The 144,179-nt window shown below is 41.7% G+C and overlaps 1 protein-coding gene and 5 non-coding genes across 6 annotated transcripts; 1 reads left to right on the plus strand and 5 right to left on the minus strand.

Annotated features, from left to right (window-relative positions):
• Positions 1-10,750: 10,750 nt before the first annotated feature.
• trnas-aga (transfer RNA serine (anticodon AGA)) lies at positions 10,751-10,824 on the minus strand. The gene has a single exon. It is a non-coding gene; the product is annotated as a tRNA-Ser (tRNA).
• Positions 10,825-11,091: 267 nt separating this feature from the next.
• On the minus strand, positions 11,092-11,163 carry trnaq-cug (transfer RNA glutamine (anticodon CUG)). Its single transcript has one exon. It is a non-coding gene; the product is annotated as a tRNA-Gln (tRNA).
• Positions 11,164-12,040: 877 nt separating this feature from the next.
• trnae-cuc (transfer RNA glutamic acid (anticodon CUC)) lies at positions 12,041-12,112 on the minus strand. Its single transcript has one exon. It is a non-coding gene; the product is annotated as a tRNA-Glu (tRNA).
• A 191-nt stretch (positions 12,113-12,303) lies between these two features.
• On the plus strand, positions 12,304-12,385 carry trnas-gcu (transfer RNA serine (anticodon GCU)). Its single transcript has one exon. It is a non-coding gene; the product is annotated as a tRNA-Ser (tRNA).
• Positions 12,386-18,054: 5,669 nt separating this feature from the next.
• trnaq-cug (transfer RNA glutamine (anticodon CUG)) lies at positions 18,055-18,126 on the minus strand. The gene has a single exon. It is a non-coding gene; the product is annotated as a tRNA-Gln (tRNA).
• Positions 18,127-37,267: 19,141 nt separating this feature from the next.
• On the minus strand, positions 37,268-81,121 carry LOC131739333 (cytosolic phospholipase A2 gamma-like). The gene is made up of 7 exons (XM_059032696.1): positions 80,987-81,121; positions 80,827-80,901; positions 69,522-69,569; positions 63,783-63,908; positions 56,739-56,891; positions 56,477-56,560; positions 37,268-37,434 (listed from the first exon to the last, which is right to left on the minus strand). Exons 1-7 carry the CDS (start codon positions 81,054-81,056, stop codon positions 37,268-37,270), a joined length of 723 nt encoding a protein of 240 aa, XP_058888679.1. The 5' UTR covers positions 81,057-81,121.
• Positions 81,122-144,179: the final 63,058 nt, after the last annotated feature.

The following is a 144,179-nucleotide window of genomic DNA, read 5'->3' on the forward strand; positions in this document are numbered from 1 at the left end:
AAATGCATTAATAGATTCTGGGTCCATGTCTGTGATAGCGTAGTCCACTACACTATTACCTAGAGCAGAGCTGTATGTATATCTGCCCTGAGAATCCCCTCTGATCCTGCCGTTAATGATGTACAGACCCAGGCCTTTACAGATATGCAGTACCTGCTTCCCACTCTTGTTCACCACACTGTCAAAACTATTCCTCTGTGTGGTGATGGGTGTGTGGTACAAAGAGGTCTGCTGTCCAATCACATGGCTGTTCCCCTCTGTGCTGATGTAGTCGACCTCTCTGCCGGTCCTGGCATTGAGATCTCCACACAGCAGCACAGAGCCCAGGGATTGGAAATGGCTAATTTCTGATTGTAAATTTTGGAAGCACCCCTCTCGGTGGTAGGGGGAGTCAATTGGTGGCATGTAAACTGCGCACAGGAATGTGTCAGATTGGGATTGGATGATTTTTTTTTCCATTTTGAGCCATAAATGTGTCTCTCCTCTTTTAATGGGAGAGACAGTGTTTTTAAGTTCCTCTTTGTACCACACAATGATGCCCCCCCGAGTCCCTGCCACGTTTGATGTGGGGGTTCTTTAGGGAGGGGACTATCAGTTCCCTGTATCCATTGGGACAGTGTGTGGACACGTCCGCACGACTCCATGTTTCATGGAGGATTATTACCTCCATGTTATTTATACTATTTACAAAGTCTGGGTCTGTGCTCTTCATTCCAAAGGTTGAGGAGCACAGACCCTGGATATTCCAGCTACTTATTTTAAATGATGCCATTTTTATTAACAAAAAATCTATGGTTTATAGTAGTAAAGAAATAAGAAGTGACAAAGTTTTACATATTCATCTTTAAATTTGGTTATGATTTATATATTTATACTATATTATTGTTATTTTCCTTAATTTTGTGGTATACAGGTGATACATTAGCTAATTAGCTTAGTGCAGATAAGGTTTAAGAGATATCTTATCTCGTTCAGCTCCGTGCTGGCGGGGTTTCCTGGCCGACGGGACACGGCTGCAGCATAGCTGTGCTGCGGGGGCTGGGGGGAATGCGGGTGACGTGGGGGGCCCTGGCGTCGCTCCTGCTGATTGGCAGCTCTGTGGTGGGGGCTTGGCCTGGGGGGCTGGAGGGAATGCGGGGGGGTCCCAGGCGCTGCTCCTGCTGACTGGCAGCTTTGTGGTGGGGGCGTGGCCTGGGGGGCTGGGGGATCCTAGGAGCTCGGGGGCGGCTGGGCGTGCTCCTGGTCTCGGTGTAGGGTGTGCTGGTGAGCTCTCGGCCCAGGGCGATGTCCTTGAGGGATTTAGCAAAAAGCTTCATGCCCTCCCTGTTGAGGTGCACCTGGTCGTACATGTGGTGGGGCCTGATGTGGTGGTGGTGTGCCAGGTGCACGCTGGGTAGCAGGGCACAGCCCCGGGACACCTCTGTGTTGATGCTGTGGATGATGTGGAAGGGCACGTCCGCTCGGGGCAGCAGGGTGGACACGATGACTTTGGCGCTGGGGTATTCTCTGGCTGCTGTTTCTGCCACCTGCCGCAGGGATTTGGCCACATCTCCTCTGTCTGCGCGCAGGTTGTTGGTGCCGGTGTGGATCACAATGTATTTCGGGCTCCTCTGTCTGTTTTTGGACAGGATTTGTAGGGCGCTCTGTGTTGTTGGGCACTTGATCTTGTCGACACTTCGGCCAGGGAAAAGCCGTCTTTCGTCCAGGTACCTCCCGTTCGAATCTATTAGGATGAGCACCTCCGCACTGCCCTGCTGCTCCGACTGTGTGTTTGGGGCTGTCTGTGTGTCTGCCTGTGTGGCTGGTGTTGTGTGTGTGTTTGGGGCTGTCTGTGTGTCTGCCTGTGTAGCTGGTGTTGTGTGTGTGTTTGGGGCTGTCTGTGTGTCTGTCTGTGTGGCTGGTGTTGTGTGTGTGTTTGGAGCTGTCTGTGTGTCTGTCTGTGTGGCTGGTGTTGTGTGTGTGTTTGGGGCTGTCTGTGTGTCTGCCTGTGTGGCTGGGGTTGTGTGTGAGTGTCTGGGTTGTCAGTGTGTGTGTCGGTGCAGTCCGGGCGCTCTTGTGCTGCTGGTGTGCGGAGCTGGCTGCCTCTCAGTCCCTCCAGCTCTCTCTGCAGGCTCCTCAGCTCTCTGTGCTGTGCTGTCCTGGTCAGTTCCTCTCTCAGTCTCCGCAGCTCTGTCTTCATGGCCTGGTTGTCCTCTTCCAGTCCTCTCATCGCCGCTCTCAGCTCCTGAACCTCGGCCCTGTGTTCTGTCTTTAGCCTGTGCACCTCGTCCCTGAGCTGCTCTGATGGGCTGGCCTGGCTCAGGGTGGCCAGCTTGTGCTCAGTGTGTTCCCTGAACTCCGTGAACTGCAGCTCCAGCACTGACAGGCACTCCTTCAGGGCTCTGATGTTGCTGATCTGTCTGCGGGAGTCAGTGACAGGGCTGTACTGGGGGTGGGGAGGCTGGCTGCTGCGTTGTGCTGGGGGTGGGGGGAGAGGCTGGGGGTTTGCAAGCTCTGGTATTGTCTTCGCTCTCTCCACACGCTCTCTCAATGCTGGGAAGCTGTGTTCAAACAGGTCCAGGCTGCTCTCTCTGCCCTGCACCATGACAGTACCATTGTGGTAGACATTGACAGTGAGCATGACGCTGTCAGCATCACTGTCCTCGAACACGGTCAGCTGCCTGCCTCTGCCGATGCCTCCCTTGCGGATGTTGCAGTAGGTGCTGCACAGTGCAGAGTGCCATGCACTGGGGTGCTCGGTGTAGAGCAGCAGGTTGCACTTGACCCTGCAGTTGTCCACTGTGGAGTAGTTTGCTATTAGAGTCTCTGGGGACTCCCTCAGCACTCTGTCTTTGTAATTTTTTCTGGCCTTTGCAGAGCTCAGCTCCTCTGGGTATTCTATTTCAATGCTGCAGCAGCCGTTGCTGCTCAGCCTGTCAAAAACTGTTACATTTTCAAATGTATCAAATTCACTGGCAGTTGGGAGGCCCTCTCCAACTGTCACTTCACTCTGCATTTTTCAAAATTCTCACAGCAGTTTGTATGAAGCTATACTGACTTTTCTTGCAGATTACAGATGATGATGACTATTATTATTATTTTTTTTTTTATTGGTATTTTTTGTTGTATTTATCTTGCTGGTTAATATAGATTCTTACCTCCTGTTTCTGTGCTCTATTCTGGCTGCCTGTCTCTCTGTTCTCAGTATTTCTTCTGTCTTTCTTTAGTTTTTCTTTTCTTTTCTTTTCATTATTTTTCTTTCAAAATGTTCTCCTTGTCTTCAGTAAATCTTCATTTAGTATTTTATGCAAAAAAAATTTCACAATTTATGACTTTAACTACTATTAAAACACTAATGTTTAAGAGCTCATTTTCTCGTGCTGTGCTCTCTCTCTCTCTCTCCATTCTCACCTTCTGTCACAGCAGTGTGGAGTCGAGGCATTGTGCTTCTTGTTTCTTGTAACAATGTAAACTGCACATGTGGTGAGTTTATGGTGGCCTTGGACTTATGGGACATCACAAGTTTATCACTTTTGGGTGCTTTGATTGTGTTAAAGAGGCTGGATTAAATATTGTGTTTGATGAAGATCTGTTGAGATTGGACTGCTGTTACTCTATTCCAGCTGGCCTCTCTGCTTGTGCCATTCAGCCTCTTTGACTTATTCAGAATGCTGCTGCTCACTTTATATTTTCTCTGCTTCGCTTCTCTCATGGTACTCCTCTCTCTCGTCCTCTACATTGGCTGCCTATCCCTGCCCTTATCAAATGTACCACAACCTTCTTCAACATTCTGTTCCTTCCTACTTCCAATCTCTCATCTCTCCCTCTATCCCTCTCTCCCTCTCTGTTCAATCTCTCATCTCTCCCTCTATCCCTCTCACTCTCTCTGTTCAATCTCTCGTCTCTCCCTCTATCCCTCTCGCCCTCTCTGTTCAATCTCTCGTCTATCCTTCTTGCCCTCTGTTCAATCTCTCATGTCTCCCGCTTGCCCTCTCTGTTCAATCTCTCGTCTCTCCCTCTATCCCTCTTGCCCTCTCTGTTCAATCTCTCGTCTCTCCCTCTATCCCTCTCGCCCTCTGTTCAATCTCTCGTCTCTCCCTCTTGCCCTCTGTTCAATCTCTCATGTCTCCCGCTTGCCCTCTCTGTTCAATCTCTCGTCTCTCCCTCTATCCCTCTTGCCCTCTCTGTTCAATCTCTCGTCTCTCCCTCTATCCCTCTCACTCTCTCTGTTCAATCTCTCGTCTCTCCCTCTATCCCTCTCGCCCTCTCTGTTCAATCTCTCGTCTATCCTTCTTGCCCTCTGTTCAATCTCTCATGTCTCCCGCTTGCCCTCTCTGTTCAATCTCTCGTCTCTCCCTCTATCCCTCTTGCCCTCTCTGTTCAATCTCTCGTCTCTCCCTCTATCCCTCTCGCCCTCTGTTCAATCTCTCGTCTCTCCCTCTTGCCCTCTGTTCAATCTCTCATGTCTCCCGCTTGCCCTCTCTGTTCAATCTCTCGTCTCTCCCTCTATCCCTCTTGCCCTCTCTGTTCAATCTCTCGTCTCTCCCTCTATCCCTCTCACTCTCTCTGTTCAATCTCTCGTCTCTCCCTCTATCCCTCTCGCCCTCTCTGTTCAATCTCTCGTCTATCCTTCTTGCCCTCTGTTCAATCTCTCATGTCTCCCGCTTGCCCTCTCTGTTCAATCTCTCGTCTCTCCCTCTATCCCTCTTGCCCTCTCTGTTCAATCTCTCGTCTCTCCCTCTATCCCTCTCGCCCTCTCTGTTCAATCTCTCGTCTATCCTTCTTGCCCTCTGTTCAATCTCTCATGTCTCCCGCTTGCCCTCTCTGTTCAATCTCTCGTCTCTCCCTCTATCCCTCTTGCCCTCTCTGTTCAATCTCTCGTCTCTCCCTCTATCCCTCTCGCCCTCTGTTCAATCTCTCGTCTCTCCCTCTATCCCTCTTGCCCTCTCTGTTCAATCTCTCGTCTCTCCCACTATCCCTCTCGCCCTCTCTGTTCAATCTCTCGTCTCTCCCTCTATCCCTCTTGCCCTCTCTGTTCAATCTCTCGTCTCTCCCTCTATCCCTCTCACCCTCTCTGTTCAATCTCTCTTGTCTCCCTCTCGCCCTCTCTGTTCAATCTCTCGTCTCTCCCTCTATCCCTCTCTGTTCAATCGCTCATCTCTCACTCTATCCATCTCGCCCTCTCTGTTCAATCTCTCGTCTCTCCCTCTATCCCTCTCGCCCTCTCTGTTCAATCTCTCGTCTATCCTTCTTGCCCTCTGTTCAATCTCTCATGTCTCCCGCTTGCCCTCTCTGTTCAATCTCTCGTCTCTCCCTCTATCCCTCTTGCCCTCTCTGTTCAATCTCTCGTCTCTCCCTCTATCCCTCTCGCCCTCTGTTCAATCTCTCGTCTCTCCCTCTTGCCCTCTGTTCAATCTCTCATGTCTCCCGCTTGCCCTCTCTGTTCAATCTCTCGTCTCTCCCTCTATCCCTCTTGCCCTCTCTGTTCAATCTCTCGTCTCTCCCTCTATCCCTCTCACTCTCTCTGTTCAATCTCTCGTCTCTCCCTCTATCCCTCTCGCCCTCTCTGTTCAATCTCTCGTCTATCCTTCTTGCCCTCTGTTCAATCTCTCATGTCTCCCGCTTGCCCTCTCTGTTCAATCTCTCGTCTCTCCCTCTATCCCTCTCTGTTCAATCTCTCGTCTCTCCCTCTATCCCTCTCGCCCTCTCTGTTCAATCTCTTGTCTATCCTTCTTGCCCTCTGTTCAATCTCTCATGTCTCCCGCTTGCCCTCTCTGTTCAATCTCTCGTCTCTCCCTCTATCCCTCTTGCCCTCTCTGTTCAATCTCTCGTCTCTCCCTCTAGCCCTCTCGCCCTCTGTTCAATCTCTCGTCTCTCCCTCTATCCCTCTTGCCCTCTCTGTTCAATCTCTCGTCTCTCCCACTATCCCTCTCGCCCTCTCTGTTCAATCTCTCGTCTCTCCCTCTATCCCTCTTGCCCTCTCTGTTCAATCTCTCGTCTCTCCCTCTATCCCTCTCACCCTCTCTGTTCAATCTCTCTTGTCTCCCTCTCGCCCTCTCTGTTCAATCTCTCGTCTCTCCCTCTATCCCTCTCTGTTCAATCGCTCGTCTCTCACTCTATCCATCTCGCCCTCTCTGTTCAATCTCTCGTCTCTCCCTCTATCCCTCTTGCCCTCTCTGTTCAATCTCTCGTCTCTCCCTCTATCCCTCTTGCCCTCTCTGTTCAATCTCTCATCTCTTCCTCTATCCCTCTCTGTTCAAACTCTCGTCTATCCCTCTTGCCCTCTGTTCAATCTCTCGTCTCTCCCTCTATCCCTCTTGCCCTCTCTGTTCAATCTCTCGTCTCTCCCTCTATCCCTCTCACCCTCTGTTCAATCTCTCGTCTCTCCCTCTGTCCCTCTTGCCCTCTCTGTTCTATCTCTCGTCTATCCCTCTTGCCCTCTCTGTTCAATCTCTCGTCTCTCCCTCTATCCGTCTTGCCCTCTCTGTTCCTCCTGTTCTGGCCAGCTGGTAATGCCTTTCCTCAGGTGCTCTACTCCTCAAGTTCGCTCCTTTTCCTGTCTTGCCCCTCAGTGGTGGAATCAATTGCCTATGAGCATCAGCACTACATTGTGTCTCGCCACCTTCTGGCACCTCCTCAAAACTCACTTGTTTGGAATAGACTTGTGGACTCTACAAAACGTATCTTCTGCCTTGAACATTGCACGAAATAATTCTAAACAGTCATAGGTGTGTAAATTCCTCTCATAATCTGAATCCTGAAACCTGAACTGTGCAAAGTAACCATGTCCTGTAATGTGGAATAGAAAGGGTCACTGCTGCCCTGTGGTAGAATTTACTATCAGACACAAGCTGTGTTTCCATCTGTCTCAGGGGAATCTAGTGTAGTAGGAGGTTTTTGTATGGGGTGAGATACAGACCGACACAGTGTGGAACTCAGAGCACAGAAGTATGTGGCAGAGTCAGACAGCACAGCTGCAGAGAGAGTCAGATTAAAGGTCTTCTCACTCTTGTCATGAGATGCAGAGGAACGCTCTTTAAATCTTGACTCTGTAGAGGAGTATAAACCAAGCATGTGTTGTGGAGCTTTGTTACGTTCCTGAAATGTACCAAAAGAGGTTCAGAGAGCCTGTTGCCTCATATTGACAATGAATTGTAGTGTTCTCATCTTCTTTTACTGGAACTGAAGTCTGAGGCTGAGTCACTGAGTCCCCATTTGATATCCCTGAAAACAAAGAAAGAAAATGTCATATTAGTTGAAATGATGCTATGAAACTTTAACAAGGAAATAATAAACATCTATCTTCAAATAACAATACATGTGTGTGACAGGATGACTGGGCGGTGTCGTCACGACAGAAGCAGGAAGGAAACTGACACCAGGCACTGCAGTTTTCAAATAATAAAGACTCGGCGCGCCGTTTTATTAAGCAAAAATAACAAAAATAAAAGGTTTTAACAAAAAGACACTGTGCTCACAGAGCGAAAATAAAACAGTAAACACAAATAATCACGAACACAAAATAAATAAAACAACACAGGTCAGGCTGATTGCCTTCACTGTTCCTATGTCTTATTTTAAGCAAAGCTTGCCTTGCCGCGCCTTGCCGCGCCCCGCGCCCCGCTCTCGTTCCTCCTCTTAAACACTCACCCCGAGTGCAGCGAGTTGTATGCTTTTATGCAGGTGACCATCTCCCGATTAGAAACAAATTAAATCACCTAATTAATTTGGGAGATGGCCACCTTCTGCACGAGTTTATTAATTATTCCTGGCAGAGGACGAGCAACAATCTCGCCTCTGCCAGAACACGTTTTAAAATAAACAAAAACGGCCTGCTATCATTTATAAATCAACAAAACAATAACAAAACATACGGCGCTTCGCCGACAAATATAAAACCCAATAACACGGCGGTACGCCTTCACAAATACAATAAATAAATCATAACAAACAAATACAAAATATCACAGGGGCGGAGGGGGAAACCCCGTTCTAAAAATAAACAAAATACACTTACACAGCAGGGCTCTCGACCGCCCTGCTACAATGTGTAATATGAAAAACAAATCTTTATCATTTTGCTTAGATTATTATCTGGAATGTAATATTAATGTAATGCATAAACCTGAAAGGAATTTCTTCAAAAGTAACTAAATCCATAACATGTGCTCACCAATGATGAGACAAATGAAAATAGAAACACAGCTTGCTTTTGTCTTCCTTCCTTCATTGTGAACACACAGATTGCGCACAGCCTCCTCTTATCTGCTCAGGCTTGTGAGTAAAACTGAAGAGTGCTTTTCCTGCAGCCCGACTGCATACCTCCCACTGCTCCACCCCTTTCTCAAAGGAAGGCATGTTGAGGAACACAAGACAACAAGTCTGTCAGCATTAGGACAGGCTTTCCATTGACTTCTATGTTTCAATTGCTAAAGCAGTCATTAGAGGTTAAAAAAGTATAAAGAGAAAGGTATATGAATACTGACATAAAAACTGAATACTGACATACACATATACATTATGTTTTTTCTTTAACGTGTAAATAGTTCATTTTGTTCATTTGTGTGTGTGTGTATATATATATATATATATATATATATATATATATATATATATATATATATATATATATATATGGAACAGGTAAATACTATATATAAGTAAATGGTAAATATTTATATAAATGAAAATAGCCTATGTTATGCTTTTCAATAAATGGTTTAAAATGATGCTTGTTTATTTTCTTATGATATAGTACAGTGCTTTTCAACCTTTTCATCTCAAGTACCAGTGATTCAGTTGGGACCATCAGCTGTAGCAGTAGCTGTGTGCAATCTTAAACGGCTATTGTAAAACAGAGACCTGCACATTGCAGGGGGAAATGCAGTTCAAATGTAGACCTTACAAACATCCCCAGTTTGTGTATCACTGAAGATGCAAAGGCTTGCTCTAATTATTTGTAAAGAGTTTGCCACAAACTGCTCAGGCTCCCCATCATCAGTAACTTGACATGTTCACAGCGAATACCTCTCATCATGACTTCTCAGACTTGTAGGTCATTTTCTTAGTCTGTGGGTACAAACAGATTGATACATTGTGATAGAGATATTGTGGTTGAGAAAGCACATGGTCAGGGTTGCGAATCAATGTGCAGTCTCTATAATAATATAAAGGGTGCGCTTTTAATTGAATGCAGTCGGGCCACAGCCAAGAAATAGACATATCTACATCTGACTGATCAATGAAGAATAATAGAGTGGTTTTAATCAGAATAATAATGGGCAATAAAGTAAGTTCCCTGACTAGGAATCAAAACCGAGCCGCGACGGTGAAAGCGCCGAATCCTAACCGCTAGACCACCAAGGACGTCTGCACGGTTGGCAACGAATTCCTTTGCTATCAACGCTGAAGCATCGAAAACAGAACAGCCCCCAAGCCCTGAGCAATGACAGACAATGAATCATAATAAACTGCCGCATAATTAAATTAATTGCTGTGGTCCATTTCTAATTGTTCAAGAACTAGAAGTAGTTCTCCCTTTCAGATTATTCCGGACCATGCCGCGCTTAGTTTGCTGGTAGGTACGTTGTTTGTGTAGGCTCAGTAGTTGGTTATAACTGTTGTTGGTTAAATACTGCCCACTAGTGGGTTTCATCAGTAATTATTGTTGGGTATGTCACTTCCCGGGTTCGTAAAAAAAAAAAAAAAAAAATCGGGATTGAGGCCATTTTTGACTAAAAGGTTAAAGTTTTGTAAGTGTTAACGCGTCCTTTGTTTAGCCTACAGTATTGGCTCTTTTTAAGCTGTAATGTTCTAAAACCCAGGAGAATATAATTGTGCCTTTGACCCAACAAACTGCGTCCGAGTCTTACGTATTTTACGAGGGGAGAGATAAAGAGGAGACGAGAGGGAGTAGGACAACCACGTAAGCATCACGTAAATAAAACATATTATATTTGCTTACTACCCTCGAGAGGCTCTGTGACGCAATCGATAGCGCATTGGACTTCTACTCAAGCACTGAAGGGTGTATTTGAAGGTTGTAAAACCGAGTCCCACCAGTCAATGCTTTTAAAGCTAGCAGTGGGAGTCTACAACATTGGTCACTTAAAATCAAAACCTTATTTTGAAGTTTGTTTTTCTAATACAAACTAAAGAAAATAAACAAAAGGTTCCACAGAAATTTTAACTCGGATCACTGGATTCAATATCCAGTGCGCTAACAATTACATTATGGAACCAGCCAGCTGCGTTAGTTTCACGTTGCAGGGGCACTCTGGATATTTTGCTTTTCTTTCAAACATTTTCTAATACTTCACAATGGTTGAAGCTATCTGATGCAGCAAGAGCTGAAACCACATCCGTTCATATCCAGGGACAGGTTTCTTGCTAGCTATTGTTTAAACCTCTGGCGCACTGGTATAATTGTGCTCCTTATGACAGATTATACGGTATTTACACCCGCGCTGTGAACAAATAGTAAATGTTTCATCCTCTTTGGTTTGAACGCCAGGTTTTTGAGAACGAGGTGGCCGAGTGGTTTAGGAGATGGACTGCTAATCCATTGTGCGGTGCACGCGTCGGTTTGAATCGCATCCTCGACGCAGGTTTTTTTAAATTATTATTACTGTTTCTCGTTCTCTTTTGTCAAAAGTGTTTATCCTGCGACTACAGGAAAGTATTTGTCTGTGTTGGAGGTGCTCCCCAACAGTCACAAAATGTGACACAAACACAGCCTAAACTTTGAGGTGCTGAAAAAAATTATAAGCAAAGGCACCGCTGGGATTTGAACCCAGGAACTCTTGTTTTCTATACAAGCACTTTAACCCGCTAAGTCACGGCGCCCTGCAAAACGCTGTGAGATGAAACGTATCACGAACATTATTAGCTTCACTACTGTTCTCTACTACAATGCAGGACTAAAATTAAGCGCGGGCCATTTCTGAAATTAATCTGAAACACTTGAAAATGCGCATTACTTGTTATTAAACAATTTCCGAGCTCAGATATCAGAATCTGCATTGTATTTTATATGACCGATTGTACCCTTGTGGTCTAGACATATGACATTTGGTAGTTCACATGATCAAAACATATGGTTAAATTAAATACAGGTCCCACCGAGATTTGAACTCGGATCGCTGGATTCAGAGTCCAGAGTGCTAACCATTACACCATGGAACCGCTGCGGAGCACCCACGAGAGGAATGGACCACAAGGCGTTCTCCCCGTTCTGATTGCACACACACCAACATCCATTTCTCCAGTTTGAATCCAAAATGCGACGTTTCATTTCTTGGTTCATACTGGCAGCTGGCAGCAAGTCTGGAGAACTGCACAATCAGCTCCCAACCGTGCGCCACAAACGCTGCTCACATTGAAATAATAAGACACATGTTCATTGACAATATATGTATTACACATGTAGATTTAGAAACGGTTTTAATAACATCGGTATTGCTAATTAAAAAAAAAATAAACATGTCATTAAAAACTAAACACGTTGCATCTTTATAAGTGAAAATACACTTTCAAATACAAATTCGCACAGCTGTCTCCTAGCAAGTGAAGGCACCACTGTATTCTGGACGTTGTAGTTTATTCTAGGAACATGACACCTGCGCATGTTAGATATCAGGGGAAATCGCGAAGCCTCCTCTCGTTTGGTATGTGTTTGAGTTACAGGCACTTGAACGCACCTACCGATTTGCTGCGCGTCACAGCACTGGAGCTCTGAATGAGTGGCTGCATAGAAAAATTCCGTGTCCCTTTTTAATCGGTACTTATTGTGTTAACTGTGTGATTGTGTATAGGGGGGTGGTTAAACCATAGCTGTCCTCTCACTTGTAACGAGCAATTGTAAAATCCTTTTCTGCAGACTGAGAAGAAGATAATGCCAAAAGGCGTTGCGAATCAATGTGCACAGACTCTGTAATAATATAAAGGGCGCGCTTTTAATTGAATGCAGTCGGACCACAGCCAAGAATTAGACATATCTTCATCTGATTAATGAAGAGTAAGAGAGTGGTTTTAATCGGAATAATAATAGGCATAAAAGAACTTCTCTGACCGGGAATCGAACCCGGGCCGCGGCGGTGAGAGCGCCGAATCTTAACCACTAGACCACCAGGGACGTTGCTGGAATTATCTGCACGGCTGGACAGGAATTTCTTTGCTATATATGCTAAAGCATCGAAAACGGAACAGCATCATAAACTGCCATAATAAACTGTGCGCCTTAGGACAGATTGGACGGTTTCTACACCCGCGCTGTGAACAAATAGTGAGTGTTTCATCCTCTGGTTTGAGCAAGTGGTTTTCGGGGACGAGGTGGCCGAGTGGTTAAGGCGATGGACTGCTAATCCGTTGTGCTCTGCACGCGTGGGTTCAAATCCCATCCCCGTCGCAGCTTTTGTTTTTTATTTTATTACTGTTTCTCGTTCTCTTTTCTTTTGACAAAAGTGTTTATCCTGCGACTATAGGACAGTATTGGTCTGTGTTGGAAATGCTTCCCAACAGTAATAAAATGTAACACAAACACAGTCTAAACTTCGCTGAAAAAATTATAACCAAAGGCACCGCTGGGATTTAAATTCAGGATCTCCTGTTTACTAGACAGGCGCTTTAACCATCTAAGCCACGATGCCCTGCAACGCACGACGAAAAGTGTGCCAGAGACCTGTGAAATGAAACGTATCAGGGACTGCCTTTACTGTCGTTACTACAATGCACGACTAAAATTAAGCGCGCGACATTTCTGAAATTAATCTGAAACACTTGAAAATGCGCATTACTTGTTATTAAACATTTTCTGACCTCAGATATCGGAATCTGCATTGTATTTTATATCTATAACAAACATTGCCAATGTAAAAAAACAAAACAGCCGTTTAAAGTGGTGATATCAAACATAAAAGCCCAAGTTAGGAGAAGGAATTAGGCCAATCTTGTCAAGCATCAAGCAAATAGACACAATTGGAAAGGTGCTGTTTGACATGCGTAGATGCAGGTGGGGTCAAAGTTGATAAGTTGGATACCGCTTACGGAAGTAACACTGGAAAGTGCAATGAAACTTTGTCCATAGGAGAAAATGGAGTTACCAAGATCCATCATAACTGTTTTTAGAGTCATCCCCTGGCATTTGTGAATGGTGATTGCATGAGCACCAATGACTGGGAACTGCTCTCAAACAATGTAGACTCTATCCATGATTTCAAACTTTGAGCGTAAACGTTGAAAGGTATGGGTGACTCCATTGTTAAATTTGATGGTTATGGTTTTGAGCATACTTGTGTTTTCCAGATAGTAGGAAATTGATGAGACCAGTGGCAATGTCAATGTTCTTGCAAATTTGCTTAATACAAATGCAAATGTGATACATTTACTACCAAACTAAATACAAATGCAAATTTGTGACAAATGCTAAATGGACTTCTAATACTTTCCCATACAACAAATGTTAATTTATTAACATGAATTTGGCAGAGGCCTTTATCCAAGGTGACATACAAGGAAAGCAGTTTATATAATAACAACATAAACACAGTAATCACGTAGTTCATAATAATTAACAGGTATGTACCAATATAGGAAGCAAGTTACATAAAATAGTGTTTCCCAGTCTTGGTCCTGAGGACCCAGTGCTTGCTGATTTGTGTTCCAACTGAGCTTTATATTACGAATTGAACCCTCAATTGAATGAATAAAATGTCTAATCAGAGCATTTGAATTATATGTAGAAATGGCTGGCTGCACAGGCCTCAATTAACACTAATCTAGGACTACCTAATGTTACCTCAGGTAAGGTAGTCCAAGATTAGTGCTGATCAGGGTTTGTGAAAGCAGCCAAAAGAGTTGGATATTTCAAGTTATTTCTAACATTGCATTAAGTCACTAATTGTTAGTTCAATTGGGGGATCAATTTAATAATTGAGAACTCAGTTGGAACACAAACAGCAGACACAGTGGGAGCGCAGGACCAGGTTTGTGAAAAACTGACATAAATGATGAGATATACTGTATGTATATATTTATATATGTGTGCATTGCACAATTATTATTTTTGCTTGTTTTGATTGTTATGCTTAATAAACATGAAGTTCTCAAAAGTGTCCTTTAGTTTGCATCTTTCAGGTTGTTCAACTTTACCAGCAATACTGAAAAGTCTCTCGACTTTATTATGAACATTATTATTGAAAAGTGTTTAAAATTGAAATATTTTTCCCATGATTTGAAATTCAAATGCAAATTCTTATATATTTCAGAATATACAAATACCAAGTCAAATGCAAATAGTTCAGCAGATTGCATTTAAATTATTATTATTTATTTTTTAGCAGACACCCTTATCCAGGGCAACTTACAATTGTCACAATTATATCACATTATGTTTACATACAATTACCTATTTATCCAGTTGTTTATACTGAATCTAGGTAAAATACCTAGATGCAAACACTGTTGCAGCAGCAAAGGTCATTCAAAATGATCTAGACAGAACTGGGCAGACACATGGCAGATGACATTTAATAGAGAAAACTGTAAAGTATTGCATGCAGGCAATACAAATGTGCATTATAAATATCATATGGGATATACTGAAATTGAAGAAGGGAACTATGAAAAAGACCTAGGAGTTTATGTTGAATAAGTAGCCTTGCATTTAACAGGTTAAATCACGTCAGGCCACTGATTTCTCTGCAAATACCTGGCGAGGGTCACCCCCACTGCAAACTACACCTGTATTTAGCCTGGTCCAACGTGGTTTACTGGGGCAGAACAGTGGGCAAACATGCTGCATATGCCAATCGCTCAGCTTCTTATTCGCTCTTTATGTATCTACTTTGAATAAGTTGCCTTGCATTTAACGGGTTAAATCACGTTGGGCCGCCGATTTCTCTGCAGGTACCCAGCGAGGGGCAGCCCCTCTGCAAGCTACAGAGGGCCGGGCAACCACGTTGGGCCGGGCTAAATACAGGTGTAGCTTGCAGAGGGGGTGCCCCTAGCTGGGTACCTACAGAGAAATCAGTGGCCCAACGTGATTTAACCCGTTAAATGCAAGGCTACTTATTCAACGTAGATACATAAAGAGCAAATAAGATGCTGAGCGATTGGCATATTTACCCGCTGTTCTTCCCCAGTAGACCACTCTGGGCCCGGCCCGGCTAAATACAAGTGGGGCTTGCAGAGGGGTTGCCCCTTGTCAGGTACTGGCAGAGAAATCTGCAGCCCAAAGTGATTTAACCCTTTAAATGCAAGGTTACTTCTTCAACGTAGACAAATACATTATGCACTTAAAAGCTTGCGAATAAGAAGCTGGCGAATAAGCCAACTTCAGCCTCATGTTTTACAGTGTAAATGTATGAAAAGAAGACAGATGTAGTCATAATACAGTCAAATTTAATGTCACTTCTGTTAATGTCACACTCTGCTTATTATCATCAAATTGAAATGTCCTGGCCCGAATATAATGCATGCTGTGACTTTGATGTTGTGTTTTTAAAATGTATTAATGATCAATGCATTGCTGAGTTTGTTGCGCTCACATATCAGGTGGTGTCTGGAATGATCCAAATGCAATTAAAACAGTGGGTGGAGGCGTGAAATAAATATATTCATAACTTATTTTATGCAATTATTTCAATAGCGATTAATACCCTGCTATCCATTTCCAAAAATTAAAAGTAAATCAGCTCATTTTTGCTGTTTAATCTTCTATTTGTTAATAATACAAATAAAACTTCAAAGAAAAGTTTGAAGTATCTGGTATTGCCAGGCAGTCTCCCATTCAAGTACCAACCAAACACGCATATTATTATTATTATTATTATTATTATTATTATTATTATTATTTTAGCAGACACACTTATCCAGGCCAACTTACAATTGTGACATACAATTACTGCTTTATACAGTCGTTTTTTTACTGGACCAATCTAGATAAAGCAGCAATGTGTCCCCCACGTGATTGAACCCAGTGAAGAACAAAGTGCTCTAACCGCTACTCCACAGATACTGCAAGCGACGGATCACTAGTGACTCGTTGTATAAGGCCACGCAAAATTCACGATTTCACGTATTTGACTGCCTACCCTGAAAAATATTGTTGATTTCTGGCTGAGGTATGAAATCAGATTCCGAAACATGGCAAAATTAGCACGCTGTTTTGGGTCAATTCCATCAAACCCTGCGGATGCAGCACGAGCAGTTTCTGAATATGGACTGGTGTTTATACAACAAAGACAAAGCACGAGTGTTGAAACTGCAACAAGATCCACGATTATTATTATTTATTTTAGAACAGCAGCAGTGTCCCCCACCTGGGATTGAACCCACGACCTTTTGGTCAAGAGTCCAAAGCCCTAACCTCTACTCCATACTGCTGCCATTGCTAACCTGCAACAAATAACTAATTTTCTGCTCACGGGCCAAGTAATTTGTGAGAGCGCGCGTGTGTGTGCGTGTGCGTGTGTCTGTGCGCGTGTGTGTGTGTGCGCGCGCGCGTGTGTTAGTGAGTGTGTGTGTGCGCGCACGTGTGTTTGTGCGTGTGTGAGAGAGAGCATGCTTGCGTGCGCGTCATATATAATTGTGTTTGTAAAGAAAAACGGTTTTGTCACTTGAACTAAACCCTGTTTTTAACATTTTGTTTTTCAAAGTCAGCATAACGCTATACAACACAGTCCGTTTAATTACTGTATGAACATAGCATACAAGTTTTAAATGCTTACAAAACTCGACAATGTTGCTGAATTTGTCATTCAAACTTGTTTAGTTTTAATCAGTTTTGTCTGCTTGTTACTTTTTTCAGCCCACATTTAAATGACCCTTGTTTGTTACATTTTAAAAGATTGTTTTAAACGTTACAATGTAAATGTTGACTCAGTAGCTACCATTAAATGTTTCAACCTCGGTGACTTTCTTTGATGCGTTATTAATTTTAGGCAATTTGCAATATGTGTGTGTGTGTGTGTGTGTGTGTGTGTGTGTGTGTGTGTGTTTACATGAAACTTGTACTTTTTATATAGGCATATAAATGTCCATTGCTGTCGATAAACGCATCAGCCAAATCAATTAATATGACATGTAGTTTTCTAGCTTGCTATTTATTAATTTATTTATACATTTATTATATAAACATGTATTCATTTCTACATTTATTTATTTATTTAAAAATATTTATTTCTAAATGTATTTATTCCTCTATGCATTTGTTTAAATCATTTATTTATTTCTACAAATAAATTATTCCTTTATTTATTTTTAATTAAACGACGAACTACAATTTATCAGAAATCAGAGCTACATGCCACTCTTGTGTGCAATTCCATTCTATGGTATCTACCAAATAAACAGGAAACTAGAAATTTTCAAACAGGAAATCGAAAATTTCTACTCTAGCAGCATTTTCAGGTTTTCAGCGAAAGCTGGTCAGGCTTGCATGTAAGCTTAAAAAATGAATGTATTTCAATACAGCGGGATAACCTCGTGCGGGATAATGTCGTGCGCTCTTCAAGTACGTCATGGTGCAAGTTCAAACCACTTTTTTTTCCAGCGATATGTGCTGTTTTAAAACATAAATAATTTGTTTAATATAAATGGTGTGGATATGAAACTGCTTGCACACCCTGGTTTGTTTTGACGTTGACCAACATGTGGAATCACATGATTGGTAGATGTCCAGTTATTTAGCTTTTCTGTTTGAATAGTCGCTACACACCCTTAAAAAGTAGACGGAAGAGGAAGAAGAAGAAGAACAACAACAACAATTTTACCTTAGCTTGACGACTTATATCTCATTGTGTATAAGAGGTATGTACGTTTTTTTCACATTTGATGTAAGAAAGTTTCAGACTTTTGATACTGGTACCGATGGTAATTCTAAGTGATTAGTTTTTCCGTTGCAACATGGTGAAAACAGCAAAACTCTTTGAGCTGTATAGAGACTCTCGGTAGTTTCAAACAAGTTTTTCTAACTTGTACGAGGAACTACCGTTCCTCTCAATGACCGATTGTACCCTTGTGGTCTAGACATATGACATTTGGTAGTTCACATGATCAAAACATATGGTTAAATACAGGTCCCACCAAGATTTAAACTCGGATCGCTGGATTCAGAGTCCAGAGTGCTAACCATTACACTATGGAACCACTGCGGAGCACCCTGGAGAGGAATGGCTGTAACATCCTCAGCTCCTAGGTAAAATCCCCTACTGCTGACAACCCCTGGACCGCAAGGCTTTCTCCCCGTTCTGATTGCACACAGTCATTCAACAACATCCATTTCTCCAGTTTGAATCCAAAATGCGACGTTTTAATCATTAATATTACAGACCTTTAGATATTCATGATTTAGATATAGGTATAAACCTCCTGGACTGCAGTGATGTAGCATTGATTAATTGTAGCTGTAAGCTCATTTGTACCCAGCTTGGAAGGGTTAAAAAAATCACCTGATCCGACAGATCACCTCCTAGTCGATCACATGAATGATACACAGATTGGTCAGTGAATCCATTGTTCATTATGTTTAGTTAAAGCGGAAGAAATTGCTAAAAAACTCTTGGCGTTTTCTAGACACATACTGCAAAGGACTTTGTGAAGAACACATGAAGGACTTTATGATTTTAATATTAATGTGCATGCAAATAAAAAAAACAATCAATTCCTTGAAACAATCAAACACATTGCAGGATGGATGCAGTATATCTCTGACCATGTTGATTGGATAGCAATGGGTTCCAACACATTGAGCCATCAGTGAACCCTCTGTTTAGACCTGATCTCAGCTGAGTGACTCTGTGCCATTCCCAGGTGCTGTCAGTTTGTGCACTGTGTTGATATGAGATTCCTGTCACTGTGGGACTCAGGGTGCAGTAGTACAGTGCAGTGTCTGTCATTTTAGTGGAGGAGAGCTTCAGCTCCACACGTTTATTCTCTTTATCAGCTTCAGCACAGAACCAAAGGTCTGAAGAGTCCACTTTGGTTGTCATTCCAGAGTCATAAATCAGGAGGATGTATTCCAAACCTTTTCCTGGATTCTGTCGATGCCATTGGAAGTTGTTCACTACACCGGTGTAATTGAATGAGAGGCGAACACTCTCTCCCTCTCTCACTTGTTCATCATCTTCACATGACGGAGTAATTGAGTTTGCAAAGCTTCGGCATGTCGATGTAAAAGACAAGGTATTTTAATTTCAAAACAAGCATTCAAATCGATGGATTTTCTCCAATGAAATGTCTGGGTCTTCAATCAGCTCATGTGTTTGATATTTGATTCTGCAGTACAATATGGAATGTGATCAATCACATTATAAGGGAAGCAGTGTGGAGTAGTGGTTAGGGCTCTGGACTCTTGACCGGAGGGTTGTGGGTTCAATCCCAGATGGGGGACACTGCTGCTGTACCCTTCAGCAAGGTACTTTACCTAGATTGCTCCAGTAAAAACCCAACTTTATAAATGGGTAATTGTATGTAAAAATAATGTGATATCTTGTAACAATTGTAAGTCGCCCTGGATAGTAAATAATAATAATAAAATAATAATAATGGAAAGCCTGGCTTTACATGCCAATAGGGGATATGCAAAAATATATCTGGTGCTCTGGCAAACTAAATATAACAGGCTGGTTTAATTGTATTCTTCAAATAATCTTAAATAAGTAAATACAACATTTCCTGCTTTCTAAAGTGGTATATATGACTCTTCAGGACTTACCTGAGAGAAGTGCAATGATAAGGAATGTGATGAGCAACAGCATGACTCTGTGAAGGATAGCAACTCCAGCTTGAGCTCACCAACTACGCCACCCAGTTCCTTGTCCAGGCCCTGGTACTCTCCCACCTAGACTACTGCAACTCCCTCCTTGCTGGCCTCCCTGCGTCCACAACCCGTCCGCTCCAGCTCATCCAGAACTCCGCTGCTCGCCTGGTGTTCTCTCTGCCTCGCTTCTCCCATGCAACTCCACTGCTCCGCTCACTCCACTGGCTCCCGATCACCGCTCACATCCAGTTCAAGACTCTTGTACTCGCCTACAGATGCCTTGACCAGACTGCACCCAGCTACCTCCAGACCCTCATCTCTCCCTACACCCCCACTCGACCTCTTTGCTCCTCCTGCACTAGATGACTGGCTCTACCTCCTCTATGCTCCCCTGCCTCCAGAGCCTGCTCCTTCTCCAACCTCGCCCCGAAGTGGTGGAATGACCTTCCTACAGATGTCAGGACTGCCCAGTTCCTGACCATCTTCCGGCCGTTGTGTGTGCTGATGCGCTAGGGAGGCAAAATAAGCTGATCTCTGGAGCCAGCAAATCAAAACCAGGCAGAAGGATATCTACATCATCATATGGAAGGAAATGCAAATGGATGGAGACACATATGGATCACATTAGTTTACTGTAAAACTACGTCTTAGTCTTATCTTGGCGAGAGCCGAGTTCAAATCAGCATGAAGTTTTAACATCTACTCTTATGTAATGGAAATCATGGAATTTCATAGAGTAGTAGAGACCTATGGGAATTAATATCCATGAAAGAATGAAGTTGATTGGTCACAAGGTTTTTCAAGAGAAATTAATCTGGAAGATGCCACGACTGACGATTGTGGAGAGGAACCATGCACTTGGGGTGGTGAATGCTGGAATGTCGCAGCAGTTGATTGCACATCATTTTAATATCCACCCAACATCCATTTCTCGTCTGTTGGACCGTGTTAGGATGGCTGGTAGTATTAGTGATCGTCCTCGTCCTGGTACCCCAGGTGTCACCACAGCAAGACAGGACTGGAACATTCGTCTTCAACACCTTCACAACCAGTTTCAATCGGCCTGAGCTACAGCAAATGCTGTCATCGGGACTCGAAACAGGCCAATTAGTGACAGAACAGTCTGAAGACGTCTGGCAGACTATTGTGCCATAGGCCTTATCAGGCCTTCTCATGACAATGCTCGCCTCCACACAGCCAGGGTTAACCAGGCAAACCTTTGTGCACACAATGTTCAAGTGTTGGATTGGCGATGAGTTAGGTCGTCATGTTCAACAACAAAATCCTCAGCCACAGACTGTGTTGTTGACTTCAGGCATGTGTGGACTGTGGTTGTTTCCTCTGCTTATTGCATTAATAAACTGGACTGAGCAACGAATTTGCTATATGAACCTTTATGGAGTCAAAATGATTTCACACATGGAATTGCATTTTTATTGCCTCTCAGTATATAAAAAGAGCACTTTTGAGAAAGCAGAGTGTAAGGAATAGGAGTAACCCGTATACTCTAAATACAGCCAATGAACTGTACAATTCAATTCTGGATTTTCTCATTTTAAATACATTTCTTACAAGCATTACAGCATACAGAAATCACATCACATTGACTTAAGTTCTGTGATGGAAGTTTATTTACTTCTCCTAGAAAAGACTCGGTAGACCAAACAGATTGATCAAACAAGTTTAATAGTTTGCAAACTAGTGAACACTCTCAACACACGTGGTGTTAGAAAAACATCGAGTAGAGTTCTGACTACGCAGAGCCAGTAAACATAATATATACCTTGCAACCTACAGTTATTGCGAGCCAATCACAGAAGCTTAACTCAATATACGTCAGATAGCAACAGCTTGGAAGATTAAGAGGAGACCAATCATATATACAACAATAACAACTTTGTCCTACTTGCAAGCACCTGCCTGTCTTACATATTCTAACTAAAATCGGTGACATTTCTTAAGAAATGTCACGGATGCAGCTTGCGGTTACAAAAAGAAAAAGAACTTCCTCTGTCTAGCTAGCAGTTAGAAACTTTCCGTTCCTTATATGGTTTGTCACCTGCACCTGCTAAGAGAAAAGAGAAAAATATGCACAACAACAATTTTATCTCTAATATGAAACTAAATACTTCATAAAGCACAAACAACTTAAAACATTATATCTCAAGTTCTATAAATCCTAGAGACCTAATACAGGCATTAATAAAAAGCATAGAATGTAATTATTCCCCCACAGTTCCCATAAAGATGCTGCTCATTTGCTTCTGCTGTTTACCTTCCTCAACCTTGCAGTTATCCATACACCATTTGCACAAATTAACTAAATTAACCCAAATCATTCTATTTTGATTATAATTAAAACACACGTTGTTCTCAATTTAGGAACAGGTTGCACTAATAAGTACCAGGGACCTTTGAAAAAGCCTTTCCCAGAATTTCCCCATCACTAAGCACAAAAGTCCCAAGTAAAGATATTAAGAGAGAGACGTGAATTAAGCTATTTCTAAACTAGTATTATATCTTTCTACTTTAAGTATAACTGAACAGAAGTATACATATATTGGCTATAAAATAGATGTTGTGAAATTCTTGCAGAGTTTAAACTCTCACGAACTGTATAAAAGTGCAGATCACAAAGCTGATGTCATTACTGTGGTTTTCCATGTTGCTGTTGCTTGCGTGTGATCGCTTTCTTGATCTGTTTGAAGATTTTCTCTTGGCTCTTCTGCACATTGCTCTTTGCCACCTTCAGCAGGTCCTCTATATCTTTCTTGCTGTACGAGTGCTTGAATGTGCTGTACCGGTCTTGCCACTTCTTTATGTCACCTGACAACAAAATAAAAAATAATTAAGGGAGAGAGACACACACTGACTGACTGATTGGACAATACAACACATACACACTGCACTGAAAGAGAGGGGGGAGGTTAATACAGACACACTAACTGGACACTACAATACATAACATCCTCCTCGGCCAAAAAACCTTAGTGTCTCCCTCGATACCTCTCTTTCCTACTCTCAACATGTCTCAAGCTGGACTTACAAGTCAGACTTTTGTGTCAAGTTGTGCTAGTGTAAGTCTGGCTTGAGAAAAGGTTGCATTATCAAAGACTTAACCTAGCCGGACTTGAAGATGGACTTAAGTTGGACTTGAACAGTGAATCTAAAGTGATATAAAATGGCTACGAACAAAATTAAACGTTTCTGTATTTTTTCCCGATAGAAACAGCAATAAGTAAGAACATAAGAACATAAGAAAGTTTACAAACGAGAGGAGGCCATTCAGCCCATCTTGCTCGTTTGGTTGTTAGTAGCTTATTGATCCCAGAATCTCATCAAGCAGCTTCTTGAAGGATCCCAGGGTGTCAGCTTCAACAACATTACTGGGGAGTTGGTTCCAGACCCTCACAATTCTCTGTGTAAAAAAGTGCCTCCTATTTTCTGTTCTGAATGCCCCTTTATCTAATCTCCATTTGTGACCCCTGGTTCTTGTTTCTTTTTTCAGGTCAAAGTCCCCTGGGTCGACATTGTCTATACCTTTTAGGATTTTGAATGTTTGAATCAGATCGCTGCGTAGTCTTCTTTGTTCAAGACTGAATAGATTCAATTATTTTAGCCTGTCTGCATACGACATGCCTTTTAAGCCTGGGATAATTCTGGTTGCTCTTCTTTGCACTCTTTCTAGAGCAGCAATATCCTTTTTGTAACGAGGTGACCAGAACTGAACTCAATACTCTAGGTGAGGTCTTACTAATGCATTGTAAAGTTTTAACATTACTTCCCTTGATTTAAATTCAACACTTCTCACAATATATCTGAGCATCTTGTTGGCCTTTTTTATAGCTTCCCCACATTGTCTAGATGAAGACATTTCTGAGTCAAAATAAACTCCTAGGTCTTTTTCATAGTTCCCTTCTTCAATTTCAGTATATCCCATATGATATTTATAATGCACATTTTTATTGCCTGCATGCAATACTTTACACTTTTCTCTATTAAATTTCATTTGCCATGTGTCTGCCCAGTTCTGAATGCTGTCTAGATCATTTTGAATGACCTTTGCTGCTGCAACAGTGTTTGCCACTCCTCCTATTTTTGTGTCGTCTGCAAATTCAACAAGTTTTCTTACTATACCAGAATCTAAATCATTAATGTAGATTAGGAATAGCAGAGGACCTAATACTGATCCCTGTGGTACACCACTGGTTACCTCGCTCCATTTTGAGGTTTCTCCTCTAATCAGTACTTTCTGTTTTCTACATGTTAACCACTCCCCAATCCATGTGCATGCATTTCCTTGAATGCCTACTGCGTTCAGTTTGAGAATTAATCTTTTATGCAGGACTTTGTCAAAAGCTTTCTGGAAATCTAAATAAACCATGTTTTATGCTTTGCAATTATCCATTTTCAATGTTGCAACCTCAAAAAAGTCAAGCAGGTTAGTTAGACACGATCTCCCTTTCCTAAAACCAAGCTGACTGTCTCCTAGGATATTGTTACCATATAGGTAATTTTCCATTTTAGATCTTATTATAGTTTCCATAAGTTTACATATAATAGAAGTCAGGCTTATTGGTCTGTAGTTACCTTTTTCGGTTTTGTCTCCCTTTTTGTGGATCGGTATTACTTTTGCTATTTTCCAGTCTGTCGGTACAACCCCTGTGTCAAGAGACTGTTGCATGATCTTGGTTAGCGGTTTGTAAATAACTTCTTTAATTTCTATTCTTCTTTAGTACTATTGGGAGGATCTCATCTGGCCCAGGGGATTTGTTTATTTTAAGAGCTCCTAGTCCCTTTAACACTTCTGCCTCTGTTATGCTAAAGTTATTTAAAATTGGATAGGAACAGGTCGACATGTGGGGCATGTTGTCCGTGTCCTCCTTTGTAAAAACCTGTAAAAAGTAATCATTTAATATATTTGCTATTTTTTTTTTCTTCATCTATGATTTTGCCATTTGTGTCTCTCAGACATTTAACCTCCTCTTTGAATGTTCTCTTGCTGTTATAATATTGGGAAAACATTTTGGAATTGGTTTTAGCCCCCTTAGCAATATTGATTTCTATCTCTCTCTTGGCCTTTCTAACTTCCTTTTAGACTTGTGTTTACAGTACTCTTTCTGTGTACTTTGTTTTTGGTCCCTTTTAAACGCTCAGTAAAGTGCCTTTTTTCGCTGAATATTTTTTTTAAACCATTTATTAAACCATTTTGGCCATTTTGGGAAGTAATTGTTTTGCGCATCTAGTACTACATTTTTAAAAAACAGCCATCCTTTTTCTGTGGATGTTTTCTCTATTTTACTCCAATCTACTTCTGTTAGTCTCTGTTTCATATCTTCATAGTTTGCTTTTCTAAAATTGTAAACCTTAGCTTTAGTCATTACTTTTGGGGTTTTAAAAAACACTTCAAATGAGACCATGTTGTGATCTGAGTTTGCCAATGGCTCTCTGACCTCTGTTTTAGTTATTCTGTCTTCGTTATTTGAAAAGACTAAATCAAGGCATGCCTCCCCTCTAGTCGGTGCCTTGGCAAATTGCGTTAGGAAGCAGTAATTTGTCATTTCCAATTTCGTGCATCGTGCTCCCCACCGGGTTCTCCCATTTTATATGGGGGAAGTTGACCTCCTTTCTTTTTGTTGCCTGGCCAGCACTGTTTATAGGGTCCTGGATGTTGTTCCTTTCATTCTCTTGATGTTGATTTTGATCATCTGAATTTTGAAGTGGCTCAAATTTGTTGGATGTTTTGATTTCTGGTGGTTGTGTTTGGGTGCTGACTTCCATGAATTGCATGAATTGTGGGTGTGCCAGCTCCTCAAGCTCCTGCTGCCGTCTCATTTTCCGCAGCGCCAACGAGCTGCCCGTGAGTATCAGGACTGCAGCGTGTCTCACCACCTTCCGGCGCCTCCTCAAGACCCACCCGTTTATATAGTGTTGTAATGTTTTAAATATTACGTCCTTGGATAAAGGCGTCATCCAAATGACTAAATAATAATAATAATAATAATAATAATAATAATAATAATAATAATAATAACACTGTAGAGAGAGACTGACCTTCACAGTTGACCTTGTTGAAGAGAGGAATGTGAATGACAGTAGGGGTGTCATCCTGGCCCTCAAACACGTAATAGTCAGATGGATTAGCTCTTTCCTCCTCTGACACCTCGACCTTGGGGAATTTCAGCTTTTCTTCCTTACAGTAATCCTGTGCCCGATCCACTGTCTGCAGAAACAAAATAAAATAAAAACACTATACAACAACACAGTGTTTGACATTAAGGACTGCCTGACTGCCAGGGGGAACTAGTAGTACTTTGTTTTGATTATCAAGATAAGCCACTCTCTCTCAATAATCCAAAAACAATCTTTGTCTAAAGAGGAAAGTATCAATCCTGCAGTATTATTTACTGTTTTCTTTCATATCTAATCCTGTACATTGTGGCTAATAACTCTGGAGCCCAACTTGAATTTTTTCAAGCCATGTTGCCCAGAGTCTGGGGAATCTATTCCCACATAGTTTTTGAACATCCAAACTGGGTCATTTGGTCAGGGTCAAGGTCACCAAACTTGCTGCAAAATAATCATTACATTTTTTTATAGGAAGATGTTATGTTATTTATCACTGCCACTTCTGATCAAGTTCAAATGTTCTGGAACATTTGATCAATATTCACAGTGCTGCATTTACACTACCACCTGAGCAGGGTCAACTGTGACTCTCCCTGAGGGCTTTGCATGCGCAGTTAGCACATAAGACTGACTTTAAGTAAGGTATAGGCTTAATCTGATACATACTGTATATAAAGAAGTAATAAACTTATCGAATCTTGTGCCGTGAAATAAATCCCTGTGACAGAAATATAATGAATCTTGGTTGTAAATCTCCCTCCCGACATGTGAGGGCGCTAAGCAGCAAGGACAGAGTTCTTTGGACGGGCTGGCCTGACAGTTCTTTCCCCAGGTCGGGAAGTTGGTCAGTCTGGAAGAAGGCGAGACTCTGTTGCAAGAATGTATTGACCCGGAAGGGAAACAATGTAGTAGCCGCAGACTGTAAAGGGAGCTGCATTCGTTTACCAAGGGGTCATGCGTGACAGCATATAAGGGGGGCGGACAATCGTAATCTTTTCTTTTGTTGTGGTTTTGAAACTGAACTGAAAGGACCGGTATTTTTGTGTTTAAAAAGAACGTGAGTGTTCTGTTTGTTGTTTTGTCAGTCTGTCTATATTGTCTTGTTTGTTAGACTAGACGGCGAAACACAATCCAGAGCTGTTGCCCACGGCCAGCACAAAACCCAGACAACAATGCACTGACTGTCCACTAAAATAACATTGTAAATTCACGACCAGCACTACAGCACTCACTGGGAGAGGTGACCATGCCATCATTGTTTGTCTCTGTTTGGTAAACATACCCCTGGATTAAAATAAACAGAAACCTTTTTCACCCGTACTTTGTTTGTCTGTCGTTTCTTGTTGGATTACTGCACTGCAAGTACCACTTACCACTTTGCCACAATCCCCTATTGAGAAACTCTAGCAGAGAAATGCATTAAATTGTTTTTGTTATTCCATTGCATTTTCCTTTAGAAAACACTTTTTTTGTAAGCACTATTATTAATATTGTAAGCGCTACTGCAAGTTTATTTATTCATTCATAATGTTTAACAGTAGGATACATGCATCTTTTTAACGGTCCTTTAAACTGCAAATAAATTATTTTAAAAATAAATAATAACAACAACAACAACAATAATAATAATAATGCAACCCTTATAAAGTATTTTGTAAATGCAATGGAATAACCAAAACAATTTAATACATTTCTCTGCTACAGTTTATCAATAGGGGCTTTCTTTCATGGCACAAAAATCTATATGTACATTACTGTATATATACGCAAAACAAACCTGTTTCCACATATAAATTACACCAACACTAATTTCCCGTTTAAAAGAAAACAGTAAAGAAATGAAAAAGGGAAGAATGTACACTTACATGCTGAATACAGTCATCTATAACAAAAACAATGTCAATGTAAAAAAAAAAAACAAGTTAGAAAAACGCAACAGCCGTTTAAAGTGGTGATATCAAACACAAAAGCCCAAGTTAGGAGTAGCAATTGGGGCAACCTTGTCAAGCATCAAGCAAATAGGCACAATTGGAAAGGTGCTGGGGCCCAACATTCACACAATTGTTGCTTCTAACTTGGCTTCTTTTTTTTGATCGCTCCACTTTACTTTGAAATGCTCTTTGTTCAGTTTCAAGTGGATTGTAAACATTCCCTTATCAGCTGGGTTGTAACCAGAATAAAGATGCTGAGACACATGCGACAAGGAAAGTGCTCAACACAGACTGAAGTGTTCTTGGTTATCCTTACAAGCACTACTAGAGAGAGAAAGACAGACAGGGAATGGGAGAGGCGTCATCACAGGGGCAGACAAGTATGCTTTGAGAAGACACCCGGACAACATGCAGGTAAGGCACAGGTAGATCAGGGCACACATGGACAGACATTTAGACCATACATACAAGAATACCTCAAAGAGCATGAAGCAGTATATTTCCAACAATGAAGATGATGAACAAGACCAATAATGGCAACGAGTGCAAGAGATAATGAGAATGCAAGGTAAGTGTATGGGAAGTGACAGTAGATGGGGCAGGCATTGCAGATCCAGGGCTGGAGTGTTGGAGCCTTTTTTTGGTTGTGCATTGTCAATGTTTGTTGATGTGACTTTTGAGCTGATAAGGGAATGGTCACAATCCACTTGAAGTTGTACAAAGAGCATTTCACTGTAAATTGGAGCAATCAAAAAAAGAAGCCAAGTTAGAAGCAACAATTGTGTGAATGTTGGGCCCCAGCACCTTTTCAATTGTGTCTATTTGCTTGATGCTTGACAAGGTTGCCCCAATTGCTTCTCCTAACTTGGGCTTTTGTGTTTGATATCACCACTTTAAACGGCTGTTGTGTTTTTCTATAACTTGTTTTTTTTACATTGACAATGTTTTTGTTATAGAGATCACTTCTTTTTTTACTTCACCAAATAATGAATAAAGTGAGGGAAAGATATTGAATAATGTGTATGATAGACAGACAGACAGATATAAGAGAAATGAGAAAAGATTTGAAAGTAAAATAATGGTAGAAGGGACTTTTGGACAGTACTGAAAGTGTAAACATTGTATTCTTTCAGTTGCATCCATCAGTGGTAGGTATTGATATATTGATATTTACGTAGGTAGAAAACTACAATGTTATGAATGGCTAAAAAGGTACATATGCATGTCAGTGCTAAAGGGTAGCATACAAACACATTTTAATGCTGGAAAAAAAACATTATTCTCCTTTATATAGTGGTGTTATGAACTTAGGCCAATGTAAGGCATTTGTAAAGCATTAGATCTCTTCATAAAAGGCCATATACATGTCCTTTGCATTTCTTGGCCATGGTTTGACTTCAATGAGTGCATCATTTGCATGCACTCGTTTTCCAGTAGCACCCATGGCAAGAACAGACGCATAGTGTCCTGAAGTAACACCCTGTCCTTGGTGTATGATAATGGAAGATAATTGGTAATTCCTGTTGTCCACAGTAATTTTGCTCTTTGTAACGGTCCCATCTGGTTTGGTTTCCCAAAGCATAAGTTGGAGTGCAATCATTCTTCCTGCTGACTGAATAAGTTCACGTTTCATGATTGGAGAAGTTTTGCATTGCCTACATTTGTCAACAATCTGCGATCAGCTTGGTTGGTGGCTACGAGCTGGGCACGGTTAAGGAGGTTACCAAAAGTTCTGTCCTGTTTCTGGCGCATATTAAGTGTGAGTTCATCATACGCAAACAAATTCCATAGATCCACAGATCCCATGGAGCCAGTCAGTTTGTGCAATTCCTCTTGAGCAACAAGTGGAAGCTGTAGCAAATCCCCCAGAAGTAAGATGTTGATTTTTCCAAACCAGCCATCATCTGTGTTAGCAGTCTGGAAAATCTCACACAGACGAAGATGTATGTACAATAAGGTGACATTGGAAATCATGGACTCCTTTTTGATGCATCCAAAGGGAGACATGTAACAAGGGATGTTTTCAGTTTTGGGCTTCTCTGTTACCACATCATGCTATGCAATGAAATCATATTATGTCTTGCAGAGCCTCCAGATGTTTTGGGTACTATGAGTCAATCCAGGAAGGAAAGCAGATGTCGGTTGAGTCAGGATTTTCTTTTGCTAACATGTCAATGTGTTCCTTGGATTTCAGCCAGCTAGAAACCTTTGATACATCAATCCACTTGATGGTTGTCTGCGGATCTGTGCCATAGAGAGGTAAGCCTAGGATATTGTCTGCTGCTTCAAGTGCACCACATTCTCTGTTGGACAAGCTGCAGAGTGAAACATTTCACAGTCTGCTGGCCAGAGACTTGCTTGAGTTGATGTCATTCATGATGCCAAGGGCAAAACTCTTCTTAGGTTTTGAGAGGTATTTTGTAATGTAGCGGTTGAGGGCTGTAGATTGTTCACCAATTAACTGAATATCCTTATTGGCTTCCCAAGCTAGCAAAATGGCTGGATTGTAGTCATTGGTTCTGACTTCTGTACTACTCCGTGGGAGGTCATAGAGTCTGCCGTGAGGTTTGAGTGCTTTCCGGCCAGCAATAGCCTCAGCCACATCTCAGATTACCACCATGGTTTGTTCTTTTCTGGGAAATCCAAAGCGACAAACCACCACCACCTTGTTTTTTATTTTTTTGGATCTTTGACAGTACTTGTTGCATTTATGTTGCTGTCATTTCAAGACACGGTCTCTCAGTAGAGGTGCTATCAGGTCATTTGGAATGGTACAGGCAACATGTTGAATAATGTACTGTGTAATTTGTGAGTTGGGGGAAACTCCAATAAGTGGTGCACCTTCCACCCAAAGAAGCATGTGGAAGTGCTGCATTCCATGACCTTGGTATTCTCTGCACCAAAAGTAATGTGTAACTTTCCCCAGAGGGCCATTTGGGGATATGATAAAATTCAAGATTGCAATAAACTTGTTGTGCATGAACCGAGATGCACGGATAGGATCTCGTGTGACAAGTTCACTGATGGGCATGTTTGCAAACCCTGGTCCATTCATCTCCTTTATGTACTGTCCCAGGTCCTCCGTTAATCTGGCAAAAATTGGCCTGATGCCACAGGTGAAAGATATATTGCTTATTCAGCCTAAATTGCGCGTGGCATGACTGAAGCCGAGCATTGACAAACTCTGTTGGATTTAATTGGGGCGTCCGTTCAGCATGCATTCCATGAATTCCGTGAGTGTACAAGTCTGGGAAACACAGTAGGTCTAGTTTTTTCTCCCAGTCTTCCAGATTGTCATCTTGTATGTGAAGCATTTGGTAAAGATCAGTAGCTGTACCTTTCTTTCTTTCACTGTGTATGGGATGTATTTTGTAATTGTGGTAAATGACAGCCTCTTCCTCTGGTTGAACCTTACATAGCAAAGGTTCTTTGGGGTGAGGTTGTTCTTTGGTTGTTTCCTCCACAGTGATTTCATCGTCATCTTCTTCATTGTCAGAATGACATTGACACGCATTCAAGTTGTGATTAGTAAGCAAGTTGACAATTTTGTGGTAAGATGTCTTTATAAAAAGGACTGATTTCCTTCAACTTACGTGAAGCATTCTAAACTTTATTGACATCCACAATGTCTTCCCAAACAGTTTTGGACTTTGTTGGTGCACTGCGTAGCAGGATGTGGAGTTCCAAGTCATCTGTCAAGGTTTGGTTTGGCGGGGGCAGTTTGCTCAGTGTTTCCTTAATAAAAAAAATGTAATTCTCCTGTTTGTGTAGGTGTTGGTCCCAATGATGTTGTTCCTGCTGCTGTTGGGGTCTGGCCTGTGGCTCATTGCAATGCTGATTCTGCTGGTTTGTGTTACAGACAGTTGTGCGATGGTATTCCTCAATGTGCTGTGTTTGGTCAGGAGATGTTACTTTGACAGTTGCACGATAGTAACTCTCAACGTGCTGTGATCGGTCTGGAGACTGCTGAAATTGTGGTTGTGCCTGTGTCTCTGGTTCCTGATGTGTTATTGTAGTTGTGAGTGGGCTGCCTATTTGTTGATCCTTATCCTGTCCTATCCTGTTCATGTAGTATTTATCTTCTTGTTTTCTTTGTTGTTTCTTGGTGAAAGGCATGATGGTTCCAGTGTTTCAGGCTGGCTATAAGCCCCCTGTATGAAAGAAATTGTAATAATTAATATTACTGTAGAAGTATCCATACGCATAATATGATATAAACAAACATGGGCTCATATGCATTTAGATTTAAATTCAAATGACTGCATGTATTTGAAATTCTGGATTTGCTCAATGCAAATGCAAATGGGATACATTTACTACCAAACTAAATACACATTTAAATGTGTGACAAACACTGAATGCATTTCAAATACTTTCCCATGCAATATATGTTAATTGACTGATTTATTATGATGAATTTGGCAGAGGCCTGTATCCAATGTGACATACAAGGAGAACAGTTTATATAATAGCAACATAAACACAGTAATCGTGTAGTTCATAATAATTAACAGGTATGTACCAATATAGGAAGCAAGTTACATAAAACAGTGTTTCCCAGTCTTGGTCCTGAGGACCCAGTGTCTGCTGGTTTTTGTTCCAACTGACCTCTGAATTATTGAATTGAACCCTCAACTGAACAAATAATTTGTCTAATCAGAGCATTTGAATTATTTGTAGAAATGGCTGGCTGCACAGGCCTCAATTAGCACTAATCTAGGACTACCTAATGTTAACTCAGGTAAGGTAGATTTGTGCTGATCAGGGTTTGTGAAAGCAGCCAAAAGAGTTGGATATTTCAGGTTATGTCTAACATTGCATTAAGTCACTAATTGTAAGTTCAATTGGGGGATCAATTTAATAATTGAGAACTCAGGAACACAAACAGCAGACGCAGTGGGTCCGCAGGACCAGGTTTGTGACACACTGACATAAATGATGAGATCTATGTATATATTTATATATGTGTGCATTGCACAATTATTCTTTTTACTTGTTTTGATTGTTATGTTTAATAAACATGAAGTTCTCAAAAGTGTCCTTTTAGTTTGCATCTTTCAGGTTGATCAACTTTACCAGCAATACTGAAAAGTCTCTCTACTTTATTATGAGCATTATTATTGAAAATTATTTAAATGCATTTGAAATTGAAATATTTTTGAAGCTTTCCCATGATTTTAAATTCAAATGCAAATTCTTGTATTTCAAAATATATAAATAATACAAATACAATAAGTGTAAGTTAAATGCAAATAGTTCAGCAGATTACATTTAAATTATTATTATTTATTTTTTAGCAGACGCCCTTATCCAGGGCAACTTACAACTGTCACAATTATATCATGTTATGTTTACATACAATTACCCATTTATCCAGTTGTTTATACTGAATCTAGGTAAAATATCGTGCTCAAGGTTACAACAGCAGTGTCCCCCACCTGGGATTAAACCCATGACCCTCTGGTCAAGAATCCAGAGCCCTAACCACTACTCCACACTGCTGGCCTCAAGTCTGGATATAACGTAATGTGTCGATTTAAACAAAAGTAATGGTTTTGCAGATATTTTTTGTTGTTGGGGAAACTGATATTTATAAAGAAAAAACTACTTTAATATCCAAGAAAACAGAAAAATTGCTGAAGCACAGAAAGTACAGTGGCTAAGATAAGAGCTAAGAAGTGGTTAAGATGTGTAATGAGCAAAACCAGGTGTCTGACCTTCATGCATTTGGGTAAAATGTTGTATTTGTGAAATAATAGAATAAAAAGTATAAAAGCTACACTGTAAAAAACAAACTGTAAAACCCTTATTTGTCGCACTTTTAAAACACGTCGCTGGGTTTATGATTTTAAATGTGTTTAGGATTAAACACTGTGTGGTGTTTATTTGATAAACTCATGGATGTGTTTATGATTTTTAACACTTTTTAAACATTCATACGCATTTATAACAGGGCTGGTGTTTAAAATCTAATTGTTAAAAGTTTAGCAAAAGTGGCACAGATTAAACACATAACGTTTAACAATTATTTAGAGTTCCAAATGACTAAACACCAGAGCTATACCAAATTATGTATAAACACTGCTGTTTAGGAATGGAGCACTTGCATTTTTTTTTTTTTTACTACACACATGCCATTTATATATTACATGTTTTACACGTCTGTGGTTTTACTGTGTAAATGTATGAAAAGAAGACAGATGTAGTCAAATGTAATGTCACTTCTGTTAATGTCACACACTGCTTATTCTCATCAAATTGAAATGTCCCGGCCCGAATATAATGCATGCTGTGACTTTGATGTTTTGTTTTTTTAAAATGTATTAATGATCAATGCAGTGATAAAATAACTGCAGCTTTTATGCATGCTTTCCTGTTTAAACATGTTTAAGTTGTTTATATCGATAAGGCAGTTGCATTGATATATTAACAGCATTTTCATGATTTTGGTTTAATACAGTATATGGAGTGGAGCTAAATAAAATACGTATACAGTATATTAATGCCTAAAAGCACATGTCAGTTTGTAGAATTGTGCACACCGTAAACTGAAAGAAAAGCTGTTTGGGGTCTTCTTCTAATTACAGAAGCAGCATAATGCCTGTAATTGTACTTTAAATGGGTAACATCTGATAATGTCCTAACTGTGCTTATTGGCACCGTTGCAGTAAAACGTGTAAAATGACTGAAATGGGTACATTTTTCTGACAACAAATATTTGCGCTTCTGCAGTGCTAGATTACACTATCACAAATTCACAATAAATATATGGCACATTAATAATGCAGACTTAAAATAAATGCAAAATTAACAAATTTGCTGGTAAAATTGTCTTGTTTTACAACAATATAACCTAGCAATATCAGAATAAAATCGAACACAGTAAATAGTGAGAAATATTTGAACTTACTGTATGTTGCTGCTCGACATAAAATTGGTACAATCCAGAAAATCCCTGAAGTCTTCCCAGAATCTCCACAGTTTCAATATAATTCATAAATTGTACTTCACTTCAATCCAGCGAAGCTCCCAGCTTAGTGAAGAAGGAATGATAATAAGTTCCGCTTTCTTGCAAACTTTCCCACAACATAGCCTAGTGTGATAAACAACTTTTGTTTTCATAGCAAATCCAACAAAACAATCCAGGCACTGCAGGTCCAAGGGCGGATCCAGCGGGTTGGAGGTGGGGGTCCCCCCCCTTTCATTAAAAATGTCAATGTATTGTTTACTTTAACAGTATGTTTCATATCAGGTATCCCCCCTTCATGAAAGTCTAGATCTGCCCCTGAGGTGTTATCAAGAATATTTTTCTCGGGGCCAAATGAGAGTAAAATTCAAACAAATATATTACCACTAAGATATACACTGTATAGGCCTGTTCTCAAAACAGCATGGCTAAATATTTAAAAGTTAATATTCAAAATAAGCAGGCAACTATTACTATTAGTTATTCATTTATTTTTTTATCAAAAGAGCCACCTTCACAATATTAGGAATCTGTCTTCAACCTAACATATACCTTATATAACAAATGTGTCTGTTTCATTTCTTTTTTTAACCAACGGTGGATAATGCATTGCTGAGTTTGCTGCGCTCACGTATCAGGTGGTGACTGGAATGATCCAAATGCAATTAAAACAGTGGGTGAAGGCGTGAAATAAATATATGAAATTATTTTCCTTATAGAAAAGTGAAAGAGCAACACGCTGCACCGGCATGGTGTGCTCTAATGGAATCAGAGATGAAAAGTTCTGCTAGGAGAGAATAGTAGTGAGTAGGATTTTTTTTTTTTTTAAGGTGAGCGAAGCGAGGTGGGAATTATTTAAGACGAGCGCAGCGAGCTGGGAATTTTTTAAGGCGAGCAAAGCTGCTGGCATTAATAAATTAAAAGTAAATCAGCTCATTTTTGCTGTTTAATCTACTATTTGTTATTGTAACCAGTAAAACCATTGGTATACAAACTTGTCACATCAAGGTCACATTGTATCAATAATCTCAAAGTTGACCCTTTGAACATTCTTGCTTCCCTTGATGTGACAAGTTTGTATACCAATATCCCACATACAGGTGGCATTGATGCCGTTACACACTATCTAAATTCTAGATCAATTGATGCTAATCCACCCTCTGAACTTATTTTGGATTTATTAGAATTATGCCTTAATTCAAATTATTTTGTTTTTGAGGGCCAATATTTTTTACAAACGAAAGGCACGGCAATGGGGGTGTCGTTTGTTATGCAAACCTGTATATGGGAGTTTGGGAAGAAAAATATGTGTACAGTGAGTTGAATACTTTTCGACCATTCATTGACCTATGGCAACGTTACATCGATGATATACTATTAATTTGGTAAGGAACAAAATTACAACTGGATCAATTTGTCAACTACATTAACTCAGAATTATCCTGGGTTTAAAAGGCATGTCGTATGCAGACAGGCTAAATGAATTTAATCTATTCAGTCTTGAACAAAGACGACTATGCGGTGATCTGATTCAAGCATTCAAAATCCTAAAAGGTATAGACAATGTCGACCCAGGGGACTTTTTTGACCTGAAAAAAGAAACAAGGACCAGGGGTCACAAATGGAGATTAGATAAAGGGGCATTCAGAACAGAAAATAGGAGGCACTTTTTTACACAGAGAATTGTGAGGGTCTGGAACCAACTCCCCAGTAATGTTGTTGAAGCTGACACCCTAGGATCCTTCAAGAAGCTGCTTGATGAGATTCTGGGATCAATAAGCTACTAACAACCAAACGAGCAAGATGGGCTGAATGGCCTCCTCTCGTTTGTAAACTTTCTTATGTTCTTATGTTCTAATTTGCAATTAAAATGTGAATCAGATCTATACAAATACATTTTATAGATTTAGAAATTTTTAAAGATGAAAGGAATACTCTACAAACTACAGTATTTACGAAACCAACTGATCGTATCTCACTGCTACTTGCAAAAAGTCAACATCCACGACATATGATTAGAAATATGCCAAAGGGTTTTTACATATGAGAAGGAACTGTAGCACAGAATCTGAATTTGAAACTGAATCTAAGGAAATGTATTCTAAATGTAAGCGATTTAGTATTTTTATGTAATAAATTCTTGTTTTTTAACTGAACCATACTAGTTGTGAACTTGCTTTTTAACCGGGAGATGCACTCCCCATTTCTTTTGTGGTGTATTGCCACTGAAGGAGACCTTTGATATATATATATATATATATATATATATATATATATATAGATATAGATATGTGTGTGTGTGTGTGTGTGTGTGTGTGTGTGTGTGTGTGTGTGTGTGTGTGTGTATAAGATTAAGCCTATCCTTGACTTGTTTACATTTACCAAGAAGGTGCTTACTGCACATGCGAAGCCCTCAGGCAGAGTGACAGTTGATCCAGCTAAGATGGCAGTGTAAATTCGCCTACTGACACACTGACAGATTAACACAATAAATGACTGCTGTTAGATTAATAGGCGGTTATAACTTGCCAGGAAGGGGTCACCGGCACTGAAGTCGAAGGACAGGATGAGGTCGACCTTCCTCTTAGGATGCAGGACCACAGGGTATGCTGAGTTCATCAACAGACCCGCGTCAATCAGAGAGATCTTCTCTTTCTCCAGCTTCTTCACTGAGGAGCAAGAAAATGAGTCAGTCAGTGTGTCGGCAAATGTGACAGTCTGTCAGACAGTCAGTCAGTGTGTCAGTCAGTCAGTCACTCAGTGTGTCAGTGTAAGGTATGAAGTCAGATTCTTATGCCAGAGCAATCCCCCAATCGATCACATGCAGTCACGTTCGATCAGTCGGCAGTCACACGTAATTCATAAACTTGTGCAGATTGTGGCCGAGGTGTAATAGAATAATTACTAGCTAGTTAAACCCCTCGGCCACGGTATATAAACCTGCAGTGCTCTCAGTTCGGTGTGGGAATACAGAGGAGAGTATGGGAGAGCGAGAGGAGAAGGGAAATTTAAAACCATACAGGATCAGTGATAGCGTTTGCCCAGCCTGACCTGTATTGGCTATTTTGTTTTGTGTTCAGGGTTTGTTTTGATTTGTTTCGCTCTGTGAGCAAGCGACATTGCACCATACCTGCAGTCTCTGAATTCTTCCTGCTTCTGGCCTGACGTCACCACACGGCTACCCTGCCACACGTGGTGGCAGTGGTGGGATTCACCAGCGCCTCCTGGACTCAGACCAGAAAAGGTACTGCAGGTGCCTTAAATTATTATTTTTTGTATTATTGTTTTTCTTTTTGGAGTGAGGAAGAAGTCTTTTAAATGGATTGATCAGTTTGTATTGTTTATTTTCCCTTTCATTAATCAGATCACATGGAAATCACTTAGTGTATCCTGGCCTTTAGTCAATCAGTTTGTCAGTCAACCAACACCGGAAACCTGAGAGAGAGAGAAAAAGAGAGAGAGAGAGAGAGAGAGAGAGAGAGAGAGAGAGAGAGAGAGAGAGGGACGGGGGATTCTGTTTAATAGAGGGAGGGAGGGGGATTCTGTTTAATAGAGGGAGGGAGGGGGATTCTGTTTAATGTAGAGAGGGGAAGGGGGTACTGTTTGATATAGAGGGGAAGGGAGGGATTCTGTTTACTGTATTAATATAGAGGGAGGAGAGATACTGTTAGTATTAAAAAAATTCTTTGTCTGTATATTTGAGTCGGTTATGCCATGTATGTGCTTTGGCAACACAATTATTTTTATTGTCATGCCAATAAAGCCAATTTGAATTTGAATTTGAATTTGAGAGAGCAAGAGACTTTGACTTTTAAATCCCTTTATTCTATAAATTAGAATACAATATAAAAACTAAATAAAGCCAAACAAAATAAACAAAATACACTGGTACAAAATAACATAACAGATCCAACATTTCTCATTCCAGTTTCAAAAATTCCAGTTCAATGGGATCTCAGTCTTTCAGAGAGTGTTTCTTGCATGAGCAGAACAAGCTGCCCTTCCTCACTCACGGCACACACCCCCTCCCCAATGCGCCAACGTCTCTCAAAACTGTCCAGGTTGTGCACCATTTTAAAATAGGCAAACTCCATCATGATCCTGGAGACCATCATGATCCTAAAAACACTAATAGGATTTATAAAACCAGTGGCTAAAATCTTATTTTTTGGGGATTTTAAAATAGCTAATTTCGCCTGACCAAGGACAAAGTTAACCAATGAGCACCTATCCCTCCGTGCAAAACTATACTTTACACTAAAAACAAAAAACTTTTTAGTAAAAATAACCCCCAAGGAAGCCAGCAGGTTCTCTAAAAACAAAAAGAAGGGCTGGAGCCGAGGGCAATCCACAAACAGATGGAAAATGGACTCCTCCGTGGGACTGAATGGGCACTGGACACTGACCCCCGGCTCCACATGGCTCAGATAACGATTTGTGGCAAAAATGCCATGCAGCAGCACTCTCCACTGCAGGTCTCCGTAGCGCTTAGGCAAGGGAAGCTTATACAGCACCCTCCAGACAGGAACTTCATCAACAGGGACACCAAGGTGAGCCCTCCACTTAGTGTCCACCAGGTCTTTCAACTTATTAAAATGTCTGGTTTTCACACAGATTTCATATAGTGTCTTCTTCTCAATTGTGTGGAAAGCCACCTCAGTGACCTTCCTAAGCGACAGCAGCTTTCCAGCCTCCTCCTCCACTGTCACTGAAGGGGAGACCAGCACTGCGGGGAACAGGAGTTCCTGCTCTGGAGCCACGCGCTCCGCAAGAAACCTGCTCAAAAACTGGGAGAGTGCCGGACAGAGGGATGCCTGGAGATCACTCAGCACCTTCTCCAGGAAACGCTCTGATCTAATATTCAGTGCAGGGGTTAAAACCCTGCTGGCTTTCCAACTAAAAAGGTTAAAATCAATTAAATGCCCCAGTTTAGTAAAACCGGCTTTAAAAAACAAAGTGGATAAAAAAACAGAGCTAAAAACATTTAAAAATGGGGTTAAAGAACAGGGGCTCTTCAAAAACCCACTGTGTGCTCTGTGATTCTTCTGACCTTGTGATCTTTAAAAGTCTCCAGCATTTAACAGATTCTCAGAAAAACCCTCCAACCCTGCATCACTAAAACAATCAAGAGATATTAAAAACAAATGTCTGTCAAAACCCAGTCTCCCTGCCTTCTGCAATAAACAAAATGCCAGGTCTCTCCAGCTCAGCTGTGGGGTGTACAACAACCTCTGGGCAGCCTGCAGCCTAAACGCTGCCATCCTGCTAGGGATATCAATGAGCCCCTGCTCTCCCTCCTCACGGGGGAGATACAAAACAGCCGGGCGCAGCCAATGATGCCCGCTCCAAAAAAACTGCACCAAGCATTTCTGTATCTCATTTAACAAAACCAAGGGAGGATCCAGGCACACCAGCTTATGCCAAAGCATGGAGGCGACAAGATTGTTAATGATGAGAACCCTGCCCCTGAAGGAGAGCCGAGAGAGGAGCCACTGCCAGCTCTGCAGCCTCCCCTTCACCCTGTCCAGCAGCCCCTCCCAGTTCTGCTGCATGAACTGTTCATTCCCAAAATAAATACCTAAAAGTTTGACCCCAGTTTTTTTCCAGCTTAAAACTGAAGAGAGTAATGGACGGGGGTATCCTCCCAGCTGCCGACAAGAAAAGCTTCACTTTTTGCCCAGTTTACTCGTGCTGAGGTTGCCTTTTCGTACATTATAATGCATGACTCCAGCACAGCGACGTCTCGGTCAGTTGTGACAAATACGCTGAGATCATCAGCATATGCGGAGAGCTTGATAGGGGTTGCATTGGGCACAGCTGGTACTGCCAATCCAGGCAGTTTCTCCCTCAGCTGGTGTAACAGGGGCTCTATAGAGAGGGCATAGAGCCCTGCCGTACCCCCCTCTGCACAGGGAAGGGGACAGCCAGACCATTACTAATCTTCACAACACTAAAAACATTGTGATAAAGGGGTCTTATAAAAGAAGTAAAAACAGGGCCAAAACCAAAAGCTTTTAAAACACAAAACAGATACTCATGGTCAGCTCTATCAAAAGCTTTTTCCTGATGAAGCGAAATTAAACCAAAATAAACATTATAGACTTTGGAAACATTAAAAAGATCTCTTAATAAAAAGAAATTATCAAAGATCGATCTCTCGGGCACACAGTATGACTGGTCTGTGTGCACCACTGATCCAATGTTGGTCTTTAGGCGATTAGCGAGAGCCTTGGAAAGCAGTTTGTAATCAGAGCACAGCAAGGAGACAGGGCGCCAGTTCTTGATGTTACAGAGGTCTCCTTTCTTGGGTAGCAGTGTTATCAATGCCCTGCGGCAGCTCAGTGTCAGCTCTCCATCCCGAACACATTCATGCAGGACCTGGTCCTCACCAACACAGCTCCAGAACTTTTTATAAAATTCTGCAGGCAGTTCATCCAGTCTGGGAGCCTTCCCTTTGGAGAGCTGTGCCACGGCCGCAGTGAGCTATGGGAATGCTACGGTGTCCAATCCGCTGCTCTCCTCCTTGTGCAGGCTGGGGAGGCCCTGGAGAAGCTGCTCCACCTCTCCCGGGTCGCAGCCCTCAGCCTTGTAGAGATCAGAATAAAAGTTCACCGCAACACGCCGAGCTCCGCAGGGCTGGAGACCTCTCTCCCCCCGGGCAGCCTCAGACAGCACATTGTCTTGCACACCGCTGTCTTCCTCTCCAGGCCGAAGAAGAAAGCTGTGGGGGCGTCCATATCTTTGAGTTCAATAAAGCGGGCTCTAAGCAGACAGCCCTTCATCTTCTTCTCCAGCAGGCTGCCCAGGAGCTGCCTCTTCTCCTTCAGGCCCCGATACGCCCCCTCATCGCTCTCGCTGGCCAGCTGGCTCTCAAACTCAACAATCTCTCTCTCCAGCTCACTGACCACTGCATCCACTGACCTGGTGACATATGCTATATGCTATACTACTTTTAGTGAATGCGTTAATTGATAACATTTGATCCATGTATATTGTCTACTTGTGGGATGAAAAATCCTTCAAATGTCAACCAGGTCAAAAGTAATTAATACAGTGGCCAGCTCCCTGACAGATTGGGAATGGGGTTCCCCGTGGTTTCTATCTTTATTAAAATCCATAGTACAATTAAAATCTCCCCCCACCACGAGGAAATTGTCCGTACTGCAACCCCTGAGTAACTGACTGAGCTTTTTAAAAAATAATATCCTCTCCTCCCCAACATTTGGTGCATAAATATTAATAAAATCAATAAAAATACCAGCGTGTTTTATCTGTACTTTTAAAAGTCGACCTTGAATAATCTCCTCAATAGATAAAATCTCCGCCCCAAATCCTGGAGAAAATAAAACAGCAACCCCAGCACTAAAATTAGAACCGTGGCTTAAAATGCAGTCGCCCCTCCATTCGGACTGCCAGTGAGACTGATTACTGCTGTCCGAGTGTGTCTCCTGCAATAAAATCACGTTTGAACGCTTGCTGTTTAAAAAATCAAATAATTGTGCTCTTTTATTAAGATCCCTGCACCCGTTCATGTTAAAAGAGCCTAAAATAATTTTCTCCACTGATAAAAATAGATTATTCAAAAATAACGGACACATTAAAATAAAAGTTTTCTTAATAAAATTAGCCATTAAAAATGTTTAGATGTGGCTAACGTTTTCCGAACTAAGCTGACATATTTTTTAAGTCTGAACCTCTTTTTCTGTTCAAACTCATTTATAGACAATTTCCTTAATATTAAGTCTGTAGAACACAAAAAAAAAAAAATTCTGGTCTGGGAAGAATTTAATGCCTACTCGCCTCTTAACTTTTGTTCTTTCAAGAAAATCGCTGATCTCTTTCAGTGAATACAGTTTCCCCATTTGGCTGGCCGTGATGTCAGACAGCTGCGAGGTGTCGGAGAGCCCGTCCTCCCATCCATCCTCATCCGATCCCGCCGATCTGTCCTCCTCCTCGTCCACAGAATCTCCATCAGCCGCCGGCATCTCCGCTACCGACCCAGCAGGCTGAGGAGTCTCATCACTGGGGGAAACGCCAACAGGGCCTACCTGAGCCCTGAGGCTATCGCTCCCTTCCAGCACCGGGTCCTCAGACACGAGATCCGCGGGTTGAGGCCCGCGTTTCTCTTGTCCTTCAGACCCGGCGCTCGGCTCCACCACAGTGGAGAGTTGAGACCCCACGCCGCTGTCGTGAAAGACCATAAAGGGCCCCCACACAGACTCATCCTCACCCGCCACAAGGCCAGCAGCAGCAGGAGATGTTCTTTTTTTAAGTTTTCTTTTTTTAACGACTGCAGTGTACACCCCCTCCTTGTCTGCGTCGGCAGGCACTGCAGCCCCCGGTTCAGCTGCAGCCGCGCTGGGACTCGGCTCCTCCGCTCTCTTCCTCCGGGGCTGCGGCTCAGGTCTCGGCAGCTCCTCCACCTCCGCTTTCCAAACAACCCCGGCCGCCTCCCCGTCACCACTACTACTACTTGTCCCTGCTTCAGTCTGTAGCTTGGGGCAGGTCCGTTTAAGGCACCCCTGTTCCCCGCAAGAAAAACATTTAAAAACCTCTGTGCTGGCAAAAACAGCATAATCTCTGCCCTATATATTAAAATGCCAAGCTACACTTTTTTCCGGGTTATCAAGGAGTACAAATACTTGTCTCCTAAAAGACATGACGTGTTTAATTTCTGGATTTTTACATCCAAGGGGAATCATTTTGATCGGTGACATTACCTTATCATACCATATCTGGAAGCTCTCTTTCAATCAATGAATAACTTTGGTAAGAGGCGTAGATAACGGTGTTACAGTTACCAAAGAATCATTCAACATAAATCCCTCTTCCACAATTTTGTTAACCAGATTTTCTTGGTTAAGGAAAACGACCATAGCTTTGTTCATCCGTGTGGTGGATTTGATCTTTTCAAAACCAACCACCGGCCCCACAGCAAGCAGCACATCTTCAACAGAATCATTATTTTCATAAAAAACTTTAAAACCGTGGCGCCTAGTAAGCCCCCCCAACCCACCGGAGTGGGAGCCCATCTTTGGGCACACACTGGCTAAAACGTTTAAAAAGTACTAAGATTACAAAAAAAGACTTTTTAAAAAACGTTTAATAAATATATAATAAATAAATATATAAGTAAATGGCGATACAGTTCACCACTACCGCTCTCACACAGCTCACAAACCCTGCTTGCAGCAGAGCCCTCCCACAATCCTCAGAGAGAGAGAGAGAGAGAGAGAGAGAGAGAGAGAGAGAGAGATGCAGGGATACAGGCATACCTGCAACGGGATGCTTGTACAGAAAATTGAAGGCGAGGGAGAGAGAGCAGCAGCAGCAAGATGAGCTCTTAATTTAAACTAAAAAACATTAATCTAGAGTAAATTTAATTGTGAGAATTAAGAATATAAATCAGTAAGGACAAATAAAAAAAAAAATTGAAAATCTTTACTACAGAAATAAGACCTCCAGGAAAAATTAAACAAGAAAGAAAGAAAGAAAGAAAGAAAGAAAGAAAGAAAGAAAGAAAGAAAGGAACTGAAGAGGAAAAGAAAAGGTAAGCCTTTTTAATACAACAAATGGACTAAAACCTAATAGCTGAAAACTCTCAGTTACTGAAAGCAGCTAAAAGCAGTTGGTATTTGACAGTTGATTGGAATGGATAAATGTATCAATTTAGCATGAAGAATGGGAGGGGCCAGACTAGCTGTGTAATCAGATACCCTGATGAGGTCACCAGTGCAAAGGTAAATAAGCTGTATAAAAACAAGCTAATGAAGGAGTCCCCAGAGACACTGATAGCAGACTGCAGCCTGGCTGAGGGCAAGAGGACCAAAACCAACCTGCTGTTCTATACAGAGCACCCCACTGCCTGCCACACAGCCCTCTGCACAGCACATAGTAATGTCAAGCTAGGAGGGATTTGCAAAGGAAGGCAACTGCGTACCCCTGCAGCACCCCCAACTGCAGACACAGCCCCCTGCAGCTCCCCCACTGCAGACACAGCCCCCTGCAGCTCCCCCCCCTGACTGCCCAGCACAGTGCAGCACTTGAAGGAGGTGGAGGTGGAGTTTGCAGAATTCAAAGAGCTCACCCTGACCAAGCTGACAGAGAACGACCTTGTGCAGCAGATAAGAGACGAGGTGAGGCAGGTGAGGAACGAGGCCAGGGCTTCCATCAGGGAGCTGGAAGCTGAGATGGGAGAGCTAAGGCAGGACAACGAGGCCCTGAGAAACGAGCTGGCCAAGCTGAGAGAGGAGCTGCAGCGCAAAGACAGGAGCATACAGAGCCTGAGAGAGCAGCTACTCAGAGTCACACCTCCTCACCCCCACCCGGCACAGCAACGCCACAGCCAGCCCAAGAACACAGGAGCTCCAGCAAGCAGAGCCTGTCTGACTGACACCGACACCGATCCACAAACCACATCATCCCACACTGTAGCAAAGTGGTAATTAGTAGCAGGTGTATAGCAGGTGTGGTGCGGATGCAGTAATCCCAAGAATAAACAGACAACAAAGTACGGGTGAAATGGTTAATTTAACGATTATTAATCTAATGGTCTGATGACCAGCCAGCAAATAATAATGAACTGGCAATACACAACAATGTGTATTGCACAGTAATCAAAAGGGTTGCAGTCCCGTAAATAATAAGCACAGTACTAACACACACAATTAGACACACACAGGATCACAAGTCCAAAGTGAGTGCTCTCAGTGCTTGTGGTGAAGTACAATATAATACGTGCTATTGGTGAAACAAGTGCTGATAACAATGTTAATCGTGACGGTAGTGCAGTGGTGATCCGGTTTTGTGCTGGCCTGTGGCGACAGCTCCGGATTCGTGTTTAGCCGTCTAGTGCTATATAACAAAAACACAGACAGTTACTAAACAGACATGAACAAACTTTCTCTGCGTCTCACACGGTCCTTCCAGTCTCTCAATAAAAACCAAGCGAAGGAACTGATTACGAGTCTCCATCCCCTTTTTATGCTGTCACGCATGACCCCTTGGTAAACTAATGCAGCTGCCTTTACAATCAGCGGCTGCTACATTGTTTGCCTTCCGGGTCAATACTTTCTTGCAACGGAGTCTCGCCTTCTTCCAGACTGGCCGACTCCCCGACTGGGAAAGAACTGTCAGTCCAGCCCGTCAAAAGAACTCTGCTGCTTTAGCACCCTCACAGGTCAGGAGGGAGATTTACAAACACACACATATTGATCCAAATACACACCCCACTCACCCAGCACACCCCGACACCGAGACACCCCCCCCCCCACCGCACACACTGCCCGCCACTCCCCCATCACACACACTGCCCCTCCCTCCCCCATCACACACACTGCCCCAGAGACAAAGACTCCCTCGAGCAGACAGGCTTCTAAAATATACAGCTCCAAAGTAGTCATTATCGACTCCAACGGGAAGTACCTGAACCAGCGAAGACTCTTCCCCAGCAGCCGGGTAGCAAAATTCTGGTGCCCAACTACAGAACAAGCGCTCCACCTGCAGTGCCAGTCGACCCTTAGAGACCCCGAGCACATTATCATCCACACTGGCACCAACGACCTGGGCTCCCAGGGGGAAGACAAGCCGAGTCGGTAAGGAGAGTAGCCTTATCACACTATTCAGAGGATCAACAGTGACATCTCAAGAGGCTCTGCCCTCCTGCCTAATGTCCACTTGGCACACCACCACACCCTGAGCACGCTGCACCTGTACGATCATGTACACCTCGACCAGGAAGGTGTTAGGATCTTCGCCAAAAACCTGAAGGACACTGCCATGGGCCGAGACCCCGCCAGCCACCCCCGAAACAGGAGCACACTGGACCACCACCAAGGACAGGTGCAGCCCTGCGCTTACGAGGAGACCCCCCCCCCCCCCCCAAGAACACCAGCATACGCAGCCTGAACACCGGCAGCACACACTACACCAGCCAAGCAGAGCCCAGCCAAGCAGAGCCCAGCCCAGCAGAGTCCAGCCCAGAGGGACCCAACATCAGCAGCAGCTCCAGCACAGCACTCAGGCAGAGCAGCAGCAGCAGCACAGCTATGCAGCAGCTGCTTCCAAACCAGGGACCCTAGCCAGCTCTGAGATGGGGGAGATACGGCAACTCCTGAACTTAATTTTCAAAATCATCAGCTAAGTACACCCCGCTCTAAATGTATTAGAAAAGAAATGTACAACTAATAATAAGAATTAGGATAAGAAAATAATAATATGAATAATAAGAAAACACTTAATAGTGTATAACACGTTACTGATTTGTGTTCAATGTTTCTGACATTATATTTTATTCTAGATAATAATTATAAATAGCTTAAATTATAAATATGAGATCACTTAAAATTAGCTCCTGGAATATTCAGGGTTTGTGTTCTTCAGTGTTTGGGCTGAAAAGCACAGACCCTGAGTTCATCAGAAATATAAATAATATAGATATAATTATTCTCCACGAGGCGTGGTGCCGTGCTGATGTGTCCACTCACTGTCCCTCAGGCTACAGGGAGATTATAGTGCCCTCCCTGAAACACTGACACATAAAGCGTGGCAGAGACTCAGGGGGGATCATTGTGTGGTACAGAGAGGAGCTCACCGACTCTATTAGACCAATAAGAACAGGAGAGACCCACCTGTGGCTAAATATAAGTAATAGCATTGTCACCTGCCAAACAGATATCTACCTGTATGCAGCCTACATCCCCCCATCAGACTCCCCTTATTACAAGGAAGACACCTTCCACAATCTCCAGACAGAGATCTGCCACTTCCAGGCCCAGGGAAGTGTGCTGCTCTGCGGTGACTTTAATGCCAGAACAGGCACTCTGCCTGACTTCATTAACACACAGGGGAACTACAAACAGGAATAGCCATGACAGTGTGGTAAATAAAAATGGGAGACAATTATTGAATCTCTGTCAAGGCCTAGGCTTATATATCATGAATGGCAGGATCAGAGGAGACTCTTTAGGTAGGTTTACATACAGCTCAGCTCTTGGTAACAGTGTGGTGGACTATGCCATCACTGACCTAGACCCCTCCTTTATTAATACATTCACTGTCAGACCACAACCCCCCCTGTCAAATCACAGCCAAATAACTGCGTTCATAAAAAGAACAGAGCAGATCAACAACAAACAGACACAGATGGGCTCCAAACAGCACAGAAATATACAAAGAAGCACCAATGAAACAGAAACCCTAATACACACATTTCAAAACACACAATATCAACACACAAAAACAGGAGTAACTCTGGCTGTAAAAGATTTGAATAACATATTTAGAAAAGCAGCAGAAAAATCTAAATTAAAAATAGTAAATCAGAAAAACAACCAAAAGGATAAATTAAAAGAAAAGTGGTTTGATGAAGACTGTAAAACTAGAAGGGAAAAACTAAGACAGCTATCCAATCAAATCCATAAAGATCCAGACAGCCCAGATTTACGCCTCAGATACTGTGAGGCACCGAAACAATACAAACACACTCTAAGAAATAAAAAACAAAACCATATTAATAAACAACTCAGCGGAATTGAGGAGTCAATAAACCAAAATCATTTTTGGGAAACCTGGAACAACCTAAATTCAACAAAAAATGAAGAATAGGCCATCCAAAATGGAAACATTTGGAAAAAAACATTTTGAAAACCTTTACAAAGAAATACAAAACAATGAGCAAAAAACTCAAAATGCCATTTGCGAAAAACTAAAAAAGAATCCTGTATTAAGGACAATCAGAACCCCCTAGACACCCCAATCATGAAGGAGGAGCTGAATGATTAACTCAAGGCTCTCAAGTCAAGAAAAGCAAGTGGGCCTGACAGCATCAACACTGAGATGCTGAAACACAGCAGCCCCAAACTGCAGGAGGCTCTGCTCAAACTCCTCAATCTCATACTGAGGGCTGGGTATTTCTCTGAGACCTGGAACCAAGGGCTTATAACACCCATATATAAAAGAGCATTAAAATACTGGATTCATCTAAAAAATAGTGACCCAAACTCACTCCATCATAAAGCTCTGCAATACCAAGAGCTCAGCCCATAAAAGAGTCCCCTCAGCCAGCTGGTCCTGAAGATCACCAAGCTGAGCAACACTGACATCAGACTTCAGGACAGCACTGCAAAAACAATTCCAATTTGTGTCAACTAAATTATAAAACACCTGAAACACTCCTATCTGGACCATTGGGATACAAACACTAAAACACAAAACAAACTAGAGTGCTATCGGACCCTAAATAGAAATTACACCCTGGCAGAATACCTGGTAACTGTCAGAAACACAAAGCAGAGGCAGATCCTGACCAAATACCGGCTCAGTAACCACAACCTGGCCATTGAAAAAGGCCGACAGAGGCAAAACTGGCTGGCTAGGGAGAACAGGTGCTGTGGACAAACACACAGCCAGACTGGCTGGTCAATACGCGGAGACCTGTCATAACCTGAGGGACAAACCGTGAACACGTCACACTGGAGAGGGAAAAGAGAGAGAGAGGGAGGGAGGGATTCTGTTTAATATAGAGGGAGGGAAGGGGGTACTGTTTAATATAGAGGGAGGAGGATACTGTTTAGTATATATATATATATATATATATATATATATATATATATATATATATATATATATATATGCTTTGGCAACACAATTCTTTCTATTCTTTCTATTGTCATGCCAATAAAGAAAATTTGAATTTGAGAGAGAGAGAGAGAGAGAGAGAGAGAGAGAGAGAGAGAGAGAGCACGCAGTGAGATTAGCCCCTAAAAAAATATTAACTTTCTCAATGTTTGCACATAAAAATGTTCGAGTTGTGATCTAAAATTAAAGATAAAGCTCTATGAATACCTAGAGAAGACAAGGAGGAAAGCTTTCAGGAGAAAATCCATCAAAGGGGAAAAAGTGAGAAAGAGGCACAGAAGACAGCCAAGGTAAACCTGTCTACATTTAATCTGAAGATAAGACAAAGAAAACTGCAGAACTAATTAATAAGAGCATATAAAACTCCAGATTAACTACAATTCATTTAAAAACAAAAACAAAATGCAGAGGGAAAATTCAAATTCAAACAAAATGACAGCTGAGCTGCTAGACCAAGAGGCCCCCCAGACTGATACAAATGTATCAATCCCAGCTCCTCCTCCTCCCAGCAGCAGCAGCAGCCTCAGTGCAGAGCAGGGATATGACGTTAAATACCCAGCTGAAATTATGTACTATGATCACTGTAAATGTGTATCACAACGGCACAATCAAGGTGCAGGGCAGCGAGAGCATCCTGGACCAGTTTGCACTTGGCTTCCAAACACTAAAAGATCTTGCAGCTACGGAGAAACAAGAACCACAGCCTGCAACCATGCAGAATGAAGCCCCTCCAAACACTGACCCAGGGAGCGAAGCAACACCCCCCACTCCCTGCTCTCCTGCCTCACCAAAAGTCTACAATAACTTTAGAGCCCTGAAAAAGTGTCTGGAAGTACTGGAGCATCGAGTTCAAGGAGTACACCCTGACCAGCATGAACCAGCCCAGCCCAACACAGCAGCTCAGGGACGAGGCGACCAGACTCAAGAGCGAGCACCGGGCCGAGGTGCAGGAGCTGATAGCGGTGCCGAGAGGACTGGGGAGGACAGCCAGGCCATGAAAACTGAGCTGCGGAGACTGAGAGAACTTAGCAAGACAGCACAAGCCAGCCAGATGAGGAGCCTGCAGAGAGACCTGGAGGGACTGAGAGAGGCACTGCACAACACCCACCGCTCAGCCAGCACCGACACACACACTGCCCCTCCCAGCACCGACACACACACTGCCCCTCCCAGCACCAACACACACACTGCCCCTCCCAGCACCGACACACACACTGCCCCTCCCAGCACCGACACACACACTGCCCCTCCCAGCACCGACACACACACTGCCCCTCCCAGCACCGACACACACACTGCCCCTCCCAGCACCGACACACACACTGCCCCCCCAGCACCCCCAGTACTCACACCCCTGATACATACATTACCCCCCTATCTAAATGAGAAGCGCCTCTTCCCTGGCAAAAGGGTAAAGAAGATCTGGTGCCCAACAACACAGACAGCCCTGGAGTTGCTGTCGGGAAGAAGACTCAGCGACCCCAAACACATTCTGATCCACACTGGGACCAACGACCTGAGCGCACACGGGCGATGTGGCCAAAGCCCTGAGGCAGGTAGCAGCTAAAGCCACCAAGGAATTCCCATCAGCCAAGGTTATCATCTCCACCCTACTGCCCAGAGCAGACGTGCCACAACGAGTCATCCATGGCATCAACGTGGAGGTGTCCCGAGGCTGCGCCCTGCTGCCAAATGTTCACCTGGCACACCACTGCGACATCCGGCACCATCATCTCTACGACCCGGTGCACCTCAACAGGGAGGGTGTGAGGCTGTTTGCTAAAGTCCTCAGGGACACCGCCCTGGGCCGAGACACCACCGGCACCTACACTGAGATCAGGAGCATGCCCAGCTACGCAGCTGCAGCAGCCTCCAGAGCAGGGAATCCGGCCACCGCGGAACTGAACCAGATAAGAAAACTGTTCAATATCATCTGTACCAAGCTAATGAGTTAATTGAGTACAAATAATAATAAAAAAAAGAATATATGTATATAGGTATGTGTGTACTGTGCATGTATGTACGTATGTACAGTATGTGTAACGTGTGTGTGTACATGTATATATACATGTTTGTATATAATAGTAAAAGCCCAAATGACAAAAAAAATATTACTACATAGCGACTAATAACCAAGAATATTTTAGTTTTTTGATAATAATTACAATGATAAAATTAGATCACAATTCAAACATTCAAAGTGAAAACAACTAAATACCAAAAATGACATCATTTAAAATTAGCATACAGAATATAAATAATATAGATATCCTCATTATACAGGAAACATGGAGTCATGAGGACGTGTCTACACACTGTCCTAATGGATACAGAGAACTGATAGTCCCCTCTCTAAAGAACCCCCACATTAAACGTGGCAGGGACACCGTCTCCCCCATTAAAAAAGCAGAGACACATTTATGGCTCATTAATGCAGAAACACAGAGAGCCAAACAATACAGAACTAAGACTCAGCTACTACAAGGCTCTAAAAGATTACAAATATCTTCTCAACAAAAAAAGAGAAGAACACGTGTCCAAACAATTAAACAAAATAGAAGAATCCATTGAGCAAAATCCCTTTTGGGAACAAATTAAACACATCCAAAACAAATCATGAATTGGCAATCAAAAATGGTAACATTTGGAAAAATTATTTTAATAAACTTCACCAAAAATTGGACAAAAACAAATTAAATCTGGACCAAAATTCAATATTTAAAAAAAACTAAACGAATTGGAAACCAAAATCAAGGACAATCAAAACCCACTGGACTTCCCAATAACAGGACCAGAGCTAAAAGAAAAGCTCCAAGCCCTTAAGCCCAGGAAAGCCTGCGGGCCCGACAGCATCATCAATGAGATGCCAAAACACAGCAACCCCAGGATGCAGGAGGCCCTGCTCAAAGTATTCAACCTCATCCTGGCTGCGGGCTGTTTCCCTGACATCTGGAACCAAGGGCTTATAACAATGACTTGAGTAAGAGTCAGATTGGATTTTTACCAAATTACAGCACCTCTGACTATATTTACACCCTACACACCCTTAAATAAACATGTCCACCAAAACAATAAAGGTAAAATCTTTGCTTGTTTTATAAACTTCAAAAAAGCATTTGATTCAATTTGGCATCCAGGTCTATTCCTTAGAATTCTTGAAAGCGGTGTAGGGGGTAAAGTTTATCACATCATTAAGTCAATGTATACAGAGAACATGTGTGGTGTGAAAATTGGAAACCAAAGAACCGGGTTTTTCACCCAAGGGCGTGGAGTGATACAGGGCTGCAGTCTGAGCCCAACACTGTTCAACATCTTCATCAACGAGTTGGCTATGGTGTTGGAGCAGTCTGCAGCCCCTGGCCGCACTTTACATGATAAAGAAATTAAATTCCTGCTCTATGCAGATGACCTGGTCCTGTTGTCACCCACTGAACAGGGGCTGCAGCAGAGCCTGGCACTGCTAGAGCAGTACTGTCAGAAAGAGGCACTGACAGTAAACCTGGACAAGACCAGAGTTATGGTATTCCAGAAGAAAGCCAGATCTCAGGGAAACAGGTACCGCTTCACCCTGGGCAACAACACCCTGGAGCACAGCACCAGTTACAACTACCTGGGTCTAAAAATCAGTGCGTCTCAGAACTTCAACCTGGCTATAAATGCATTAAAAGATAAAGCACTCAGGGCTTTTTATGCCATAAAAAATCAGTTATACAAAAATAAACCACCAATAAAAATCTGGCTAAAAAATTGACAGCATAATAAAAGCCAATCCTTCTGTATGGTAGTGAAGTATGGGGTCCCCTTATGAACCCCGATTATAAAAAATGGGATCAAAGCCACATAGAGAATTTCCATCTGGAACTCTGTAAACACCTCCTGCAGGTTCACAGGAGTGCAGCCAAAAGCTCTTGCAGGGCTGAATTGGGCCGGTTCCCCTTACTCCACTCCATACAGAAATGAGCGCTGAACTACTGGGTTCATCTACAGCAGGCTGATCCAATTCGAGTAAAATCCCCATCCTTCTGGGAGAGGAGGAGCGAACTGCAAATCTAGCAGCACAATATGGGCTTCAAGAAATAGTCTTGAAGCCCAGGTGTTAAATCAGGACAAAGAAAACAATGCAGAATCAATATGGGTCAGAATAATGGACACAAATTCAAAGGGCATAATAATAGGAGCATGCTATAGACTGCCAAATTCAGACGCTGAGCAAGATAATCTGTTATACAATGACATTCGAAATGCGTGTAGAAAAGGAGAAGCCATACTAATGGGGGATTTCAACTTCCCCCATATAAAATGGGAAAACCCGATGGGGGGCACGACGGATGAAATTGAAATGGTGGAAATGACAAATGACTGCTTCGTAACGCAATTTGTCAAGGCACCGACTAGAGGGGAGGCATGCCTTGATTTAGTCTTTTCAAATAATGAAGACAGAATAACTAAAACAGAGGTCAGAGAGCCATTGGAAAACTCAGACCACAACATGGTCTCATTTGAAATATTTTTTAAAACCCCAAAAGTAATGACTAAAGCTAAGGTTTACAATTTTAGAAAAGCAAACTATGAAGGTATGAAACAGAGACTAACAGAAGTAGATTGGAGTAAAATAGAGAAAACATCCACAGAAAAAGGATGGCTGTTTTTTAAAAATGTAGTACTAGATGTGCAAAACAATTACATCCCAAAAGTAGACAAATCTAAATCTAAAACAAAATGGTCAAAATGGTTTAATAGATCAATTTAAAAAAATATTCAGCGAAAAAAGGCACTTTACTGAGTGTTTAAAAGGGACCAAAAACAAAGTACACAGAAAGAGTACTGCAAACACAAGTCTAAAAGGAAGTTAGAAAGGCCGAGAGATAGAAATCAATATTGCTAAGGGGGCTAAAACCAATTCCAAAATATTTTTCCAATATTATAACAGCAAGAGAACATTCAAAGAGGAGGTTAAATGTCTGAGAGACACAAATGGCAAAATCATAGATGAGGAAAAAAAAATAGCAAATATATTAAATGATTACTTTTCACAGGTTTTTACAAAGGAGGACACGGACAACATGCCCCACATGTCGACCTGTTCCTATCCAATTTTAAATAACTTTAGCATAACAGAGGCAGAAGTGTTAAAGGGACTAGGAGCTCTTAAAATAAACAAATCCCCTGGGCCGGATGAGATCCTCCCAATAGTACTCAAAGAAATGAAAGAAGTTATTTACAAACCGCTAACCAAGATCATGCAACAGTCTCTTGACACAGGGGTTGTACCGACAGACTGGAAAATAGCAAACGTAATACCGATCCACAAAAAGGGAGACAAAACTGAACCAGGTAACTACAGACCAATAAGCCTGACTTCCATTATATGTAAACTGATGGAAACTATAATAATATCCAAAATGGAAAATTACCTATATGGTAACAATATCCTGGGAGACAGTCAGCATGGTTTTAGGAAAGGGAGATCGTGTCTAACTAACCTACTTGACTTTTTTGAGGATGCAACATTGAAAATGGATAATTGCAAAGGATACGACATGGTTTATTTAGATTTCCAGAAAGCTTTTGACAAAGTCCCGCATAAAAGATTAATTCTCAAACTGAACGCAGTAGGCATTCAAGGAAATGCATGCACATGGATTAGGGAGTGGTTAACATGTAGAAAACAGAAAGTACTGATTAGAGGAGAAACCTCAAAATGGTGCGAGGTAACCAGTGGTGTACCACAGGGATCAGTATTAGGTCCTCTGCTATTCCTAGTCTACATTAATGATTTAGATTCTGGTATAGTAAGCAAACTCGTTAAATTGCAAACGACACAAAAATAGGAGGAGTGGCAAACTCTATTGCAGCAGCAAAGGTCATTCAAATGATCTAGACAGCATTCAGAACTGGGCAGACACATGGCAAATGAAATTTAATAGAGAAAAGTGTAAAGCATTGCATGCAGGCATTAAAAATGTGCCTTATAAATATCATATGGGAGATAGTGAAATTGAAGAAGGAATCTATGAAAAAGACCTAGGAGTTTATGTTGACTCAGAAATGTCTTCATCTAGACAATGTGGGGAAGCTATAAAAAAGGCCAACAAGATGCTCGTATATATTGTGAGAAGTGTTGAATTTAAATCAAGGGAAGTAATGTTAAAACTTTACAATACATTAGTAAGACCTCACCTAGAGTATTGTGTTCAGTTCTGGTCACCTCGTTACAAAAAGGATATTGCTGCTCTAGAAAGAGTGCAAAGAAGAGCAACCAGAATTATCCCAGGCTTAAAAGGCATGTTGTATGCAGACAGGCTAAAATAATTGAATCTATTCTGTCTTGAACAAAGAAGACTACGCGGCAATCTGATTCAAGCATTCAAAATCCTAAAAGGTATAGACAATGTCGACCCAGGGGACTTCTTTGACTTGAAAAAAGAAACAAGGACCAGGGGTCACAAATGGAGAGTAGATAAAGGGGCATTCAGAACAGATAATAGGAGGTACTTTTTTACACAGAGAATTGTGAGGGTCTGGAACCAACTCCCCAGTAATGTTGTTGAAGCTGACACCCTGGGATCCTTCAAGAAGCTGCTTGATGAGATTCGGGGATCAATAAGCTACTAACAACCAAACAAGCAAGATGGGCTGAATGGCCTCCTCTCGTTTGTAAACTTTCTTATGTTCTTATGTTCTTATGTGTCTGCTTGCCACAACCTGAGGGACAGTGTGTAGATACCCTGCATACACAACCATGGGTTACTGTTGATGAGGAGGGAGGGGAGGGGGAGGGTGGAATGAAAAGAGGGAGGGATGGAGGTAGTTATATTATTTAGAGGGAAGGGGACAATGGTTTTTATGTTTGTTATGTTCTGTAATTTTATTTCTGTTTTATTATCTCTGTTTTGTATTATAAAAACTTTGGCAATACCTGAGTGCTCTAGTCATGCCAGTAAAGCATTTTTTTGAATTTGAGAGAGAGAGAGAGACAGAGAGAGAGAGAGAGAGAGAGAGACAGAGAGAGAGAGAGAGAGAGAGAGAGAAAGAGAGAGAGAGAGAGAGAGAGAGGCAGAGATAAAGGCATACCTGCAACGGGATGGTTGTACAGAAAATTGAACTTTGTGCCCCAGGACCAGTGGTACTGAAATATTTTCCCAAAAATCCTGACTGCTGCAATAGGAACAAGATATGAAGTTAAAAAAAATATATAGTTAAATCACAGTATATAGAAAACATTCACTTACAACCATGAGATGACTCACACGTAAAGATACTCACACACACACGTTATTTCTCTGTCTGTGCATTGATGTAGTTATTAAAAGACCCAGGATGGGTCAACGCTCACCCTCACAGATGTGCCGGCCAGGTAAGTTGAAGATCTCCTTGAAGATCTCCATGGCAAGGCGTCTGATGTGTGTCTCTCTCCCCTCCCTGTCTGTCTCTCTCCAGTCCTTCGGGGTAAACTTCACAAACAGGTGGGCCTGGCGCTCACCCTTGTCTGAGAGACGAGAGAGAGAGAGAGTAATAAAACATGTTTAATAAGAAGGGAAACTACATTAACACTGTGCTGATAGAGGGAGGTTAATACAGACACACTAACTAACTGTATAGTACATTAGCACTGCACTGAGTCTGAAAGAGAGAAAGAAAGAGAGGGTGGGGATTAATACAGACACATTGGTGACTGACTGTACATTATAACGGGGTATTCGTATTTAAGGAGCTACTTTAATTTTTCTTCACGCATGAGCAGGTTTTTTTTTTTTGCTAACTCCAAAGTTATGCCTGCGCACTTTGGTCAACTGTAGTCAAACGTTAAGTCGCCCTGCTTTACTTCATAGATGAAGATTGCTGCTTGTTATTAATGAGTGGAGTAATCGCAGTCACTGGCACTAAAGCTCTGCAGTAGGCTACCTCAAATGAGTAAATACTCCATGTGACAGGGTGGCTGAGTCGTCTGACATCTGGCCAGAAGCAGGAACTGAAAAAACACTGACACCAAATACTGCAGTTGAAAACAAAAGACATGGCGGCGCTGTTTTATTTTTAAATAACAAAAATAAAATAAAGTCAGTCTTGGGTCCTCTCCTGTTCTCTCTCTACACCCGCTCCCTGGGCCCCCTCATCGCATCCTATGGTTTCTCATACCATTTCTATGCTGATGATGCTCAGATTTTCCTCTCCTTCCCCACCTCTGACTCCACCATCTCCTCCCGTATCTCTACCTGTCTGTCTGCTATTTCCTCCTGGATGCACTCGCATCACCTCAAACTCAACCTCTCTAAATCTGACCTCCTTTTCTTTCCCTCCTCCTCCCCCTCCTCTGATCTCTCTATCTCTGTTCCTCTGGAATCTACCACACTCTCTCCCTCTTCCTCAGCTAAAAACCTTGGAGTCACCCTGGACCCCTGCCTCTCTTATTCCCAGCACATCTCCACTCTGGCACGCACTTGCAGATTCTTCCTGAGCAACATCCGAAGAATCCGACCCTTCCTCACCAACTATGCTACCCAGCTCCTGGTCCAGGCCCTGGTACTCTCCCGCCTAGACTACTGCAACTCCCTCCTGGCTGGCCTCCCTGCGTCCGCCACCCGTCCGCTCCAGCTCATCCAGAACTCTGCTGCTCGCCTGGTGTTCTCTCTACCTCGCTTCACCCACGCTACTCCACTACTCCGCTCGCTCCACTGGCTCCCGATCACCGCTCGCATCCAGTTCAAGACTCTTGTACTAGCCTACAGATGCCTTGATCAGACTGCACCCAGCTACCTCCAGACCCTCATCTCTCCCTACACCCCCACTCGACCTCTCCGCTCCGCCTGCACTAGAAGACTGGCTCTACCTCCGCTACGCTCCCCTGCCTCCCGAGCCCGCTCCTTCTCCACCCTTGCTCCGCAGTGGTGGAACGACCTTCCTACAGATGTCAGGACTGCCCAGTCCCTGACCACATTCCGGCGCCTCCTTAAGACTCACCTCTTCAAACAGCACCTGTAGAACTCCTCTGTTGTATCCTGGGACACTATCACCCTTCATTTAAATATGCTTTATTTTGCTCTTATCTGCCCCCTATTTTACTGCATTTAATCCTGTACCTCAGAATATTGTAATCTCCCAAGTGTTTAATCTGTAGTATTTTGTACTTAATCATATCCTGATGTAACTATCACTACTTAATCATATCCTGATGTAACTTTCACTATTATCTGCTGTATTATTGAATTGTGGTTTGTCACACTTGAGAATTATTGTATTTCTTGTTCTTATTGTATGACTTATATTGTAACACTTGAATGTATTTGTATTTGCTTGCGATTGTAAGTCGCCCTGGATAAGGGCGTCTGCTAAGAAATAAATAATAATAATAATAAACATGTTCCTAGATCCTGGAACCAACTCCCCAGTAATGTTGTTGAAGCTGACACCCTGGGATCCTTCAAGAAGCTGCTTGATGAGATTCTGGGATCAATAAGCTACTAACAACCAAACGAGCAAGATGGGCTGAATGGCCTCCTCTCGTTTGTAAACTTTCTTATGTTCTTATGTTCTTATGTTCTTCTTCTTATTTTTTTAAGTTTCGTTTTCTCTCTCTCTCTCTCTCTCTCTCTCTCTCTCGTTCATCCTCTTGAACACCCACACCGAGCTGGAGAGCTGCAGGCTTTTTATACCGTAGTCGAGGGGTTTAACTAGCTGGCAATTATTCTATTACCCCTCGGTCACAATCTGCACGAGTTTATTAATTATTCCTGGCAGAGGACGAGCACCAATCTCGCCTCTGCCAGAATACGTTTTAAAAATAAAACAATGAACAAAACACAAAACAATAAATAAATACAAAAACAATACCCACGGAGCTTTGCCGTCATCTATACATAAATACATAACGCTAATAATAATACAAAACAAATACAAAATAACACAGGGGCAGAGGGGGAAACCCAGTTCTAAAAATAAATAAATACCTTTACACAGCAGGGCTCCCTACCGCCCTGCTACACTCCATTACAAACCAAAATAGCATGTTGACAATTTCATACAGTGTTGTGACTGTGTAATAGTCCGGCAGAGAAGTATGATTTTTCTCTCAGGTTGTAAATGTAGTATTAAGTTTATTTTTTTGGCTGATTTTGTTTAAGGACATATCCTAGACTTATATCTGCTGGATGACAGTCTGTCATTCTTGGGCATTTTAACTTTACATTATTTCTCAATAGATTGCGGTAGAATGATTACATATTACATATAGTGTAGGACCACACGTGCCAGTAGAATTCATCAAATGACCCCGTCAACAACATTACCATCCCAGAAAGTTGTTCTTAGTCACAGAAAACAAAAAGCAACTGATAACCATGATCTGTCATGACCAGAATTGCACCAGGAACATACCCAGGAACACAAGCTTGTCATCACAGGAGAGGATGATGTTCCACATGAAGTTCGTGGTGACACTGTAATCAAGAGGCGGGACATGGCAAGCACTCACGAAGAAGCGGACACCATCATTGTCCAACAGGCAATTAGTGTAGCTGCAGATGGGCTCACAGGAGTAACTGTGCAGCTGCAGCAGAAGCAGCAGAAACAGCAACAGCAATAGCAGCTGCAGCAGAAACAGCAAGTGAGACGGGAGCGACCACGTCCGGGGGCGTGGAATGCGTGCACTGTTTATGATTGAGAAAGAAAGCATGGAGCAGCAAGGGTTTTTTTGTTTTGTTTGTTTTGTGGCAAATATCTGTTGACTCTATTAAGACCATAGTAGAGAAAATACAGGGAGTTCAAGAGAAATGAAATAAGACAGAATGATTTTAAGGTAGAACTAGTCACAGTACAGAATACATTGTACAGGACGTACAAGAAATTGTTGATGAATCTTTTGAAAGTGGTTCAAGCTACTACACAAACTGTAAATAACTTGGTAGATGAGTTTAGGAAAGAGATTCATCAGGAGATTATGGATCATTTTGTTTTTGTGAATAAACAGATGGCACAGGTTCAAAATAGCCATATGGAGCTTAAAGAAAAAACTAAAGAAGGAATAGTCTGTTTGTAAGCAGTTGGATTTTAACCTTAAAAGTTTTCTTTGAACAAAATGAAGTGTTGAGTGAGTTAATGTTCTAGAAGCACAGCAGAAAAAAAGTGAATGAAAAGGTGTTATTAGTAGATACACAGTTGGCTGGTAATGGACAGGGTGGTACAGCAACAGGATTTGTAAAATTGGCTAGTTAAACTATTTTTTGCTTTTTTTGGTAGGTCACAGAAGGAAAAAGATCCAGTTTTATATTTGGCTAAGTATGAGGATTTTCTTGCGTTGAGACCCCTGACTGAAGTTGAAATTCTAGCTACTCTTCGGAATGTTTTGCATGGTATTTCTAGAGAATGGTGGGATATTGCAAGGGAGCAGGTAACTAGTTGGAATGATTTTAAAGTCAAGTTTATTGCAGCTTTTGTTTCTGACAACTATGAAGATGAGATGGCCGATCGTGTTAAGGAGCGTGAAGTTGTAAAGCTTATGCTGAAAAATATTAATCCCTATTTGATTAGTCATTTACGTGGAAGGGCTAATACTGTAGATGACATTGTCAAGGTAGGAAGACAACTAGAAAAAGATGGAGAACTACAAAAGAAATTTGAGAATAAAATAACAAAATCACCAGTTGTAATTAGTACTAAATCAGAGAAAGCACTACCTTCTATAGCAGTTACCAAGAAGTCATTTTTGAACATGCCCCAGATTCCTGCCGGTATTATATTGTGTTGGAGATGCAAGCAGCAGCATCCTCCTAGGCAGTGCCATTTGTTTGTCAAGAACACCGCTCCTAGTGAAAAACCTAAAACTGACCACATTATTGATAACAACAATGTTATTACAGTGACTCACTCAGCCCCTGTATCAAGTGGCTGTAAATCTAAATAAAGCCAGACAACTCCAGTAGTTTCTTTGCAGCAGCTCGTTGCACTTATTGCTGTTGGTCAATGGGAAGGCAAAGGCATGGTGGATACTGGAGCTAGTTTCACTTTATTGCATGAAGATTTCTGGGTAAAATTGAAGAGATCGACTGAGCAATTGAAACCTTGGAAAGGAGATTCTTTTTAATTTGCAAATGGAGAAAAGGTGTATCCTAGTGGTGGTGTGGATATAGAATATCCTTTCCATGGTTTGAAGTTTGTGGTACCTACCACTGTGATGTCTCGAGATAAATTGGTTTTTCCTCTTGTTTTAAGTCTTAACTTTCTTACCATTACTGGTATGGATATTGATGTGAAGGGACAAAGCTATTGTCTCCATGGAGTGAAGCACCCTTTTCAACCTGAAAATGTGCATATAGATAGCTGGGTTTGTTCTGTTAAAGAGAATTTCAGAGTTCATTCCTTAATTACCTCCAATCTATATACAACTGCAATTCCTATGTCTTTGACATTTTCTGTTGGTCCTGTCTCTGTTGATGAAGCCCGAAAAACTCTATTGAAACAAGTCTCAAAAATGGATGAAATTTTTCCCTATAGAAAGCATGTGGAAGCTTTATTGGAGAGTTATGCGGATGTGGGCACCCCATTTACTGGCAGAACCTCTGTACTGCAGCACAAAAGTATAATACCTGCCTGACATCCCAAATATTAGGCAACCGTTACACATGCATTGAGCGGATGTGACACACATGCATTGAGCGGATGTGACACACATGCATTGAGTGGATGTGACACTAGAGCCTCATGTTTTGGTATAGGTGAAGGTAAAGTACTGAAAGCATTAAAAGATGGCCATTCCCTCTCATTGCTAGGTGACCCCACTGCAGAGTTACCAGATATCAGTCGGCAAGCATCACAGTTCATGACAGCTTGTTAAGGCCAGGCTAAATGTAAGTCTTACTACTGAGGCTCGTTTAAAGGTGTGGGCAACTAAAATGGGAAGAAGTTCTTGTCAAATGCCAAAGATTTGTTCCTTACCACCGACAAATGAATACTTCCAAGAAAATGTAAAACGTGCCCAACTCCAAACTTGTGTGTGGAAAGGTGCTCTCAAACCTAATCCTCCTGCAATGGACCTGTCATAGTATGGCTATTGTGAAGATGTGATTTCCAAATGCCTGCTGCCTGTAACTGTTCCTGATAACGTGTCACTAGTACCTCCAGAAATTCTGAAGTTAGTCAAGTGCTCATGTGAAAGAGACACACCCTGCCAAACTAACAGTGGCTGCAGTAACACACAGTTGCCATGCATGATGTTCTGCTCGTGCCATTCTATTGGTTGCTACAACAAGCTCACGCATACAGCTCCAGCAGACAATGAGGATGATGAAAACCTCATTAGCCAGAACCACGTATAAGATCAAAGACGAATTGTACTTCGGGGCATTTAAACACTAAATTCCACTAAGACCACTGTATTCATATTTTTGTATTAATATTCAAGATAGTTATAGTGGCCCAAGTGCATTTGACTGGCCTTTTGGGTTTCTTCGTTATCTGTTCAAAAGACACTGCGTTCTATAATAGCTCTAACCAGTTAACTATGTTGTAGCTATTTATTGTATCAATTAATGTGAATTGTAGGGGTTGAAAACACCACTTGGGCCAGTAGGAAGGTTGAGGATGGTAGACTATCTATGGTATTATTTTGGAGGTCATAATGTATGTTGTTATAATAAAATACTGTTGTTGATTAGATACAAAAGAGTTATCAAATTAGAATCCCTTGGATAGTTATAAATATGAGGGGGTTAAACGTAAAAAAGGGAATGGGTTATATCTCAAATTACCCAAGGGTGACAAAATGTCATTCTTCAGATCTATAAAATACATGCCCTGGCCATGTATAATCATCAGAAAAAAAACGTAATACCGTAATTTGGGGGCTGGAGGTCTGCTGCCGGACTATAAGCTCTGTCTGTTTATTTGCTAAGCATCCCTCTCATTTCAGTTTCCTTTTTCTTTGAACTTTTTCATTTTATAGCATCTGCCAATTTTTTTTACCGTCACTTAAAACGCAGTTTTTTTGTTTTTTAATTAACACTGTACTGAGAGAGAGAGGATCATTTTAAAATTCTACGTTTATCCAAAAAATAAGAAAAATGAAGGTGCAACACCAATAATTAATTATTTATCAAAATGTAATTTATTATATTTAATGAAACTTTTAAAGAAATGTCATTTATTAGATTTAATAAATAAATTCTAAGTTTAAAAAGAAACTACTTTTTGTTACACTACAGACCAAACGCAAACAGTGCATTGACACTGCAGGGAGACCAGAGCGAGAGTTGAGGTAAAGGCTTAGTTACAGGAGATAGATAGATAGAGCACATGATATAGAAACTGTTCAACAATTTTCCCATTTTTCTCAGAAATGAAATGACAGTGGGGAGGGGGAAGTGAAAGAGAGCAGTAGAAGTGTTACCTTTCATAATCTCCTGCAGGGAGAGGAAGTGAGTCTCGCAGTCCCTCTCACTGTCACTTGACTCCCACAGCTCCAGCAGAATCTGAACGACTGCACAGCCCTCACACTGGCACTGTACACATGTCACTGAGAGAGAGAGAGAGAGAGAGAGAGAGAGAGAGAGAGAGAGAGAGAGAGAGAGACACAGAGAGAGAGAGAGAGAGATAGAGAGACTGTTGAGATCCTTTAATGAATCATTAAAAAGAAATCCAATAATCCATGATACAATTCAAAACAATAAAAACATTTAAATCCTTCTAAAACACCATTTTAACTATACAAATAAATTACACTAAGGAATCCAAAAAAACCTTTTTTACTGGACTCATAGACAAATGAAATGAAAATAAAATGTTGAGCTCCCCTACTGGAATCTCCCACACACCACTGCTCCTGGAAGCCGACCGGATTCCTAACCATTTTAAAATAGTTCAAATCAACCAGGACCCTACTGACCAGCAGCACCCGAAGCAACCTCGCCAGCTCCATCAGCCCCGTCCCCAATTGATTTTTCCTTGATTTCAAAATGGCCAGTTTGGCCTGTCCAAGAATAACATTAATTAAAAAGCCCCTGCCTCTTGTTCGGACACTGTAGGGGACTCCAAAAATAAACAACTCTTTGCTGAACGCCACCCCCAGAGACCGCAGGAGATCCTGCAGCAGATGGAAAAGCGGTTCCAGCCTTCCACGATCACTATCGGCATGGAAGATTGTCTCCTCCTGCCCACAGAAATAGCACTCACTACTAATACTGGGGTCAACTCTGTAAAGAAATCTTCCCGTACTCACTATACAGTGGAGAAGTCTCCACTGAAGAGCCCCACCCCTCTTAGACAGTGGTAGTTTGTACAAAGCTCTCCAAACAGGCCTTGTGTCTCCCTCAACAGAGAGATGAGCCCTACACTTAGTGTCAATCAGCCCCTGCAGCTGCTTGAAATGGGCTGTCTTGACATGGAGGCGATAAAGCTTTTTGCTCTCAGTACTGTGGAGAGCCTGATCTTTCTCCCTTTCAATATTCAGCAGACCACAGCTGCTACTTTCTTCCTCTATTGTTCCTATTGGAGAGATGAGTACTGAAGGGAAGCTGGGCTCTCTTTCCTGCTCTGCTCTCCTGGACATCCCCTCTCTGAGCCTTTCTGTGCACCAGGGAGAGAGAGTTCCTCAGCACACTCGTAATCTTTCCAGCCAACCTCTCTGAATGCCAGCCTAGCCTCCCAGCTAGCTGAGCTGTAGATATCCAGCAAGAGGAGCCAGGCTCAAACTTGTGAACTAGTCGGGTCAAGCCTGCCCTGAAAAAAAAAGCACACAACGACTTGAACTGAAATAAACAAACTGGAAAAAAAGGATTGAAGAAAAGAGGCTCATGTAACAGAGCCTGGCCTGTCAGAGACCCCTCCTCTCTCTCTACCCTCACTGTCTTCCACACCTCCAACACAGTCTGATAAAATGAGGGGAGACCCACTCTATCAAACTGGGAGGTATCTATTTAAAAAAATTGATTTATGAAGACCAAACCCTCCTACAGTGTTCAGAAAGAAACAGGCTAGCCTGCTCCAATGAGCCTTCTCCGGCATACAGGAGCCTCTGTACTGCCTGTAGCCTAAAAGCTGCCACCTTGCTGGCAATACCCACCAGTCCTTGCCCCCCTTCATCAGTGGGGAGGTACAGCACTGCCGGCCTCAGCCAGTGTCTCCTATTCCAAAAAAAATCCAAGAGCACCCTCTGGATCTCCTGTACTATACCCTCGGAAGGGTCCAGGCACATCAACCTGTGCCACAGCATGGAGGCCACCAAGTTATTAATGACCAGGACCTTCCCTCTGAAAGACAGCTGCCCCAGCAAACCCTGCCAGCTCTGCAGTCGCCCCTTCACCCTTTCCACCAGGCCCTCCCAGTTTTTCACTGCAAAGACTGAGGCAATGCTGGGGGGCCCCCCTCCTGCCAGCTGCCCGACAGGAAGTTGTCACATTTTGCCCAGTTTAACTTTGTAGACGATGCTCTCTAGAACGTTTCTAAGCTTACTTTAAGGGCTGGGACATCCCCATCACTAAGAACAAACATGTTCACGTCATCAGCATAGGCTGAGAGCCTAACAGCAACAGGTGAGGGTGAAGCGGGCACCACCCAGCCAGACACAAGGTGCAACAGCGGCTCTATGGAAAGTGATTATAAGATACCAGACAGAGAGCAGCCTTGTCTAATGCCCCTGCACACCGGAAAAGGTCCACTCAGGCTGTTATTAACCTTTAAAATACTAAAAGTATTTGTATTCAAAAGTTTTATAAAATTAATAAAAGCAAGCCCAAATCCGAAAGCTCCCAAGACCTTAAAAAGGTAGTTGTGGTCAACCCTGTCAAAGGCCTTTTCTTGGTCTCAGGAGACCAACCCCACATTAAAATTCCTAAACTCATTTAAGTACATAAAAACACAAATCCAAAACAAATTGTCAAAAATCGAACATCCAGGAACACAGTACGTTTGATCTGTGTGCACTATAAGTCCAATACATTTAAGTCTATTTGCAAGGGACCTCGAAATTAATCTAAAATCATAACATAAAAGTGCTACAGGTCTCCAGTTCTTTAAAAAAACATAGGTCTCCCTTTTTAGACAGGAATGGAATTACTGCTCTACGGCAGCTGAGGGGCAGTTCACCATGTTCCAAGCTCTCTTCCACCTTCTCCTCCGGGCATGTCAGTGCAGCCACCGCACTGGACTCTGGCCCATCAGCTGTAGATTACGTTTGCGCTCCACAACCTTTGAGCTGGTAGCCGTATCCGGCTCAGCGACCTCCTGACTCACTGCCCTTGAGTTCCGCTCCAGCACACTTTCTGACAGCCCAGCCGCACTTGTATTCCTTTTCTTTTTTCCTTCTCTTTCACTTTAGTGAACTGTCCTTCATTATGATTACAGGGCTAGCTTGCTTCTCAGTTTGCGAAGCAGATTGGAGTGCAGGCTCAGCGACGTTCTGTGAAGGCTCCGGGTCTGGGACGGGGAGCCCCTTCTCCGCCTGCTCACCGACATGCTTAGCCTCCCCCCCCCCACCAGCATCTCCCTTTTCCTGTCCTGCCTCAGCCTTATCCCCCTTCCCCGGGCAATCTCCTATTTGATGCCTGTGCTTTCCACAATTAAAACACCTCATTGTGTCTGATGAAACAAAAACAACACAGTTCACCCCATCCACACTGAAATTCCAGGCAACTTCAATTATATTGCATGGACTTTCCATAATAATAAACACCAGTCTCCTAAAGATTTGGATCTTTACACCCCAATGGGTTTAATGGCAGATATGAGCTTCCCATATCTCAATAATTCATTCTCCAGCGGACCATTACTCAAAAACGGGACAGTTTCACTTTGGTGGCTGGTGAAGCCAAGGGAGACACCTCGAACATTAATCCCTTCCTCCACTAGCTGGTCAGCTTGAGCTACTTGGTTAAAAAAATATACATTGCCTTATTCATTCTTGAAGCCGAATGTATGCTATTGTATCCTACAACTCCCGCTGCTAACACACACTCCTCCACAGACACGCCGCCATCCGGCATACAACGCACCCTGTGTCAGCGTCTCAAACCCCATAAACCCTGCTGAATGAGACCCCATCGCCAGGGTTCACCCAGCAAAATTCACCAGAAACACGCACAGGAACACACACAAACAATTAATATTACAGTGTATATATATATATATATATATATATATATATATATATATATATATATATATATATATATATATATACAGTACTGTGCAAAAGTTTTAGGCAGGTGTGAAAAAATGATGTAAAGTAAGAATGCTTTCAAAAATAGACATGTTCATAGATTTTATTTATCAATTAACTAAATGCAAAGTGAGTGAACAGAAGAAAAATCTACATCAAATCAATATTTGGTGTGACCACCCTTTGCCTTCAAAACAGCATCAATTCTTCTAGGTACACTTGCACACAGTTTTTGAAGGAACTCGGCAGGTAGGTTGGTCCAAACATCTTGGAGAACTAACCACAGTTCTTCTGTGGATTTAGGCAGTCTCAGTTGCTTCTCCCTCTTCATGTAATCCCAGACAGACTCGATGATGTTGAGATCAGGGCTCTGTGGTGGCCAGACCATCACTTCCAGGACTCCTTGTTCTTCTTTACGCTGAAGATAGTTCTTAATGACTTTCGAGGTATGTTTGGGGTCGTTGTCATGCTGCAAAATAAATTTGGGGCCAATCAGATGCCTCCCTGATGGTATTGCATGATGGATAAGTCTCTGCCTGTACTTCTCAGTATTGAGGAGACCATTAATTCTGACCAAATACCCAACTCCATTTGCAGAAATGCAGCCCCTAACTTGCAAGGAACCTCCACCATGCTTCACTGTTGCCTGCAGACACTCATTCGTGTACCGCTCTCCAGCCCTTCGGCGAACAAACTGCCTTCTGCTACAGCCAAATATTTCAAATTTTGACTCATCAGTCCAGAGCACCTGCTGCCATTTTTCTGCACCCCAGTTCCTGTGTTTTCATGCATAGTTGAGTCGCTTGGCCTTGTTTCCACGTCGGAAGTATGGCTTTTTGGCCGCAAGTCTTCCATGAAGGCCACTTCTGACCAGACTTCTCCGGACAGTAGATGGGTGTACCAGGGTCCCACTGTTTTCTGCCAATTCTGAGCTGATGGCACTGCTGGACATCTTCCGATTGCGAAGGGAAGTAAGCATGATGTGTCTTTCATCTGCTGCAGTAAGTTTCCTTGGCCGACCACTGCGTCTACGGTCCTCAACGTTGCCCGTTTCTTTGTGCTTCTTCAAAAGAGCTTGGACAGCACATCTGGAAACCCCTGTCTGCCTTGAAATTTCTGCCTGGGAGAGACCTTGCTGATGCAGTATAACTACCTTGTGTCTTGTTGCTGTGCTCAGTCTTGCCATGGTGTATGACTTTTGACAGTAAACTGTCGTCAGCAACCTCACCTTGTTAGCTGAGTTTGGCTGTTCCTCATCCAGTTTTATTCCTCCTACACAGCTGTTTCTGTTTCAGTTAATGATTGTGTTTCAACCTACATATTGAATTGATGATCATTAGCACCTGTTTGGTATAATTGTTTAATCATACACCTGACTATATGCCTACAAAATCCCTGACTTTGTGCAAGTGTACCTAGAAGAATTGATGCTGTTTTGAAGGCAAAGGGTGGTCACACCAAATATTGATTTGATGTAGATTTTTCTTCTGCTCACTCACTTTGCATTTAGTTAATTGATAAATATAATCTATGAACATGTCTATTTTTGAAAGCATTCTTACTTTACATCATTTTTTCACACCTGCCTAAAACTTTTGCACAGTACTGTATATATATATATATATATATATATATATATATATATATTATATATATATATATATATATATATATATATATATATATATATATATATATATATATATAATTATTATTTTTTTAATTAACAACAAAATACAAAAACTAAGAAAACACAAATGTCACTCATACCCTACAACTCCTCACAAACCCCACCCACAATCCAATCCGAGAGAGAGAGAGATTAATCCAAACACACTGACTGACTGAATCACTGGAGACTACAGTACATTAACACTGCACTGAGAAAGAGAGATAGAGAGGGGTGATAGAAAAGAAAGTGAACAAAAGAAAAAAAACAGGCAAGATATCACTTGCAAGATTGAAGGAACTCACCTTGCATATTGATGTTCTTCTTGTTTCCACTTTCTCCCCACATCAACCCTGCAATAATACACAGTATTACTTCACTCTAGAATACAGACACTTCACTCTAGAACATAAGAAAGTTTACAAACTGCCCACTTGATCTGATTGACAGAAGTGCTTTTGTCAAAGTAAAAATAAAATGAGAAGGTGACTTCAAAATGTAAAAAGCAAATCAGAAAAGGAAATGCGTTCGCGGAAATGTAAAAGTGTAGAGTGAAATGTAAAAATCAAAGTGGAAATTGTGAAATAAATTAATAAATAAATAAATATGGAAATAAATAAGGAAATAAATACATAAATGAATGAAGAAATAAATAAATGAATACTTAAATGTCTATGTATTTATTTATTTATTTATTTTTATATTTATTTATTCATGTTTTACTTATTTATTTATTTATTTATAATTTTGGCATGGAATATCGCCTATACTATTTATGTTTGGGGTTGGTGTTTTATATTATTCCCATTTTGGTGTTCCTTCCTTGTCTGTTTGTGATCCTCTTTTGTATCAAATGAGGTGCACACACTTTCAAAAAGCCACCAAAGCAATTATTTAAAAATAAAATGGCTATTGATATTTTGTATCTACATTTTTGTATTTTGAAATGGGTGTCAATAGCATTATTAGCTGCGGACACAATGATGTCAATTTTGCTCTTATTAGGACTGAAGTCATTGTATTTTGTATCTTGCTCTTAATTGTACTGTAATTCTTGATATGTATTTTTTGTATACAACTGTAAGTCGCCCTGGGTAAGGACGTCTGCTAAGAAATAAATAAATAAATAAATAAATAAATAAATAAATAATAGCATATTCATATTCTTAATAATAACATGATACATGTAGTAAATAAGTCAGATCAATTAACAATAGATTAAATATGTATCTATAAGAAATGTTCGTCTTGTGTGCGATTGAACCCTGTTCCTTCCTTCATACTTCTGGATCATCAACAACCACTCCGGCTAAACCAACTGACCACCTGGTATCACTGTATGTTATAGGCCTATCAGTTTTAAAACACTTAAGAAGTCAATTAACAGAACTTAGTAAATAATTATGTATTATGTATTATGTATGTATTATTCTAATACAATTGAAAGCCTTCCTCTGACTGTGCTCACTGATAAGTGTCTTATCGCAAATTTTTTCTTTAATTTAAAAAAGTGCATACATTAAAGAGAAAATCTCATCCCTTCATTTATTTTTACAAGGGTAGTGCTTATGGGTAATATACAGCACAGTGTCCTGTGAAGGCTGTAGGCTACTGTGCGGTGGTCTACACACATTTCTGTTTTACTGTACATACTTCAAATGACCTAAAATAAAATGACACACTTCTATTTGTATTTAAGGAGTCTACTGATGATGAACAGAGTTGTGTAAATAAGTATTATGTATTATCCTGATTGTATTAAAAGCTTGCATCAGATTGTGTATAGTATCATCATAAGAAGTGTCTTATCACATATTTAACTTGTAATGTAATATTGAAGCATGATGACATCAACACAATCAAGACAATTCAAAGTAGGAAAAAACATGTTTTTAATTAATTCAATTTAATTGCAAACTTATATAAAAAATTCCCCTGGCAGTGTATAAAGTTCTAAATATAGCCTACAGCATTTTCTTTTTGTCTTGAAAAAATATACACATCTTATTGTAGATATCTTAGAGCTATATAATTTTGTAATATTTATTTATATTAACTGGGGTGCAACTAAGACCAATGACTGGAGCAAGATTATTATTATTATTATTATTATTATTATTATTATTATTATTATTATTATTATTATTATTATTTAATTGTCACTTTTATCCAAAGCGATTTACAGGGATTATAATTAGGTGTTTTTATTAGATATTTTACAAATGCTGGCGCTCACACGGCATGAGTACAGATTCTCAGAATCTGGCAGCTATCATTAAATATGGCAAGACATAGGCTTTACATATCTAAAAATGCAATTGCTTCCACCAACCTCCTGTGGTACAGTGGTTAAGTCATTCGCTTGGTAGACCAGACATTATAATTTCCATGGTCGTCCTAATTCTAGAGGGGGGCAAAGTGTTTAAAAGTAGTCGGGTAATGTGGTTTTGTATTGCATAATAATTCTTCTAAGCTTCATTTTACATTAACAACTCAAACTTAACCTAAAACTTAAAAACCAATACTATAAATGTGCCTCCATTAGGGTTGCCAGGGAGGGGAGGGTTCTTTTCATTTGTAATTTTATTTAAATATAGATACTCAGAAATCATATCCTGCGAAGGAGTAATTGCAAAAAAAAAAAAAACCTTTGCACAGTGGAGCATTGAGAGAGTAGCTCAGACCCAAACATCAATGAACAATGGTAACCCTAGCCTCCATATTGACTCCGATTATCAAATTCAGACAAACGAACATGAAGAAATAGAGAGTAAAATGATTTAATCCAATTAGTAATTAGGTACCTTACTACTGCGGGTATTTTTTTTTGAAAACATAACTGAATATACATTGTTAAAAAAAATACAACACAGACCTAAAGATCAGTCTAGTAATTTTCCTGAAAAACACTGTACAACTATTGTCATTTTTGTAAATTCAGATTCGGGGGGGGGGGGGGGGGGCGAGTGCCTCCCCCCCTTGCACCTACCCGCGGACGCCCATGGCCCTGACCATGTTAGTATTTCTTTTTTTTTTTTTTTTTTTGTGGGCAAATTCTCAATTTTAAAATATAAATCAATTGCTTAACAGATATAATATGCACAATACAGTGCATTCCCCAGTTTTATTTCGATGTTAACAAACAAGTGAAATGCCATGAAAGGTGCATGTCCTGTTACATAGATATGCTGTTTCAAAAGTGACTGCACAACGCAAAATCCAACGGAAGATTACGTTGTTTAATGAGCAAATACTCAGTTTTAAAACATAAACCAATTGTTTAATATACATGATATGGGCATCACAGTACCTGCATTCCCCAGTCAATTTTGTTGTGGACAAATAAGTGAAATGCCATGAATGTTGGATTTCGTGTTATATAGAGCGGCTGTTTCAAAAGCCACTGTGCATGTGTGTCATAATCACTCAGCTGACACTACTGCTTTGATTTGTTTTTCCATTAAAAAATAAAACGGTTCCCTGAAAGAGAAGACGACCACCAACATTAAGTATGGGATATTCCCTGCCCTAGAGGTAGGTAATACTGAGCTCTCTATATCAGAGCTGCCGAAGGCCCCTTCCTGTGATGATGCACTCGGCCCCGCCTAACGACGGTACAAAACTGTCACTCACCGGAAGATCTCCCTCTTTTTCTGCCGAACCCGTGAGGGCGCTGAAGCGACCTCATGGTTGGTGGTCGTCTTCTCTTTCAGGGAACCAGGGTTATGGTAAGTAACCTAACGTTCCCTTTCAAGACGAAGACGACCACCAACATTAAGTATGGGATAATGTATACCAGAGCCGTCGCGAGGGAGAAGGAACGGCAGCACATGAGGGACGCACAAGCGCTGTCTAACCCAGAGGTCAGCGGTGTGAACTTACACCCTCAAGGACCCTTGTGCCCACAGATGGCACAGCAGGATCTACCACATTAATGCGGTAGAATCTGGTGAAAGTATGCGGCGTAGCCCAGCTAGCCGCAGTACAAATATCAGACATCGAAGCGCTCTTAAAAAGGGCCCAAGATGTAGCCAACCCTCTAGTCGAATGCGCAGCTACTCTACCAGGTGGGGTAAACCAGCAACACCATATGCAGTCGACACCGTGTCTGCAATCCAGTGTGACAGACGCTGCTTAGAGAGGGGCTGTCCCAAGGTCCATGTACCATAACAAACAAAAAGCTGGTCCGATTTACGCAAAGCTTTCGTCTTAAGTAGATAATACCTCAATGCCCGCAATGGGCAGAGGAAGTTTAGTTTCTCATCCTCCTGTGAAGTAAACGATCCGCTTAGCAGAGGTGATAGCTAAAAGGAAGGCTGTCTTCATAGACAGGTACTTCAGCTCTATGGAGTCTAAGGGCTCAAACGGGGCCTTTGTACAATGTACAATGTTAAGGCTCCACTCGGGAAGGACAGTCCTCCTAGAAGGATGTAATCTCTGTGCGTGTAGCCAAAAAATGCGCACCCAGAGACATAGAATCTACGGGGGCATGACAAGCAGATATAGCTGCCAGATACACTTTCAACGTGGAAGGAGACCTTCCAGCATCAAGCAATTCCTGCAGGAACTGCAATATAACTGGCATTGGGCAAGTAACAGGGTCATGGCTCCTAGCCAGGCACCAGGCTTGAAAACACTTCCACTTGTAGGTATACACCGACCTAGTGGTGTCTGCCCTAGCATTCTGCATAGTGCTCACAACTGCGTCCGACAGCCCTAGGGCTAACCAGCGGTCCCTTTCAGGGGCCAGACCCACAACTGGAACCTGCCCGGATCCGGGTGCCAAAGGGCGCCCTGTGCCTGAGTGAGGAGATCCAGGCGAAGCGGGATTTCCCAAGGCTGCCCGTCCAGCAGCTGGCACAGGGTCACAAACCATATTCTCCACTAGAAGCCACTAGAAGAACTGACGCTTTCTCTGACTGGACTTTCTCCAGAAAAGCCAGGAGCAACTGTATAGGAGGAAAAGCGTACAAAAACGCTTTGGGCCAAACGTACGCTATGGCGTCTGAGCGATGGAGGGAGTACCATAGGGGGCAATGTGTCGTCTCCGCCGAAGCGAACAGATCGACCTGTGCCTTCCCGAGCCGTTCCCAAATGCGCTCCACCATCTGAGGGTGGAGACGCCACTCTGACGGATGCCAAGTTCACCACTCCCAGAGTATGCGTCGCCCGCAGGGACAGCAGGTTGGCTTGGGCCCATACTAATAACCTGAAAGCTATGCGATGCAACCCCGGAGACCGAAGGCCTAACTGTTGGTTGATATACGCCACTACTGTTGTTGACTGTCCGTCTGGATCAACACATGTGTGCCGCTCAGCACTGGAAGAAAGTGCTGGAGAGCAAGGAACACCGCCCGCAATTCCAGCATGTTCACGTGCAGGGGTGCCCAGCGGTCCGGCCAGGATCCGCGGACTCCCCTGCCCTCCCAGACTGCTCCCCAATCCTGGTTGGAGGCATCTGTTGTCACCACTTGGAGATTCAATACTACTCCCATTTGCACCCCTCTGCGCAGGTGAGAGGGAACCATCCACCAGCATAGGGTCGCTGAGCATGTGCAAGACACAGTCAACCTCCGGTGTCTGTCGTGTTTGGCGTTGAGATGAAATGCATTGAGCCACACTTGCAGCGGGCGCATGCGAAGCAGACCCAGTTGGATCGCTACTGTGGCTGCGGCCATCAGACCCAGTAGTTTCAGGTATACGCGCATTGCATTGGAGTCCAGCCGGAGCCCCAAATATGTGGTGCATTGCACTGGTGCAAGCCAACTCTTTGCATCGTTCAAGGCTAAGCCCAGTCTGACCAGATGCTCCGTCACAATTGCCGTGTGGGCTAGAGGTCCCTCTCAAGACTGGGAAGAGATCGACCAGTCGTCGAGATAGTTCAAAACTCTGATCCCCTGCAGCCGCAGGGGAGCCAGTACAGCGTCTACGCTCTTTGAAAACGTATGCGGAGCTAGGGTGAGCCCGAACGGCAGCACAACAAACTCGTACGCGCTTCTTTGAAAGGAAAAGCGCAGATAATTTCTGTGCTCTGGATGAACAGGGATATGAAAGTATGCGTCCCGTAAGTCCACAGTTGTGAACCAGTCGCCCGGCCGGACAGACTGGAGGATGTGACGGTGTGTCAGCATTCGGAACCTCCTTTCTTTCAGAAACCCATTCAGAAGCCTCAGATCTAAGATGGGGTGAACCCCTCCATCTCTTTTGGGTACCAGAAAGTATCTCAAGTAGTACCCCTCCTTTTGGGAGACGGGGTCTACTTGACGAATGGCCTGCTTGCGCAGCAAGGCGGCCACTTCTTGAAGTACCGAGGCTTGCAAGGGGTCTGTTATGAAGGTGCTTATAGCACACTGAAAGGGGGGAGGTCCCGAGTGAAACTGAAGCGCATAGCCGGTTTGCATGGTAGTGAGCACCCAGGTATCTGTGGTGCAAGCACGCCAGTACTGCAGCTGTTGTGCCGAGAAGGGGGTCTGAAGCCGCCAGCCTTCAGGGGCCCTGCTGGGGCTGCTGGGGCTGAGCAGTTTGGGGTGAAGACGACCCCTGAGACGCTGGTATGTGGATCGACCACGGCCCGCGTTTCCTCTACCTGCTGGTTGGGCTCTGTTACCTTGAAGGCGATGCCTTCGGTCACCCCGCGGGGCTGTGGGGACTGGAACCGTTCTGGTGACAGTTCGAGTCTGGGGAGCCAGCCAACGGCCTGACCTACTCCACGCCGGAGCCCGGGGAGGGAGCAGCGCAGCCACCTGATGGGAAGCCTTTCGATCCCGAAGAGATTTCTGCAGACTCTCTTCCACAGCTGGCCCAAACGTATGTCCCGGGGATATGGGTGCATCCAGCAACGCAGCTTTATCTGCGTCATGGATCCTGGCCTGTGACAGCCACAGCTGTCTATGCGCCACAATTAAGCCCACCAGGAGACGCAGCTCTGAGGCCACCGGCTCCGGGAGTGAACTTTTTTTGAGGATGCAACATTGAAAATGGATAATTGCAAAGCATATGACATGGTTTATTTAGATTTCCAGAAAGCTTTTGACAAAGTCCTGCATAAAAGATTAATTCTCAAACTGAACGCAGTAGGGATTCAAGGAAATGCATGCACATGGATTGGGGAGTGGTTAACATGTAGAAAACAGAAAGTACTGATTAGAGGAGAAACCTCAAAATGGAGCGAGGTAACCAGTGGTGTACCACAGGGATCAGTATTAGGTCCTCTGCTATTCCTAATCTACATTAATGATTTAGATTCTGGTATAGTAAGCAAACGTGTTACATTTCCAGACAACACAAAAATAGGAGGAGTGGCAAACACTGTTGCAGCAGTAAAGGTCATTCAAAATGATCTAGACAGCATTCAGAACTCGGCAGACACATGGCAAATTAAATTTAATAGAGAAAAGTGTAAAGTATTGCATGCAGGCAATAAAAATGTGCATTATAAATATCATATGGGAGATACTGAAATTGAAGAAGGGAACTATGAAAAAGACCTAGGAGTTTATGTTGACTCGGAAATGTCTTCATCTAGACAATGTGGGGAAGCTATAAAAAAGGCTGACAAGATGCTTGGATATATTGTGAGGAGTGTTGAATTTAAATCAAGGGAAGTAATGTTAAAACTTTACAATGCATTAGTAAGACCTCACCTAGAATATTGTGTTCAGTTCTGGTCACCTTGTTACAAAAAAGGATATTGCTGCTCTAGAAAGAGTGCAAAGAAGAGCAACCAGAATTATCCCGGGTTTAAAAGGCATGTCATATACAGACAGGCTAAAAGAATTGAATCTATTCAGTCTTGAATAAAGAAGACTATGCGGCGATCTGATTCAAACATTCAAAATCCTAAAAGGTATAGACAATGTCAACCCAGGGGACTTTTTCGACCTGAAAAAAGAAACAAGGACCAGGGGTCACAAATGGAGATTAGATAAAGGGGCATTCAGAACAGAAAATAGGAGGCACTTTTTTACACAGAGAATTGTGAGGGTCTGGAACCAACTCCTCAGTAATGTTGTTGAAGCTGACATCCTGGGATCCTTCAAGAAGCTGCTTGATGAGATTCTGGGATCAATAAGCTACTAACAACCAAACGAGCAAGATGGGCTGAATGGCCTCCTCTCGTTTGTAAACTTTCTTATGTTCTTATGTTCACCACGGTGCTTGGCAAACAATGTCCTTTCATGCGTGCACGTCCTCCAGAGGATGGTCACCAACGGTGTGTGAGCTGTTTGGGAGTTCATGGGACTCCGGCTGGACTCCCTTTTAATGCGCGCTTACCTGTCAGAGGACAGTTATAAATGGTTGCCTCTCCCTGTTTCATCAGGGATTGAGATTTCCCCTGGTGTGTTTCCAGAGACTACTGGGTCTGATGGCTGCAGCCACATCGGCTATGCTGTAACAGTCACTACAAATTAAGTGCAACGACCAGCTACAGCAAATAAAAGAAAATAATGTCATATCTGCAAACAAGGTGAAATGCCAATGGTATTTTATTGCACTGCTCGCAAGAGCTACACACAATAATTGCAATAATTGCTTATACCCACAAACAAGTAATAATTACTATATGAATTGCATATGAATTGCTATATGAATTGCAGCACCCTAACACAATAGAGAAATAAGCAGTAGCAGAAACTGCAATCCCTATAGTAACGCTCTGGTAGCATACAATGAGACACAAGCGATTAAATGCTTCAGCTATTCAAAGAGCAGATCATGAGACAAATAGAAATTCATTGGAAAAGACTATTAAACTAAACCCTATAGCTAACAGACAGCATTAATATAAGCTGTAGGCCAATGGCTCACACAGCAGTGAATAAACAGTTACAGAGTTATACAAATACATATACAATTGTGAGGCAATGCAGTTCTTTAAAGAATGACGAAAAAGAAAAGAAGAAGAAAAAAACAAAGTGCAAAGTAAATGTCCGAGTCCAGCAGTTCAGCAAACAAAAAGGCTTCCAAAACCAACAACTCAATGGCCATTCAAAAAATATAATTGTAATCCAATTAACAACTTAACTTTTTTAACGTATTTTTCATAGCTGTGTTTCTGCTATTTGAAAAAAAAAAAAAAAAGGAGGGAAGGTATCTGCGTGATCCTCCATCGGGGCTTGGCTTGCCGTGTCCCCGCTGCAGAGCTAGTCCGCCCGCCGCTCACTTTTAGCCAAAAAAAAAAAAAAGTCCTCTCTCTCCCTTTAAACTTCCCGGGACAAGAAGAAAACAAATCCCTGCCCACCTCGAACTACAGCAAGTTGACTGGGTAAAACGCGAAATGCGTTAGAAAACTAAGCTGGAGAGAGAGCACTAAAACCACGTAAGGCAATACAATTAGTACCAGGGCGGCCAAACATGTATTTATTTAATATATAGAACGGTAAACAAAATTAAGTTTACAAGGTTAAAGAAAATACTGAAGGGTCAAGAAAGCTAGGAGGCTAGCTAGCCTGGCCAGACATGTTGCTATACACTTAAGCTACTGCAGATGGAGCTCGGCTTACTCCGTATGCGCCCGCTCCAAGCGTGGCCCAACACCTTCAAGCTACACTCGAAACGCGACAGATCCCGTCGGCTGACAGTATATCGTGCGGGTTTGGTAGCCCTGCATTGGTGGAGACAGACCTCCCATCTCTGCGAAGGTGTGCATCTAGGAGTAGTGCTGAATCATCAGGTGGTGACGACAGATGCCTCCAACATGGGTTGTGGTGCAGTCTGGGAGGGCAGAGGAGTTTGTGGGTCCTGTTTGGAAAACATGCTGGAACTGCGGGCGGTTCAGCTCGCTCTCCACACTTTCTCCCGGAGCTCCACGGGGGACAAGTGTTAATCTGGATGGACAACACATCGGTAGTAGCGTATGTCAAACACCAGGGTGGACTGATGTCCCCGGGGTTGCACCGTGTATCCTGCTTTGCCTGGATCTCCTCAGTCAGGCAAAAGGCACTCTCTGGCACCCGGAACCAGGCAGGTTCCAGTTATGGGTCTGGCCCCTGAAAGGGACCGCTGGACAGCCCTAGGGCTCTCTGACGCGGTTCTGGGCACTGCAGAACAAGTGGAGGTACTTCCAAAACTGGTGTCTGACCCTCGGTCATGACCCCATATCTTGCCATATGCCTATCACATTGCATTTTCTGCAAGAGTTGCTAGATGCGGGTAAAGCTCCTTCTACATTGAAGGTGTACCTGGTAGCCATATCTGCATGCCATGGTTACGTTAGGCGCTGTCTGTACACAGCTCCTGCATGCATATTTGGTATAATGGGAACAAAGTGTCTCTGTGGAAAAACCTGCGTTCATCCCCATGGTGATATCAGCTTTCCACGTGAACCAATCTGTGGAATTGGAGTCGTTCCATCCACCTCCCTTTGCTACGGCGGAGGATAGGCGTTTAAATTCCTCCAACCCAGTGCAGGCATTGAGATTTGAGATTGAGCTTTGCGTCATTCTGATCAGCTCTTCGTCTGTCATGGTATACAGACCCTGGGACAGGCCCTCTCCAAGCAGCAACTGTCGCACTGGATTGCGTACACAGGCTCGACTATGTATGATAATGCCAGCTTACCCCCACCTGGCTGCACACTCTACCAGAGAGGTGGCCACATCTTGGGTCCTCTTTAGAGGAGCCTCACTGTCTGAGATTTGTACAGCGGCTAGCTGGACTATGCCACACACCTTAACACGTTCTACCGCGTTAATGTGATAGATCCCTCGGTGCCTTCATTGGGCACAAGGGTCCTTGAGGTTGGACACTCCCATCACTGACCTTATCAGTTATCAGTTATGTGTGGTTGAGGTATCCCTCATTAGCTGTCCGCTCACACTCCCTTGCGATGGCTTTGGCACACTTTCCCAAAAGTTATCCATTGGTGGTTGTCTTCGAATTGAACGGGAAAGAGAAGATGACCACCAACCAGCGAGCTTGCTTCAGTTGCTTACGTGGCTTCGAGGCAAAAAGAGATCAAGCATTCTGCGCAGTGACTATTTGATTCCTCAGCAGGCAGGACCCAGGACGTCACTCAGCAGAAGGGCCTATCGGCAGCTTTGACATAAAATGCTCAAAAATACCTACCAAAGGCAGGCAATATCCCAAAAGTTATCTGTTGGTGGTCGTCTTCTCTTTCAGGGAACCAGGATTACATCCATAACCTAACGTTACAAACCAGGTCAAGTAGAATAATTAAGGCAAAAAAATACAAAATAAAATAATACTCATACACTTATGAAGGGATGGGAAATGCAGTCCAACTTATAACTTTTACAACTTTGAAGTGTAATAGTAACTGTAACTTTAAATTGGATTGGCTACTGAGGAGTCTAAGAATACACGTCCAACATACGGACGGCTGGAACCTTGCTCAGCCAATCATATCTCATGTTTCAGGTTCCATAGCCAGAGCTGGATTATTAAATCACTTAACTCTAGAACACGAAAGGTGAGAGATAGCAATGGCACCAGTGGCTAAATAGAAAGAGATAAAGTGAGAGAAAGAGAGAGGAAGTGGACAGTGACTAAGAGAGGAACAGATTGAGGAGAGGGGAGAAAGAGGAGAAAGAGAGACACAGGGAGAAAGTGTGACAGAAAGAGTGGGGAAAAAACAAGATTGTACAATACCTAGCAATTTCAGAATGTAAGTCAAGACCGCTTTCAAATCCTCTGTCCAGTCTGCAATCGCACTGCCACAAAGAGCTGAACACAGAATGAAGGGGCAATGTCAGTCAGCCAGTCAGTCAGTCAATTACCTGCTATATATTGACGATCAATAGAATCATACCCTGCAAGTATAACATATCCATCTCTTCTTTTTTTGTCAATAAACTCCCACTCTCGAACTTGCTGCCCATATGGGATGTTTCCACGTAGCCATCCAGCCTAGAATACCCTGCTTCATGAGGAGTGATCTCAAACCAGGAATCTGAAATACAAGACAAATCTCTCTCTCTCTGTGTTTAATTCTCTCACTCTTATACCATTTCCACACACAAATGCAGCTACTGTACCGTCTCAGATTTTTTAAAAATGATTTAAAATACCCATTCACACAGAACAAAATTGTGCAACCTATTCCAGTATAATACTGTCATAACCTTTTCACATAGCCAAGAGATCATGGTAATACAAGTTTGAAACCTGTCAGTCAACGGATCGTTCTCATGGCAATGAAAACCAAACAAAATCACAAACCATGGTGGTGTCTTTTGTCGAAGCAGTACATTTGGCTGCATTTTGTTTGCTTTTAATTTTCTGTTATATCTTATAATGTAACAACCTGTTAAATGTCAAATTGCAGGAGCTTCAGGCACAATGTAGGTCGTGCATTTTGTTTTGAAGAAGGCGATACAATATCTGTAGAGAAGAAAGAGTCCAGCTCTAACTATTCCTTAACTTCTTCTGGACTCCAAACTACTTCTTCACTCTTGATCAGAAAAAATGTAATTGTTTAACAGCGAAAACAGTCATATGGCATGATGACTTTCAATCCACACCCACTTCAGTGTTTCAGTGCTGGCATAGCATTTCATACAGGCAGTTAAGACAGGTCACTGCAAAGTGCTTCAAAGACGGCATAAAATATGACGGCTCTGTGGCGCTATAGTCACACAGACCAAAATGCTTCAGTGCTGGTTCTGAGCCATCATAACTCGTTTGTGTAAAAGTGGTATTATTCTCTCTGTCTCTCTCTCTCTCTCACTCTTATTCTCTATCTTTCTCAGTGCAGTGTTAATGTACTGTAGTGTCCAGTCAGTCAGTCAGTGTCTGTATTAAATCCCTACCCCACCCCTCTCTCTATCTCAGTGTGGTGTTAATGTACTGGAGTGTCCAATCAGTCAGTCTCTATCTCTCTCACACACACACACACACACAGACACACACACACACACACACAGAGTAAGATTTTATTCAACACACAATTCTTCAGGCCATCCTGCTTGAGTTTCTCGTCTATCACAGCATAGATCGGATAGGGGTTTTCTGTTTCTCTCCCTCTCTCCTCTGAAAGCTTCCGTGTGTCCATCTGAAAGGAGAAAGACAACAGGAGTGAGAGATAAGGGAAGTGAGGAGTAATCAAGTCTGCGTTCCGTAATCCACAAGATTACACAAAATATGACAGAGGAAGAGTATTGGTAAACGTAATCCACAAGATTACACAAAATATGACAAAGGAAGAGTATTGGTCCACGTAAACTATTCTCTAACTTCTCCTCCCTCCTAAACCCTCCCCCCCTCCTCCTCCCTCCTCTATCTCCCCTGATGACTTTGCCTCCTTCTTCTCTTCTAAAATCTCAGATATCCGCAAACTCTTTAACACCTCTCCCTCCCCCGCACCCCCTCCTGCTCCAACCCCTACACCCACTACATCCCCTACTAACTCGCCCTCCTTCTCCACCTTCTTGCCCCTCTCAGACTCTGACCTCTCCTCCCTGCTCCAGGGTCACAAACCCACCACGTGTGCCTTGGACCCCCTCCCCAGTCACCTCTTTCAAGCTGCTGCTCCTGCTCTACTCCCCTTCATCTCCTCCCTCCTCAACACCTCTCTACTTTCTGGTATCTTTCCCTCTGCCTTCAAAAAAGCCTCTATCACTCCCCTCCTCAAAAAACCTACCCTCGACCCCACCTCCCTCCAGAGCTACCGTCCTGTCTCCCTCCTACCCTTCCTCTCCAAAACCCTCGAGCGGACTGTACACCGCCAGCTCTCTGCTTTCCTGTCCAACCACTCTCTGCTTGACCCTCTCCAATCTGGCTTCCGCTCTGCCCACTCCACTGAAACAGCCCTCCTGTATGTCACCAACTCACTTAAATGTGCCCGAGCTGCCTCTCTCTCCTCTGTCCTAATTCTCCTCGACCTCTCTGCTGCCTTTGACACTGTTGATCACTCTATTCTACTATCATCTCTTGATGACCTGGGGATCTCTGGCACTGCTCTGGCCTGGTTCTCCTCCTACCTCTCCAACCGCACTTACCAGGTAACCTGGCGTGGAGCAACCTCCACACCTCACCCTCTCTTAACTGGAGTCCCCCAAGGGTCAGTCTTGGGTCCTCTCCTGTTCTCTCTCTACACCCGCTCCCTGGGCCCCCTCATCGCATCCTATGGTTTCTCATACCATTTCTATGCTGATGATGCTCAGATTTTCCTCTCCTTCCCCACCTCTGACTCCACCATCTCCTCCCGTATCTCTACCTGTCTGTCTGCTATTTCCTCCTGGATGCACTCGCATCACCTCAAACTCAACCTCTCTAAATCTGACCTCCTTTTCTTTCCCTCCCCCTCCCCCTCCTCTGATCTCTCTATCTCTGTTCCTCTGGAATCTACCACACTCTCTCCCTCTTCCTCAGCTAAGAACCTTGGAGTCACCCTGGACCCCTGCCTCTCTTATTCCCAGCACATCTCCACTCTGGCACGCACTTGCCGATTCTTCCTGAGCAACATCCGAAGAATCCGACCCTTCCTCACCAACTATGCTACCCAGCTCCTGGTCCAGGCCCTGGTACTCTCCTGCCTAGACTACTGCAACTCCCTCCTGGCTGGCCTCCCTGCGTCCGCCACCCGTCCGCTCCATCCAGAACTCTGCTGCCTGCCTGGTGTTCTCTCTGCCTTGCTTCGCCCACGCTACTCCACTACTCCGCTCGCTCCACTGGCTCCCGATCACCGCTCGCATCCAGTTCAAGACTCTTGTACTAGCCTACAGATGCCTTGACCAGACTGCACCCAGCTACCTTCAGACCCTCATCTCTCCCTACACCCCCACTCGACCTCTCCGCTCCGCCTGCACTAGAAGACTAGCTCTACCTCCGCTACGCTCCCCTGCCTCCAGAGCCCGCTCCTTCTCCACCCTTGCTCCGCAGTGGTGGAATGACCTTCCTACAGATGTCAGGACTGCCCAGTCCCTGACCACATTCCGGCGCCTCCTTAAGACTCACCTCTTCAAACAGCACCTGTAGAACTCCTCTGTTTGTATCCTGGGACACTATCACCCTTCATGTAAATGTGCTGTATTTTGCTCTTATCTGCCCCCTATTTTACTGCATTTAATCCTGTACTTCAGAATACTGTAATCTGCCAAGTGTTTAACCTGTAGTACTTTGTATTTAATCATATCCTGATGTAACTATCACTATTTAATCATATCCTGATGTCACTATCACTATTATCTGCTGTATTATTGAATTGTGGTTTGTCACACTTGTACTTTGCTTGAACAAAAGTTATTGTATTTCTTGCTCTTATTGTATTACTTGTATTGTAACACTTGAAATGTATTTGCTTACGATTTTAAGTCGCCCTGGATAAGGGCGTCTGCTAAGAAATAAATAATAATAATAATAATAATTGGTGAAACACAAACACAGTGTGTTAGGGGTGTGCAAATATTTGTATCTGTGTCAGAGACAGGGCTCCGTGTGAGTGTGCTGCTTATGGGAACTAGTGCTTGGTGGCACTGGTGTTATCGATATTTGGAGGGGATAATAGCTTGTTGGATTTAAATGCATGTGTCCACAATGGCTTATCTTTAGTTTTTGAGTTGGGGTGAGGTGACTTGTGTCTCCCTGTCACAGGGAGCTCTGACGCTGGCTCGTGGAGTGTGTGTGCCTGGGAGAAATCAGCTGCGACGAACAACCAGCTGAGCGGGAGGCTTGCATGCACTAAGCTAATCAGGAGGTCCGCATTGGCTAGGGGGTGTGCCAGGGGATGCTGCACAGAGCTCAAAAAGCACCTGCGCCACAGTTCGAGGCGAATGCAATGCCACTGACACACAGACGGGAGCTGTGTGTTTGTTGACATCAAGAAGGGAGTGTCCGCTCGGCAGGAGCTACTACTACTACTACGGAACACAAGTAGGCCAGCTCGGGATGTGGATCCCAAAACAGTATAGAGAGGGTTACCATAGAGTTGTAGGTTTCTGGAGCAGGGACATTCCTGTTAGTGGCACTAGCTCTCGTCATTTTGTGTGGCAAACTCTAGTGTCATCACTTGTGTTGAAAATTAAATCTGTGCGCCTGAGCAGCGTATCAACACCAATGCTCTGTGTCTGTGTCAGTATTTTCCAGACTACCCACACCATAGCACATCACCCTGTTACACTCCCACAGACCAAGTTCATTTCATTGCCATCTTAGCTTGTGAACTTTAGCTCCATAATGAAAAGCTTTTGCTTTGATTATTATTATTATTATTATTATTATTATTATTATTATTATTATTATTATTATTATTATTAAGGGTAAGAAACAGCAGGTGCTCTCTTAACAGAGAGTCAAATTATTCTGAAGGGAAAAGATGAGCGTTGATTTACTGATAATTTAAGGTATCGCATCTTAGTGAATAATGAAAGAATCCAAAGAAGCTGGCTTACATACTAAAAATATGTTTCAAGAAAGGGAAAACAATTGATCAGACAGAAATGTGTCTTATTGAAGCTGAAAGAAAGTACTGGCGTCATGTTTTGACACGTCTGAATTCAATTGTGCAGTCACTTGCAGAAAGAAACCTTGCTTTCCGTGGTTCTTTAGATAACTTATACATGCCAAGCAACAGAAACTTCTTGAAAGAAGTTGAATTGCTAAGTTTGACCCAGTAATGCAGCAACATATAGGACGTGTTAAAAGGGGTAAGTCCCATACTCATATTTAGGGAAAGACATTCAGAATGAACTGATTGAAGAAGTTAGAAACAAACTGCTTCAAAAAACAGTGACACAAGGGAAAGAGTCAAAATACTATTTACCATTTCCTGGGGTTCCTGATAGAGTATCAAACAACTGGTCTCAGTTTGTCCAGTGCAATTTTAGAAGCTTGACGAGCTCAATATTCCATTCGATGACTGCAGAGGCCAGTCCTATGATAATGGTGCAAACGTGTAAGGCAAAACGGCAAGGTGTTCAAGCTCGACTGCTGCTGCTGCAAAAAATACTTGAGCTCTTTATGTTCCTTGTGGCTCACACACTGACTTTGGTTACTGCAGATGCTGCAAAATCATCACGTGATGCAGCCAGTTTCTTTGGATACCTTCAGAAACTGCTGCCACACAGTGATGGGATGTTTTGTGCCATCATGTTAATGTGAAGTTGAAATTCTGGAGCGAAACAAGATGGGACAGCAGTGTTTTTCATGCGTTTGATCCATGTTTATTGTGCCTGAAAAACATAAGCCAAGTTAGTAGAAACAACTGGGGCAACCTTGGCCCCCATCGGTTTTACAGTTGTGCCTATTTGCTTTGTGCTGGGCAAGGTTTCCCCAATGGTTTCTTGAAACTTTTTGATATCTCTACTTTAAATGACTGGGCACTTTTAAGAAAATAAGAATATAAGAACGTTTACAAACGAGAGGAGGCCATTCGGCCCATCTTGCTCGTTTGGTTGTTAGTAGCTTATTGATCCCAGAATCTCATCAAGCAGCTTCTTGAAGGATCCCAGGGTGTCGGCTTCAACAACATTACTGGGGAGTTGGTTCCAGACCCTCACAATTCTCTGTGTAAAAAAGTGCCTCCTATTTTCTGTTCTGAATGCCACTTTACCTAATCTCCATTTGTGACCCCTGGTTTCTTTTTTCAGGTCAAAAAAGTCCCCTGGGGGGCTCCCGAGTGGCGCATCCAGTAAAAGCACTCGCTAGAGTGCAGGATGCGCTCTATAGCCTGGACGTCGCGAGTTCGAGTCCAGGCTATTCCACAGCCGACCGTGGACGGGAGCTTCCAGGGGGCGGCGCTCAATTGGCCGAGCGTCGCCCGGGGGGAGGGAGGGTTAGGTCGGCCAGGGTGTCCTCGGCTCACCGCGCACCAGCGACCCCTGTAGTCTGGCCAGGCGCCTGCGGGCTTGCCTGTAAGCTGCCCAGAGCTGCGTTGTCCTCGACGCTGTAGCTCTGAGGCGGCTGCACGGTGAGTCTGCAGCGTGTAAAGAAGCGGGCGGCTGACGGCACACGCTTCGGAAGACAGCGTGTGTTCATCTTCCACACTTCTGATTTACCTCTCTAACTACATGATATAAACCCTGTATATATTTTGTTTCACCTCATTCACAAACATTTTCAATATCACCAAGCAGATGTGATAAAAAGATCTTGCAGACTTATCAAACAAGCGAGAACACTGCTTAGTCAGCCGACTCCTCCCTAATCGCCTCCTGCTTTAGTGCAGGAAATACTGGTACATTTACCTTCTAATACGTTATTTGGGAAAGGGTTACAGACGAGTACACAGAACACATTTTTGGTGATTCAAATTCAGACCCGAAAATTTTTTTTTTGACCCGCACCCGAACCTCAAACTGCGACCTGAACCCGACCCGCTTTTGCACATCACCCGCGGGCCCCGCGGCTACCCGACCCAATGCAGGACTGTAGCACACACTGTACACATACTGGGGTTTTGATCAAATGGTATTTCCAGATTGTCCCGTTATTACACTGTGACAGCTGCATAAAGTAAATCAAATAATATTGTGCATTATTTTCAGAGCATTGATATAATCTGTATAGACTGTATACGTACTGTATTCACTTGTACAAACTCTAAACACACACTGTAGGTACACACTGTATACGCACACACTGTACACACCTCTTTTATCATGTAGTAAACGACAATCGCTGCCCAGATGTCAGTGAGTGAGCAGTTCTCGTCCTTGAATGCTTTCTCCAGTCTCTCCACCATGGCGTCCCAGCTGAACGTGCCCTCTGTGAGTCTGTGGCTAATCTTCTCCTCAGCCGCGGGCAGGTTGTGGGACCACCGGGGGTCCTGATACAGTGAGGACATACACCTACACACAGCAGCCAAACACATTCACTGATTCTTATGTTTCTTTCTCTCGCTCTTATCCTTTCTTTGTTAAGGTATTGGAAGTAAGTGTGTGTCTGTATTGTGTGTATGTTCACAATAGTAACAGGTTGTGTGTTCAATAATAGAAAAGCAGCAGTTATAAAACAGAACATTTAGTTTAAACCAGGGATTCGAACCAGATTTTTTTTTCTGTTCCGGTACAGTACCGGTTTGCAAAAGTCTGAACGCCCGATTTTTCAGGCCCGGATTAACCTATTCTGAGGCCCTGTGCACTACCATAAATGGGGCCCTGTGCCCAGGGTTGCCTGATCTGTATGACGTTTGTAGCCAAAAGCTCAACCAAAATCTGTGAAATATAGCTAAAAGCTGATTAAAAAGTAGCCCAAAAGTAGCCCTTTTATTTTTTTTTTACCACACTTTACACAATATTAACCCAAATTAATTAATTTGCCTTAAACTGTACTAATTTAGGACATACAAGTATTTTAAATGAATAGTAATTAAAATAATCAAATTAAATAGATATATAAATAACAATTTTAAAAAGACCAATGCTTACTTTACATTCTTGGTGAGATTTAAGAAGACGCTGACTGACTGGAAGCTGGCTGGCTGGCTGACTAGAAGCTGGCTGGCTGGCTGGCTGGCTGGCTCACTGGAAGCTGGCTGGCTGGCTGACTGGAAGCTGGCTGGCTGGCTGACTGACTGGCTCACTGGAAGCTGGCTGGCTGGCTGGCTCACTGGAAGCTGGCTGGCTGACTGGAAGCTGGCTGGCTGGCTGACTAGAAGCTGGCTGGCTGGCTGGCTGGCTGGCTGACTGGAAGCTGGCTGGCTGGCTGACTGACTGGCTCACTGGAAGCTGGCTGGCTGGCTGGCTCACTGGAAGCTGGCTGGCTGACTGGAAGCTGGCTGGCTGGCTCACTGGAAGCTGGCTGGCTGACTGTTTACTAAAGGGGATATCCACTTGTTTTTTTGTGTGTGTTATAAAGGAACATGTAACACACACATACAGTGGCACTGGAACCATTTGGGGGTGCTGAAAGCCATTGAACAAAACTGTAACCCCTGTATATGATGGAAACCATGCAATGCCAGTACCTCTAGTTCCAGCGCCCCTGCACACACACACACAAAACAAGTGGACGTTCCCTTTAAGTGCCATGTACCTGCTGAGACAAACCTTGTATACCATTTACTTGTTTATTTTATACTGCCTACAGTGTAAAATATCTTGCATCCTGCCTGGACCAGGACAAAAACTGAATAAATACTAATGATAATGATAGCGATAATGATAATTAATGATATACATTTTATACAACAAATTCAAATTAGAAAACGATTCAGTACTGTCAGCCAATCGGTTTCCAGCATTAGCGTCACGAGCAGTATATGCCCGTTGGAATATCTCAGCACAAAATCAATCTGCGTGTAAACCGTTTTTAAGAGTAGGGGGGTTGAAAAGCTAAAGAGAAAAATAAAACAAAAAACTATTTTGTGAATAAAAACACATTGTTTTTCTCTTTAAATGTGCTTCATCCTTGTTTTTTAATTAAAAAAATGTTCTGGACTATTTTTTTAGAATGTCGTTACTCTGCGGAAGGGTCCCCAACGAATCAATGCAAGCTCAAGGTAAATCAAGGTGAAAATGTTCCCAGGTCAGTGTCGTTTACCGATTAACTAAAGAATACGCTCAGTTTAGGCATTTTTCTGAGCAGCTCTTTGCCCCGCTGTTGCTTTTCTTTCATTCATTTTCTTTTGGCAGAACCGCTTTCGTATTTTCGAGCAGCAGACAATGTAAAATAAAATATAGATTTAAGTTTGCGCAGTGACTTCCGCATAGCAACAGATAGCCGCTCAAAACAAACCATTGTCATGCTGTATAACATACGAGCGATGGACATGGCTAATTTTGTTGACAACCTACGTGACCAAAAAAATAATAGATACAAACTAAAATTAGGTGTTGTAAGTTTAAAGCAATGCCCATACAACCCGTTGGCCGATTTCTGGGTCATAGTAATAATAATAATAGCTAGGCCTTAACCCAAAAAAATCTAATGTCTTCATTTTATGAAATCTTACAATATTAGTTAGTCATACAGTAAACTAATCATACATCTATATATATGATGGGTTAATTTTACTGGAGCAACGTGGGCAAAGCACACTGCCTTGCTCAAGGGTACAGCAGCAGTGTCCCACAGGGATTGTTAGGGTTCGTTTGTTGTTCAGTTTTTAAGGATGTTGTAGAACGTAATCCTTCATTTTTTTTAATATTGTTTAAGTGTGTACACCATGCAACTGTTGGAACTACATTAAATGTCTCATTATACATTTTTCTATTCCAAACAGGCATTGTGAACTGGAAAATATTCAGTAAGGAATACAAGGAAGAACACTGCACAGAATTTACAATTTCCATGTAATGACATTGTGGGAACTTGTACAAAGACTTTGAATCAGGATATTTTGGAAATGTGAGACGTGGCATTCTAATTAGTTTTGCCAGTGACATGGGATACAGTGGCTTCTTTTCTATGGAGTGTGATGAAATGTAACAAATGTAAATGTGTAATAAAGTTTATTTTCCTAATTCAGTTCAATTGTTTTATTTTTGTTAATAGAATATCTGAAATTGAAATTGCTAGATTGGTTTTCAACAGGTGGACCTCCCAATCCATATCAACAAACTGATTAATAGTGTTAAATCAAATAGTTAGCTGTAGCGAAAGTCTAGAAAGAAATGAATTGGAAGATGTGTTAGTTGAGCACTCCTGGTATTATGCATTCATAGAGTACACGGGATCCTACTTTTGAAAGAATCATTCTAAATTAAAGTGCTCCAGAGTGGCGCATCCAGTAAAGGCGCTCTGCGTGGAGTGCAGCTATGCGCCCCATACCCTCGACATCTCCGGTTCGAGTCCAGGCTATTCCACTGCCGACCGTGGACGGGAGCTCCTAGGGGGAGGCGCACAATGGCCGAGCGCCGCCAGGGGGGGGAAGGCTTAGGTAGGCCTGGGTGTCCTCGGCTCACCGTGCACCAGCGGCCCCTGTGTTCTGACTGGGCGCCTGCGGGCTTGCCTGTAAGCTGCCCAGAGCTGCTTTGTCCTCCGACACTGTAGCTCTGGGTTCAGAGCTGCATTGTCCTCCGATACTGTAGCTATGGGTTCAGAGCTGCGTTGTCCTCCGACATTGTAGCTCTGGGTTCAGAGCTGCGTTGTCCTCCGACACTGTAGCTCTGGGTTCAGAGCTGCGTTGTCCTCCGACACTGTAGCTCTGGGTTCAGAGCTGCGTTGTCCTCCGACACTGTAGCTCTGGGTTCAGAGCTGCGTTGTCCTCCGACACTGTAGCTCTGGGATCAGAGCTGCGTTGTCCTCCGACACTGTAGCTCTGGGTTCAGAGCTGCATTGTCCTCCGACACTGTAGCTCTGGGTTCAGAGCTGCGTTGTCCTCCGACACTGTAGCTCTGGGTTCAGAGCTGTGTTGTCCTCCGACACTGTAGCTCTGGGTTCAGAGCTGTGTTGTCCTCCAACACTCTAGCTCTGGGTTGGCTGCATCATGGTGGGCCTACAGTGTGTAAAAGAAGCGGTCGCCTGACAGCACACGCTTCGGAAGCGTATAGTTTGGCACTGACATTTACCTGTCGTGCACAACTTCAATCCTCATTGGCCAGGGAGTTTCCTTACATTGTTGCTATAATGTCTTCATTGAGGACTGATTTAACATGTTTCTAAGGCTTAAGCACTTGTAAAGTTAACTTATAACTTCTGTCCTCGTTCTGCCTGTGTATTTGAAGGTTTAATGATTGAACGAGTATATTTATGTTGTCTAATTTCAAATAAAGATCCTAAATATTACACATATGCCTATATTGTGTGTATGTAGGCTTTATATATATATATATATATATATATATATATATATATATATATATAAGAAATATTTACTGTATACATATGCATATTGTTTGGCACGTTTCTTTAAATTAAACAAGTTTTTAAAATAAGAAACATACTTGTAGTGGTCGTTTAGTTGTATAGTATAACAATACATACACTTAACAGAATTTGAAAATATACTTTCAATTCCTTATTTTCTTGATGCTGTACTTCCTAGATTATCATTAGGGCTCTTCATTTCAGAACACAAGGAGTGAGTAAAGTTCAATTGATTCAACTAAGAGAACTATCATTTGCACAACGTTATACAATTTATGCAGAGACATACATATTTAAAATCAGAAAATCGATTTAACTACTCACTTTTTGGCCTCGGTTTGAATTAAAAACAAGGAGTTGCCTTACTGTTAACAATGAAAAAGGAATGATGCGCTTACTGAAGTTGCAGAGAAAAAAACAATCTGTCTTTAAATACTTTGAAATAAATGGACATGACGTGTTCTAATAAAAATGGCGCTTTCAACAGTCTGGGTTGTTCATGAATTGTCACGTGACATTGTTGTACCGCCTTCAGTGATGACGTAATGTAAGCCTCGCCCCTTCCGCCACCCAGCTCCAGCTCCGAGGCTGCAGTTATACAGTCTTGGAGTGTGGGGGAGGTGAGAACATGTAAAGAGCTTTTTTTTTTAATTATTGTATGTTTGAAGGAAAGAGATACAGATAACAGGCTGAAAGAGAACAAAATAAAACTGTTATTTACTGATAAACAAAACCTTGTGTATTGTTTTTATTCCAGAAAGTAATTAATTAATTTTGTTTCTGCTTTTGTTTCTGTTCCTTTTTTCATTTTTTTTTTCGTTCTGGTTTGAATCCCTGGTTTAAACGCTACCTACCCTTAGTGGAGCAATGATACGAGTTAAAAACCAAGCAGCATATAAACAAAATGTGTGTGTGCGCATGTGTCTACATCTGCGTGTTTGTATGTCAGTGTGTGCGCTCTCATGTGCGTGTGTGTCTGCATCTGCATGTTTATATGTCAGTGTGTGTGTGCATCTGCGTGTTTGTATGTTTGTATGCCAGTGTGTGTGCATGTGCATCTGCATGTTTGTATGTCAGTGTGTGTGTGTGTGCATATGCGTGTGTGTCTGCATCTGCATGTTTGTATGTCAGTGTTTGTGCATCTGAGTGTTTGTATGTCAGTGTGCGTGTGCGCGCATGTGCGTGTGTGTCTGCATCTGTGTGTTTCCATGTCAGTGAGTGTGTGCATGTGCATCTGCGTGTTTGTATGTCAGTGTGTGTGCATGTGTGTCTGCATCTGTGTGTGCGTGCATGTGCGTGTGTCTGCATCTGCGTGTTTTTATGCGAGTGTGCATGTGTGCATGTGCCTGCATGTTTGTATGTCAGTGTGTGCCTGTGTGTGTTCATGCGAGTGTGTGCCTGTATGTGTGTCTGTGTTTGTGTCTCTTCCTCACCAGGTTGACCCAGACACTCCACACAGATAGAGAGCGCAGTTTAGCAGTCCCTCCTCTCCCAGCTGCACCAGGGTCCCCAGCAGCCCCAGCATGGCTCTCAAACCTCCCCCAGAGCCCAAGATCGCAATGTGAGGAACATGATCCTGAGAGAGAGAGAGAGAGAGAGAAAGAGTTTCTTTTTTATACATATATATATATGTGTTCATGTGTAAATAATATGGATTGGTTAAGAAATTGGCCCAATTTCACAGTATTTTATTATAACGATTTTATGTATTCATATATGTAACATACATTGCCTTCTATATGTGTTTTTTATACTCAAATATATATATATATATATATATATATATATACACACATATTTATTTATATATATACTTTAAATATATATATTTATATAATCTACATGTGTTATTATACTTTAAATATGTTTTTATACTCTGAATTTGTTTTTTATACTTTAAAATATATTTTCATACTCAATGTGTTTTTTATACTTCAAATATATAATTTTATAATGTGTGTTTTTATACTCTAAATATATATTTATACTTCAAATGTATATATTTCCAGTTCTCAAAAAGATTTTGAAAGTTTTTTTTTCCCAAAAATGTGTCAGGCTGACACAGGAGCCCAGTTTTTTCACATTTGACTTGTACTGTCCCTGGGATGATACCTGTCAGATTTGGAGTTGATTGGTTACACAGTATTCGACCAGGAGCAATTTGGGAATAAAAATAAAAATAATAATCCTACATTAAATTATAGGCTTCCACCCTTGCTTGGAAACCTAATAATAATAACAAAAAATAAACTTTCTACTAATTTTGGGTATTGTTTATTTGAATCCTATTAGTGCAGTATTTTTTGTGTTTAGCTGCGCGTGGATAACCCAAACACTAAACTAACTTTCGGCTAATCCGTGTTCACTAAACCAGGCTCTGTTCGGTCCCAGTCTGCACGGATTAACGGGTGGCTACTGTAGTTTCTCCATTTTCAGGTCTTGAGAGTATTAATATTTTTTGTTGGATTGTTAAAACAACACGCTTTCTTTTGGTAACCACTGCAGACAAGCTGTTTTATGTTACTCTACAGACATGTGTGATTGTAGAGTGGACAGTATTGTACAGTGTAGCAGGGTTTCCAGTTTCCGGTACCAGGGAAGGGTAGGCAGTTAATCAGTCGGGTCGGATAAGTGACGGGTGGATATGCGACGGATCACTGTATATTGAAAATAGATGTTCTTTGCAGGCAGGCAAAGCAGAGGGACAAAATATACCAAAAGGGTTACATAACGAAAACACAATACATAACAGAACAGAACACACACCAGCTCACAGCAAAAACCCTGTTGTCTCAGCCATTCCAGAATGTGTGATTTCCTCTCCTGGACTTTGGCCTCTTCTCCATCATTGAGAGAGGGAGACACACGGATCCAGTCACTGCAGGAGAAGCAAACACACAGATACACATTAAATGGACATCTATCTGTCCATCCCTATCTTACCATCAGATCCGGGACAAAATGGGGAAATATAGACAACATGCCACACATTTAATAATACAAAATAAAAATAAACAAACAAAAACCTAGCTCTTTCGAGCACCAACTAAACACAGGAACAGTCTAGCCCGGGACAGCTAAGCTGTTTGCCCGATATAAAACAAAAACACACAGTTTTTAACAAATAACAAAACAACTATACACATTACCTTTGATGCAATTGCACACACTACCAGTTGGGCTTCTTCACACAGCTGCCCTGAAGAGACTACCTACTCTCTTTTAATACCCTGCACCTGGCTCTAATTTACAATGGTAGCCAGGTGCAGGGGATAATTAACCAATAAATAAACAATTAACACACATTTATTTTTTTCAGGGAGGTTATCATTGTGAATAAATAGGTCTGTTAATCTTTAATCTTATTGCAGACATATTTATGAGCTCTGTTCATTTTTTTAAAAAATTTTGGATTAATTTTGTTCTGGATGCAGTTGCGCTAAATTGAATGTTATCCTACTTGAACCTAACCCAAACTTGAACCCTTACCTTTATCCTAACCCTAGCCACAACCCTTACCCTATCCTTAACCCAAACCATAACCATAACCATAACCTTCAATCTGAAACCTCTGCCTTAAGGGCAGATCTGCCCCCAGAACAAAATGAATCTAAAAAAAATGAATTGTGCTATTTATGAACTTGCTTAACATGTGAAAGCTATTAATCTATTAATCACAATATACATATACATTTTGTCTATTTGATTTTAATAAATAGTTTTAATCATTTTGTGTTCATTTTTTATATGATATATACTTATTGTGGGATTTTGTCAAATTTTTGGATCCTGTGGGATTTTGTCTTGGTACCATCTATTTCTATCTTTTCATCTCTATCTGTCTCTATTTTAAATCCAACAGGGGAGGACCAGGCAACATCAGAAGAACAAAACTTTGTTCAACACTTTTTTTTTTTTTTTTTATTTAGTAGTCACCAATTAGTTTATTATTTTCTCCCCAATTTAGTAGTTATTTTGTTAGCTCAGCTCATCGCTACCACCCCTGCACTGACTCGGGAGGGGTGAAGACTAACACACGCTGTCCTCCGAAGTGTGTGCCATCAGCTGACCGATTTTTTACACACTGCAGACTCACCATGCAGCCACCCAGAGCTACAGCGTCAGAGGACAACGCACCTCACAGGCAAACCCGCAGGCGCCCGGCCAGACTACAGGGTTTGCTGGTGGGCGGTGAGCCGAGGACACCCAGGCCAACCTAACCCTCCCTCTGGGCAGCGCTTGGCCAATTGAGCGCCACACCCTGGGAGCTCCCATCCTCGGTCGGCAAAGGAATAGCCTGGACTCGAACCGGCAACATCCAGACTATAGGGAACACTGTATTCTTTTACCACCCTTGTGTTATATCAAGTTGTATTATCTTGAATAGGCTTATTGATATTGTACTAATATTGTAAATATAAGTAAAAAAATATAACATTCATAAACATAACATAAGTCATAAATATAACAGACTGTACCTCTGGGAAGTTTGCTGGTCACTGTTCTTGCTTGACATCTGTAACATCTGTAACGACAGAGGTGTTATAATGAAGACTTTTTATATTGACTCATTTAAGGACCAATTACTTGTTAAACAGTTTGTAACAAACTTACCTAGTATAAAATAACTAAACACCTAGGTCATATGTGTATACTGACACCAAACATAAAACATCAAATACTGCGGCCCCAGCAAGTAAATCAGTACAGCATAAAACAAGGATTTCACGAGAACCAAGAGAGTAAACTAACAGGATCTGTTTATTATATACTACTATTAGCAAATAAAGCATTAATGACATGTGTGTACATGGAGAAATCAGTGTAGTAGGACTTAAACAGTATCAGAAAACTTTCAAGTACAAGCCAGCCTTTCAATGTTAAATAAACCAACCATTGCAGCTGGTAGAAAAAGAGAAATGTATATATCATGTGTTTTAATAGCTACATACATAATACCATTTAGAAGGATCATTAATTGCAAACCATTACTACAGAACACTGGTTAATATATTTAAGAAGATATGCCTCTAAATAATTAGACTGCTTATTCAAAAATATACACAGCTGCACATTACATGTATACAGAAATAGTTGCACATCAATGTCTCAGTCCCGGTCTTATAGCAAAAAGTACAAAAAAAACCCCAAAAACAAATGTCCAATACAGTTCCCAAAAAATAACAAAGAGATCCAATAAAACAATAAAAAATGCTCTTCAAACAAAAAAAAACGCTCTTCAAACAAAATATTTGTAATCCAATATCCAGCAATCCAGCAGAAAAAAAAAGCATTGATCTCACCCGGTTATAGTGAATCCGATGTGTAGCTCCTTCAGTTCATATCCCGCTGGAAATCTCATAAGTTTGAAACTTCTTGGTGCGTAACAATTTAACAGTGTTACAAAGTAGTAAAATAAATAAATCAAACTGACGGGTTATTAAAACTGTACGTGAAACTTTTCAAAAGCAAAAGAGCTGCGTGTTAACATAACTGCATGTTTGTAAGAACATAAGAACATAAGAAAGTTTACAAATGAGAGGAGGCCATTCAGCCCATCTTGCTCCTTTGGTTGTTAGTAGCTTATTGATCCCAGAATCTCATCAAGCAGCTTCTTGAAGGATCCCAGGGTGTTAGCTTCAACAACATTACTGGGGAGTTGGTTCCAGACCCTCACAATTCTCTGTGTAAAAAAGTGCCTCCTATTTTCTGTTCTGAATGCCCCTTTATCTAATCTTCATTTGTGACCCCTGGTCCTTGTTTCTTTTTTCAGGTCGAAAAAGTCCCCTGGGTCGACATTGTCTATACCTTTTAGAATTTTGAATGCTTGAATCAGATCACCGCGTAGTCTTCTTTGTTCAAGACTGAATAGATTCAATTCTTTTAGCCTGTCTTCATACGACATACCTTTTAAACCCGGGATAATTCTGGTCGCTCTTCTTTGCACTCTTTCTAGAGCAGCAATATCCTTTTTGTAACAAGGTGACCAGAACTGAACACAATATTCTAGATATGGTCTTACTAATGCATTGTAAAGTTTTAACATTACTTCCCTTGATTTAAATTCAACACTTCTCACAATATATCCAAGCATCTTGTTGGCCTTTTTTATAGCTTCCCCACATTGTCTAGATGAAGACATTTCTGAGTTAACATAAACTCCTAGGTCTTTTTCATAGATTCCTTCTTCAATTTCAGTATCTCCCATATGATATTTATAATGTACATTTTTATTGCCTGCGTGCAGTACCTTACACCTTTCTCTATTAAAAGTCATTTGCCATGTGTCTGCCCAGTTCTGAATGCTGTCTAGATAATTTTGAATGCCCTTTGCTGCTGCAACAGTGTTTGCCACTCCTCCTATTTTTGTGTCGTCTGCAAATTTAACAAGTTTGCTTACTATACCAGAATCTAAATCATTAATGTAGATTAGGAATAGCAGAGGACCTAATACTGATCCCTGTGGTACACCATTGGTTACCTCGCTCCATTTTGAGGTTTCTCCTCTAATCAGTACCTTCTGTTTTCTACATGTTAACCACTTCCTAATCAATGTGCATGCATTTCCTTGAATCCCTACTGCATTCAGTTTGAGAATTAATCTTTTATGCGGGACTTTGGAAATCTAAATAAACCATGTTGTATGCTTTGCAATTATCCATTGTCGATGTTGTATACAAACTGTCATAGCACTGAAGATGCCCTTGATGCATACCCAGCACTTCGGCTGCCAAGCATAGTGAGTTTCAATTAACAAATTATAAAAAGCTTAAGGAGAACCTTAACATTAATTAATAAAAAGTAATACATTGGAGGAAATGGAATGTATAACATATTCTTATTTGAGGCACGGGACCGACCTAAGAATTGTCACAACTTATAGTTATACATATTAAATAGATTTTCAAACTTAAATAGAGTCTCTTTCAAACAGATTTTAAAGTAAATACCACTGAGACTATATCAGATATTTCAGACTTTGTCAGCGGTTTCGAGTGCACATGACATGGATTTTGACAGAATTCTGTGTGGTTTTGGGATGGTTGCAGACAAGATCATGAAATAAATGAAAAACCAAATAGGAAAAGATCTGCATTTATATGAAGAGGCTTATGAAAAGCAATCAGATGACACACGCAGAGGTATTACAGTATGATTGCATTACATAAATACACCAGTCACAATGTGTTATTTTAAAAAGTGCACCTTATATTTGTTTTAATTGTCATGTGTCTTTATATCAGGTTTTAAGGTAACAATTGACATAATGCTTCTGCCTTACCTATTCAAAGAAGATTCTGATTTTGTTTATGTTATTGACAAGGTACATTTCTGTACTTATTTAAATGTTATTAAAAAATCTGTGTTCATCTGAAATACATGTATAATGTATGCAGAAAAACTTGTCTCTTTTGATAAGTTATATATTTTTAAAAACAGAAAGAAATGGCAATTATAAATCCACATTTTCCATGTCCAGTACCGAGCATCAAGGGCAACCCGTTTCAGATAAACAGTGAGGTCAAACTGTTAATGGATGGACAAGAAATTCCGGCTGAGGAACCGGACGACATCACAGTGGGCTTTGGCCTCCCTTTAGCTGTGTATTTTATTTTGAATGTGGAACATGCACATGGTGCAGGAAACACGTTGTTATTTATACAGAGGCTCATTGTGGGTATAGGGGAAGATAGTAGGGTTCCACCCACAGTTGTTAAAAATATGCAAAGATAATTTATGTAGGTAATTTCAGGGTGAGGGAGAAGGAGCACATTTATGTATAGGATTTTGTTTTCTTTTCATCAAATGCTTTTCAGTGCTTTAGTTTGTACTGTCTCAAATATGATGAAATAGTCATTTAATGAATCCTAATTTAATATAAAATGTAATTGACCATTTTCTTTCTGTTTACAGTTTGCTAGTGGTACAGTTTTACTGTTTGTTACTGAGGATCGTTTTGAATGTAATACACTTATGTGTTCATTTATATAAACTTTAAATAATATACTAATTTATGTATTAATTATTACATTGATAATTGTCTTATTTTAACATTTAATTGTTTTAATAGTTATATAGTTTTTATTCATGGGTTAATTTTTTTAATTGTTTTTTGCCTGTGTAAACATTTAAATTCAACTTTATTGCCGTCATTCCAGCCTGTGTTTATAATCTGTTATACTCTAAAGGGTTATATGGTAAACATGTTCATAGTTTTTGATTATATGTTTAGCTTTTATACACCTGATTGTATCTACACAAAGGTATTTATCTTTTTAGAAATCCCATTGTTTGTACATTTTAAGTGGTTTTGCAGAGTGTTGCTATAGGTCAGTGGTTCTCAAGCCTGGTCCTGGGGACCCACTGTCCTTCTGGTTTTTGTTCCAACTGAGCTCTCAATAGCTCTCAGTTACTTAATTGAACTAATAATTAGCTTAATTTGACTTTTTTTTAAATTGTTTAGCTTACAAAAAGTTGGAGAATTCAAGTTCCTTATATAATTGTATATTTAACTTGGAACCTCCAGCTGTTTAAAATAATTAAAAAGCTCTGATTAGGCAAATTATAGTTCCATTAAGGGTTCAATTAAGTAATTTAGAGCTTGGCTGGAACAAAAAGCAGCAGGACAGGGGGTCCCCAGGACCAGGACCAGGATTGAGAACCACTGCTATTGTGTATAGGTGAAGTTAACTTGAACAATCAATCACAATCAAAATACAAAAAGGGGATCAAATTAAACTGTTCAGGTAACATTAGAAACCAAACAGTGTGATTTTACCAGCAATAAAACATGACATTATAAACATGGAATCTGTGCTGGACACTTTGTGTTTGTGATCAATGTGCTTATTTCAAACTAGAACTAAACCATATACACCAGGGGTCTCCAATCCTGGTCCTGGAAAGCAGCTGCCCCTCCTGGTTTTTGTTCCAATTGTACCCTAAATTACTTAATTGGACCAATTAAGTGATACATATATTATTGGTCCAATTAAGTATTTTAGGGTACAATTGGAACAAGAACCAGGAGGGGCAGCTGCTTTCCAGGACCAGGATTGGAGACCCCTGATATACACAGTTCTATAAATGGTTCTAAAATGAACCCATGGGTTCAGAAAGGAACCTTTATTATAAGGTTCTTCAAGGAACCCCATCAACAAGGTTCTTTGAAGCACTTTAAAAGGTTCCCCCACAGTGGCAACGCCACAAACCCTTAAAGGTTCTTATTGGAACTATTTCTAAGAGTGTAGTTTGAATTGATAGAGAAAAGCTTCCATGTTTGCAATTATTGCTGAGGAGTTTCAGTATATATTTGTAGTGCTGGCAAAAATAAAGACAATTGTATTATACTTTTCATTTCATCGGGTAACCTATGAAGGGGTGGTACCGATTTTTCTTTTGTTTTCTTAACAAGGAAATGAGTAAAGTCTGGGCTATGCAGGAAGCCCATTGTGAATTTGATTAGCAACTCCTGTGCTCATGTGTTTTAGCCTTTATAATCTCTGCAGGCAGCAGTTTGTGGGAGATAGAGAGCGAGAGTCTGACCCCTGAGGAGGAAGCACTTTTGGAGTTTGATAGGCTTCTGATCTAAGTACGAATAAATCTATGTGGTTCTGGTGAGAAGCTAGGAGTCTTGTTTCTTTGGTCAATGCTTAGAATGAACCACTGTGCATAGAAGGCACAGTTTAGAATGAACCGCTGTGCATAGAAGGCACAGTTTAGAATGAACCGCTGTGCATAGAAGACACAGTTTAGAATGAACCGCTGTGCATAGAAGACACAGTTTAGAATGAACCACTGTGCATAGAAGGCACAGTTTAGAAAGAACCGCTGTGCATAGAAGACACAGTTTAGAATGAACCGCTGTGCATAGAAGACACAGTTTAGAATGAACCGCTGTGCATAGAAGGCGCAGTTTAGAAGGAACCGCTGTGCATAGAAGACACAGTTTAGAATGAACCGCTGTGCATAGAAGACACAGTTTAGAATGAACCGCTGTGCATAGAAGACACAGTTTAGAATGAACCGCTGTGCATAGAAGACACAGTTTAGAATGAACCGCTGTGCATAGAAGGCACAGTTTAGAATGAACCGCTGTGCATAGAAGACACAGTTTAGAATGAACCGTTGTGCATAGAAGACACAGTTTAGAATGAACCGCTGTGCATAGAAGACACAGTTTAGAATGAACCGCTGTGCATAGAAGGCACAGTTTAGAATGAACCACTGTGCATAGAAGACACAGTTTAGAATGAACCGCTGTGCATAGAAGACACAGTTTAGAATGAACCGCTGTGCATAGAAGACACAGTTTAGAATGAACCACTGTGCATAGAAGGCACAGTTTAGAATGAACCGCTGTGCATAGAAGGCAGTTTAGAATGAACCGCTGTGCATAGAAGACACAGTTTAGAATGAACCGCTGTGCATAGAAGACACAGTTTAGAATGAACCGCTGTGCATAGAAGACACAGTTTAGAATGAACCACTGTGCATAGAAGGCACAGTTTAGAAAGAATCGCTGTGCATAGAAGGCACAGTTTAGAATGAACCGCTGTGCATAGAAGGCACAGTTTAAGTCTGCTTTATTTTTTTGCCAGATAATTTCTGTCTGGTGCTTGGAATCAGATTCTGGCCAAATCCATTTGTTAAGTATTTATTGTAGATTATAACGAGCTCTATGCCTCCTTCTCTTGGCGGTATTTTTTGTTTTGTTTTAAACTGATTTGAGACTGATTTAAACTTTCTGTATATTTACATGTTTAAACATTCCCACATCCCTTCTCTTCAAAGCCACACAGCCACTTCTAGTTAGAAAAGTTGTAGGATAAATCAATAAAAATGTTCAAAGGGCAATGTCACAGATGGTAGCTGACATTGGACTGCCATTATGTGCATTTTATTATTATTATTATTATTATTATTATTATTATTATTATTATTATTATTATTATTATTATTATTATACTTAACTTGCATTACAAAAACGGGGAGCTGTCTTCAGCACCACAAGTGATTATTATTGTTTTTGCCTGGAAGCATAAAGATTTATTTAGGAAACCAGCCATAATGATCATTCCAGTTTGTATGTAATGCTTGGGGAGGGACTAACACATTGATGCATGATTTATGACGATCTCAGAGCAGTTTTAGTGCCCGTCCGCGCACTTTTGTTTCTGTCTGGCTTTTACCCAGTCCCGAAAAAAGGTAGGTAGGCTTCTTTAGTACGGTTTAAATTGGTACTTCTCTCAGATTGCCCATCCCTGTGCAAATGGAGATGTAGTCTGTTTAAAACATGGTACTATTATGAATAGTTTAGCTACACATCCACTTGACAGAAAATCAATTTAAAAAAATGGTGTTTGTTTTAATTACGTAGATTGAGAACTGTTTAAATATTATTTCTTGTCATTTTTATTTTAAATAGTTTGTTCCTCCAGAGCTGTAGTAGGGTGGGCAAACATCTTTTTTTTAGATTTCAACAAACAAAACGCCAAATAGGTTATTATTAATAGTTTTTACGTAACTTAAACATATCCGAAATAAAAATAACAATAAAAAAAAAAAATAATGAAAACGTTTAAAAATGCTTTTTTCTGCACCAAATTCAACTATAGTTCCTATCCGGTAGCCATCTTGGATTTAAGTTTTGCACGCTACTGACTTTAGCTTTTAGAATTAAACAAATACAATAAAATAAAAGATTTGTCAACAAAATATTAAAACTTTTTATTGGAAAAATTAATTCCAAGCTAGATTGTGATTTTAAATTGAAAGATCTTTTTTATTATTATTATGCCAGAGCCTACCCCTAAAAACACATCTGTCACTCTGCCATGACTGTCAGGGGGCCGTGGCACCGAGACAGACACTGTACTGCAAAAAAATGCATAGGCGTCTGTGGCAGTGTGGGGCACTGATTTGTGTGTCATATGTTGTGTTGCGTGTGGTGTGTTAATGTTGGTGTATAGGTGTTGGTGCACGGGATATAAATGGGTCTGTGTAGCACGAGTGATTTAAAATATATAGTTGTATTTAGGCACGGGGATTGCATAATCACTTCACATGCAATTAAAGGCCCAGACCAAATCAAAACTTTGCCAACCCGCTAATCGCACTTAACAAAGCTGTATTTAATAGCTTTTCTTTTTTTTGTAGGTATCTTATTTCTTCTACTCATAAAAAGAAAACTCTATTAAATACAGTTTTGTTAAGTGCGATTAGCGGGTTGTCAAAGTTTTGATTTGGTCCCAGCCAAAGTATGTAATAGTATGTGAGCACGGGATTGCACAAATTAGTTCACATGCTGAGATTCAAGTGAATAATTAATTAGTAATTGAATCCCAGCACAACAGTATATATATATATATATATATATATATATATATATATATATATATATATATATATATATATATATATATATATATATATATAGATAGATAGATAGATATAGATGCACGTTTGACTCACTTGTGGTTGCGTGTTCGGTGAGTGGAGAGGAAAAATAAAAATAAAATAAATAAATAAATAACAATTTCTATGACAACTTGTCAGTACAACTTGTCAGTCTGCTCGTCCACTGTTTTGTCTGTCTGTTCGTTTGACCATTGCACCTTTTATTTTGAGTTTTGTTTAAACATTTTATTTTACAATAAAGCACTGAGCGCCGCAGCGTCTGAGTTTCGCCCGCAGTTGCTGTGTGTCTTGCATTCATTTCCTGGCCTGACCTCACCCCTACAGCCAGATAAGAGCAATTATAAAAGTACGATAAGATCACATTCCCCCCCCCCCCCCCCCCCCCAATAACTTTATATTTTAACAGTTCCCCCACGCCCCGATTTCGTGTAAATTGCGTATTTTTTTCTTAACCACAAAAAAAGTCCGATTTAGCTAAATACAGACGCAGATCACAAATTCAACATTTAAAATCAGTCTAGAAATCTTTTTTTTCCACTTCGAGTGAACATTTTGACATGTTAAACCAGTGAATTTAAATATTTTGTTTACATTTGGCAAGTCAACATTTAGCTAACATTTCTAACAAATAAATCCGTGAAAAAATACATGTAACTTAACTCTTTTTTGTTTGTTTGTTTTGTTTAAACTTGGCGATTCAACAGTTACCTGACAGATACATCTGATAAACATTATCGTTCAGCAATTAAATCTTAGGTTTTCACAAAATACAGTACGAACATCGGGAGCGAAGCGAACGACAGGAATACAGCACGGGTACAGAAAAAATTTAGCTAATCATGAAAAGAAAAGACTGTCTCCTTTTGTGGAGACGAAATAAAATAAATAAAACACAGAAGAGCATGGGAACACCACACACTAAAAAAAGGAAACAGTTTAGGGAATACCACCGGCTTGTGAAAGAGCTAATTTGATTATTATTATTGGTCAACATTATTAAAACAAAGCAGTATAATTTTACAGAAAAACGAAACCAGTGTGTGGCGCTCCCCGTCACTGACTAAAATGATGATGAAATAAAGAGAGATAGACATACCATCAAATCAATTTCCAATTGTTCTGCTATTTCTTGACCTTTTTATTGTCTTTATAACCACAGACACTGGCATCATAAAGAACATTATATTTTTAGTCTTTAATAATTAAATTCTCATTGATGTAGTTTTTTTAATTATTATTATTATTATTATTATTATTATTATTATTATTATTATATTTCTGTGGTAACCTCTGCGTGAGCGAGACACTGACAGTCTGACAGCCGCTACCTTTGCCCTTATTTCTGATTGGTCCATTGCGACGCGAACCGCGCGTAGCAAAATACAAATAAAACAAATGTATTTCTATATTTGCTCGCTTCATTCACGCCACTCGCTTTGCTTGTGTTGTGCATTACTCCATTTAAATCAATAGTTTTAATTATTTTTGATTGGCAGGCTCGCGTCCGGTGTGCATAGCTCTTAACATGCAAGCCCATGCCCATTGACGTGTTTGATTTGGCATTGTATGTTGCAGAACTGCGCTTACACTCTGACTTTTAATACCGTGTTTGTTAACATTTATGTATTTAGCTAAATCTCAGAAAAAATACGCGATTTACATTAATACAGGACATTTTTATTACACTTATCGGCACTGTTCACTGCAGTTTCACTGATACACTTGCCACTTCAAACAATTTCTCCGGTTCTACAACTTAGTCCTACCTAGAGTAATCGTCAACGGCTCATTTGAAATGTAAGAGTTTGGCCTAATTAGCAGTCATTTATGTATTTATTTATGTAAAATGTTTTTTTTTTTTTTTTAACAGAACTGCCTCTTTAGTCGCGCCCCCCCCCTCAGTGACACTGCACGCCCCCCCAGGGGTGCGCGGCCCGAAGTTTGCGCACCACTGTTCTAACACTCACAGCAGCAGCACTTGCTGTTGTCATTGACGGTGTTTACATGCAAGTTTTAATCGCGCTACTATAGTGCATTCATGACGTGTCACGCGCAAATGAGGCATGATTGTGCTCGTTCCAAAAGTGCATGGCAAAAAAAGTGTGCGACTCAAGTGTCATTACACTTTGGTAAAGCACGGTAAAGTGCACGCTAATTGGCCCAATTGGTCCCATAGCAACAAACTCCATAGTCGTGCAAAATACTTAACGATAGACTTTCATGAAATAACACGATACCTCCTCCACTTCCTCTATGTAAAAGAATGCTTTTCTCTGGGATTCTGTCCTCCTCTGTAGCGTAAGTAAGATTTTCCTTATCCCAGTCTTACTAATACAAATCAGTTAAATATCCATCCATCCATTATTATCAATCCACTTCTCCCGATGAGGGTCATGGCTAAATTATATATAAATTGTATATAGAGATGTTGATTTATACCAATACAATGATGTTAGCAGTTTATAACATTATTTATTCATTTCAGTGTATTATGAACGCATGATAACTACTAGATCATTATTACCAGCATTATTATCAAAATAATAATACTAGGAATAATGTAGCTTTTTTCCTGCAGGATGTTTCAAGCTTCCACCCCTTCTGACAGCACGCAACACCAGGTCACAGGGGTTGTACCGACAGACTGGAAAATTGCAAATGTAATGCCGATCCACAAAAAGGGAGACAAAACCGTACCAAGTAACTACAGACCAATAAGCCTGACTTCTATTATATGTAAACTTATGGAAACTATAATAAGTTCCAAAATGGAAATTACCTATATGGTAATAATATCCTGGGAGACAGTCAGCATGGTTTTAGGAAAGGGAGATCATGTCTAACTAACCTGCTTGATTTTTTTGAGGATGCAACATCGAAAATTGATAATTGCAAAGCATACAACATGGTTTATTTAGATTTCCAGAAAGCTTTTGACAAAGTCCTGCATAAAAGATTAATTCTCAAACTGAACGCAGTAGGGATTCATGGAAATGCATGCACATGGATTAGGGAGTGGTTAACATGTAGAAAACAGAAAGTACTGATTAGAGGAGAAACCTCAAAATGGAGTGAGGTAACCAGTGGTGTACCACAGGGATCAGTATTAGGTCCTCTGCTATTCCTAATCTACATTAATGATTTAGATTCTGGTATAGTAAGCAAACTTGTTAAATTTGCAGACGACACAAAAATAGGAGGAGTGGCAAACACTGTTGCAGCAGCAAAGGGCATTCAAAATTATCTAGACAGCATTCAGAACTGGGCAGACACATGGCAAATGACATTTAATCAAGAAAAGTGTAAGGTACTGCACGCAGGCAATAAAAATGTCCACTATAAATACCATATGGGAGATACTGAAATTGAAGAAGGAATCTATGAAAAAGACCTTGGAGTTTATGTTAACTCAGAAATGTCTTCATCTAGACAATGTGGGGAAGCAATAAAAAAGGTCAACAAGATGCTCGGATATATTGTGAGAAGTGTTGAATTTAAATCAAGGGAAGTAATGTTAAAACTTTACATTGCATTAGTAAGACCTCGCCTAGAATATTGTGTTCAGTTCTGGTCACTTCGTTACAAAAAGGATATTGCTGCTTTAGAAAGAGTGCAAAGAAGAGCAACCAGAATTATCCCATGTTTAAAAGGCATGTCATATGCAGACAGGCTAAAAGAATTGAATCTATTCAGTCTTGAACAAAGAAGACTACGTGGTGATCTGATTCAAACATTCAAAATCCTAAAAGACCCACGGGCCTTTTCAGCACGTTTGGTGATATTTAAATAAACCCTCCCATTATTTTATTATTAATGAGGTAGTTTGTATTTTGACGACTAAATTCTCTCTCTAAAATAAACTCTCATGTAAACGTGGAAGCAGAACTGTCATGACCATAAAAGCGCGAGAGATCTGTTGTCACGCTTTTCAGTCTTTGCTTGTAAACTGCCCCATTGTCTAGTCAGAGGGAGGGAACTTCGACTGGACGCCTATGAAAACCTGAAGCGCATTACTTAATCCCACCTAAATATCTTACAAAACCACACCTTATATGGTAATATTTCAAAGAGTTAGTCTTGCACTAACCAATTATATAGTTTTTGAGAGTATATAGTTTGGTTTAGTTTTCGAAATACCGGCCCAAAATATTTAAACTATTTTTTTTAATGTTCTGACTGCCAGAAATAGCGAAAACTGAGATTCAGAACGAGTGAAATCTGTTATGTTTATTTTGATGCAGTTTGTATGTGTCGTTTAATGAACTCGGTGTGTTTTTTTTTTTTTAAATACAGTAAGTAAACCGCAAACGGAACTGAGTTGGCCACAGACATGACATGGCTCCGCGGCTAGTCTGGAAATGCCATTGCCGCTTGTCTTTAAAAAGTGTTATTCAACTATGATTTTTTTTTTTGTGCCGAATGTAGTTTAGGTGGATTGTACACTCCAAATATAATATTTTCATAAATTATTATTACGATTAACGTCACGTTTCATTGTCTTTTGCGATATGTATTGACTTTAGAGGTCTGTCAATGTAAAACCACTCAAACATACTTAAATATTTTAAGACAAAGTTGTATAAAAAATATATATTTGTTTTGCAACTGGTGAATGCTAGGATAATTTTACATCGATTTCAAAATGGCTGCATTCAGGATTCGCACACACTCGTTCTCATGGAGGATGAACTTGATCACGCTCTGTTCGCTCACCCTAGTTAGTTGTAGTAATCAGTCTGGGACAGGTAGTGTATGCTTAATGTTGAGCCCTAACCCTAAAGGAGGCTTTTTTCTGTACTATGGAATCATACATTAATCTCTTTAAAGATGGTAGGAAAGATCGTGTCCTCATACGTGACACACACGTGTATATAATGGTGGGTTGGATTGTTTTCACTGCTTACTGCACACTGATCATGATGGTGAGAACTGTTTAATCTTCATACATGGGCTTAATCTTCAAGATTTTTAGATTCTATAACTCAGGTTATCACCGTCTATTGAGGTCAACAGTAAATATGTGTTCTGTTCACAAAATTATGTATTGGAAAAGGGAAGGATCTTGACCAGTGCATTCTTCTACTGGTCTAAAAAAAATATTAAGGCCCAGCTCTGATTTAGGAAACCTAAAAGGCCCATTGGCCTTCTCATTAAAAATTCATATAAACAAAATATACAAGGGCAGGTACAGGTCATGTTAGAAATATACCATAACATGGTAAATTATTTTAATTTCAGCTGAGGTGCAGTAAGTATTTCCTGACTGATTGGCTGAAATAAAGGCATATATTACGACAGAAACTCAGCAATGCATCAAATACGTGAAGACGCCAGCAAGCAAGGACTGCAGCAACAAGTGGCACCAACAGTGAGACAATGAATGAAGTATTGTAATAAGACTTGGGGTCAAATGCAATTCAATGCAAATTTAAATGACTTCCTATGTCCATTGCTTCCACTACAAAAACTAAATAAATACAATTTAAAATACTTCATCATGCACTTCCAAATGCATTTCACATCGTTGCATGTAACCCCTTTCATCAAGTTGACACCTGCTAATCACACTTTTACCAATCGCCATCCATTCAAGTCAGTCAGACTCACCTGTTCATGTCTTCTCAACCTTTGAAGGTGACAGTTTTAAAGGACAAAATAATTCAGTGAACAAAGGTGTGGCATGGCAAATGTAAATAATGTATATATTAAAAAAAAATTGGACGTAAGTGTGCACTAGATAGGGCAGGTTTTTGCAATGGTACATAAAGTTGAAAAATGTTGAATTTAAGTTTGGCAAGGATGGGGTTAAAGCCATCTTTGCCAAATCCATGTGCGGAATGTGGCTGGGGCTTAATTGACTAATTGATGATGAAGCCCAGCCACATGGTATAAAAAAGGAGCTGGAAACCCAGTTCTCTTGGTTCTAGTTCTTGCAAGCGTGCAGCCTCACTACTGTGTGGAGAACCAGGGTGAGTGGATTGTGTAGAGATTCATTTAGGGGATTTTGATCCCACAGCAGTTTATTTTAGTGTGTCACAGAGTAGGTTCTGGAGCGGGACCTCCCTTTTAGTGGGAGCAGCGCTAGGCCAGTTTTTGGCAAACTTTTGTTTTTAGCTGTTTTCTCACTGTATTTTGTTTTGCATTTTTTTGAGTTATTATTTTGATTACACCGTATCCGTGTATGTCCTCCTGCACTAGGGCTATCATTGCTGGTACCCTAGTGGCGGCTATGTTTTGTATTTTCAATAATATCTATATTAGTCTTCGACTTGGACGTCTCATTGCACGTCAGTTTGAACAGTATGTGCACACACGTTCTCCAATCAAAGGAGTCGAAGGCTGAATCTGGTGTAAAAATAACAGGACTGCTGAGGCGGGCGCAAAGCAAACAGCTCACGGGTCAGAGGCTAGCTTACATTGGTTGGGATGGGGGTTTACAGTGTCGCTGACATTGTTTTTTGTCCCACATCGTTGAATAATGCATTTCGGGAGGGGGTTCAAACCCCTAAAACCACCCCCCTAGCTATGCCACTGATACATTAACACATGAACACAGCACCCCTACACACGTTAAAAAATGCAGCACCAGCTCTAGATTAATTATGAATACAGGAGTAATAATATTCATGACCATAGCAGAAATAGAAGATTAACTTTTAAGAAGACAACGTAAACATGCTTATATTCGAGAAATCCACCTCAAACGACTCAATTTCTGCAAAAATACTCAGGTCAATTGGATGCTGACAATGTGTTGATCAGGCAATAATCTAATAATAGGTTTTCAGTCGAGCAACAGGCCTTTACCAAAGTATACACAAAAATGAATGACAAAACAACCATTGGTTTGTGATGTTAGTCACTGTAATTGTTAATTATATACAAGTATGTATTTAAGAAAAAAAAAAAAAGCTAATGATTTCTTTTGGAGCAGTTTTTATCACCTGATGCAGTCCACTCCAGTTCTTAATCACGACTCTTCACGAGAAATTAAAACTCCCACTCACTTGTACAGTCTCTTGCTGCACACATTTACATTCATACTGCAGTTTGATTGGTTGCATCTCCAGTCATTCATACTGTGGGCGGTCGAAACAGCAGTTTGATTGTAAGAGGATGTCCATGTACACTGCAGAAAACGCGTTCTGTTCTACAATGCCCGCCCCCACATATTTAAAGGTACAGGTAATTCAGTGGTGTTGATAACTATCTTAGATAGAAATCTTCCTGCAGCAAACACATCTCTAGCATCCCTGGTGAGAAGTAAGGGGGCCAAAACACGGCCCCCTGGCGCCTTCTAATATAAAAAAGTTAAGGGGTTGTTAAAAGAAGTAAGGGGGCCTACCTGCCCCCCTCCTCCCCTCCATGGTCCCACCTACCAAGGGATTAAACAGTCAATCTGCGGAGACCATTTTCTCTTTTGCATCGAACCCGTGAGGGTGACCGATGCGACCTCGCTGGTTGGTGGTCACACCATGCATAACCTAACGTTCCCTTTCAAGTCGAAGACGACAACCAACATTACTTTTGGGAAAGTATATCACAGCCGTCGCGAGGGAGAGGGAACGGCAGCAGACGAGGGATGCCTCGGAACCGCAGAACCAAGGTTAGCAGTGCGTGCGTGCAACCTCAACGACCCTCGCGCCTAATGAAGGCAGTGAAGGATCTATCACATTAAGGCAGTAGAACCTGGTGAAGTATGCGCGTAGCCCAGCTAGCCGCACTACAATTATCGGACAGTAAGGCCCCTCTGAAGAGGGCCCAAGATGTAGCCAACCCTCTGGTAGAATGCGCGGTTGACCTCCCAGGTGGGGGCAAGCCGGCACTATCATACGCAGTCAAGACTGTGTCCACAATCCAGTGCGACAGTCACTGCTATGAGAGGGGCTGTCCTAGGGTCTGTATCCCGTGACAGACAAAGAGCTGGTCAGTATGACACAGAACTCTTGTCCTATCCACGTAACACCTCAATGCCCACACCGGGCAGCGGGAGTTAAATCGCCTATCCTCCTCCAAAGACAACAGAGGTGAATGGAAAGACTCCAATTCCACAGACTGGTTCATGTTGAAGGCTGTGATCACCTTACGGTGGAAAGCAGGGTTTGTACATAGTGACACCCTGTTCCCATCGTCCCAGATACGTATACCAGAGCTGTGCACTGACAGCGCCTGAAGCTCACTGACCCGCTTTGCACAGGTGATAGCCCAGATGAAGGCTGTCTTCATAGACAGATACGTCAACTTTATGGAGTGTATGGGCTCAAACGGGGCCTTCGTGAGAGCCTCCAGCACAATATCAAGGCTCCATTCGGAGAGAACGTCCCTCCGTGGAGGGCGTAATCGCCGAGCACCCTTGAGAAAATGGGTCGCACGCAGCTATAGCTGCCAGGCATGCCTTCAGGGTAGAAGGTGATATACCCACACCCCACAGTCCTTGCAGAAACTGCAAGACAACTGGCATAGGGCAGGATATGGGGTCATGACTCTGGGTCAGGCACCAGTTCTGAGAATATCTCCACTTATAGGCATTATAACGACATAGTGGAGGCTGCCCTAGCATTCTGCAGGGTGCCTACAATTGCATCAGATAGCCCTAGGGCTGACCCGCGGTCCCATTCAGGGCCAAACCCATAGTTGGAACCTGCCTGGTTCCAGGTGTCAGAGAGTCTTTTGCCTGACTGAGGAGATCCAGGTGAAGCAGGATTTCCCAGGGCTGACCTTGGAGGAGCTGGCACAGGGTTGAAAATCAGATTCTCCTGGACCACTGAGGGGCAACCAGGAGAAGCGTCGTCTTCTCAAACCGGACCTTCTCTAGGAAGGCCGGGAGCAGCAGTAACGGCAGGAATGTGTAAAGCAGCGCTCTGGGCCACCTGTGGTCTAGGGCATCGACTCCGAGTGGACATCCTGAGCAGTGGAGGGAGTACCATAGGGGGCAATGGGTCGTCTCTGTCGAGGCAAAGAGATCGACCTGCACCTGCCCGAACCGTTCCCAAATGCACTCCACCACCTGAGGGTGGAATTGCCACTCTGACGAACGCGGACCCTCCCTGGAGAGGAGGTCCGCTGCCCAGTTCACCACTCCCGGAAGATGGACTGCTCGGAGGAATAGAAAGTGCATCTGTGCCCAGATCAACAGCCGAAAGGCTACGCGGTGTAACCCCGGGAACGAACACCTTCCTGGTGGTTCACGTACGGCACTGTCAGTGTCAGTAGTGCCGTACGTGAACCACCAGGAAGGTGTTTGTTGACCGTGCGGACAAGGACATGTCTGTTCTGGAGCACATGAAATGATGGAGCGCAAGGTGGACCACTCTTAGCTCTAGCGCATTTATGTGCAGGGATGTCCAGCAACCCATCCAGGAGCTGTGGACTCCTCTGCCTGCCCAGAACGCACCCCAGCCGGAGTTGGATGCGTCATGTCAGAGACAAATAGAAAATTCATAAGTTATGAGCCCTCTTTTAAAGAGACCACCTGTGTTAAGAGATCACTATTAGACTGTCCCTTGAGTGCAGGTCTCTTAATACAAGTTTGACTGTATATTGCACTTGATTGTTTTTCTAGTATGTATTACATTAATCATTAGTATTTTCTTATTGTATTATTTTTACAGATCTTGTGTCATCTGTGAAAGAATTAAAATCCATCACTGAAAATAGGAAAAGGAAGCAACAGACAGTGGCAGGGGGAAAAATCTGTCAGTTACAACACCTGAAAATATATTCAGCATGCACAGGAGTTCAAAAGTTACTCAATAAGAAGCAGCTCGACGAAGCCCGAAAACAGCAACAAATACGGTAACATTTTAATAATGTTTTAAATTATTTTGATTGATGAAAAATTAACTAAAGTTAACAATCATGGAGTTTCCATGCGGGTCAATTTACATGTAAAATAGCGATGCGTGTGCACGTTTGGGAGAATTACTCGTGTAAATCAGGTTTCTGGCCGAAAAAAAACCTACCAAAGAGAGGTGTTAATGACACACGGGCGAATCCACAGCCAGTTTCGCATGGGAACCCGCATTTCACGTGTAAATGTTAGTGAGCTTGTGACATCACTATAAATAGGGAGCAGGTCAGTTGTTACTGTGGATTTCAAGACGGCAGAAAGTAAGTGGCTGATGGGTGGTTATATGGTTAGCAGTGGTGTAGTTCACCTTAATGATAATGCGGGCAGCTTTTTTTGTTATTGTTTTTGTTATTGTTTTTTGCTGTGTCTGGCCTGTCATGATGTATATCTGTATAAAAACAGTTGTGTATAAAAACCACTTAACATGAACTGCGGTGTACACTTGTTATATTATTAAAGCAGCTGTTTGAGAATACCCTTGCTGTAAAAACTACGCTAAAGTTAAACACTAAATGTCTGTAACTGAATTCCCTTGCTTTTGATCCCAGCTTTGTCCAAAGACAACGTGTGTCTGCCCTCCACGTTAATAAATATAGTTGGTGAACTGGGTGTCATGAACCAGCTCGATCGTCCAAAACAGCGCAACAAACATCCATCAAGTTGTTGATGCTTTCTCAGAACTGACCAAATAACATTGCAGATGAAAGTATTGACTGTTTTATTTGTTTGCATCATTAATATTTAACACAACAGCAAATCCAACACAACTTAAAAGAAAGGACAAAATTTCTGACAGCACGAGCCTCCTCAGATCGCTGTTGTCCAATCTAGTTATGCACACGGAAAATATGCATTCATATTCACTTTACAATAGGCTACGCCATATAATGGTACATAGCTCCTACATAGAAACTCGCAATCCAATGCCATTTCACCTCATGAAAGGTGTCATGCTAAGGAGTAATTTAAACCATGTCTCGTTGATTTGCGAGTTAGCAATCTCCAGTTACAAAAAACATGTTTTTTTTTTTATTTTTCTTTTAACAGATGATATAGCGAATGCTTGTGTTGTATGTGGAACTATGAAAGAAAAGTCCAACACAAAATGGGTAGGTTGAAAAATTAAAGGATGATTTGAATGTTATTATCCGATAAAATACATGGAATGAATTGACATACAATTAACCTGTCTATTTATAAAATTTTAGATTGGCTGTGACATGTGCCATCGTTGGTTCCATGATGCCTGCTTAGATGCTAGAGTAGCAGAGCGAGCTCTCTTGCAAATCAAAAAATGGAAATGCATAGTGTGCACAGAACAATGCAACTAGAAGAGTACCGAGGCATAGATTTAAAGTATTGATGCACATTTTTCATATTTGCAGACCGTGGATTGGCATGGATCTAAAGATTTGCAGCATGCATTTTATTTTTGTTCACATGAATTTCTCAAGCATTGTATTAAGACTTGCTGTATATGCAACATTTTTGGGCATCAACAAACATGCCATTTCTATATAATTCTCTACATTTTAGAAAACGTTTTGTTTGTTCAGTTATAGGAAAATCATCACGTTTCAAAGCAAAACCTGGCGATAATAATAATAATAATAATAATAATAATAATAATAATAGTAATAAAAGTAATAATAATAGTAATAATAATAATAGTAATAATAATAATAATAATAAAAGTAATAATAATAATAATAATTAGTAGTAGTTGTTGATGATGATGATGCTTTTCTTGATGTTCTTGTTCTTATCCCCATTCGTGTTTTGTATAAAAATTAAAAACATATAGTACCCTAACCGTGTTTTGTCATTTGATGCTACACATTCTTTTGCTGTCCTATTTCACTAACCTGATACTTTTGAGTTTTTTCACACTTTAACATTATAAACCACAGGAGGGACGCCCTGGCAGCTGCAGTTCTTTAATGTGGGGAAGCGATACCAAAAGCGTTTGTGTGTGTGTGTGTGTGTGTGTGTGTCTATATATATATATATATATATATATATATATATATATATATATATATATATATATATATATATAACACATACGCACACCCACCAAGAATTAAGAATTCATGAATGTTGTCAATTTGCTGCAAAGGCACTACAACATTATATTCGCTTGCGAGTTTGCACATTAAAAAACCGCAGGCTATGACTTTTAGCTTGTATATTTCGTGTTCATAAAATGATACTAATAACAATGCAATATGCGTGAAATAGCATTATTTTGCGAGTTTTTACGTAGGAGCTATGAACCGTACTGCACCGCCTTGACCAGACTGCACCCAGTTACCTCCAGACCCTCATCTCTCCCTACACCCCCACTCGACCTCTCCGCTCCTCCTGCACTAGAAGACTGGCTCTACCTCCTCTACTCTCCCCTGCCTCCAGAGCCCGCTCCTTCTCCACCCTCGCTCCGCAGTGGTGGAATGACCTACCAACAGATGTCAGGACTGCCCAGTCCCTGACCATCTTCCGGCGCCTCCTCAAGACTCACCTCTTCAGACAGCACCTGTAGAAACTCCTCTTTTCCATCTGGACACTTATCACTCTTCCTTAAATGCGCTTTACTTGCTCTTATCTGCCCCCTATTGTACTGCATTCAACCCTGTACTTTAGAGTACTGTAATCTGTCAAGTGTTATTTAATCTGTAGTATTTTGTATTTAATTATATCCTGATGTAACTATCACTGACACTGTGATCTGCTCTGTTATTGAATCGTATTTTGTCATATACTTGTACTTGCTATAACCAAAGCCATTGTATTTTATCTTTCTCTTAATTGTATTAATACTTGTACTGTGATTATTGAAATGTATTTTTGTCTACGACTGTAAATCGCCCTGGATAAGGGCGTCTGCTAAGAAATAAATAAATAATAATAATAATAATAATAATAATAATAATAATAATAATATATGACGTAACCTACTGTACAATGTAAAGTGAATATGTATGCTTATTTTCCGTGAGATTGCTAACTCGAAAATCAACGAGACATGGCTTAAATTACTCCTTAGCATAACATCTTTCATTGGGTGAAATATTAGTGTTTTGCGCGAATATCGAATATCCACCCGAATATCCAATATCAGCCTAACCGTGGTATTGTAATAAAGTGTATCTGACATGAAATACTTAGTTTTTCATTGTAGCTTTAATAAAGATGAGTCTCTAACAAGTTGCAATCTCGTTTGTACATTCTGCTTGTAAAATAAAAAAAAATAAGGCTTGGCCGATTTAAAAGCCCATTTAGTTGTTTCACAGCAAAAACCCGTAAATTAAATCAATTTTACTAATGACACGTTTCTCAGTTTTGATTGAGATACACAAAGAGCTTAGCAGGTATCAATTTAACTCTTAAAGGAGAGTATACAAGTCGGGGTAAAGCACCGAAACATCTGAAGCCATAAGTATAATCATTACCTTCGGTTCTGACCCAATGCAAACCTTACTGCCGCCCAGTATTTGACAAACTGCATCTGGATACATCATCAGAATGCCAGTGTCTAAGCCGCAAGTTCACTATTGTATGATTGTGATAGCTTTTACCAAAGCTGAAACGACTCAAAAGTGAAAATAGAACAGGATTCCAGAATGCATAAGGGTGAAGCCAGAGAAAACAAAAATTAAAACAAACCTGCTTTCTTGCTTGCTTGTCTCGATGTCTGGATAGGACCCGAATGTAGAGCTACAGAAGAAGGTTGTTTTATAGAATAGCCTACTGGTTAGGAGTATGCTCGAATCGAATGCTAAAACCTAAATCATCTGTCGTGGAAATTCTAATAAAAGGAAGAGAGACTGTGAGTTCCAAACACACAAGCCTTTATTTCTTAAGTTTGCAAACTGAAAACGCTCTCAACACACAGGGTGCTAGATAATCATCGAGCAGTGTTTCAACATACAGAGTTAGATCAGTTTCTTATATACCTTAAAACTGTCAGCAAGGCAGACGGTTAGCCAATGATGATTCAGATATTAGCATATAAGAGAAACAACTTATAACTATGCATACATGGCATAAAACTAAGCAAGCAGATAAAAAGCGTGGATGGTTTGGGTATACGTGCAAAAAGACACATCTGGCTCATTCTGCTATCTCACAGCTGCAGTTGCAGCGTAGGCATCTTGCGGTTTATTGTTCTGCGTAATAAACTTTATCTTAAGCAAAGCAAACAAGGTTATGCAAGCAAGGTTATAGGAGTCAAAATGCCTGTACTTTTTTATTGTCGAGCGAATCCTATTTTCTGTAACATTTTTATTACACATCACAGAACATGGCCGAGACGTCATGCTGCCTGGGACCTGAAAATAAGGACAAAGCATAGAGGTCAGTATAGGACTCAGCACGAGTGACCACGTCCTGAAAGAAAGGCAGAATAGAACAGAGCCTCAAGTGAGGTAAGATAAGCGCAGGAGCTGTCACAGGACAGAGTTTGGCCGGGGGTCCGCTCTGACTCACATGGTGAGAACCCCCCTGAAGGTAAGGGAGGCGGATGCCTAGCCCTGAGGTCGGGGAAGTGAGACTCACTTGCTCCCAAAGGATGGACCCCCGGCACCACACGAAAACTCCCACACCGTGAGACAAACAAAAGACTGCACATGCCAACGCATAACATAAACAAAAGACCAGAAGGACAAACAGGACAAACAGAGGGAGATTAGTAATTTGTTAGTAGGATGTGACTATGTGTATACCTGCCGCTCAGTGGAGTGGAAAAAAACCCTTGAGGCCGATTAGGGGAAAACCTCTGGTGGCCCCGGCGGACAGGAAGCCCCCACTCCAGGCATACTAGCAATTTTTAAAAAATGGGCAGCAACTATATGAGAGGAAAATGCATGAATGAAAGAATCCACTGCAGAAGAGGGCCAGCTCCCCCATTCATGATCTGGCTGTGATTGATGTTGGCCCTTGCAGCAGAGGGGGCTGTGTCTACAGAATGATTGGGGGGGGGAGGCCCGCTCTGGAGGCGAAGTAGGTTGAGATTCAGTGACGAGTGATCCGAGGAGTGGGGTAGAGTAGAGGAGGGAGGCTTGCTCTGGAGGGTGGAGAGGTGGGTTGAGAACCAGTGATGAGTGATGATAGGAGTGAGAGGAATCAATGAACTGAGGGTCCTGGGGGAGGGGGTAGAGTGGAGGAGGGAGGCTTGCTCTGGAGGGTGGAGAGGTGGGTTGAGAACCAGTGATGACTGATGATAGGAGCGACAGGAATCAATGAACTGAGGGTCTAGGGGCCGGGGGGGGGGGAGAATTAAGGTTTCCTGCAGGGGAGATACCTTGATGTTGAAAAGAAGGGGCAGATAGGGTACTCTACTTGACAGCTGAATGAACTAACCATGCTACAACAGACGGGACCAGCTGACGGAACTTGGATACCGAAAGTAGAGGCCGAAGGGGAGCTGGAACTGTAAATCGACTGCTGGGGAAGCTCAGCACCCTTTGTGCTCCATTTTCTGGAAACGAGGGAAGAGATGAGATGTCGACCATCCTATGCGTTACTTAATACGGGATCGATCAGCAGTCTGCTACTATCCTGTCTGCTTGAAATGGAAAAGGTGAACTCACATTCAGAGATGGGGTTTCACAACTCCAGTCATTCTCCTAGTAGTGGAACTCCTTAACTCATAATCAAGACAGATTTCCAGTCTCGTACCACGTCTCTCACCATGCATTAATGCTGTAATATTTCAGAGAATGTGAGGACATATGAATAGATTGCTGAGAAGGTCAAGGGGATCATGGTCATGGGGATTAGCGTTAGCCTTGATTGCGGAATGCTACCGCGATCTGCAAATTGGAGGAAAGCGGGAGCAGTGGAAGCTCTGGAGAAGTGCAGTTACAGATTTAAACTGTAAACTAAAGCAACTTTGCATGCTATAATAGTGAGTAGATCTGAAGAGGGAGCAGAGATCTGCTGTAGTGAGGAGCAATTAACAGTAGAGGACGGGATCTACTGAACGGTGCAGAGATCTGAGGAAGTAAACAAAGAAGTGCTGTCAATAATGAGCAGTGGTCTGCTGTAGAGAGAGAGAGAGAGAGATCTGCTAAAGCAGTGATCTGTTATTGTGAATGGTGGACTGCATTGGTAGAGTGTGGTGGTCTGCTGCAGAACGCAGAGATCTGCTGAAGCAGGGATCTGTAATAGTGAACGGTGGATTGCCATCGGTAGTGTGGTGATCTGCTGTAGAGCGCAGAGATCTGCTGAATGCGGTGGATATTGGTCTTTGAGTTAAAGTGATTTCGATGAGGCCAGAGATGAAGAATGCATAGAGCTGAGGCCGCTGTAAAACCTGAGAGGATGAAGAATGCGTTGCTCTGAGGCTGCTGCAAAATCTATTGATTTGGTCAGGAGCAGTCCGAGTGTATTGTCTAATCGCAGGATAGGACACTTGACTGAAATGATGATAGTTGTAGGACATGGTTTCCGTTTCTGACTGGCAGCTCACGTTGCTGAAATGGTAACTTGAAGGTTGAATAAAGTGCCTTGGTGAAATTTGTCGGTTTGAAGGAGAGGAGCCAGATGAGGAAGCACGAATCCGGGAACAGGAAGAGGTCGCTGGGATGGAAGCCTGGTGCAGGGAAGCTGAAAGTTAATGTGACGGAAGATTCAGAGCATCTCAGAAAGCAGACAGTGCGTGGCTTCATGACCATTTCCTCAAAAGGGGCGGGCGGGTGGGGGGGGGGGGGGGGGGGGGTGGAGTTGAAATTGAAGAATGTCAGTTGATATAGATAGACAAAGGATGAGGCAGGAGGGGAACTCCCGAGAATCCATCAGAGTGAGAACTGCGGGAAAAGCTGTAGTGTCGGAGCTTCGCAGCGATACCAAACTGGTTTAATATATAGAGAGAGAACTTGTGGTATTATACTGTCATCCAGAGGTTATAATTGGAATTAAACCATTGACTGAGTGAAGCAGGGTATAATATGAGGTTATTACGATTAAAATCCTTGTCTATGTAGAACAACATTTGCTTATTCCTTTAGATTTGAATAATAAATATTCTAGACATGTTTTAGAACATTTAGTCATGAATATAAATAAGTTAACGCAGTATTTAGATGTCATGGTTCGGCGCTCTGAATTCGTCTCCGCCAGTTGTGAAAGCGCAGCAACAGGAAGCCGGAAGATTGCAGTACTGAGGCCATAACACGCAGAGCCTGATGAAGCTGCCTGGTCACAATGACAACTTACCACTCACCGCAGTCACTCGATGAGGGCGTTGCCGTGGTAACCATGGTCTGTGAGGCGCCGGTGGAAAAGTTACAGTACAATAGTGTCGTTGGAGCATGTTGTGACCAGTCAAGTCACGAGCCGCCACTGGTTGAAATTGAGTTTGTAATGGGAAGGTTACGTCTTTTAAAAGGTTGAACGTAGCTGATGGAGGTCCAGGGCAGGATCTTCTGATGGAACGGTAATTGTGCTGGCTCTGTGGGAGCGGGGGAGGGGCGTCTGATTGCAGGCGAGGAGTAAAGAGAGATTCCGCAGACAAAGCTTCGTGGTGGATTTAACAGAGCTAAAGCAAGGCAATCACTGACAGCGGGAATGTCGATGTCACGTCGAAGGAGCTTGAAAGTTTAGCGGAGGACCAGACTTTCTGATAAAGTTGCAGACAAGTTGAGTAATGAAGCTGCGCTTTGGACGGCTCTGATGCTGAGGTGGAAACTGGATGGAACAGGAAAGAGTAACGTTGGAGCTCTTGAAGCTGAATGAAAAGAAAGATCACCTGAGCAGGTAGGAAAATGATTGATAATATCTTGGCAGCGCTGTGCAGAGAAATGACCTGCAGTGAGCGAGACAACGAAGTTTAGATATTAGCGGTGAAGCACGAAACAACGGCGTCTGAGCGTTTGCTACTAAAACGAAACACTAGACAGAAAAGGTGCAGGTGATCAGGGCTTAAATAGAAAATAGATGCTAATTAACAGGAGATTAGAAAATTAGAAGATTAGAGGCCCCCAGCTCCATGCCCCCTGAACCATGTAAACTAACATTTCCCAACACTCTTACGTGAAATGTAAAAAAAAGTAAATACCTGTCATATAGTAAGAGAAATAAGTCGCCAAAGGAAGGTGAAAATGTCCATCTCATTTTTCCCCCCCCGATATATTTTTACACACCCCAGGCACTTTTATCCACCCATTACAGGACACCCGAGTTTAATGACAATTAACTTGTTTTGCCAACATGAAAATATACTAGAAGGTAAAAAATATTTCTTTATATAAATATATATAAAAAAGTTTGCTATACATGAGATTTGAACCTACAACCTTTAGTTTTAAAGCGTGTTGTGTTAACTGAGTGCTACACAATCAGTTGAAACAAGCATTATTTTGAAAGATGAAGTCAGCCAGCTGAGAATTCTCGGACTTTTTTGAGAGCATTCATCATCATCCTCATTCTGAGATTCTGATCTTGAGCTCTGAACATTTGTGGTTTCCTGTCCACCCGATACGCATGCCAGCGTCGGTGACACACTGCCGCTGGAGGTGAAAAGCGCTCAGTGCCTACTGGCGCTGGTGTGTAACACCTGTAACATGTTAAACCAGTGCTCAGTGCTGCACCACTGCGGACCAGCAGCCAATTGCAAGCTAACAAGCCAATATAGAAAGTGTCACATGACAATTGTTTGTGTGGTGTTTTAGATTGCTGAAATCATCTTCTTTAGAAACCTTATTTTTATTTTTGATGGCGCACATTGGAAGTGATATTCTGGAAGATGAGACTCCCTTTTCAAAGCGTGTAGAAACAACCAATCAGCAGCGACAGTGCTTCCCGGCAGCTTTTGTCGAAATTCTCTTTTTATATTTATTTTCTGTTAACATTAGTTTATGGATAATCCTGTTTGCTTTTAAACCAATTAAATTGTTAAAAAAAAACAAAGCAAAAAAACAACTATTCTATAGTCCATTCATTTTAATTACGTACATGGTCTTGTTGTACTAGTGCTCAAATACACACTCCCTTTTTTCTTTATATATTTACCCGAAACCTCGCTTAATATAATTTTAGGAAATGACATGTCAGTACTGTACTTGCATCCAGAGCGTGTCTGCCGATGAAAATAAAAATACGGCTAAAAACAAAACGGTATTCGGTTCAACAGAGACAGTCAGTAGATTAAAAACAAATAAGCGAAATGCTCCGTGTCTGTCTGAGTAGTTTGAATTTTGAATGTGCCGCTCCTGCTAGCTCTGCGTCGCTCAGCCAATAGGCAGGGACGGGACGTTGAAAGGAATTGTGGGAAATGTCGTTTTAAGACCTTGAAATATACCTTTGCTTCTATGCCTGATCCCACATTTCCCACAATTCTTTTCATCATTATTTATTTTGTTTATATATTATTGTATAACAAATAAAACACAGGAAATATGACAACGTAACACACACACACACACACACACACACACACACACATATATATATATATATATATATATATATATATATATATATATATATTGTAAGGCAGTGTGTTGTGTGAGACAGCAGGGAGGGGGTTAAAACCTCCCTGAAGGAAAAATGGCACCTTTTTGTATTTAGTTAATTAGTTTTGTTAATTGTTTTATTATTAATTATCCCCTGCACCTAGTAGCTATTGTAAATTAGAGCCAGGTGCAGGGTATTTAAGAGGAGCAGTCAGTCTGCTCAAGGCTGCTGAGTAGAGGGAGGCAGAAAGAGGTGCTCTGCTTCCCAGAAGTCATAAAAGAGTAAGTGCTGTGTAAACCTGTGAGTTTATGTTTGTGTCGGTGCCAGGTAAACGGCTTAGCCGTCCTGCAAGTTAGTCAGGGAAATTACCTGTTTAGTTAGAGCTCGTACAGAGCTAGGTGTTTGTTTTGTATTTTGTTTATTTTGTGTTTATTAAAAATTGGCGCAACCGCGCTTTGAAAACGCCATTTCTCTGTCCTGGGTCGTAATTTTAAAGGGGCACAAACCCGTGTTAGGTGAAACCTTTTCACATTTGGTACCAGAAGTGGGGCCCTGTCACAAAGACGGCCAGAGTGGGTTGCGTCAGACCAGAAAAGGAATACACAGACACAGAGTGGTTGTGATGAGCTGAGTGCAATGGCTGCACTCAGCGTTTATTAACAAATAAAAGGGTTTTAAACGGTACACAAAACAGGACACGGCACTATACGCCAAAGTAAAAAGACAAACAAAACGCACTAAACACAAACGGTGCACGGAGACAAACAAACACGGTGAGTACACACTATTTTTACGTTATGTTATTTTACTTTACTTTATTTCTCCTCCTCTCTCCCGTTCTCCACTCACCGAACACCTAAAAAACGAGTGACTAAAAATGTGCCTATTTATACTGTTGTGCTGGGATTCAATTACTAATTAATTATTCACTTGAATCCCAGCACGTGAATTCATTACATGCAACCCCGTGCCACACATTATACACATTTTATCTGCACGTGAAGTGATGTGCCATCCTCGTGCCTAAATATAATTATACACTTTAAACACACGTGAAACACAGACCCGTTTATATCCCGTGTACCAATCTATACACCAACATTAACACACGCAACATACAACACATAACACACAAAATACACACAGGGGCGGGCACTTTGCCACATATACCCCCCCCTGTGCAAAGCACACATGGCCTCAACGGCCACCTCCCCCCTTAAAAATCCAGCAGTCCAGCACAAAGTCTCGGGCTGGGAAGGGAGGCTTCAGTGGGCCCAATGCTGGCAATGCTGTCAGCACCCCTGCCGGTAGTGGCACGGCTGACAGCATGCCGGTCCAGTCCTGCAGCGAAAAAGCTGCTGGGGAAAGTGGTCTCCAGACCTCGTCCCCCTTCTTCGTGGCCGGCAGCTCCCCTTTCTGGGGCTCCGGCCACCGTACTCCCTGTGGAGGTACGGGCAGCAGAGGCAGCTCCTGCTCCTCTGCTCTGGGCGGTGGCGGAGGCAGAGGCAGCTCCAGCTCCTCTGCTCCCGGCGGTGGTGGAGGCAGAGACGGCTCCAGCTCCTCTGCTCCTGGCGGTGGTGGAGGCAGAGGCAGCTCCAGCTCCTCTGCTCCTGGCGGTGGTGGAGGCAGAGGCAGCTCCAGCTCCTCTGCTCCTGGTGGTGGTGGAGGCAGAGGCAGCTCCAGCTCCTCTGCTCCTGGCGGTGGTGGAGGCAGAGGCAGCTCCAGCTGCTCTGCTCCTGGCAGTTGGGCTGGTGCGCGCTGCGCTGCCCTCAGCAGCATGAATAGAGGCTGCTGGGGGACACCAGCCTCCTGCCCCTCTCCCCCCCCAAAATTTTCAGGGGGTTGAACCGGTAACTCCTCCCCTTCCGGCTCTTTGGGCTGAACCAGCAGGCATTTTCCCTCTGCTGGTGGCTTGGGTCCCAGGGCTGTGGAAGCCCCGACTTGCCTCCCTTTGGGCTGTGGACGCACCGACTCTTCCCTTTTGGGCTGTGGACGCACCGACTCCTCCCTTTTGGGCTGTGGACGCACCGACTCCTCCCTCTTGGGCTGTGGACGCACCGACTCCTCCCTCTTGGGCTGTGGACGCACCGACTCCTCCCTCTTGGGCTGTGGACGCACCGACTCCTCCCTCTTGGGCTGTGGACGCACCGACTCCTCCCTCTTGGGCGTAGGACGTTCGGGCTCCTCCCACTCGGACGTAGGACGTTCGGGCTCCTCCCACTCAGGCGTAGGACGTTCGGGCTCCTCCCACTCAGGCGTAGGACGTTCGGGCTCCTCCCACTCAGGCGTAGGACGTTCGGGCTCCTCCCACTCAGGCGTAGGACGTTCGGGCTCGTCCCACTCAGGCGTAGGACGTTCGGGCTCCTCCCACTCAGGCTGTGGAGGCAAAACCAGCAGGCATTCACCCTCTGCTGGTGGAGATGGGGACAGCAGGTACTCACCCTCTGCTGGTGGAGATGGGGACAGCAGGCATTCACCCTCTGCTGGTGGGCCTGCTACCTGGGCTGCTGTTCCTTTTATCGTTGCCTCCAGGTAGCTGAGGAGAAACTCCACACCTTCCTCCAAGGTGTTTGGGGTGTGTTCCTCCTGATAGGCCTCCCATCTCTCACTGTCCATCATCCACAGGGCCCGGACGACTATGGGTAGAGCCTGGGCCTCCAGCCCAGCATTCTCCAGGAACCAGTCCCGCAGTTTGATGGCGTCTTCTGCCATAATATATATATTTTTTTTTTTTTTTAAACAAAACCCCTCCTGGTCTGACGCTTGGAGGCGCGGCTATCCCACGATGACACCACGTGTCACAAAGACGGCCAGAGTGGGTTGCGTCAGACCAGAAAAGGAATACACAGACACAGAGTGGTTGTGATGAGCTGAGTGCAATGGCTGCACTCAGCGTTTATTAACAAATAAAAGGGTTTTAAACGGTACACAAAACAGGACACGGCACTATACGCCAAAGTAAAAAGACAAACAAAACGCACTAAACACAAACGGTGCACGGAGACAAACAAACACGGTGAGTACACACTATTTTTACGTTATGTTATTTTACTTTACTTTATTTCTCCTCCTCTCTCCCGTTCTCCACTCACCGAACACCTAAAAAACGAGTGACTAAAAATGTGCCTATTTATACTGTTGTGTTGGGATTCAATTACTAATTAATTATTCACTTGAATCCCAGCACGTGAATTCATTACGTGCAACCCCGTGCCACACATTATACACATTTTATCTGCACGTGAAGTGATGTGCCATCCTCGTGCCTAAATATAATTATACACTTTAAACACACGTGAAACACAGACCCGTTTATATCCCGTGTACCAATCTATACACCAACATTAACACACGCAACATACAACACATAACACACAAAATACACACAGGGGCGGGCACTTTGCCACAGGCCCCTATGACCCTAAAAATGGAAAGCATTAGGGAGTTGATTGCAAGGATCAACCGCGATACTGCTGCTCAAATAGAGCGGACTGCAAGGTTGGAGAGATGGACGAGAGAGATGGAGTGGGCACTGCCAAAGATTCAGGAGTGGGAGCAGGCTAACGCAGCTCCGCAGACTCACAAGCTAGAGAAGGAGGAGCTGCTACCGCCGCTTCCGGAGCCCAGAGGGGAGGAGCCGCCGCTTCCGGAGCCCAGAGGGGAGGAGCCGCCCCTTCCAGAGCCCAGAGGGGAGGAGCCGCCCCTTCCAGAGCCCAGAGGGGAGGAGCCGCCCCTTCCAGAGCCCAGAGGGGAGGAGCCGCCGCTGCCAGAGCCCAGAGGGGAGGAGCCGCCGCTGCCAGAGCCCAGAGGGGAGGAGCCGCCGCTGCCAGAGCCCAGAGGGGAGGAGCCGCCGCTGCCAGAGCCCAGAGGGGAGGAGCCGCCGCTGCCAGAGCCCAGAGGGGAGGAGCCGCCACTGCCAGAGCCCAGAGGGGAGGAGGTGAAAAGCATACCTCCACCACAGCCCCGACCACCACCCCTACAGTCCAGTTGGGGCCGCTGCGTCCAGTCTCTCACCCCTTGCTCCTGGACACCCGGCCGGTTTTCCTGGACCTCCCTGTGCTGGGCCTAGAGCCCAGGAGTTTGCAACACTGGCCACAGCTCTGCCCCTGGTTCCCTGCTCCGCTCTCCCCGAGCACCCAGACGTCGCTGGGCTGCTGCCAGACGTCGCTGTCGCTCCCCCTGTTTGCTGCTTCGCTTCCCCTGGGTGATCGGACATCACTGCACCGGTTCCCAGGGGCAGACCTCTGTCCATTGCTGCATCCTCCAGTGCCCCGGCCTACGCTCCGGTCGCCCCTGTCAAACCGTTGGGTTCCCTTGTTGCCGGTGTGTGGTCCTTACCTGGCCGGGCCGGGACGTGGACAGATCCACCCTCAAGTCCGCCCGTGGAAAAGGGCGAAAAAGGACATTCATGGACTCGAGGGTGGGTGGTTGTGTTTTAGGGGAGGAGGTGGCCGTCGAGTGGCCTGTGTCTTGAAAAGACAAGAGGGGGGATATGTAAGGCAGTGTGTTGTGTGAGACAGCAGGGAGGGGGTTAAAACCTCCCTGAAGGAAAAATGGCACCTTTTTGTATTTAGTTAATTAGTTTTGTTAATTGTTTTATTATTAATTATCCCCTGCACCTGGTAGCTATTGTAAATTAGAGCCAGGTGCAGGGTATTTAAGTGGAGCAGTCAGTCTGCTCAAGGCTGCTGAGTAGAGGGAGGCAGAAAGAGGTGCTCTGCTTCCCAGCAGTCATAAAAGAGTAAGTGCTGTGTAAACCTGTGAGTTTATGTTTGTGTCGGTGCCAGGTAAACGGCTTAGCCGTCCTGTAAATTAGTCAGGGAAATTACCTGTTTAGTTAGTGCTCGTACAGAGCTAGGTGTTTGTTTTGTATTTTGTTTATTTTGTGTTTATTAAAAATTGGCGCAACCGCGCTTTGAAAACGCCATTTCTCTGTCCTGGGTCGTAATTTTAAAGGGGCACGAACTCGTGTTAGGTGAAACCTTTTCACAATATATATATATATATATATATATATATATATATATATATATTAGCTCAAAGAGCCAGCTGCCCAACGTTTCGATATGTTGTACATATCTTTCTCAAGGGAGCCTGTGTTTGAATCATTATTTATAGGTTTTTGACGGCATGACAACTACTTGTTATTGTTTACATTCAAATCCATGATTTATTCTTACATGATGTAATGGTATTCTATATATTGTGACATCATTTTTACTTCTATCTTTGAATCTGTATTAATTCTAATTAACACTACTTTATATAAACTTATATTTTTATTATATCATGCAATGCTGGCTCTGATGATCAGTCTTGATTTGGCCTCCCCAGCGCATCAGCATGCACAACTTTTGAATGAATTTTGTTTATTTATTTAAATGTTATATATTTATTGAAGTTAATTAGTTCATTCTTTTCTGTTGAGTCCCGCTGGCATAATCATGTTCAGTCTATTTATCCATTTACTTTCTTTTATTCTTCTATATGTCGCATTGTCTAATTTGAGCTGTTCTAATACTACAAACTTTACATCATTTATGTCATGTCCCTGACTGGTGAAGTGCTGTACTATTGGTTCATTCATTTTTTTTTTTATTTCTAATTAATGAAAGGTGGTTCTGAATTCTTTTATATAAAGTAGTTCCAGTCTCTCCAACATATTTGATTTCATCACATTTTTCACAGGCTATTCCATAAACAACATTGCTATTTTTACAGTAGGTATTAGTTTTTAGTGGATATGTGGTGTTCTTATGTTTAATTATATTTTTACTTTTGTCTATGTATTTACACACTTTACATTTACTGGTGCACATGTTCGTAGAACCTATTTTGTCAATTATTCTTTTATGTTTACTGTGAACTAAAATATCACCTAAATTAGCTTCTCTTTTGAATGCTACAACTCTGGGGTCTTCAAGTGGGCACCTTCCATCCTCAGTGTTTCGTCGACTAGACCACGACACCTCAAGAGGGCTCGACGGTGATTCTGGCGTCCCAGCAACACCCCCCTCCGCCCCCCACTCAACTCAGCCCATCTTACTTACCTGTACATCAGTGTTTCTTTCTTTCTATTGTGCTTGAGATCCCCGGACAGAATCTTTCTGTCTCAACCACAGCCAGTTGTTGCTCTTCTCTGCTGCTTCAGATAAGTTCTTCACTGTGCGACGCAACTCTTGGCCACTGAATCCGACGTCTCTGAGAAACCGGGTTGTAGAGTGTGCCACAAATCCTCGACAACCCACCTCCACTGGGTAAACCCGGACTCTCCATCCTCGCTGTTCCGCTTCAGTGGCTAGTTGAGCGTACCGCAGTTTCTTCCTCTCATACGCCTCATCTACAGCATCCTCCCATGGCACTGTTAACTCTACCAGGTGAACAAGGCATGCTGATCCAGACCACAAGACAATATCTGGTCGAAGGTTAGTGGTGGCAATCTCAGGTGGAAAAATAAGCCATTGACCAACATCTGCCCGCATTTTCCAGTCTCTAGCAGCTTCCAGTTGTCCTGGGCAAGGATTGGTTTTAACACTAGAACCGCCATGGTAATTATTATGACGGTTTTCACTTTTAAAATTTAAATTACTCTGCGTGCGTTAAAGATCCGCGGTTGTCTGTTCTTGACTTTTCCTAAATACATGTATTAAATATACTGACGGCGTTTGAAAGTCAGAATCGCAAAAATAAATAAAAGTTATGAGCACTTCTACCTAAAACCGCCAAAAGTAGTCATTTTGACAGCTTGTTACAATACATGCTTTTATTAATAATATAACCTACAATACGCTATTTTTTATATGTATACAATCCAGTTTGTTATCTGTACCTCTGCTGAGTTTACAGCAGTATGTATTTGAATAGAATATTGCTCTTGACATCTAGATATGTGTTATCCAAATATCTATTGTAATCCTATCAATTCCTCGGAGAACTGCCATCTGGCTGTCTACGTGAGCATATATAGTCTGCTGTATTATAATATTACTGTAATGAACCTGCTCGTTCACAGCTACTGGATTAAATATGCAATAGCGTGCCGCTGCCTTGTTGTAGTTAATGTATTGTATTTTATCACTTTTTGATTGTAGTGTGATTTGTGTTCACTAATGAATTATTGTTATTGCATTATTTCCATACTCCACGGGATTTGCAGTGGGTGTGTCTGCCCCCTTGCGTTTCCTATTTCGCAGAGAATAATTAATCTAGCTCAATTGGTCTAATTTATTGGTATGGTCTAAGATCACTAACTGCCCTGTTTTAATTAACTATATTAATAAATTGTTTGCCCTGAGTTGCTGTTCCTGATGTCTTTGTGGCGTGACTTCATACACTCTCCCTTATTCTATAAATATACCTAACTACCGGACCCTCCGGTTAAACAAGGGTAGTGGCAGCGGCATGCTATTGCATATTTAATTCAGTATCCATGAAAGAGCAGGTTCATTACATTGGTGGTAACAGTTAGTTTGCCTGGTAAAGCGCTGCTGTCTATGCTCTTCAACCCTTCCACTGCTTGTTGTCTAACTTCTCCCACATGAACTGTGTCCTTTAGATCCCCGTCGTACCATCTCCCAAGACTCTTCACTGGCTTCTCAGACACTGTTGGTATTGCCTCACCATTAATGAAGAATGTTTTATCTACTACTTTGCCTTCAATTATAGAGATGCTCCTTGATTTAGTGGGCTTGAATGTAAGAGGACAGTCCTTTTATCTTAACAAAGATAATATATTTTCAAGGTATATTTTCTACTGGTGTCTTTAGTGGTTGTTGTTGGAAGAAGTCCCTGATGTCAACATCTATTTTGCGTGTCTTCTAAACATTTTCAGGACACACAGTGAAGTTGTTTCCATTTGCTCTGGATTGCACGTCCCCTTCATGTTGTGATTTTGAAGGGAGTTTGAACTGGGCTCGCAATGTGGCTGGATTGCACATCCCCTTCATGTTGTGATTTTGAAGGGACTTTGAACTGGGCTCGCAATGTGGCTGGATTGCGCATCCCCTTCATGTTGTGATTTTGAAGGGAGTTTGAACTGGGCTCGCAATGTGGCTGGATTGCGCATCCCCTTCATGTTGTGATTTTGAAGGGAGTTTGAACTGGGCTCGCAATGTGGCTGGATTACGCATCCCCTTCATGTTGTGATTTTGAAGGGAGTTTGAACTGGGCTCGCAATGTGGCTAGATTGCGCGTCCCCTATGTTGTGATTTTGAAGGGAGTTTGAAGTGGGCTCACAATGTGGCTGGATTTTGCTTCCCCTTCATGTTGTGATTTTGAAGGGAGTTTGAACTGGGCTCACAATGTGTCTTTGATAATTAATTTGTATCATGTTATGTTGGCTTCTCCACCTGCTTCCCTATGTTTGCCTTGTTGAGCACCTAGTAATTGAATTATTGATCAATTTCTGCACCTGAATATAAACAGCACATGTTTCTACAAATGGGATGGCCATCCTGGGGTTTGTGTGTCTGCGCAGGAGTGGGAACGCAGTGTTTGGAGCGCAGAACGACGAGTGAGTGTGAGAGAGAGATGGAAACGATCCAGTAAATGGAGCATCCCGACAATAAGTATTGGGCTGATGGTATGCCGGTGTTGAATAATGAGCGTGAACGGCCCGAGTGTTTTTTTAGCCTATTTGGTAGTCGATTGGAGTTTAAGAAGTGCACAGAACAGGCTACATTGCGATGCTGGTTTCTCTCTCGCTGTTCCCTCCCCTGCATGGACATTGTGTCTGTATGTGTGTGTGTGTGTGTGTGTATGGCGGGGGGGGGGGGGGGGGGGTATTTGTACTTTTGTAGCGCGTTGTTATTGTTTTTATTATGACAGTTTTAACGTGTATTTGAATGTGTAGCTCCACTTTATTGCTGGGTAGCAGCGTTGTTGCATTTGTACTTTAATACATGACCTCATTCATGTGAACCTTCTTTAACTGCTTGAAATCTTGCTACCTGTTAATAGGTGAATGGAATTATTGTCTTATTATATTAGTACCGTTGAAACTAGGTGTTGCTATTGGAAGTTTACAATAAACAAATGCTTGTTAAAATGTATCTGTGTGATTTTCTTGGTGACCTTGTTCCTACAGCTTTAGATCTGTTATCTGAATAAAAAGAACCTAAAGGATCTTTAATTTGTTCAGTGACTTATTGCACTAAACTGGTGTAGTCAGGCTACATTAGTACTTTTATATAAAACACTTGCTACATCTTGTGATATTTTGTAATTAAAGGCAGGTTTGTGGTGCGTTTGTACGCTTCCGTGACCTTACAGGTGTTACATTATCTATATAACAAGGACTATCTATATAAACAAGGACTATCTATATAGGTTGGACGGACTGCACTTAAACAAAAAGGGAACCAATCTACTCGGAGGAAGGATCCTTGAGGAGGTCCAGAAGCATTTAAACTAGAAAGGAAGGGGGGAGAAAACAAAAAAACAGAAGGGAGACAACATCAAAATAAAGGCAACAACTCAGGTAAGTAAAACTATTAAATGTATTTATCTTAATGCTAGAAGTCTCAGAAACAAAATGTTAGAACTTGAAGCTACTGCACTAACAAGTAACTACAATGTGATAGGTGTTACAGAAACGTGGTTGTCTGAGAGTGATGGAGACGAATACAATATTAGTGAGTACACACTATATAGAAGACAGGCAGGTCAGAAGAGGCGGAGGGGTAGTGCTATACATAAGAAATAGACTTGAAACCCAGGTGTTAAATATGGATGAAGAAAACAACACTGAATCAATATGGGTCAGAATAATGGACAGAAATTCAAAGGGCATAATAATAGGAGTATGTTATAGACCGCCAAATTCAGACGCCGAGCAAAATAATCTGTTATACAATGACATTAGAAATGCTTGTAGCAAAGGAGAAGCCATACTAATGGGGGATTTCAACTTCCCCCGTATAAAATGGGAAAGCCCGGTGGGGAGCACGACGGACGAAATTGAAATGGTGGAAATGACAAATGACTGCTTCTTAATGCAATTTGTCAAGGCACCGACTAGAGGGGAGGCATGCCTTGATTTAGTCTTTTCAAATAACGAAGACAGAATAACTAAAACAGAAGTCAGAGAGCCATTGGCAAACTCAGATCACAACATGGCCTCATTTGAAGTGATTTTAAAAACCCCAAAAGTAATGACTAAAGCTTAGGTTTACAATTTTCGAAAAGCAAACTATGAAGGTATGAAACAGAGGCTAACAGAAGTAGATTGGAGTAAAATAGAGAAAACATCCACAGAAAAAGGATGGCTGTTTTTCAAAAATCTAGTACTAGAGGCGCAAAACAATTACATCCCAAAAGTAAATCTAAATCTAAAACAAAATCTAAATCTAAAACAAAATGGCCAAAATGGTTTAATAGATCAATTAAAAAAATATTCAGCGAAAAAAGGCACTTTACAAAGCATTTAAAAATGACCTAAAACAAAGTACACAGAAAGAGTAAACTGCAAACACAAGTCAAAGAGGAAGTTAGAAAGGCCAAGAGAGAGATAGAAATCAATATTGCTAAGGGGGCTAAAATCAATTCCAAATTCCAATATTATAACAGCAAGAGAACAATCAAAGAGGAAGTTATATGTCTAAGAGACACAAATGGCAAAATCATAGACGAAGAAAAAAAATAGCAAATATATTAAATGATTACTTTTCACAGGTTTTCACAAAGGAGGACACAGACAACATGCCCCATATGTCGACCTGTTCCTATCCAGTTTTAAATAACTTTAGCATAACAGAGGCAGAAGTGTTAAAGCGACTAGGAGCTCTTAAAATAAACAAATCCCCTGGGCCGGATGAGATCCTTCCAATAATACTCAAACAAATGAGAGAAGTTATTTACAAACCGCTAACCAAGATCATGCAACACGGGTTGTACCGACAGACTGGAAAATAGCAAACGTAATACCGATCCACAAAAAGGGAGACAAAACCGAACCAGGTAACTACAGACCTATAAGCCTGACTTCTATTATATGTAAACTTATGGAAACTATAATAAGATCCAAAATGGAAAATTACCTATATGGGAACAATATCCTGGGAGACAGCCAGCATGGTTTTAGGAAAGGGAGATCATGTCTAACTAACCTGCTTGATTTTTTTGAGGATGCAACATCGACAATGGATAATTGCAAAGCATACGACATGGTTTATTTAGATTATCAAAAAGCTTTTGACAAAGTCCCGCATAAAAGATTAATTCTCGAACTGAACGCAGTAGGGATTCATGGAAATGCATGCACATGGATTAGGGAGTGGTTAACATGTAGAAAACAGAAAGTACTGATTAGAGGAGAAACCTCAAAATGGAGCGAGGTAACAAGTGGTGTACCACAGGGATCAGTATTAGGTCCTCTGCTATTCCTAATCTACATTAATGATTTAGATTCTGGTATAGTAAGCAAACTTGTTAAATTTGCAGACAACACAAAAATAGGAGGAGTGGCAAACACTGTTGCAGCAGCAAAGGGCATTCAAAATTATCTAGACAGCATTCACAACTGGACAGACACATGGCAAATGACATTTAATAGAGAAAAGTGTAAAGTACTGCATGCAGGCAATAAAAATGTGCATTATAAATATCATATGGGAGATACTGAAATTGAAGAAGGAATCTATGAAAAAGACCTAGGAGTTTATGTTGACTCAGAAATGTCCTCATCTAGACAATGTGGGGAAGCTATAAAAAAGGCCAACAAGATGCTTGGATATATTGTGAGAAGTGTTGAATTTAAATCAAGGGAAGTAATGTTAAAACTTTACAATGCATTAGTAAGACCTCATCTAGAATATTGTGTTGAGTTCTGATCACCTCGTTACTAAAAGGATATTGCTGCTCTAGAAAGAGTGCAAAGAAGAGCGACCAGAATTATCCCGGGTTTAAAAGGCATATCATATGCAGACAGACTCAAAGAATTGAATATATTCAGTCTTGAACAAAGAAGGCTACGCGGTGATCTCATTCAAGCATTCAAAATCCTAAAAGGTATAGACAATGTTGACCCAGGGGACTTTTTTGACCTGAATATAGTAGATTGACTTTTTTGACCTGAATAGTAAGATTGTAGAGACGAGTAACTACTGTAACAGCATCCCTTTTTTTAAATGTGGTTTCTTATAGTTAGTTTTATTTATATACGTGGTTATTTTAGATTAGTTTTCCTTTTGTGGACTTGTTTCACCTCAGGAGACCGACTGGGGCAAATACCGCATGTGTATGTGTGTACAGAGACGTTATTTAGCTTTAGTCATTATTATTAGTTTGTCTTTTACACACAGAAAGTAAAATTAGTCATTATTCAGCTGTAGCCAATATTATTGTTTAGCTATGTATTTTATCATGTTTAAGTTCTTTTTATTATTATTTTTAATTAACTTTTTCTTTACATGTGTGAAAATGTATAGACTATCATTATTATTATTATTATGAATTGGTATTTATTGTAATGTTTTTTGTGTGCATGCCAGGATATGGATGGAGACAAGAATCAGTTCCAGCATCTGATTCAGTCACTGATGAGGAGGGCCCTGACTGAGGACCTCCTTGATGAAGAGCTGCTGCTGCAGGAGGATGAGAAGATGATCTGCAGGAGCCCCAGCACTTCAACTGCAGGGTTTGGTTTACTTCAGTTTCATCATCAACCTTATTGCATGTTGCCTTACAGTTTTCTTATTGCATGTTGCCTCGCTGTTTTCTTATTGCATGTTTTCCCTGTTTCATCTTTCTGTAAAAACCATACTGTAAATAGATTACTGATAATTATCTTGTACAAAATGTTACTAAATTTATAAAACGTTATTTGTTATAAAATATAAATGTTTTTCAATAAAAGGTTTTCAGTCTGATTTTATTTATTCTAGTTTTGAAAATAAAAATCTTCATATCAAAGGTTTTGTCCAAGACAAGCAATATTTGTAATTTGCTTATTTTTTAAATAAAAAAAACAAAAACTATGTTTTACTTTATCTTGTGTGTTTCTTTATTTTTATACTTAAATAAATATAATTGTATCACTATTGTATCAATATTTCAGCACCAAAATCAGTACTATTTGCCTACACCTCCGGACTCTCCCCTAGACTAGCCCCTACCTACGTTCCCCATTCCACCTCTACTTGCTCCTAATGCCCCCCCCCCCACCCTTACCTGAACTCTCCTCCATCATTTCCAAGGCCCACCCTACTTCTTCCCCCATACCCCCACTCCTCCCTCTTATCCTCCCTTAACTAGTCTCCCTCTAACTCCTCTCTCTCCACTGGTATCTGTCCTGCCACCTTCAAATCAGCTACCATCATCCCTCTGTTAAAAAAAAACCCTCTCTCGACCCTGCCTGCCCTGCCAATTACCGCCAAATCTCTCTCCTCCCATATTTCTCTAAGCTCCTTAAGCGTTTAGTCCACTGATGTCTATCATACTACATATATCCGCCAATTCCCTCTACCCCCGATTCCAATCTGGTTTCTGTCCCTCCCATTCCACTGAGACTGCCGTCCTCACTGTCCAGAATCATCTGGCCAACTCTTCAATTCTCATTCTCCTTGATCTTTCCTCTGTCTTTGACACAGTCGATCACCCCATCATCCTCTTCACTCTTTCTAACCTCTGCATTTCTGGCACCCCCCTTAGCTGGCTGCAGTCATACCTATCTTCACGCACCTCTGCTGTTACTTTCAACAGCCTCACTCCCCCCCTCTCAACTGACTGTCGGTGTTCCCCAGGGCTCTGTCCTCGGACCCTTGTTATTCTCCCCTCTTGAAGCTCTTATCTCTTCATTTAACGTTCCCCTCCTTCACCCCTGACCTTACCGCCAGTATATCCGCTTGCTTGGTTGCTATCCAATCTTGGAATGCGCGCTGACATCTCCTCATCAACCCATCAAAAACTGAAATAATTTTCTTCCCCTCCCCTTCTCCCCCACCCTGCTCCACCATCTCATTCCCTCCCTTGTCCCTCATTCCAACCAATTATGCTTTAACCTCAGCGTCATCTTCGACTCCACCCTTTCCCTTTCTGACCATATCTCGGCCATAACACACACCTGCCATTTCCACCTATTCAAAATCCGCCTCTCCATTTCCTTTTCTGCTACTAAGCTTCTGATCCATCCTCTCATTTTCACCTGCCTCGATTACTATAACTACCTTCTCCTTGGCCTTCCCTCCTATGCCTTCACACCACTACAACAAATTCAAAGTGTCTCTGCCCATATCATATTCAACCTCCCCTGCTCCTTCCATACCTCCCCTCTCCTCCTCCAGCTACACTGGCTCCCTGTCTATTATCGTTGCCTGTTCAAATTCCTTACCCTTGTGTATAAATCTCTCCATGGTCTTGCCCCACCTTATCTGGCTGCACTGATCACCTACTATGTTCCCCCACGTCCCTTACGCTCCCAATCCCTATTGTCTGTCTCTGTCCCACCCTCACCCTGTACCCAATCACTATTGTTCCTCTCGGTCCCACCCTCACTCTGTGCCCAATCCCGTTTCCATTCCTTTTCCCTTCTTGCTCCCCTTCATTGGAACAGACTCACACTTATCATAAAACAGTCACCCACACTGCATAGTTTCCGCTCCTCCCTCAAAACGTATCTCTTCTCCCGAGCCCATCCTACTGCTACTTCTGGCCCCTGACCTCCTGTTATGACCCTGCTTTCCTGACCCTGACCTAGCCTCTGGCCCTCTGCTTTCACATGAGCAACCAAATTATATCTCCCCACCTAGCCCAATAAACTTACCTTCTTTCTTCACCCATGTTTCTTGACTGTACCGTTTTTTTAATAATTGGAAAGCACCTTGGTTAAAGGCGCTATAAAAATACAAATAAATAAATAAATAAATAAATAAATAAATAAATGGTAATGTTTCCAATCTCAGTTTTTGGAAAGTCTTAGGCCTGGTCTGAATTTGTAATTTCGAAGGTTGATTTTTCTAAAATGTTATGCATTGTAAAACCTTATGCAGTTCTGCAACTGTACAAGATATTTCAATTCTGATTTCAGATTTGAAATCCTTGTGGAATTATGAAGCTACAATATACTAAGTTTTATTTTCTATAAAACTTGGAAAGAGGTTGAAATCAGCAGTTTTTAAAATGATTTATGATTGTTTTACATTTGCTGTTTCTGAGGTTGATTTTTCTAAAATACTATGCATCCTAAAACCATGTGTAGCTATGTAACTGTACAAGATATTTCAATTCTAATTTCAGATTTGAAATCCTTTGAAAACTGTGCAGCTAACATATCCTCAAGGTTTTTTTCTATAACTTTAAAACTTGGAAAGAGGTTGAAATTGGCAGTTTTTAAAAATATTTTTGTATTATTTTACATTTTTAAAAAAAAAAAAATTTGGGAGGTTTAGCTCCTATGAAAAAAATATAATAGTTCCTACAACAAAATAAATGATATCACTGGAAATATCTACTTAATGCCTTTCTGTAGATATATTGGGGTTTAATTTCTGATTTAAGGTTCCAAAACTAGAAGCACTTAAACACAAAGGGGGTGGGGGGATTTCAAATGATAACACCAGTGTTAATTAACAAATCGTTATTTACCATTGATTTTGGCATTTTCAAAAGGTCGTTATGTGTATTTCGTTATTAAAAAAACATGCTAATGTGATTGACGAGTATATGTTGATTGACAGCTGTTTTAACGATCGGCAAATTAACGAAAATGTATATAACTGCCCTTGAAACAGATATTTTCAAGGGCAGAGTGTCCCGGACCAGAATTAATTTCTTGCAGGTAATTCAATATTTGTAGTTATGAAAATATTTTAGCCTTTCCTATACTTGTGGTTATGAAGGAGATTTATTCACTTGTTTTAACCTTTTGTGACCTTACGGAACATTTGTTGTATTGCTAAAATTATGAACTGTTTTTGCACGAACTGTAATGTTACTTCTAAGAAATTATCAATGCAATTGTAGCCTATTGGAATTCTGCATACGTACATTATATGACAGCTGACCTCGACTGTAGATTTTATTTGAATTATACAACTGAAATCTTGGTATAGAAAACGGCATATTAGATATTACAATGCAGATTTACAATGCGTCCCTGGCTTTTCACACAAGAACGAAGAGCAGGTGCACAAGGACACACAGATCCGCTAGGAATGTGATCATTGACATGGAATTTGCCTAAAGCTTAATAAATATACAATGAAGTGTTACATACATTGTGTACATGTATAATGTAGCTAACAAATACAAACACAAATTCAACCGTATTTATTTATAGCCTACAATCGTACATACTAAAATACAGACAAAAGATAAATTCCAACCAATATACACCGAATGCTTACAGTATTTTTTTTTCTTTTTAACCCCCCAAAAAAGACTGCAAAATGCACATTAAAATAGTGAGGTGTGGCAAACTAATCCCCCCAAATGAGTGGAAATGACTAGTGAGTGTTACCTTTTATTTTTTATTTTTATTTTTTTTAAATCTGTGTCGTCCGATTTTTACCCACACGCCATCATTATCAAATACCGGTAATTGAAGTGTTCTGCATTCTGCATGACAAAATGCACAATTTTAAATGAAGTTTACATATTACACACACATAATAGATATTCCCATTATTTTTTTATTTTCATTTGGCTGCTGCTCGAAAATCACTGGCTACTAACGCTGTCGTTACCATACCGCGAGTTCCATCCAATACCACTGCTGTTTGAAAATCCCCCCCCCCCCCCCCCCCCCCCGTGTTCATATTCAAAAGGGTTAAGGGGTTATGAGGCGCAACACGCTCGTATCCTTTAAGTGTGAGGTTAAATCAGCGCAGCGCGTTACCTGGAGTGCCTTAATTGAATTATGAAACCATTATAAAATTATTAGATTTATTTACTTTTAAAATGAACACCGCAAATTAAAAATCTTCCACGAACAGTAAATATCACTCCACACAATAAAATAGTTACAGTAAAAAAGTAAAGAACATTTGTTAGAAAAATAAAATAAAATAAATAAATTCGCTTGAACATTGCCAAATATATTGTGCAGCAAAATATCAGGACCAGAACTGAATCAACTCGAACTTGACCGAAACGGGGGAAAAAACATGAATACACAATAAAGGCTACTAAATGGACTGTAAATATCCAAGACGAGGTGGAAAATACAAAACACCACACTATCCCCCAAATAACACCAGCAGACATGAAGAAAGTAAACACATTCTGTAAGTGGCGGCAGAGTAATTTTCCAAGGAGGTTTATAAAAACGTTTATCACAGTAAATTAGTATTTTTCCACGCTTTTATCATGACAATACTATATTTACTATGGTTTGCCATACTCACAATTCAATCTTTGCGACATCTGAGGAATAATTACCTAAAGAACAACAATCCATGGTCAGAGAGAGAGAGAAACAGAACTACTATAGAGCAGCTTTGTGGGACTCGTTATCCTCCTAGCAATTCATATTAAAAGAGGAGACACATTTTGGCAACTTTTGCTTAATACAATCATCTGCAGCTCTGAAGAGCAGTACCCATTTTTTTAAAAACTTGATCAAATTTAACCGGTTAAAAAAAGATCTGGATTTTGTAACCCTATATTTTGTGATCAAGATTAATTTTATCTGGATCATTTTGATCCTGTTTTTCAGAAAATGTCACTGCCTCGATTAAATTTATTCAGATAACAAATGATGACGATTGCAAAATCTTTTTTTTAAAGTTGGAGCGTTTACCAGTATATAAGCTTGTGACAGGGCTGGGAGCTCTGCACATGAAAGGGGGCCGGGCAAAGCCCTGCTGAAAATGTGTGTTTGTTTAGAACGGGGTCTCCCCTCCACCCCTGTGTCTTGTTTGTATTATTTTGTATTTGTTTTATTGTTATGGTTAATTATTATTTATGTATGTAAATGACTGTGAAGCTGTATGTTTGTTATTGCTTTGAGTGTGTTCTGACAGAGGCGGGGTTGGCAGCTTGTCCTCTGCCATATAGAGTATAATTAAAAACCTTGTGCAAAATGTGACCGAGGGATAATCAGCTAATTGATAGCTGGTTAATCCCTCAGTCATCAATATAACAGCCTTTTTAAATTCTGAAAAACCCAACAGCAACCTTTAACCGTGATTGAAAGTACCATAAAAAGAAATTCAGATCACACTAGTCCCGATCGCATGTTGATGTTGTGAAAATCTTGATTTCTCAATATAATCCTGATCATATGCGGAAATCTGAATACCAAAGTTTTAAAAAAATTGGGCACAGGATATTACTGAATCAGATATTCAAGATATTTAGTAACCCTGGTAGCAAAACAGGAAAAAAGTGTCCCATCCCCTTCCCGCTTCACCGCAAACCAGCAGGGTCATTATAATACTGTCTTCAGCCACAGCACAGGCTTCTGAAACGGTTTACTGATTAAAACGATTTTTCAACACAAATAGTAAACTTTAGGATTTTGTACTTATTCACTAGGAAAGGCAAAGTCAACCCGTTTATATTAATCAGGGAATGGCACTGTGACGGTGTTGTCAGTGAGGTTGGCATGGCCTCTGGTAGCATGAGTGTGGGCTTTGAGACGGACCGTTTGTCCCGTGGCAATACTGTGGTGGGTGGTTATTGAAGAGATTATCTGAATTTCAGTGTAGCAGCTACCTCCTTATTTGTATGCTGGTGTCTGTGAATAGGGGTGAAAGGGTAAGCATGTTTTCCCATGTGGTCTAGCAGATAGGATCTTGATTTTCCACAGCCTCCCCCGCTGAGACAGAGTTCTGGTTAAATGTATACATTAAAAGACAATGAAGCTAGTAAAATAAATCAATAAAACCTGCCCTTAATGTGTTATTATCCTTTGTTTGTTTTTCTGAACCAGAATATGACAAAAGAGAAAATGATATGAGAAGATTCTATTTAGATTCTGAAATCTACAATTTGAAATGCTGATGAATCCCAAAACATTTGCAGATACAGAGGCACTAAACTTCATTAAAAGGAGGAAGTGTCTAAAAGATAAAAATGAAGAAATCATAGATGGAGACATAAAATAGGATATATATATACATATATATATATATATATATATATATATATATATATATATATATATATATATATATATATATATATATATATATAAACATTTTTCGCATTTAGTCATACGGTCAACATGCCCCAGAAGTCAGATTGTCCCCACTCAGTTTTAACACTAGAAGCGCCAAACCGGTCATTTTAACGGTAGCTTTTTAAGCAGCTGTAATATGATAATGAACGACAAACGATCGTATAAAAATCAAAAGTTTTATTTATGAACATCAAATCAAACATTTGCATAGCAGAAACACCATATTTAAATGGAAAACAAAACGTAATATTTTTTTTCAAAAAGAAGCAGTACAAAACAAAATAAAACAAATTAAATAAACATTTCACTAGTAACTATTTTGTAACGGGTCTGTGCACATACAAAACTGTAAAAACATTTTATTTGTTTGTAAAAATAACATCAAAAGGTCTTTTTTTAAATAGTATATTATACACTACTTCAAAACACAAATAACTATAATACAATAAACTATTTACATAACATATTTATTTAGCCTACACACCTGGCAGCTTTGTAACCTGTACAGTCCACACACAATACACACTTCTTCACTTTCCCTGAGCATTTACCACACAACCGGCGCAGACATCCAAAATTTTGTTGTCGCTGCATTTTCCAACCTGGCACTGTTTCTTAACATAAGAAAGTAAGAAAGTTTACAAACAAGATGTTATGGAAAAGTTACATTTTACTGTCTGTACACTTTGATGGCTTTGCTAGGTTCGTAGGACAAAAAGAACTTTAGTTATAGAATAATATGTGCTTTGCTGTTATAAAGTATAAAGTGTGCTTTGCTATTATAAAGTATAAAGATATGTCTGTGGTTTTGGCTGTAGCTGTGAGATAGCAGAATGAGCTAGACGTGTCCTTTCGCACGTATACCCAAACCACCATCCTGTTATCTGCTTGCTTATCTATAGCCAAGTATGCTTAGTTGGAACTGTTTTTCTCATATGTTAATCCTTGAATCAACATTACATAACCCTCATGTGATTAACTAGATGTTTTTCTCATATGTTAATACCTGAATCAACATTACATAACCCTCATGTGATTAACTAGCTGATGTGTGACTAAAGCCACGTAAGACATAGATTAAACTGCCTATATAAGGAAGGACTGAACATAGGGTCGTTGAGCTTCTATGCGATTGCTTGCAGGGTTCATGTTACTCTGTTGAACGCTCCAGTTTGCAAACTTAATAAAGCTTTGATTACTTCAACTTGTCTCTGCTGCCGAGTCTCTGTTCCGGGGTCATCGAGTATAAAGAAGTAAACTTCTACCACAATTAGGTTCAAAGAAGTGAAACTTCCATGACAAAGAGGAGGCCATTTGGCCCATCTTGCTCGTTTGGTTGTTAGTAGCTTATTGATCCCAGAATCTCATCAAGCAGCTTCTTGAAGGATCTCAGGGTGTCAGCTTCAACAACATTAC

The sequence above is a fragment of the Acipenser ruthenus genome, chromosome 11 (assembly GCF_902713425.1).
Source record: "Acipenser ruthenus chromosome 11, fAciRut3.2 maternal haplotype, whole genome shotgun sequence".
In the NCBI taxonomy this organism is placed as follows: domain Eukaryota; kingdom Metazoa; phylum Chordata; class Actinopteri; order Acipenseriformes; family Acipenseridae; genus Acipenser; species Acipenser ruthenus.

Coding starts and splice junctions, on each gene's coding strand:
- LOC131739333 (XM_059032696.1), bottom strand. CDS start 81,056: ATGGGCAGCAAGTTCGAGAGTGGGAGTTTATTGACAAAAAAAGAAGAG. Junction 80,902..80,986: donor GGATATGTTATACTTGCAGG/GTATGATTCTAT, acceptor TTCTGTGTTCAG/CTCTTTGTGGCAGTGCGATT. Junction 69,570..80,826: donor TTACATTCTGAAATTGCTAG/GTATTGTACAAT, acceptor GTATTATTGCAG/GGTTGATGTGGGGAGAAAGT.